Raw genomic sequence first — 137,049 nt, forward strand, 5'->3', positions numbered from 1 at the left:
CACTCTCATCTCTATCTCTCAGTCCATCCACCATTGCCTTTCTCGCTTCCAGGAAGCGGAGTTCAGCCCCTGGGGGGCTGGGGTGGGTGGAGAATTGGACTGGGAACAAATCCAGGAAATGGGGACAAGTGGAGGGCAGGGGACACCTGGCTAGGGCTCCGCAGCCCCCCTGCGCCCACGCTCCCAACCCCAGAGTCCCTGAGAGCCTCACCCCCAGCCCAGGTTCTGGCTGGCCACACCTGGCCCTAATGCTCACTGCAGGGGGCAGCTGGTCCCCTGGGAGGGGTGGGGGAGGCGGGGAGGGGATGGGGGAGCTTGGGCGCAGGGCTGGGGCTGGGGGTGGGGAAGAAGCTGGGCCGGGCCCCAGGGACCAGCTGGGCAATGAGCCGGGGAAGCAGCCAGGAGGCTAAATGAGGGAGATTATCACCCAACTGCAGCCGGGCAGAGAGGGAGGCAGGCAGGGAAGCGGGGAGAGGGAGGGGAGCAGGATGGGGGCCAGAGGGGAAGGGGGTGGAGGGAGACAGAAGAGACCGGAGGAGTGGGGAGAAAGGCCAAGGGATGGACTGAAAGGATGTGGGGGGACTCCCACTGAGCATAACCCGTTTCTTGGGGGTCTAGGAGACTGGAGGATGGGGACTGGGGACAATTGGAGACAGCTGGCCGTGGGGCAGTGTGGGGGGTGCGTGCAGCTCACTGCTGTTCCACTTCCCAGTGGACTGGAACTTCCCTCTCCCCCCTGCTCCCCCCATACCCAGTTACCACCCAACTTCATTCCTTCTAGAGCTCGAAGGCTTCCTGTCACGCCCTCGGGAGGAAACAGGATGCGCTTTGGCCTCACCTATGATGGGGGAGTAGGATCCCGTGATCTCAATGGATGGCAGGGCAGTTTAGGGACATGCACTGAGCCCAAGGTGGCAAGGAGTGCTGGGGAGAGCTTGGGGGACACCTCCCCGCTCTCTTGGCAGAGCCCCAGACTGAAGTAACCTTAAAAAAGCAATTAAATCACCTTTTAAAAAAATACCCAGTAAAGGAAAATCAATACTAGGAGAAAGGGGAAGAGAGAGGCTGGGGGGAGGACAAGGAGGTGGGGAGAGAGTGCTGGAAGGGTCTGGGTGTCTAGCAGGGAGGGGGCTGCCTGGGCAGGGGCCAGAGAGAGGGGGACTGTCTGTGGTCACTTGGAGACTCGCAGGGCTAATTCAGCAGCTGCTTGCAATGCCAACCCCACTCTCCCCCCTGGAACGCTGTCAGACGCAGCCCTTGACTGCAGGGGTCTTATCTTTCCAGTTTGGGGAGCCGGCTTCTGGGCAAGCCCAGCCCAGCTGAGGGGCCCCTGAGGAAGCCACTTGGATGAGGGGCTGGGGACCAGCCCGGCAGGGTGCCACGCATGGCCAGGGGTGTGTGTGGGTGGGCTCCATGCTGGGATGACCTGTGACTGACGGGGGCCTGACCCGGCCTTATAGCCAAGGGTGGGCAGAGCGGCTCCCTGCACCCCCAGAGGAACCGTCCCTGGGCCCCTCCTCCTGGGCCAGGCGGGGGCTGCGACCTGCGGGGCAGGCCTGATGCAGGGAGGGGCTGGCCACTGGGTAGCGGGTGGACCTCAGGCTCTAATCCCCAGCAGCTGCCGTTTCCCTCAGATCGATTCCCTCCTCACTTTTTTTTCAGCTGCTGGTTCCACGGCTCGGATCGATGGAGCCGCCTCCCCGCCCCTCTGAGCTTCCTCTCCCAGCTGCTCATTAGCGCCCCAATTAATCAGCCCCCCCTTTCCCCTGGGGGACAAGTGCTTCCTTCCCCGTGAGGGCTCACGCTCTCAGATGGCCCCCAGAGCAGTCTGCTCACTGTGACCACCCCCACCCTGGGGGCACCGAGACATCTCCTCCTGGCCTGCCAACAGGGGCCCGGTCCCTGCCTGTGATAACAGTCTGCATGCCTGCTTCCCTTCCGCAAGACCGCAGCCACCCCAGGGGTCCCCTGCCCTGCTCTGCTGGGGGTCCCCTGCATGTTTCCTTAGGATAGCCCTCCCTCCCATTCAAGCCCAGCACATCTCCACTCCCTCTGATGTCCCCACTTGGGCTCTTCCTCTCCCTCCATTCCACACCCTGTCCCCCACATCATTACCTCCTCTCTGCTCCCTGGCCTGCTCACCCAACACCTCCCCCCACCCCCAGCCTGGCTGTGGCAAGAGATTGGGGGAAGCAAAGTGGCCACAGATGTGCCAGTCAGCCAGGGTGTGCTGTGTCTCAGACACATGAGCGACCGAGTTTGGGGGTCGGGGCAAACTGGGGGAGGGGGTGGCCAGTGTCCCAGAGGGGGCAGCGGTATGGTGGGTGTTGATGTCAGGAGCAAAGCTCCAGGGAAGCCGAGAATCTTGGTGGAGTCACTGCCGTCCCCTTGTCTGTCTTGCCTGCCCTCCTCTGCCCTTCCCTCCCTCATTCAAACAAGTGGCTCTCCCAAGGAGTTTCTGGAAGCTGCTGTGAGTGGGGTAGGTGGTGGCTGGGTACTGGAGTCAGGAGTCAGGGAGCCCAGGAGGTGGGAGATGGAGTTGGCTGCCCCTTCCTGGGGCGTGGTCCAGAAAAGTGGCAGAATGAGCTGAGGACTATGGGTGCAGCGCTCTTTCCTGGGTGGCCTGGGAGTGGGGCCATTTGGGGACCCCATGAGTGGCTAGGGTGTAGCCAGAGTTTGGGGGGCAGCCCAACGAGGTCTCAGGCGGGGACTGGGGATCCCTGTCCCGAGCTGGGGGCTGCCCCCTCCCCTGGCCTGGCTCCTGTCGCCGTGCCGCCGCTGAAACGCTGTTGACATGTCCTGAATTATTAAGCACGGGGTGGGCTCCAGAGCACATGCTGAGAGGAGCGGCTGGGGCTGCGCGGCGTGGCGGAGCAGCGCTCGCTCCCTCGCTCACTCGCTCGCTCGCAGGGACACACGCAGGGGCTGACAGCTGTGCTGGTGCTGATAAGGGAAGCCACAAGGAGACGATCGAGGAGAGAGACAAGCGCAGCAGAGGCAGCAGCGGCAGAGGCAGCACCAGGGCTGCGGAGCCGCTGGGAGTGGGAGTGACTCCCCCACCTCGGGCCCCCACCCTGTCCCTGGCCTCCTCCCGCTTGCCCTGAGTTTAGAAGAGCAGCTGCTGCCACCACCACCACTCCGGAGGGCACCAGGGGCTTCTGGCCAGGGGGGGACAGGGGCAGGGAGGCTCCGGCCAGTCCCGGCAGCCAGGGACAGATGCCGATCGAGATTGTGTGCAAAATCAAATTTGCAGAGGAGGATGCGAAACCCAAGGAGAAGGAGGCAGGGGATGAGCAGAGCCTCCTGGGGGCTGCACGGGGGGAAGCAGCCCCCCGGGACCTGGCCACCTTTGCCAGCACCAGCACTCTGCACGGGCTGGGCCGGGCCTGTGGCCCAGGCCCCCACGGACTGCGCAGAACGCTGTGGGCACTGGCCCTACTCACCTCGCTGGCTGCCTTCCTGTACCAGGCGGCCAGCCTGGCCCGGGGCTACCTGACCCGGCCGCACCTGGTGGCAATGGACCCCGCTGCCCCAGCCCCGGTGGCGGGCTTCCCGGCTGTCACCCTCTGCAACATCAACCGTTTTCGGCATTCGGCACTCAGCGATGCCGACATCTTCCACCTGGCCAATCTGACAGGGCTGCCCCCCAAAGACCGGGACGGGCACCGTGCCGCCGGCCTGCGCTACCCGGAGCCGGACATGGTAGACATCCTCAACCGCACTGGCCACCAGCTTGCCGACATGCTCAAGAGCTGCAACTTCAGTGGGCACCACTGCTCCGCCAGCAACTTCTCCGTGGTGAGTCCTGCCAGCCGGCCTGCCCGGCCTGGGGTGGCCAGAGGCTGGCAGGGGGTGGGGTGCGCCAGGGCATCCTCAATAGGGCTTCCCTTCCTTCCGCCACCAGAGGCTGGCCTCGTGTCTGCCCCGAGCCCAGTGTTTCCCTCTGGCTTCCCAGCCGTGGAGCAGGGGACGCTCCTAGGGGCTTACCCAGCGCTGCTGCTGCTCCGCTGCTTGGCTCTGCTGCTGCTGCTGCTGCTGCAGTGCCCAGGTCTGGGGCCGGGGGTCCTGGAGCGGGGCGGGGGCTCTGGAGCTGGTCAGCTTGCAGGGAAGGGATGCCCCATGCCAGGGCCAGACCAACGGACTCCCACTTTTCTCTTGCTCCCTTTTTCTTCTCTGGCTACTGGATTCTTTTCCCCACCAAATGAGGGTGATGGGGAGAGGGTGTTGGGGGGCTCCAGCACAGGAGGGACTCGGGGCTGCCTCTTGAGGAGCTGGCCTGACCGGCAGCCTGGATAGAGACGGTCTTCGTGTACACTGGGTGCCAGTGTCTCCTGTCTCTGTGTGTCTCTCACACACACCCCCTTTCACAGACTCCCTCACACATCCCTCTTTCATGCTGCCCCTCTGGCTTCTCCCGCTCCCCGGCCCGCCCTCCCTTTCCTGCTGCTGGCTGCTCCCTTGCGTGGCTCTGGCTCTTACACTGGGAATCACTCATTCATTCAAGTGCATGGCTCACCCTCACTGCTGCCCAGCACACACACACACACACACACACACACACACACACGCCCCTACTGCTCGGGGACACAGTTTCCTGCACACTCCCTCTCTCATACACACTCAGTGTCCCTGTCACTACACTCACGTGCACGCCTGCACACCCACACCCCCAGAGAGCTACTCATCTCCATGCCCACATCCCAGCTCTTACTTAGCTGCCGAGGACAGGGTCACACTGTGGGTGCCATCCCCTCTTGTGAGCCCCCCATCTAGCTCAACCCCTGCTCCCCACGCTGGGACTGCTGGCGCCATCTCTCACGTATATGTGACCACAAACACACGTACTCTCACGGGGAGTGGAGTGCCGGCTTGGGCTGCCCTCCCATGCACACCTCCCACAGTCAGGTGTGAGTGGTGGGGGTGTGTCTTGCGTGCTGTCTGTCTATCTGACAGTGCTCCACAGCCAAGGGGTATCTATTATTCCCGGTGCTTGAGATGCCTGTCCCCCGTCCCCCAGTTTACTCCCAGCATTGTGTACGTGTGTGTTTTCATCCTTGTTACCACTGCCCAATGCCTATGCAAATACATGGCATCAACATGGTGCCCACCGCAACTCAGTCTCCAGCGGCCAGCCCCAGAGACGCGGGGCTTTGCTCCTCAGGGCCCAGCCGCCCCCTACACAGGTTCTCATTCTCTCCCTGCCTCAGTATCACCAGCAACCATGCTCCCACTGGGTTCCTAGCCCCCACCACGCCTGCAGCCTCCGGGTCCTCTTGCCATTGGGTGGGGGGACTTGGGCAGAAATGGAGGAAGGGACAGGAGGCAGAGGATTGTGCTGGGAGAGGAGTTGGGGGTCACTGGTCATCTGGCTACACACCCCCTCTTCTAGGAAAAGCCACCAGTCCCAAAGCCAGGGCCGAGAGAGTCCCCGAGGAGGAGGTGGGGTGTAGAGCGTGAATGTGGCCTCTCGGATCCGCGGGGCTACTCTGTGCCACATCCTCACCCCTCCTAGTTGGGGGGGGCAGAGTCCAGTCTTAGCAGCTGCTGTTGGGGCAGAAGTCAATGGAGGCTCTGTGTCCCTGAGCAGGAGTGTGTGTCCCAGGCCCCCGTTGGGGTGGAAAGGAAAGAGGAAGAGGAATGAAACCTCAGTGGGGGAAGGGGAGGAAGCGATGGAGGGGGCGAGGAAGTAAGGAGAGGGAGGCAAGGGTTTCCTGCCTGGCCTCCAGGGAAGGAGGAGGTGTCGAGAGGATAGGGGAGCAGGGAGTCCCCTGATCAAGGCTGGCAAGTCCCTCTCGATCCTGGGGGTGGCCGGGCAGGGGTGAGGGTGGATCTCCCACAGGCCCTTTTGGAACCTGGGGCTGGAGAGAGAAGGGTGGTTGAAGTTTATGGGTCTCAGCTCTGCGGCTGCGGCAGGACGGTGATGGGCACAGGGACAGAGCAAGCATCAGGGGACAGGGATTCCCCTTCGGATCCTGCCCCCATGACCCCCACCCAGCTTAGACCCCATACCCTTCTGCCCACACACCATCCCCCATCTGCTGAGTGTGACTTTCCCTTGGACCTGGCATTCTAGGGCTGAGTCTGCTGCAAATGCACCAGGGGCTGGGATTATGGGTTGGGATGGGAGCCCATGATCCGTGGCAATGGGGAAGATGCGGGTGCATTGTGGGGGAAGATTGGAGAAGGGGTTTGGAGACAAAGACACGGGGTCTCTGATGAGGACGTGAGGTCCATAACAGACTGTGGTGAGAGCATGGAGCCCATGATGGGGATTTGGGATCCATGGTGGGGAGACGGCTACAGGGACCAGCTGGTGGGGTACCTGCCAGGGCCGGGGTGGTGAGCTGGCCAGTGACAGTGACAGGCTTTGAGTAAGGGGTTGTTGTGTGTTTTCTGTTGCTTTCCCTGTTTCTTCCTTCCCACTCCCCACTCTGCTGTGACCTTTCCTCCGGAATCCAAGTTAATAAATGTCACATTTTCCAGCCTATTTTTACTGCGGGTAATGTGCCCTCCCCCAGTCCCCTAAGCTGCTGCTCTTGCTTCTGTTACCACTGCAATTGCTCTCACCCCCACGCTCCCTAATATCCCCTCCCGCATGGAGTTGAGTGCCTACTGTGTGCTAGGCTCCCTGCCAGGTGCTGTGGGCGAGAACAAAGAAGGGAAGCCCTGTCCCCAGTCCCTGTCCTCAAGCAGCCTACAGTCTCATGGTGCAGCGGGCACAGGGACACTCAAAAGCTTAACCAACCATGCAAGAGTTAACCAGCCGTGCGTGCAATGTTATGAGGTGCCAGGATTAATCGCCAAAGGAGGTGCACGGAGAGTCAGAGCCTGGTTCAGAGAGAGAGGCCACTCGGGGCTAAAAAGGCTGGGAAGGCTCAGGGATGGGCCAGGCTGGGCAAGGTGTGGAGAGGATGGGAGGGAAGAGGGGAGACAGAGAGGAGAGGGCTCCAGGGTGGTGGGGATCCTCTCGCCTCTCCACGCAGACTCCCCTCCACCTTGCTCACCCCAGCTCTTCTCTTTCCCTTCCCCTTCCTCAGTCAGTCTCACACCAACCCACTCCCAGCTCCGCCTCCTGCTTTGGCCCCCACTTATATGTCCCCCCCCCATTCCTATCACCATCCACTTCCCCCAACCCAGTGCACCAAGCCCCATCTATACTTTCCCCACTGCGGCTTGCTCTCAGCCTGTCCACTTACTAGAAGGCAGAAATCACTCTTTCTCCCTAGGCTTCCTTTCGTTAGCTATAAAATGCAAGGGTGGCGAGAAAATTCAGCATCTCCTCTCAGCTGGGGACTGGATGATAGAGCCGTCAAGTGTGTGGGTTCTGGAGCCAGACCATCTGGATTCAAACCTCACCTCTACCCTTTACGCTGTGTGGCCTTGGAGGAGTCAAAAAGCTTCCGTGAGCGTCAGTTTCTGAATTTGTTAAATAGAACATTAGAACCTCAAAAATTCGGGTGGTTGTGAGGATTAAAGAGATGGCTGTAAAGAGCTTAGCACACTGCCTGGCACGCACAGAGTGTGCGCTCTGGAAGGGTCAGCTGTTATAAATGCCACCACCCCAAATCCTGACTCTGTTTAACCTCACTGTTCCCAGCAACGCCTGCTGTTTTCCGATCCATGCGCTGGCATCTTCACTGCTCTCCATCACCTAGCCTTCCCCTCTTTTGACCTTCAGGACCTTAATACACCCTCCCCTACCTTAATACAGCATTCCCATGCTATCCAACCCTCCCAGGTATCCCCGCACGCGTGCATATGTGCAGGAGTGTGCGCACACACTCAAGATCAGTGCTATCCCATAGAACATTCTGTGAGCATGGAAATGTTCTCTGTCTGCGCTGTCCAGCACGGTAGTCACTAGCCACACTGGCTATCGAGCATCTGAAATGGGCTTAGTGTGACAGAGAAGATGAATTTTCAATTCCAATAGCCTCCTGTGCCTAGGGGCTGCCGTATTGGACAGTGCAGCTCTAGGTGGTCCTAGGAAGGAGGCTCCGACCACCAGGTTGGGCAGGGCTAGGAATTACAATCGGGATTACGGGCTGCAAGGCGATGGCTGCTGGCTGTGTTTTGAAGTCTGGTTATCTACTCTCTGGGCTGAGGTCCCAGGTTGAACTGACATAGGGCCTGTGTCTGGGGACATAGAGGTGTCTGGAAACACCACATCAGTAGATAGACCTTCCTTCCCAGCTGCAGGAAATGACCTTGGTCTTTTCCATTCCATTGTCTGGAAAATTGAGGCATGAAGGAGGTGGAGAATCCTTGAGGAGACAGAAGTAGGAGCCACCCGCTCCTGTGGGGTCCTCAAGGGTCCAGGTAGCCCCTGGAGGGGCAAGGGACAGGGACCTGTGGCTGCTTCACTGTCTCCATCCCTCTCGGCTCTCAGCTTCTCTCCCCCTCCCAGCCCTCCTTCCCCACACGCTGGTGACTGCCGTGACTATTAATCACTCGCCCTGTTCTCTTCCTTTCTACTAATCAGGCACAATTAGACAAGGCCTCTTCCAGCTGGGCAGTCTTCCCCCTGCCCTCCCCCCTCCTCTCCCAGCCCCACCCCAGCTGCCATCCAGGACAGATCTGAGGCATGGGGAACAGGATGCCAGCCCTCTGTCACTCTCTGGCTCCCCGGCTCCCAATTCGAGGTTCCTGAGCAATCTCCTGCCTTCCATCCAAGCTTCCTCCTAAGTCTGTTCCCCTCCCTGGGGTGGTCAGGCCAGTACCGATAGTATCTGCACCCCCTCCTTGGTCGTGGGAGGGGCTCCTCCACGCACATCCCAACTCCCTACCTTTGCCACTGGCTCCGAGGGCCTGAGGGCTGCCCCTTGCCCCCTTGACTCAGGAAGGGAGGGAGTTTACACTGAGGTTGGTCCAGGCCTCTTATCTACCACATAAGCCTACCTCTGACTCTTACCTCCTGTCCCTTCTAGTTCCATCTTCTCCTGAGATGTGAACCTTGAGAACATCTAGTGCAACATCTAGTTCAGGGTTGGTCCTGCCTTCAGGAGCCAGGGAGGTCAGGTTGGGGAGGGTGCACACTAGAGAAGAGTGGGGTCTGAGGAGAACTGAAGATCACTTATCCTTGAAGAGAGCCGTTGCTCCTCAGCCCCAGCTCACTGTTGCCCTGTGGTCAGGGATGCCCAGTTTGGTGGGTCTTCCACTTTGTCCAGAGAAGCCCCAAGTCTTGAATATTTTAATAAAAATTTTCTGGTTTAAAAAAAATACTCTGAGTGTTACCTGCAACTCAGAGTGCAGAACCCAGTGTACTTGCTCTTTCCGCCACTGGCTGCTGCCTCTCAGGCCCTCCTGGAGGGGGTGCTGTCAGTCTGGCTGCTTCCCCTTGGCCAGGGGAGTTGGTAGAGGAGGATTTGAGGGGTGTGGCCCAGGAGCCAAGGGCAGGGGCTATTATTGTTACCCAGGGCCGGCCTACAAGGGCAGTAGGGAGGGCAGTGAGGGACGTGCCCCACCCGGCCCCACTCAGCAGCCCTGTGGCCTCTTCATTAATCAGGAATCAACCCAGAGCTGGGCTCATCATCAGCTCAGCTTCTCTGGCACTGCCGGAAGATGCTGATTAGCATTTGAAGAAATGGCCCCCACGTCCCCCTCCCGTCCTCCCTCTTTCTCCCCTACCCGTGCTCCTTCCTGGCCCCCCACCCCTGCCCTTCTGCTTCCCAGGAGGATCTGCTCCCTCTCGTAGCTGGCAGCAGGGCTGCCTCTGCCAGGCCCAGGCTGGGGGGCAGAAAGGATCAGGAATGGGTGGCAGGGGGGCAGGAGCACTAGGAGGGCTGAGCCTCAGGGCTGCTGAGGTTGAGGCCCCCCACTGGGTCCCACTGGGGGAAGGGGAGGGAGTGAATGAGGGGTGGACACTGAGGGCAGTCAAGGAGAGGTGGGCAGCCACCCTGGAGGAGGGGATGAGAGGGCAGCCTCAGGCTGGTGGTTATCAGTGCTTCCCTGCCCTCCAGGCTCTCCCAGCAATGCCACCTCCTTAGAGCCACTGGGCAGAGGGGGTGGGGACAGCCAGAACCGTGGACAGGAGGCCTGAGCTTGGGGTTGCCTGTTAGGGGGGGCGGCAAATCATGGTGGAGGTTTAGGGTCTTGGATGAATGGGGGTGGGAAGGCAGGAGGACAGAGACCCCAAGGGTGGAGACAGGCGAGTTCAGAGTGCTGCGTGCTTTCCAGAACGGGGAGGGTGTCTGGGCTTCTTCCCCTGGCTCCCAGGCCAGGAAATCCAACCCACCCCCCAAATGTTCACCATGCCCTTGGGACACCCGTTTGGGGTTGGAGGGGTGCAGTTCCAGAGAGCAAGGCAGAGGCTGCAGCAGCCGAGGCAGCAGCGAGAGTTCAGAGAGGAGCCACGGGATGATTAAGGGGAAATGGAGGATTGATTTAGGAGGAAAGATTAAAGGCGCTAAATCCGTGGCGCTTGGCTCAGCAGTGACTAAGCGTGGACAGGATAATAGCTTACAAATGTGTGAAAGGTGTAAATACCAAGAGGGGGGAGGGGCGGCTCGGCGGGCCGGGGGAGCGGGCACGGGGGGCTGGGCACCCCTGGGCGACTGCCCGGTAGGGCTGGCCGCTCTCCAGTGGGGATGCAGGGGTAGGAATGGGGTGTTGGAAGCCCCAGTTCCAAGCAGGGGTTGCGTTTCTGGGGCGCAGCTTCGCCGGCCTGTGCTGACCTCCACGTCCTACTCCCGCCCCGCTGAGGATCCGAGGTCGCGGGTTCAAATCCCATCCGAGCCCTTCTGCGCCCCTCGGCCCCGGGCTTTTCCCGCTGCTCCGAGGCGCGCCAGCCGCCCCGGCTCTGCAGCCGTCTCCCCGGGGCCCCCCTGCTCCGCCGGCCAGGCTCGCGCCCCCTCGCCCCTCCCCGGCCGCGGCGGGAGGCGGTGTCTCCCTCCGCGGTGGAAGCCTCTGGCGCTGCTGTGTGCGGAGGTCACTTTGCCGAGGAGCCGGGAGCCGGGGGAATGCAAATGAGGCAAACCCAGGGAGGAGAGCGGAGGAGCCCGGAGGAGACGGGAGGGAGGGCGCTCGGGCGCCGTGATGGATGCCTGCCCCGCGGGAGGCAGGAGGGGGGCTGCGAGGAGCGCCAGGCGCTGGGTGCGGCCCTGTGGGTGCGGGTGGCCCGGCCTGGATGGCAGGGTGCGTGTGCGGGGTGGGGGGCGATGGGGCCGGGAGCGGGTGCGCACCCACCCACCCAGTACGACCCCCGCCAGCCCCGCCACCTTCTCAGTCTTGGCTCCTGAACTCCCGCCCGGCGGTGGCTGTGTGCTCCACGTTGTAAGCAAAACTCTTAACGAATAACTTTGCATCGACGGCGGCGGGAAAGTCAGGGAAGGGCTTCGATACAAATTAAAAATATTCCCGCCGGGAAAATTGACTTTCTAGGGTTTAAGGCCTAAGCAGTCGCTACCTGGGAACAGGTTTGTCTGTTTACCTGCGTCCTGGCGGCCCTGCGCTCTCCTCTGCGGTGGACACGCGGCGCGCGCCTGGAATAACCGCATTCGTCTGCGGCCCCCATCTCTCCCCGGCTCCCGGCTCCCGGCTCGGCCTCAGCCTGGACTCGCACGGCCCTGACCGTCTCCTACTTCTCTCCCGCCGCGGCTCACACATTTACATTTGAACAGACACTGCGCCCATTTCCTCCTAGACCCACAAGCACTTCTACCTTGGAAGGAAGTCGCCCTGAAAAGCGCTTGGGCGGCTGTGGGGGTGGGGACGGGGGGGCTGTGTTGACCCTGTGGTAGAGGAGAGGGGCCAGGCCTGCGTGGGGGTGGGTATTCCCCCTCTGTCTTGACTGGGGCACTATCTAATGCCCTTCCTGGGTGCATGATTGGGCTTGTTCTCGGAAGCTTTGCTTTCCAACCCAAATGGAACCCCTGTTCTGCTGTCAGAGGACTTGCTCCGGTCCCCCCATCATAGCGCAATCACAACTAGTAATAATCTGCCTATAGCTGTGATTGTGGGTTTTGGGGGTTTTGTTCCCCGCTGCTGTACACACCGCTCATAGTATAGACACTCGATAAACATATTTTAAATGAATGAATGAATGGCTCTGCGCCAGACAGCAAACTCCCTCTGGAGTCTGTTCTGTTCTCTGAATCATCCCCAGCACCAAGCACATTGTGCAGGCTCACGGAATAGTGTTGGACGAATGAGTGTGGTTTGAACACCCCTCATTTCTTGAGTACCTACTTTTTGTCTGTGTGTGCCAGATGTGTATCTCACAGTGGCTCTGAGACTGGCTGAGACTGCCTGGCCCCTGCTCTGCCACGTTATGTGACCCTGGCAGTTCCCTTACCCTCTCTGGGCCTCCATTATCCTGTCTGTAAAATGGAGATGATAAGAGACCTCGAGGATAGGGTTTTTGTGAAGATTAAGGAGTTAATTTGTATAAAGTGCTTAGAATCTTGCTTGGCACAGAGTAAGCACTAAAGAAATGTTGGCTATGGCTATTATTGATGTACATTCCTTTTTTCCTGGTAACACCTCTGAAGGGTGCCTATTATTATTCCCATTTTACAGATGAAAAATGGAGGATCAGAGAGGTTACATGACTGAATCCGAATCCCACAGACAGTAAGGGCATGGCCCAGACGTGAACCAGGTTGGGCTGCCGGCCTGTACCCTGGGTGCTGCCTCTTCTCCAGTAGGAGAGCCTTATCTCAGAGCGGGGGATTTCGCTCTGCAGAGCTCCATCCTGTAAGAGGCACGATCTCTCTCAAATTGCTGAGAAAGCCTTTAGCAAGGTGCCCTGTGAGAATGGGCCCAGTGAGGGTCCAAGATCAAACGGCTGCACCATCTTGGCAGGAAGCTCCATTCCCCAGATGCCCCCACCCCCCCCACCCCTTTCTTGAGCACCTATCAGGCATCACAACGAATTTATCTCTAATCCTCACCACTAACGTTAGAAGGAGGAATTACCACTCCCCTTTCACAGATAAGCAATCCGAGGCTCAGAGACGTTAAATCACACACCCAAGGTTGGTGGCAGGGCCAGGATTGGAGCTCTGTTCTGTCGGGCTCGAGAATATGTGCCCTTTCCCCGTGTCACGAAGCTTAGGTGGATCCCTTTCCAGCGCCACATCCGCTGGTCGCGCTCTGCCCCAGCTGGGTTCTTACTGGTCTCTGCAACTCTTAGGGCTGATAGTGATGCCTTACGTGGATGATTTCACTTTGCAAATGCCTTTCACATACTTCCTCTCCTTTGAGACTTACGACCATCCTGTGCAATTAGTCAGGCAGGAATTTCTATCCCCACTTGACAGATGAGGCAACTGAGATCCAGAGAAGTCAATAAATCATGTTACTAACCAATGTTACGCAGGCTGTTGGCGGTAGAGCTGGAGAGGGGACCAGGGTCTACTGACCACAAGGGGGTGACCGAGGTCAGTGGAGGATGCTGGGGCTGGTGGGGGACTGGGTTCTGGTTCTGTGTGCCTTGGATATGTGCCTGCCATCTCGAGGCTTCTGTTTTGGCCTCTGTACAAGGAAAGTTTGGACTGAGTGACCGCTGAGTTCTGACCAGCGTAGACACCCCAGGCGTTCTGAGTTGGTGCTGTCTTCCTTCCTCTGCCTCTGGTGAGGGTAGAGGACGAAGCTGTGAACCTGGACACCTGGGCCACCCCTGAGTAAAGCTGGGGCCTGGGAGCTGTCCGACCCCGGGGTGCTTGTCACAGTCCAGGGCGGCTGAAGACGCACCCCCTTCCACTGGCCCACTCTGGACCCCAGGGTGCTGCAGGGTTAAGGGAAGTTCGTTCCAGGGGCTAAATGAGAGGCCTGGGGCTGGACTGCAGCAGGGGAGGGCTGATGGAACTTGGGGGGATGAAGCTGCCATGGCAAAGTGAGGTGGGGGGTGCCAGGGCCTTGGCAGAGGCAGGGTGTCCAGAAGGCTGTGGAGATAAAGCCCGGGCTGCAGATTAGCTCTGGGATTAGCCCAGCCTTGGCTGCTCCTGGCTGCTTCTTATCTCCTGGAGGCCGGGGCCCTCTCCCCGCAGCTCTGAGCCCTGGCCCTGCTAATTGCCTGTTAACCCCGTGGGCTCCATGACTGCAGGGAGGATGGGGGGGGCATGGGGAGAGGTGAGGGAGAATAAAGCAAGCCAGCCCAGGAGAGCTTTCCGGGAAATGGGAGCTGTGGACAGATGGAACTCAAGGGACTGACAGGAGCGAGCTCTGGACTGATCTCTCCCACTGTCAGGGGCAGACCTGGAGGAGGGGGCAGGGAGAAGGAGGGGAGGGCACCTGGGGAGGGGTTCCTGGCTTGACAGGAGGCCTCAAACCCAGGAAAAATCTAGGAGGAAGGCAAGAGAGACTGGACACCTAGACTAAGGGATAGACAGAGAGGAAAGCAAACAGGATACAGATGGCAGAGGGCAAAGGAACAGAGAGGCCAGGGGGCAGCAAGGCCAGGGGGAGAGAAAGACAGAGGCCAGCGGGATGGACCGGCCGATGGAGGGCAAGGGATCAGATGCTGAGGACAGACAGGCCAGGAGGATAGAGAGAGACTTGAGAGCAGACTGAGATGGGGACAGAGGCTAGGGAGACAGACAGACCCAGGGCGAGTCCAATACTGAAGGGGAGATGGTCCGAGAGGGACAGGCAGAGGCCTGGCCAGAAGGAGGGTGGTGGAGGGGTCCAAGGGTCTGCATTCAGCCTAGGTCCAGAAGGCCTCAGGGAGGCCATGCGCTCAGCTTAGGGCCAGGAGGGTGGACCTGGGAGCTAAGGCAGAGAGCAGGGCAGGGCAGGGAAGAGGGAAGGCCAGACAGAAGGAGGAGGTGGGGTCAGAGATGGGGACAGGGCCCAGAGGCTGAGGGCCGGTGGTGGGTGATCAGGAGATAGACCCTTGGCCCATCAGGGCACATCCTGGCCCAGGACCTGCCCCTTTCCGTGGCTGGGGCCTGGACTCTCAACTTCCATACACACACCCTCCTCCCGGGCCAGTCCGTGGGGAGAGAGCAGTGGACAGCCAGTGGGACCTTGTGGCTGAGCGGCCGTGCCGTCTCCATGGAAGAGACTGTGGGCTGTGCCGCCACCAGAGTTCTGCCACTTAGGAGCTGGTGGCTCCACCCGCCACTGCCTGCCTGGCCTGGGGACCATCTCCAGGGCAACGCTCTGAGCTGCCCAGCAGTGGGGGCTGACCCGGCTGTGCAGGTGGCCCGGCCCTGCCAGTCTCGCCTGTCCATCCCCTGCAGAGCATATCCATCGGACCCAGAGTACCTCCACCCATCTCCCTGTGTCACTCCCACTCTGCACAACCACCTCAAGGGCAGGGTGCCGGGGAACCACTCCCCTCCAAAGCCACTGGAGCCAAAGGCTTCCCAGTTGGCTCTGCCCTGCACGGGGCTGGGCTCAGTGCCATGCAGTGTGCATCTGTGTGTATATGTTGGAGGTATCAGGTAGGGAGGCTGACCCCACCCAGGGTCAGGAGCCTATCAGAGCCTATTGAACACCCACCAGGTATTTTATAAGCACTAACTCTGCTTTGGCATCAGGCTCAATTCTGTTTGAATCTCTGCTGTTATTTACTTGCTGTGTGTCCTTAGCCAAGTTGCTTTCCCTCTCTGAGCCTCCTCATCATTAACCCAGGGGCAACAATACTTATCTTATGTGCTTCTTCTTGGAGGCTTAAAGGTGAAAATAGATCAACACCACCTAGCCCAGGACTTGGTACAAAGCGGGGATGGTTGATCCTATTCACTTAGCATCCTTCCCTCCTCCTCACGGCTCCTTCTGCAAATCGTGCTGGACTCTGGGGATGCCAAGATAGTAAAATGGGCTCCCAGCCTCAGGGAGTCCACAGTTCCATGGGTGAGGTTGAGCTGCGGAGAGATGGTGCCACACGCTGGGGGGCACGAGCGAGCAGCTCACTACCCAGGTCCCCCATGAAGCCCACGTCTCGCTTAGCCTCTCAACTGGAGCGTACGCTCAAAACTGGCTGCATCAGCAAGAGCTGATTCTAGCATCTTCTTGGCCTGAAATAGGAAGAGAGTGGTTGCTTTGAGATTTGTTGCAAACATGTATATATTCCGCCCATCTGCCTTTCCCACACCACGGGGACCCAGGAACCTTGCACCCAGCCCCCTCCAGCGTTCCCCTCATCCAGTGACAGGTTGTAAGAGCGCAGGTCCTGAGTGGGGCTGTCTTGCTGGACTCTTGCCCCTTCGTCTAGGGCCTTTCTACTCAAACTCTGGTCCACGGACCAGCGGGTAGTTAGAAACGCAGAATCTCAGTCCTGCCCCCAGCAAACGTTTACTAAATCAGAGTCATTTTTACATTTTTACAAGATCCCCAGGTGGTTTGTGCACACATTACGGTTTGAGAAGCAAATCAGCCCGCCTGTCTGAGCCTCAGTTTCCCCATCTGTAGGATGTAGGGCGGTTGTGAGGATTTGGTTGGAAAGAGCACATGAAGCCTTTAGCTCAGTGCCTGGGGCAGAGCAAATGCTCTGGAACTGTCAGCGACGTGCACTCCTGTCCCACAGATAGACACGCAGCGGGGAGTTGGGGCAGGGGTGATATAGATGGGGTCAAGGCCTGGAACCCAGCTGATGAGGGTGCAGAAGGAGGAGGGGAGGGACAGCAGAGGAACTGAGAGGCAGCAGCCACGGAGAACAAAGGACGAGGAAGGTGTAGAGCAGTGGAGGGGAAGGGGGATAGGAGACAAGGGGACAGTATTGAGTCACACCCCTGTCTCAATTCTGCTGGAATGAGCTGGGGGGGGGGGTCAGCTGGCAGCAACAGGTTGTAGGAACAGCTTGAGTCTTGCATCTTGATGAGTTCCATCTCTCCGACTGACTAGCTGCGTGACCTTGGGCAAGTCACATCAGCTCTCTGAGCCGCGGTTTTGTGGTCTGCAATGATCCGGCTAATTAAACCTACCTGATAGCAGAATTGCTGGGTGGATGAAATGGGGCATTGGTAGATGTTTTGTAAACTGCGCTGTGCTTGTTATGCACCTGTTTTTGTTTTTTTTCTGAGGCAGGGTGTCTGGGTGATGGAAGAGCTGTATGAGAGGGGAGGATCAGCAGGGCGATTCGCCTGGTGGGGATGGGAGACTTCACCTGGCCCTACAGCAAGCCCCTCCCCGCCCCCGCCCCCCGCCCCCGTTCTTCTTAGAACTTCTGGCTCCACTGCCTCACTCCAGCCCCTGTCCCTTCCACACCCTCCCTCTGCTAGGCATTTAGGATCTCTTCTCCCTCTCACACTGCCGCTTGCCTTTTCTCCCGGCTGTTACCAGTGTGGACATGTTCCCAAGGAGAGGGGAGGGGGAGCGAGCGAGCGAGATTGAGGGCGCCGACCACTTGCCCCCAGGGAAGGGGCTGCCTGTGATGGGTTTGACCCGGGAGCTGGTCTCTGTGGGGTGAGCCTGGCAGGGGGAACTTGCATCCCCCCTCTCCCTCAGCCTCCTCCCCCCCTCCAGCCGCTGCGCCACCCCGGATCGCAGCGACATCCCAGCCAGAACCTCGGCTTCCATCTCTGGGGCGCCAGCGCCACCTGGTGTCCATGCCGGAGAACTCTCCGCAGAGGAAAAGGGAGGTGGGCTTCGTTCAGAGCTGCAGTAACCGCTTATGAGAGCGTCCCTTGGGCCCGGCAGTGGGCCAGGGGCTGGGGACACCAGACAGCCTCACTGCTCCTGTGCAGCATAAAATCTAGTGGGGGGAAGATGGACATTGAACAAGGAGACAAACAGATAAACAAGATCATCTCAGGTCTTGATAAGTACCTCGAGCAAACCAAAAAACACGTTGATGGGCGGAGGGTGACGCCGATGTGTGCGCTGGACACAAGCTGAGGCTTAAAAGATGGACAGCTAGCCACGCCAGATGGGGGAAGGGTGCATTCCAGGAGAGGGAACATCATAAACAAGGCCCTGAGGAAGAACGGCACTTCATAAATTTGAATCCATCACAGAGACCCCGGGGGGGAGTGGCAGGAGAGGTAGGCAAGGGTCACATCATGTGGAGACTTTCAGGCTAAGAGTTTGGCTCTATTCTCGGAAAAATGGGAAGCCGTCATCGGGCTTGAAGCTGGCAAGTGACTTATTTGGATCTACGGGCTTTAGAGGGGGGACTCAGGCTTCTGTGTGAATGGCCGGAGGAGAGGCAAGGATGGACAAAGGGAGAGCAGTTAGGAGCCCACTGCCGCGGCCAGGCAGGAATGATGGTGAAAGGTGGGACACGAGGTGGAAGGAAGGTGGGTGGATTATTTGAAGAAGGATTGCCCAGGACAGCTGCTGGATTGGGTCTGGGGCTGAGGGAGAGGGAGATTTCAGGGGGTCTGACTTGAGAAACTCGGTAGATAGTGGGGCCCTCTACTCAGAGGAGGAGAATGGAGGGGGCAGGATTTGGGAAGATGTCAAGAGTTCTGCTACATCGAGCTGGAGATGCCTCTTAATCATCTAGGGGAGGGTGTCCGTAGAAAAGATGGAGTTCAAGGGGGAGGCTGGGCGGCTGACTGATTGCTGGGATAGGGGACAGGAGTGTCCAGGCAGGTCTGGTGACCTTTGGGAGGACAGGGAGCCTCAAGCCTGAGGAGTTGTCTCAGCCCCTTGTTTCATCTCTCCCTCTCCTCTCTCTCACCCCCCAGGTCTATACTCGCTATGGGAAGTGTTATACTTTCAACGCGGATCCGCAGAGCTCACTTCCCAGCCGGGCGGGGGGGCATGGGCAGTGGCCTGGAGATCATGCTGGACATCCAGCAGGAAGAGTACCTGCCCATCTGGAGAGAGACAAGTATGCAGGCGGGGAAGGGACAGGGCCAACCTGGGGACTCCGGCCTGGGCCCTGTGCCTGGGGTGGGTTTCCAAAGGTCCCCATCTCCGCTGTGCAGACGAGACGTCATTTGAGGCCGGCATCCGGGTGCAGATCCACAGCCAGGAGGAGCCACCCTACATCCACCAGCTGGGCTTCGGCGTGTCCCCAGGCTTCCAGACCTTTGTGTCCTGCCAGGAACAGCGAGTGAGCAGCTCCACCTGGGCGCTGGGTTGAGCATGAGGCCAAGCCTTTGGGCTCAGAGGGGCTGCTGACCAGACCTGTCCTTCAGCAGCTCACAGCCCGCCAGGCCACCCTTGGGCTTTGCTGGGGCTGTGGGCGCTAGAGGGCCAAGTGGGCCTCCTGGGCATGACCAGATCGTGCCTGCCTCTGCAGCTGACCTACCTGCCCCAGCCCTGGGGCAACTGCCGGGTGGAGAGCGGGCTCGGGGAGCCGGAGCTGCAGGGCTACTCGGCCTACAGCGTGTCTGCCTGCCGGCTGCGCTGTGAGAAAGAGGCTGTGCTTCAGCGCTGCCACTGCCGGATGGTGCACATGCCAGGTGCGCGCCCCCCCACACCCCTCCGTGCCGCCCTGCCAGGCGCTACCTCCAGGGGCGGAGCACTACTCTTGCACAGGCAGGGGCATGTGTACAACACGCATGCGTGTGTGTCTGTACCCATGTGAGTGTGCATGCGTGTATGTTTGGGATTTTATGCATTTTCACATGTGTGTATGGGAACGCACACATGCATGTTTGTGTGCATGCTAATGTCTATGCATACATGTGTTTGTGTACTTGTGGGGGTTGTGTGCATGTGCCTGAACACGTGCATACACATGTGTATGCATATGTGCCTGCATGCAAGCATGTGTGTGTTTGCAAGTATATATGCCTGTGTACATTTTCATGCTTATATGCATGAGCGTGTATAAATGCATGTGTGCATGTGTGTGAATGCACATGTGCGCCCACCTTTGGGAATGTGGTGGGGGAGAGGGGATGGAACCATAGACTCCAGGAATATTCTTCTCTTCTTTCAGGCAATGAGACCATCTGCCCGCCAAATATCTACATTGAGTGTGCTGACCACACACTGGGTCCGTGCTGCCTTTTCCCTTCCCTCTTCTCCGTCATCCTCCCCTCCATCTCTCTTTCCACCTTCTCCTCACTGCCTTGGCTCCCCTCCTCCCTGTCTCTCCCTGGGGGTTTTTTCCTGGAGGTTGAGCCTTATCCCGTACCTCTGGGGGTCTGAGGACCTTTGCGGGTGTGGACACTTGGGTAAGTGGAGGCAGCAGGGTGGGGGATGCGGAGAACCCAGGACTGAGACAGAAGGTCTGGGCTTCTCGTCGTGGTTCAGCAAACGAGCTTGCCTCTCTGGGAAAGTGAAATCACTTCTCTCTTGGTCTGAGAAAAGATGCATTGCTGGCTATCAGGATGGGTAAGGCAAACCTCATCTGTCCAAAGTCTCGCCTGATCTGCGCTTCCTTCGTTCATTCATTCATTCATTCATTCTATGGATGTTTACAGCCTGTGCTCATGCTGGAGGTGAGAGAGGGAACAAGAACCCTTCTCTCGTGGAGCTTGCTGCCCGGCAGGCTGTGGACAGGCATTACGATGCAATGTGTTAGTCCTTGGGTAGGGGAACCTCAGCGATCCTACAAGGCCTCAGGGAGGGGCAGGCAGCCTCACCTGGGAAGGCGGGGAGGACTTCTAGAGGAAGTGACATATTAGCTGAGACTTGAAGGTGCGAAAGAGTCAGCAGGTGGAAAGGGGGACATGTTCTAGGTGGTGGGAACAGCTGTGCTAGAGACCTTGTGGCCAGAGAGAGCATGTGTGTCCGGGGCACCGGACGATCAGTGTGGCTGGAGGGCAGAGAACAGGGGAGGGGGTGGAAAGACTGGAGGAGGCTCTGGGAAGCCAACAACGGCCAAAGGCAAGGCGAGGACGCCACTTGGTTTTAGGAAGGTGACTCTGATTAGACGTGGAGAATGGACAGGCAAGGAGTGAGACTAGAGGCAGGGTGACTGGTCAGGAGAGCACTGCAGTAATCCAGATGAAGGGCTGGGTTGGGGGAGAAGGGATGGGGTTGAGACGCTGAGCAGTGGAACCACATCGAGACCTTCTCTGCCCCACACCAACTGCGTCAGCCAGAGAGGAAATTGAAGGGGTTTTCGTGAAGCAGCACATGTGCCAGCAGGGACAGGGGAACCACAAGGGATGGTGAGACTCCACAGAACTAGCTACAGCAGGAAGCCTTTAGCCCCCAGGCCTGAAGGGGGAAGGGAAGGGAGCGCCTCTGGAGCCCAGGGAGAGATCTGGGGCTGTCAGAGGGGCCCATGGGCGGGAGCTGCAGGCAAAAGAGGAGGGATGCGGCCCCTGCCAACCCACGGCCTGCAGTGAGGAAGCGGGGGGAATAAATGCCCTGGCATCCCTCTCCTCCTTGCCCTCTGACCCTGCCAGGCCTCCCATTAGCTGAATCCAGCCAAAGCCAGAAGACAAGGGAGTCTAGGTGATGCCTTTGCCAGAAATCAGCCTCCTAGGCACAAAGCAAGGTGGAGGAGAGTGGAGAGTGGATCTGAAGGGGTGAACAGAGAAAACCCAGCATACTGAGCATACAAATCCTGTCTGTCCATTTATTCTTCTGTCTGTTGCTCTATCCATCCATCTACCTCCATCCATCTCATCCATCCATCCATCTCTCCATCCATCCATCTCTCCATCCATCCATCTCTCCATCTCTCCATCCATCCATCCATCCATCCATCCGTCCGTCCGTCCGTCCATCCATCTGTCCCAGCATCTTTTGCAAGCCCCCTTGTCTGTCTGAGGCCTCATGTGGTTGATTAGCTCTGCTGGATGGGCTGCGCCCTCATTCCAAGCCACGAGGACCTCCCTGCCCCAGAGGGCTGGGAGTCAGAGGGATAAGCCTGTGGGAGGGTGCTGGGGGGTTCTGTCTTCATCTGCTTTCTTTGGTAGTCGAAGCTGGTCCAGGAAAGGACCCCCAGGCAGTTCCTCTAGGCAGTGCCAGGGCTGGCCAGTAAAGGCCCCGGATGTGGACCTGCCTGCCTCAGGACAGCCCCGATACCTTCTCCCTGCAGATAGTGGGCCTCTGGGCCGCCCCGCCCCCTCTGCAGTTGGTGCCTCTGTGTTGCAGACTCCCTGGGTGGGGGCTCCGAGGGCCCGTGTTTCTGCCCTACCCCCTGCAACCTGACCCGCTACGGGAAAGAAATCTCCATGGTCAGGATCCCCAACAGGGGCTCAGCCCGGTACCTAGCAAGGAAGTACAACCGCAACGAGACCTACATACGGTACGTGTGCGTGCGCGTGTGCGTGGTAGAGGCCTGCAAGGGGCGTGGTGCGTGTTGGAGACTGGGAGTGGGCTGCATCTCTGTTAATAATAGTCTTCTGCCAGAAATGCCTTTCAGCATCCTTTTCTTCTAACTAACCCCTACCCCTCCTCTAAGTCACATCCTGTGTCTCCACCTCTGGGGAGCCCTTCTTGGTCCAAGTGCCTTTTGTCTGAGCTCCCACGGCACCCTGTACATATCTCTGTCATTGCACTTACCCGTTGTTTTAGAACCTCTGTTTGTGTGTTTTTCGCCCCCAGCAACCTGGGAGCCATGAACGCACGTTGATTGAATGCTGTGCTGACGGAGAGGAACTGGGAGGGATGGGAGAGGAACAGGTGGCCTGCAGGGGGCGCCGCACTGAGCCTTGGGTCTGGTACCCTGCGGCCAATCTACAAATGCTGAGCATCCTCTGGGTGCCAGGCCCAGTGCTGGGCCTGTGGGGACAGAGATGATTACAACACAAAATCCATGCCACAATTTATGGATGAGCCCATGTTTGATGGTGTGATACAGATTCTCAGGCCCCAGGAGAGATTCATGTGGGTTGGGTAGGGAAAGCAGGGGAGGCGTGAGCTGGACCTCTGAGGACCTGGGGTTTGGGTCCAGGAGAGGAGGAGACAGGGAAGGCATCCCAGTTGGAGAATGTGGGATGATGCAGAGATCAGCTTGAGCTGTAGGGAGACTTTGCGGAGAGAAGCAGATAAGAAAGCAGTGTGAATAAAAAGACACAGTGCAACAGATCATGGGCAGTCTTAAAAGTCTGAAGAGGAATTTTGGAGTAGACCGTTGGGCAATAGGGAGCCATTGAAGGTTCTAGAGAGGTATAGGGATGAGGCAAAGTGAACACTGTTTGCTGCTTAGAGAAGAAGGCAGGAGGGAATCCTGCAGGCCTAGTTTTATTTTGCTCTCCTTGGGCCCTTTGCTAACCCTCTGGGTCTGAGGCTGGTATGCATCTGGGACTGCCTCCCCTCACAGCCTTTGGAGCCTGAGGGTAGTCACCAGCTTCCTGGCGCAGGGGGTCTCAGACCAAGATCTGCTGGGCCTGGGATGTCCCTGCCAGCTACCTCCTCGGGAAGGTGGCCCCACGTGGACACCCTGCTTCCTGTCTCTGCAGGGAGAACTTCCTGGTCCTAGATGTCTTTTTTGAAGCCCTGACCTCGGAGGCAATGGAGCAGCGAGCAGCCTATGGCCTGTCAGCCCTGCTGGGTGAGCCCCAGCCCTGGCCCCGAGTCCACAGGGGTGGTCAGCCCAGCCTGCTCCCTCTGACCCTGCTCTCCTGCTCCCCAGGAGACCTCGGGGGACAGATGGGCCTGTTCATGGGGGCCAGCATCCTCACGCTGCTGGAGATCCTCGACTACATCTATGAGGCAAGGGAAGGGGGCCTGGGCCCCCACATGGGGAGTGGGGGGGGAGGGGCTGTGGGAGAAGCACGAGGCAGTGTGGCCTTCCTGCTGGAGCTGCTCTGGCAGGAAGTCAAGCTCGGGGTTCTTTGCTGGGGTCCCCTGACTGGCTGGAAGGCCTGAGGGTTGTGAGTCAGGAGACGGATGGGTGAGGAGGATCGGGCAGTCCTAGTCGGGGTTTGCTGGGGCAGCAAGTCCTAGAAGGTGGGCCTGGTGAGGCCAGCCCTTCTCCTCTATCAAGTTTTCTGAGCCCACTGCTATCCCCCTACCTTGACCCCCAAGGTGTCCTGGGACCGACTGAAACGGGTGTGGCGTCGTCCCAAGACCCCCCTGCGGACCTCCACTGGGGGCATCTCCACGTTGGGGCTGCAGGAGCTGAAGGAGCAGGTGAGGACGAGCTCTGCAGAGTATGCAGCCAGCGCCTCCTCCTGGGACTGAATGCCCCCCAGAATTTCTGAACTAGCCTGTGGAGGGGTTCCTGGGCTCCCCTGGAGCCTCTGCCCCTGGGAACAAGGACAGGCTGGCTGCGTGAGGCTTGAAGGCACCGCTGGAACTCTCTCTGTCCCATCCCTCTTCACCTTGCAGAGTCCCTGCCCGAGCCGGGGCCGCGCTGAGGGTGGGGGAGCCAGCAGCCTGCTCCCCAACCACCACCACCCGCATGGCCCCCCAGGAGGCCTCTTTGAAGACTTCGCTTGCTAGGATGGTGCTGTGTCTGAAAGGACCCGGAAGTCTGGGACCCCTCCCTGGATCCCCAACATAGTCTCCTCTTGATCCTGGGACAGAAGATCTGGGGCAGCCCACAGCTGAGGGGGAGAGGGCGGTGCTCACTGGGATGGCGCGGACTCGGTTCCTGCTCTCCCTGACCCTGGCGCCCACTGCTTTGCACAAGGGCCCTTCTCGTCCACACCCCCACCCCAGGCTGGTGCCCAGGGAGGGCTGGAGACCAGGCCATGGGCCCCCGTGGAGGGAGGGGAGGAAAGCAGAGACAGAGGTGGAGGAAGGGGCCCACCCGGCGGGGGTAGAACCCCCTGTACATTTGTATATATTTAGGGAGGACAGGGTGGGGGGTGGGGGTACAGATGTAGAAGGTGGGTGGGGCTACGGGGAGGGTGATTCAGGTACAGCCAGGGTCCCAGCCCTACAAGTCAGCAGGAGAGGGCGAGCCCCCAGGACTCAGGAGTGCTGGGCTGGTCCTACTTCCCGCCCCTGGCCAAGCCCAGCTCCCCTTTTCACAGGGGGAGCGGGTGACCCAGCAGGCCTGGCCCAGCTCCCAGATCCCTCTGCCCCAGCCCCCCCCCCTCAATCCCCTCCACTGAGAGCAGGCAGACCTTTCAGACCTTGGCTGAGCTTGGGGGTGGGGAGGGGAGCCTTCTCGGGCCTCTCTCCCTCCAGTCTGGTTTTATAAAGTGCTGACGAAACTGGGAATAAAGAGGCATAAAGAATTCTCTGTGTGGATGTGTAATGGCGCTGGGAGCTGGGGCGGGGCTGGGCATATGCATGACTTGGTCCCCAGGAAAAGGAAATCCAGGCCCCAGCCAGGACAAGGGAGCCTCCATCCTCACCGCCGGCCCTCCCTGCCCCCATGCTTTGCTTTCAAAAACTCAGAAGCACTAGTCCACACTCAGCCAGTTTATTAAAGGCAGGGAGCTTCATCAGGGGTCCAGAAGGGAGATGTGGGGAGCTGCCCCACCCTCCTCTCTCAGCTCCCCCTTCTCCAGCAGCTCATCTACAGCCCAGCCCCAGGGCCTGACCCTAGGAGGCGGGGCCGGCGTCAGGCAGACTGCACACTGCACTGCATAAATACTCAGAGGCCACAGCCTGAATCAGCAGCGTCAAGGGGGCAGGGAGACCCAAGACCAGGTTTGGGGCAGGAAGGAGGGCACCTCCCCCAGGGCCTGTCCTTGAGCCGCAGGACCCACAAAGCCAGAGGGAGGGGGCCAGTGGGCTGCCCTGGGGTCTGAGGCTGCGGCCAGCCCTGTCCAGCGAGGCTGGCAGGCGGCCCCGGGTTGTTGGGGAGGACGGGGCGCCACCATGCCAGGTTCCGGGGCGCAGGGCAGGGTCAGGTGCTGTTGCCCTGCTCCTGCTCGAAGAGCAGCATGGCCAGCTGGGTGCGGGAGCCGAGGCCCTCGAGCATGCTCTCGCGGCAGCGGTGGTACAGGTCCTCGCTGAGCTGCGCGCTGCACGTCTGGGCGCGGTAGCGCTGCAGCAGCGCCGGCTCCACCGCCCGCAGCACGTGCAGGCTGGAGAATCGCAGGAACAGCTCGTACACGTCCATGCTCTCCAGCAGCTCCTCCTCCTGCTCCGAGGCGGCCGCCAGCCGCCCGCGGGCTGCCACATAATCGGAGTTGTAGAAGCAGGCCTCGCTCGCCGCCTGGCGATCAAAGCGGCCCGTGTCTCGGCCCAGCTCCGGGGACCCGGGGCCCTGCGGCGGGGCCACAGCCGGGTGGAAGGCCTGGAAGTGCATGGGAAAGAAGGCCTGCCAGCCGGAGATGGCGTGCATGCGGCAGCGGTTCAGGAAGTCGGGTGTGAGCACCGTGTCCGGTCCGGCCAGCAGGAACAGTGTGTCCAGAGGGTGCTTCTTGGAGAGCAGATCCATGAGGCGCAGTGGGGAGGGTGCGGCTGTCTGCACGCTGAGCCAGGGCACCCGGGCACCGGGGAAACGCCGCTCCAGCTCGGCCACATGGGCCTTGACAGGCGCGAAGACATCCGCGTGGGCCGCCCGCTGGGCCTGTCGGGGCTCATACAGTAGCAGCAGGGTCAGGGCTGCCGCAGCATCCCCAGGTTCCAGCGCCGCGGTGGCGAAGGCCTCCAGGAAGCCAGAGGCCAGGTCGCGCTCGGCCGCAGCCAGAGGCAGCAACACGGTGAGACGTGAGGCCTCAGTGACATAGGGCACAGGCAAGATCTCCACGCGGCTCAGCGGCCGCAGCAGCTGCACCCGGCGGGTGAGGGGCCGACGGCCGCCCTGGGGGGTCAGCGCCTCCAGCTGCAAGTCCAGCGTGTACTCCATGCCCCGGGCAGGGTCAAAGCGGCGGTAGCCGTTAACCAGCTGCTGCTTTTGGAGCTGCAGGGCCGGGTGGTAGCGGCGGTTGAGCTCCTCCAGGGCTGCCCCCAGAACGTCGGCCACGTCGGCCCGGTCAGCCCCACGCAGCGGGCAGCGGGGCGAGCCATCTGCGCAGGAGAAAGCATGTTGCTCTGTGAAGTAGTCCCAGCGCAGCACCTCAAAGCGGGAGGCCGGGCGGGATGGCGCTGGAATGCCCACGGGCCAGGCAGCTGCCCGCTCGCCATCAGCTGCCAGACGGCTGGTGTTCTGGATCTCCCACTGCGATGGAGAAAAAGACCATGAGGGAGGCCCAGACCCGGGGTCCGGCACACAGATGGGGGACTGAGCAGCTGCTCAGGTGCTACGCAGGATGGGCCCGCAGACCCCTGCCAAGCTCCGCCCTCCCAGGGCCCCTATCTATGGTTTCTCCAGATTGAGGCAGCCTAAGAGTTAAAAGGGGGTTTTCTGGAGCGGCTTCTCTGAAAAGCTAGAAACAAACAGGGACTGGGAAGCAGGTTTGTTCTGTGATTCTAGCGCTAATTTTTATTTCCCTGGGATCTGAGATCTCGCAGGACCCGCCCGCCTTCCCCCGGCCCAGACCATACCTGCAACTCCTGGATCTCCTGGTATGTCTGTTCCAGCTCAGCTCGAGCAAAAGCCTTGTGCAGCCGGTACATGTGCACCGGGTCCCGCACAGGGTGGGCTGTCAGGGCGCTGCGGAAACGAGGGTCCCCCTCCTGCACGGGCTCCCCAGGGCTCAGCTCCAGATAGCTATAGTGTACCCCCTGGGGAGAGGAAGGGAAGGGGTCCGTAATGGGAAGAACGATGCGGCAGCCTCCCTCCCTCACCTCATAGTGTGTCTCATCTCCCCGTCCTATCACCTGTTGTGGACTTGGAGTCAGAATTCTGTGGGTTTAAGTCTACCTTGACTAATTGTAGCTTGTGTGACCTTGGGCAAGCCTCTGCTAGCTCGTCTGTGAAATGGGCACGCATCCTATCTCAGAGCTGTTCGGGGGCTCAAATAAAATAATAATAGCCAACACTGAACACCTACTGTGTGCAAGGCTCTCTTATTTTTTCTAATCTTTGTAACAACCCTGAGCAATAATGATTTCCGTTGGTATGGATGAGGATACCGTAGCTCAGGAGATTCAGTAATTTACCCAAGGTCATAGGGATAGAAAATGACAGAACTGGCACCCAGGCCTATATCTCCAACCACTGCTTTGCCTCTCGGGGGAAGTGCACAAGCTCAGATAGGAGGCACCAGTGGGGCGGCTCATCTTCCCACCTCGTGGTCTCCAGTGCAGCCCACCCCGGTGGCATCAAGGATGCAGCGTCCCAGCCACTCATCTGGGCGTGCACTGACAATGTCATTGCGGCAGCCTTCCAGGTGGGGGCGCAGCTGCTGCAGCAGTGTGCGAGACAGCAGTACCCCAAAGCCGCCATGGCAGTAGCGGCCTGGGGCCGGCTCTCCGCCGATGAAGTCCTGGGGCCGGCCCAGATAGAGGTGGGCAGCGGTTGCCAGGCTCAGGTGGCCAGCTAGGCGCGCCAGTCCGTGCGCCTCCGTGTAGGTGGCATCAGGCACGAGGAAGAACCAATCAAAGTCGTCGCCGTGCTGCTCTAGCAGGTGGCGCAGTGCCAGGTGCAGGTGCCCGATGGGTCTCTCCTCTCCCAGCGTCACCACGGCCATGCCCGGTGGTGCCCGGCGGCCCCGCGAGCCTGTCAGGAACAGCACGCGCTCTAGCCGGTGCCCTAGCGTGCGATTCACGGCCACGCCCAGCGTGGGCAACGTGGCCTGTGAGGTGAGCACAGCCACGAGCAGCCTCTGCCTGATGCCCAGCTCCGTGCTGATGTAGCGGGTCCTGGAGGAGAAGATGGCACAAGGTTATCAAAAAGACAACAGGGCAGGCAGGAGGCAGCATACAAAGGCTCTGGTGGGTCATTTCCTCTCTGGGCCTGTTTCCTTACCTGTGAATAGGATAAGAACAGCTCTCTCCCAGGGGACATGAGGATTTAAGTGAAATATTGGCCTTACCTACAGAGTGCTTTTGGGAGATGGCAGTATCCGTGCAGGTATGAGAAATATATTGTGGGTCTGATTCCCCGTTTCACTACTTAGTAGTTGTGTCTTTGAGTAAGTTATTTAACCCACCTGATCCTCATTAGCCTCTTCTGTAAAATGGGGTTGATCATATCTATTTAAAGCACTTAGCAAAACGCTTGGCACATGGCTACTCTACACACCATGTACACACTTACATCTATATAAATATGCCATTACACCACAGATACATCACATAAGTGATGTAAACAAATATATGGCATAGGGATGGATTGGTGTGTTTGGGGAAGGGGCAAACTGGAGGTCTGGGGTTCCAGTAACTTCCCTTCCATAAGGCAGAAGGTAAGTTGCAGAACTGGAATTTGAACTCAGCGTTACTTAGGAGAAATTATCTTAACTCATAGGCAGAGGCACTAATGGGATGGGTATATCACCCCTCCCCTATAAATCTCACCCCGAGTTGCCTCACCCAGGCACAAGAGACACACGTAAATCCTAGTTCTCTTTTTCCTCTTTCTCTCTCTCTATGCATACACTCTCTATACCAGTCATTTCTCTAAACCCAACAGCCCAGCCAGGGAGCTAACAGGATCTTTGGGGACCATGGGGTCAAGCTGGTTTAGCACAGACGCCGGCAAATTCAGCCCAAGCCGGGACAGGGCCCAGAGAGGGCCTCAGATGGTCTCCCCAGCTCCCAGGGAAGCAGGGCCATCGGAAGTTATCAGGGCCCAAAGACTTCCTGGCCGGCCAGCTCCTTCCTTCCGGAGCCTGACCCGGCCCCGGCGGCCGCCCCGGCGCGCCCGTCCCGACCGGTGCCCAGGGGCTGGGGCTGGCGAGGCCGATCCCTACCTGACGGCCTTTTTGGCGGCCTGGCCCGGCTGTGCGGGGTGGTAGGGCAAGACACGCGGCTCCCAGTTCTCCCCGGCGCCTGCGCCGGCCCCGGGCCTCTCGCGCTCCGCTCCGGGCTGCACCGAGTTGGGCCGGCGCGCTGCGTTGGTGTTGCCGCGCGGCGGCAGCTCAGGATCTCCGGGCTGGGGCGGCCCTGGGCCGCACGGCTCCTCCACCCAGGTGACGCTGAGTAGGCTCAGGGTGAAGCCCAGGGAGATGCCCACGGCCACGGGCCCTGCGGGCCGCAGCACCGACAGCAGCAGCGATGCCCGCATGGCGCCCGGACCGCGGGCCCCCGGCCCCGGAGCGGCCCCAGAGCAGACCGAGGAGGCTCCGAGGGGGCGGGACCGGGGAGGGGGCGGATCCGGAGGGCCCGGGCCCAGCGGGCGGGCCCGCTCCCTCCCCGCCGAGCAGCGCCCGCGGCCCGAGCCGACTCCCCCGCGCCGCGCTCCGATCCCGCTCCAGCCGCCGCTCGGTACCGCGCACGGTCCCTGCGCCCGGCGCGCGAGCCCCCGCCGCGGCCGCCGCTGTCCGACGTGTCACTGCGAGGGCCCCGCCCCCGGGGGGTGGGGCCTCGTGCTCCAGCTACCGGAGAGGGCGGGGAAGGGGGAGGTTAAAGGGGAAGGACCCCCGGAAGTGCCCCCTCCTCAGTGCGCGAGAGGGAGACGCCGGGGGCGGAGTCCCCTGCCTCCGCCGGCGTGGTTGGTGCGCCCGGGTGACGTCAGAAGCAGCCCGCCCCTGCCAGGATGGTGTGCCCCGAGTGACGTCAGGAGCAGAGGCCGGAGCTGTCCATCAGCACCAAAGGCCGCGGGCGGGCTCAGGGCATGGGGCCGCGGCTCCGGGGCAGCCCGCGCCCCTGCTGCTGCTCCTGCTCCTTTCCCTTCCCCAGGCCCAGCCCTAGGCCCCGGACGCCGTGGGACTGGAGTGCCAGCTGGTGTTGGAGGCGGGGCGGCGACGCTGCCACACGGAGACCGATCTCTCCGGCCCAGCAGCCCCCTTCCCTGCTCGGCGGACTTTCCCCGGACCCCAGTCAGCGGGGGCCTCCGGCGCCCCGCCACCCCGACCCTTCCGGCCCCTGCACGGCCTCTTTGGCTCGGAAGCTCAGGTCGCCTCCAGCCCAGGTAGATCTTGGACAATACCAGATTTAAGCCGCCCACAGACGAGTGTCCTGGCTGCCTCTTTCTCACCGGCAGCACATTGCCCTCATCTTCCCCCACCCAGTCCCGGCTTTAACTTCTTCATCCTAGCTCCCTCTAGCCAGGCACTTTTGTTTCCCTTTGTCTTTTTCCCCCCACTTCAGGGATGCTTCCAGAGCGGCAGGATGTGGGCACCACACCTTTGTCCACTGTGTCCCTGCCTACTTCTCCCACTCCCATTCTCGCCCCCATCCTGGTGGACACCCAGGACTCTTCCTTGACCCCGACTTCCTCTCTGTCAGGCTGGCCTGGGAGACTGACTCCCTCTCGTCTCCAGCACTATGCCAGGCACTACGGCGACTCTGCGGTTCCAGCTGCTGCCCCCTGAGCCAGACGATGCCTTCTGGGGCGCACCCTGTGAACAGCCCCTGGAGCGCAGGTACCAGGCACTGCCGGCCCTCGTCTGCATCATGTGCTGTCTGTTTGGAGTCGTCTACTGCTTCTTTGGTGAGACCCCATCTCATCCCTCTCCTGGGTTCCCCACTGTTTCCCATAGTTATTTTTCTGAGGCACCCCAAATCTTCTCCAGAACTTCACCGCCACCATTACCACCGTGAATAACTATCTTTTCCCTCTTTCTTTCATCCCACTCATGTTCATAGATCATCTAGACTCTAGATCCTAGAGAACATAGGTTTTTGAATTGGGCATGCTTGAACTTGAACCTGGATTTGCACCTTACTAGTTCTGATGCCTTGGGCACATTAACCTGTCTGAGCCTCAGTTTTCTCATCTAAACAATGGGAACAATGCTATTTGTCTCACATAGGGTTGTTGTGAGAATCAGTAAGCACTCAATAAATAATAGCTATTGTGAAGATGTATTTGGGTCCCTGTGCTAGATAGGCACTGAATACATTTAGCAGGGTGATTAAACACGGTCCCTTAACACAGGGCATATTGTCTGATGGGGGAGAGACTTCTGGAACATTCAGACCTGTGACACATATTAGAGTGGGCTAGATGGTAGTCATACACTTGGAGATTGCCTACAAGGCAGGCTCCAGTAAAAAGGGCTGCTGTGAACAGTTGTACAGGATGGGTACTGCACAAAGGAGTTCAGTTGAATGGGCAAGTGGGGGCTGAAATCCAGCCCATGCTCCACTTGCCAAACTCGAGGCCTTGGCACAAGGCTGCTTTGCCTAGAGGAAGGCACATCTTTTTCTAATTCACATAAAGGTGACAGATGGGCTTGTGGAGGAAGTGCCCAGTGACTCTGCAGCAAGAGTTACAGAACTTCAGAAAGGGGAGCAAACTCTACGGGCCGGAGGCCCAAGGAAACTGGATTATAGGCAACTGAAGAAGTACAAAGGAGGCTTGGAGGTTTGGGTTCTAGGATGGGCAGAGGTGGGGCGAGACTTGTTCTCTGCAGCCTCTTCACCTCCCCCTAGAATGGCTGGGTAGGCAGAGATGGGAGCCGATGGTCCCTCCCCTTCCACCTCCACACTCTGGCTGAACAACCGCAGAGTGGGCAGGAGGAAGTGCCCCCTAGGGAATCAGGACACATTCTGGGCCTCCAGAGTCTGTGTCACCTCACCCCCTCCACTATCGGTACCCACTCCCTCTGCAGTGGCTCAGTGCAGCCTGACACTCCCTCTCTGGGGCTTCCCTGCCACCCAGCCCTCTGGGATGCCCCACTCCCAGGCCCTTGGACTCAGAGCCCTTGCCCATGTCCTACCCCTCTTTACCCCAGAACCTCCTGGACCCTGATGCTTCCCCTCATTCCTAGAACTGAATCTCCTCTTTCTGACCTTTCTCTTTGGGCTCCCTGACCTCCTGACCCCATCTCTGACTTCCATGTTCCCAACTGTTCAGGATACCCTGAACAGTTACCGCACCTTTCCAGGTACCCTTAATGGGCCTAATGGCCCATAACCTCCATTTTCCTGAAACTCCACAACGACTATTTCTCCCTATAATCCTCTTTGACTCCCTGTGACCCCTTGAAAGCCCAGTGACCCCCAACCACCCCGCAGTTATCTCTTACCTTCCGTCCATCTGACTCCCTCCATTGCTCTTAACTCTCTGATCCCTATGACCCCACTGTCTGATTGCCTCCTCCCTCACTGTTCTCTCAATGATCCCATTGCTCTGGCCTCAATATTACCCTCTCGCTCAGATACCCTTTAACACTCTCAATGATTCCATGTCTGTCAATCCCCCTGACCTGCAAAGACCTCATCTCCTGGAACCTCTCCCCAGTTATCCTCCTTCTCTGTTCTCTTTACAACCTTCTAATGATGTCGTATCTCTAGGACCCCTCAAAGACCTCATCTTTCTGAACCTGTGTGACCTTCATCTCTCAAGTTCTTTCTGACTTCCAAATGCCTCATATCTCTGAACAATCCCTCCCCAAAGACTCCAATCACTATTGCTGATCCCCTTGTGACCCCAGTGACCTAGCTCTGACACCTGTGATCCCAAAGACCCCAATGACACTATCACTGATTCACTCTTGACACCAATGATCTAACTCTGACTCCTTTGACCCTCAAAGACCCCACGCTTATCTCAATCACTCTGTCTTCCCAGTGAATCCCAATGACCTCTCTCTCTGACCTCCCTTGACCCCAGTGGTCCCATCACTGAGGCCCTGAGGACCCCGGTGACCCCCAATTCTCTGATCTTAGAGTCTTGCCCCTGGCTCCCCTGTGAATCCACATCCCTGACCTCTTTGACCTCCTGCCTCCAGCCTGGTGACCTCATTTTGGCCCCTCACTGGCCCCTGTTCCCCTCCAGGTTACCGCTGCTTCAAGGCAGTGCTCTTCCTCACTGGGTTGCTGTTCGGCTCGGTGGTCATCTTCCTGTTGTGCTACCGAGAGCGGGTGCTGGAGACACAGCTGAGTGCCGGGGCGAGTGCGGGCATCGCGCTGGGCATCGGGCTGCTCTGCGGGCTGGTGGCCATGCTGGTGCGCAGCGTGGGCCTCTTCTTGGTGGGGCTGCTGCTCGGGCTGCTGCTCGCCGCTGCTGCCCTGCTGGGCTCCGCACCCTACTACCAGCCAGGCTCCGTGTGGGGCCCCCTGGGGCTGCTGCTGGGGGGTGGCCTGCTCTGCGCCCTGCTCACGCTGCGCTGGCCACGCCCGCTCACCACCTTGGCCACTGCCGTGACGGGTGCTGCGCTCATCGCCACCGCCGCTGACTACTTTGCAGAGCTGCTGCTGCTGGGGCGCTATGCGGTGGAGCGACTGCGGGCCGCCCCCGTGCCCCCACTCTGCTGGCGGAGCTGGGCCCTGCTGGCGCTGTGGCCCCTGCTCAGCCTGATGGGCGTCCTGGTGCAGTGGCGGGTGACGGCCGAGGGAGACTCCCATACGGAAGGTGAGAGCGCGCAGGCCAGGGTGGGCATGAGAGAAATGGGCGGCCAGGGATGGGTGGGGGGCTGAGTGACTGGGGAGTGGGGGAAGCAGCCGTGCACACCAGCAGTGGAAGGCCCCGCTAGTGTGAGAGCTGACTCGCTCAGGGTCTGGGAAGACAGGACCTCAGTGCTACCATTCATTCCACAACAAGGTATGGAGCAGTGGCTCTGACCCAGGCCCATTCCAGGCACTGGGGACACAGCGGAGACAAAACAGAAAGGTCCCTGCCCTCATGGGGTTACATTCAGGTCGGGGAGACAGATAACAGACATGCAAACAAACCAGATAATTCCAGCTGTGCAGAGTGATATGAAAGAGCTATGCAGGGTAATACGGAATAGAGACAGGGTGGCCAAGGAAGGCCACTTGGAAGAGGTGACATTGAAGCAGAGACCTGAAAGATAAGGGGCCAGCCATGCAAGGAGCTAGAGAAGAGGGAACAGCAGGGGTGAGGGCCCAAGAAAGAGTGAGCTGGGCTTGCTGAGGAAGTGAGGCTGCAGTGTGGTGGGTGAGGGGTGCTGACTGTGTGGACCTGTGGGCCATGAGGAAGACTTTGGGTTTTATTGGGAGGGCGATGAGATGCCACTGGGGGTCGAAAGCAGGGGAGGATGTAATCTAATTCGGCATTTGGGATGCTCATTCTGGCTGCTGAATGTAGAAAGCACTGGGGAAGGCAGGCGCAGAAGGGAACCCAGTGAGGGGGCAGCTGTGGTGGTCCAGTGGAGAGAGGATGATGGCTGGTCTCTGTGAGTCACCTATGGCTCAGGATTGGGAGAGAGATAACAGCTGGGGGGGTGGGACCTGGAAGTCTAGGAATCGTCCATAAAGGCCTTTGGAGGAAAAGAACAACTGCATTCCCATCTGGGAGGTGGGAGACAGGGAAGGAAGGGGTGGAGGTTACGGACAAGGGGAATCTGGAAGCATGGAGCCCCTAGGGAGGGAGGGTCAGGGAGGCTTGGGGGAGTGGAGGCACATGGACCTGAGACCCTCCTCTGCGCTCCCCTCACAGTGGTCATCAGCCGCCAGCGACGACGTGTGCAGCTGATGCGGATTCGCCGGCAGGAAGAGCACAAGGAGAGGCGGCGGAAGAAGAGACCCCCTCGGGCACCCTCCAGAGGCCCGCGGGCTCCTCCAAGGCCTGGGCCCCCTGACCCTGCTTATCGGCGCAGGCCAGTGCCCATCAAACGCTTCAACGGAGATGTCCTCTCCCCGGTGAGCACCCAGAGCCCCTCCAGCCCGAAGTGGGGAGAAGGGAGTGTGGTAGACTCTGTCCAGGCAGGACAGGCCTTCCCCAGGGGCTGGTCACTGTTGAGAAGGCCTAGCATGTACCCACCCCTCGTAACCCCTGCCCCAGCAGCCTGACAGGTCCAGCTCTGGGATTGGGAAAAGGTGTCCTGAGTATGAATGTTAATGAGGTACGGTGTGGGGCAGGGTCCCAGGGCTGTGCACTACGGGGGTGGGGAGGTTCTGGGCGTCCAGCAGGCTCGTGGGTCTGCAGGGATGGGATGAGGTGGCTCTCAGGGCAGAGTCTGCAGTGGCTCTCACACCCATGCTTACTCTCCCACAGAGCTACATCCAGAGCTTCCGGGACCGGCAGACGGGAAGCTCCCTGAGCTCCTTCATGGCCTCGCCCACAGATGCGGACTATGAGTATGGGTCCCAGGGGCCACTGACGGCCTGCTCGGGCCCCCCCGTGCGGGTATAGCAGTACAGCTGCTCCTACCCACCCAGACTCTGTGGTCACCAGCTCTGCCAGCTCGGGGAGGCCTGCTGGGCCCCCGCCCAGCCTGCCTGACCCTGCGGCCTTTGGCTGTCCCTCTCCCCGCCCTGAGGAGAGATGGCCTAGCCACTAGAGGGGGGACCTGTCTCAGGCTGGGCCTGGCCTGAGGGGCAAGCCCCCTCCCACGCTCCCGAGGGGCTCCTGAGGGACTCGGGGTGTGAGCCCCACTGGGGTGTGCTCAGGGTTATGAGTGTGTCACCTGTGTGTGCCTGTGTGTGGAGGGGTGGGCTTGGAGGGGACACTGGGACCTTTGCCTTAGATTTCTGATGGGTAGGGCTTCTCCAAGGTGGGCCCCCTCCTCTCCCACTGCTGGGGTGCTCTGGGCCACCCTCCTGCATGTCTGACTGGAGGAGGCCTGCCTTCCTCCCCCATCGCTCTGCCTCTCAACCAAACCAGACTCATCTAAGGCTTCTTGTCTGTCCACGGGGCAAACTGCAGCACCCCTCACCCTGGTCCCCTGTCCTCTGCAAAGCCACCAGTCTGAGGGCAGTGGCAGGGGATGGGGTTGGGGGCGCTGCTCTGGGCTGGGCTGGGGAAGAGGGTTGGTGGGGAGGGGGCTTAAATGCACGGTGCATGTCTGGTGTCTGTCCTGCCACCCGGACACCTCATGCTTCTGTCTCCTCCCATCCCACCCTGTTTTACATCTTTTATAAATGTGCCAAACTGTGTGGCTTCTGCCAGGAGTGGTGGTCTTCGGTGGCTGGCACCTCCATGGGCCAAGCTGGAAGCACTGCAGCCCTTGGTCCCCCGTGTCACTCACTACACAGGGGCTCCAGGCAAGTTCTACCCTCCTGTGTCACACAGAGAGCCAGGGAAAAGGACTGTACCACTTTTATTGTCTCCCAACACCTCTGTTCCCCTGCCTACCCCCCCCTCCCCGCCCGGGGTTAGGGCACACGCCTTCCAAGCTGTCCGAGGGCACCCGCCTGGCCTGGTTCGGTCCTCCTAGCTACCTGCAGAGGAATGACTCTGCGTGGGGCTGGGGAGAGAGTGGGTACCACCGTCCTCTCCCCTGGCAGAGCCTAAGCACCCACACAGGAAGAGCCGGGCCCTCACCTCTGCCCCACCCTCTTGGGGCCTCTGTCAGGGCTGCCTATGGGGGCAGGAAAGTGGGGGTCAGTTAATGGTGGGGCAAGGCATCTGAAGGGGATGCAGGAATTCAGGTGGAGGGTGGGGCATCTCCTATGTGGAAGAGGAAAGAAATGGGGCCAGCACAGGAGCCCTCTACTGAAGCTGAGGTTGAACTTGTTGAGATGGGCAGAGAGCAGGAAGGGGGTGAGGGATGGGGCTGGGGGGCCACAGACCAGGAGCCAGTAGGTGGAAAGGAGAGGAACTGGGGTACAAATGGGGCATTCAGAAGAGACAGATGTAGTCCAGAGGCAGGAGGGAGTGAGGAGAAGCCCGGACAGGGAGGGGCGTAGAAAGGGGGGAAGAGCTGCCCTGAACCCAGTGGTTCCTATTGAGAACACGGGGCTCCCTGCTCTCCTCAGCCCTGGATGTGATCCACCCCCCGCCTCCCCATCGCCTCCTCCAACACATCCCAGAACCAACTTGCCATCCCAAGTCCTGGAAAACCTGCGGTAGGTGTGTCTCAGCCCACCAGCTCCCAGGCAACCCCTCCTGCCTGGCCAGCCTGCCTGCCCCTCTGACTTCTGGCCAGACGGCTTCACTCACCCTCTACCAGTAGCCGTGTGTGGGCGCTGTCCTGGCCGGCCTGGCAGCAGTAGGTGCCCTGGTCCTCAGGTCGCACGTCATGGATGACCAGGCTGTGGGTGGGGCCATGGCTGCGAAGCTCGTACTTGTCTCCAGGGCACAGCTCGACCCCCTCCCGCAGCCAGCACACGTGGGCCCCCGCGCGGGACACAGTCACCTCCAGCACCGCCCGGCGGCCGACCAGAACCGTCTTCTCGCGAGGGGGGCGGCGGCACATCTGGAGAGGCAGTTCTGGGGGTGGAGGACGAGGGCTTAAGCGAATAGGGACACGCAGGGCCCCCAGGAGGAGAGACGCATCTTCCCTTCCCCTGCGGCCTCCACTCCTGGTCTCAGGTCTCAATGCCACCAGCCGGTTCCTCAGCACCCCCAACCCAGAGTCATCTCCTCCTCAGGAAATGCACTGCCCTCCGTGACCCGCCCCAGGAGAGCCCCTCGAGGAAGGGAGGGGGGAGGCAGCGTTCCTAGGACCAGCCGCCAGCCTGCCAGTCCTAGTGGGAGGTGATGCCCACTCCTGGCCGCTCCCGCCCCAGTTGCTTACCCTCCACCTCCAGGTGAGCCACGGACTGGGCGGGTCCCGCCTGGAAGCGGACCTCACCGGCGTCCTCCGCGCGCAGCCCGCTCAGCACCAGAATATGTTTCTTTCCTGGGGGTGAGGAGGGCGCTAGCGAGGCTGAGCCGCCTCTGGGGAGGGTTCAGGGATGAGGGTGGAGCCAGAGTAGGTCTCCGGGTCTGTGCGGACGCCGTAAATGTGTGCTGGGGTGGGCAGCATCGGGATGCCGAGGCGGAAGAGGAGCGGTCCAGGACCGAGGGCTCAGAGCTGGGGGCCGGGGAAACACAGGGAGGCCGCTCGTTGGGCCGAGGGGCGGGGCCCATTCGAGCTGGAGGCGCGGCTTCTCCTAGTGGGGCGGGGTCTGTCTGCGCTGGGGGCGGGGCAGCAAGGGGCCAGAGTGGGGAAGAGAGTCTGCCAGACCTTCCTGTCGGATGCGGACGCGGTCCCCGGGTCTGAGCGGGCGGCCTCCTAGCTCCCAGCTCCCGCTGATGTCGACCTCCGACATGGTGCACTCGAACGTGGCGCCGTCGCCTTCGCGGGCGCGCACCGACTGCAGCTCGGAGAGCACCGACACCGTGCGCTCTGGGGCGGAGCCGGGGCGTCAGCGGGGCGGGGCGGAGGGGGGGCGCACCCGGCCACGCCCACTGCCCGCCCCTCTCCCTGGAAGCCTGCGGAGTCAGTCCCGAGGGAAGTCCCGAGAGAAGTGCCCGGCCCCGGCAGCGCCCCGTACCCACCCAGCACGGTCAGGCGGACGGGCCCGGCGCGAGCCGTCCCCACCGCGCAGCTGTAGGTCCCGGCGTCCGAGGGGCCGCAGCGCCGCAGCTGGAGAAGGCGGCGCGTGCCGAGGGCCTGGAGCCTGAGCCGAGGGCTGGGGGTGAGCGGGCGCCCGTCCTAGGGGCGGGAGTTGCAGAGGGTCGGGGTGAACGGAACTCGGCTGGGCACAGGCGGCCGCGGCCCTGGGAGGGGCGGCGCCCTCTGTTGATGCAAAGTGGTCTCGAGGCGCGTTTATGCTTGTCTGGGTTCCCTAGGCTGGGGTCAGGCCATCCTGCGCCTTCAGGGCCGCGCCAGGAGCCTCATTGGAAAGGTGTCACCCTTTGGGGACATTAGGGCTGAGAAGGGGCGCCACGGGCTCCGGAAGCCCAGAGTCCTGTACCGATCGCAACAGCGATGAGCGTGGCTTTTGGAATTAGGCAAACCTGGATTCAAATGTGGGCCCTACCCCTTTGTCTGCCCTGGGCAATACTTCACCCCGCTGAGCCTCTGTCTCCTTATAGATAACGTGGGGATAACAAGACCCACCTCATAGGGTGGTTGTGAGGATTAAAGGATTAATTTAAAGTAAATCTTAGCACAGTGCCAGGCACATCTGCTCAGTGAGTATTAGTGGTTTGTTTGGGGCATTATTATTGTGGTCATGATGCCAAGGGGGGCTGGGCTGGGCTGGGGCTGGACTCTGACCTTCTCCCAGGTGACATCAGCCAAGGCCTGAGAAAGCTCGCACTCAAACGTAGCTGTATTGCCCTCGGTCACCTCTAGGTCCTGTGGCCCCCGCACAATGGTCACCGGGGCCTCTGGGAGTGGGAGAGGGAGGACAGTGCACAGGGAGGAGGCGTGAGGACAGGACAGGGACCCAGCTTGCAGCGACAGGAGGACACTGGGCACAAGGGGACAGTGATACATTTAAACAGGGTGATTGGTGGAGGCCACTAGTGAATGGGGGACGTGCTGGGACAAGTGGCCCAGGGGGGATGCTGGTCAGCGGAGGACACGGCAGGGTCACAGGGGCAATGGGGCAGGAGTGGCCAGCTGGGGGTCAGACTTTAAGGTGGTCAGTGGGGGACATGCTGGGGCTCGAGGGGCATGGGGGATGCCAGGACAGATGCCAGTGGAGTCACCCATAAACAGGCATGGTCGGTGGGGGCCCACACTTGGCTGGAATGCACAGGACACACTGGCCAGTGGGGGACACAATAGGTCAGAGGAGTAATGGGGGGACCCTCGAGCAGGGAGGTCAGTGGGGTCACACTGGGACTGGGAGCCAAAATGGGGGACATGGAAACAGGTGCTAGGGGAGTCACCCTTAGGCACGGTCAGTGGATGGTTGGGACTGGAGTGGTCAGAAGGGCACCGTCAGGCAGGCAGGGCGGCCATGGCAGGCAGGCATGGTCAGTGGGGTCACACTTGGAGTGGTCAGCGGGGCCACGGTCAGGCAGGCAGACAGCAGGGACCGCTGGCACAGACATGCTCACAGTGGCAGGTCAGCGAGTCACAGGGACTCAGGGTCAGTGGAGCCACACTCGAGCAGGGCGGTCACTAGGGCCGCAGGCCAAAGGGTCAGGGGAGTCACACTCTGGCAGGGAGGTCAGTGGGGGCCACACGGGGAGTGGGGTCAGTAGAGTCACACGCAGGGCAGTCAGCAGGCAGGCGGCGGTCCCAGAGGCCGCACCTCTCACTGTGAGCCTGGCTGCGCAGCGCAGGGAATCCGCAGTGAAGGCGATGCAGCCAGAGTCTGCCAGGCCCAGGCCGCTGAGGACCAGGTGGTGAGCGTGGCCCTCTGCGCGAATGCGGCACTTGGGCCCTGGCTGCAGCCGGACTCCACCCCGGGCCCACTCCCCGGTCACACCCTCCTGGGACAGCTCCAGCTGGAAGGTGGCGCTGCCCCCTTCGATGACGGTCACATCCTCCAGAGGCCGCAGCACCCTGAGCTGCCTTGCTGGTGGGGGGAGATGGGGAGAGAGGGAGGATGAGGGAGTTCTGGGTAGGAGCTTCTGGGGACTCACACACTCCTTGGCTCTGCCCGCACCATCCCTAACACCCAACCTAGGAATGAAGTTCAGAAGCAGGGTGCAGGAAGAAGGGAGCACGGCCGGCCAGACTTGGGGGGACAGAGAGGCTTATTGGAGTTAGAAGGGGGGCATACAAAGGAGGTGGGGGCCGGTTAGGGGGTGGAGGAGTCTGGGCGAGGGGTTCTGTGGCACCAGAAGGAGCACACATCAGAACTGGACCCCAGCTCTGCCACATAGTTTGTGCACTGTGTGAGCTGTGACAAACGGCTTGACCTCTGGGCCTCAGTTTCCCCAACTATACAAGGTGAACAGCACTGAGACATGGGCAAGCTCTGGGTGGGCGTTTTTCACGTTATCTCAGTTAATGTTCCCAAAGACCCCTGCAGTAGGGATCACCCCATTTTCAGGAAGACTTGGCTCGGAGAGGTTAAGGAATTTGCATGAGGTCACACAGCCTATAGGGGATTCCAGCTTGCAGAGTGGGGGGCGCTATTTGCCAGCCATCCCTGCTACTGAAACGGGCCTCTGTGTGCTGGGGCGTGTGACTGAAGGAAAAACGCGGCAAGCCTTTCTGGAGTGTAATATTGATATTTATAGCAAAGCCAACATGGACATGAGAAATTGAATGCTAAATCCACATGGACTTCTAAGGTAAACAAAAAACATAGAAAAAGGAAAGTTTTGCTTTGGGCAGGCTGCTTGAGGTCCCATTCTTGGAGGTCAGCCAGGGCTGACTTGCCTCAGCGGTGAGGGGCACTTTGGTGGGGGTCTGAGGGGCCCTGGGCCAGGCAGAAAAGGATGTGCCATGGGGCGGGTGATGTTAGGAGAGGACGGGGCACTCACGCCTTACGCTCAGCCTGGCCAGGGTGCGATCGTGGTGGCTCTCGCAGCCGTAGGTGCCCTGGTCGGCCAGCACGACGCCGTGGATGAGGAGGCGGTGGATGTGGCCATCCTGGGCCATGGACAGGCGAGAGTCCTGGGGCAGGGGCTCCCCGCCTCGCAGCCAGTGCACGGCCCCTGCTGCACCCACGCGGCCTGTCTCCACTTCCAGGCACACGTCCTGGCCTTCCTCCGCCCGCACATCCTGCAGCCGCCGCAGGAACAGCAGCTCCGTTTCTGGGGAGGAAGAGGGAGGGGGCATGGAGCCTGGTGGGGCCTGGAGGCCGATCCCCTGCTCCATCTCATTGGCCTGTCCCTGCGCAGAAGAGCAAGGCCGCTAGGGCCGGGGCTGGGAGAGTGGGTACAGGGAACAAGACCATTTCGTCCCCATCAGGACCAAACCTCGAACGTGGAGCCGGGCACTTGTGGCTGTGCTCCCTGCTTGGGCAGTCACTGTCCCTGCGTCCTCGAGCTGGCAGCCTCGCAGGGTCAGCGTGCGGCTTGACCCATTCTGGGCCATCTCTAGCTGGGGCCCTGGAGTGACAACGGTCCCATTGTGCAACCAGGTGACATTGGCGTCCGGTGGGGAGACTTCACACCGGAATGTAGCATCATCACCCTCATGGACAGTCAGTGGTGTCAGCTCCGAGACCAGCTTTACCAGCGGTGGCTCTGGGGGTGGGGCGCACAGTGAGGTGGGCCCAGCCCCCAGTACTCCTGGGGTACAGGCCTTCACCCCCCAGTTATTAACAGACCTTCCCTGGGGACCTACTGTGTGTCAGCCAGGGAGGTGCCCCCAAAGGACAAGATGCCAACTCCCGGCCACTCCTAGCCAACTCCCCTCAGTCCTGGCCTGGCACCACCTCTCTGACTCTCTAATAGTAATGGATCATTTGCCATGGACTCTATCTGTCTCAATCAATTATCGCAGCAGCCCTGTAAGACAAGCACTATTCCCCTACTTCAGAGCTGGGGCTCAGAGAGATTAAGTAAGCTGCCAGTGTCACACAGCTACTGGGAACCAGCATCCAGATTGGAAACTGAAGGGGTCGACCTCAGAGCAGCGGCTTCCAGCCACAGGGCTATGCCTCCTATTTGAGGGTTCCTGGAAAAGGGAGCCCTGAGCCCTCATCCATATATCAGTTGTGCCTGTATGGGTTGGAGCCAGAGGGAGTGAGGTGGGGGCGAGGGGTGAGGGGGGCCCAGGAGGGGGTGCCAGGGCCAGAAGGGTGAGGGGTGCGCTGTTACCTTCCACGCTGACGAGGAAGATGCGGCTGTCCTGGGGCGTGTCGCACAGGTACTCCCCGGCGTCCCTGCTCCGTGCCCCCCGCACCCGCAGCACCTGCCTGGGCCCGGCCCGCTCCAGCTGCACCCGCCCCTGGCTCGCCAGTCGCTCCCCGTCCTTGTACCAGCGCACGGGCCCCCCCGGCCCGGACAGGTGCACCACCAGCTCTAGGTCCCCGCCTGGGGTGCTGCGAACCCGCGTCTGGGCTGCCTCGGGGGCCACCACCCGCACGGGGGGCTCTGCGGGGTCAGAGCTGGGGGTCACCGGGAGGGAGGGGCTCAAGGGCCGCGAGGAGGGCAGGGGGAGGCAGGATGGGGAGAGGCACTGAGAGAGGTGGGGCAAGGGGTGGACAAGGCCTGCTAGGGAGGTGGGGAACTCCTGAGCTTGGGCCGCAGCTCAGTCTTTCGGTCCAGGCGACACTCACCAGCCACTTGGACCGTGAAGCTGAGGCTGGGAGCGTCGGGGGCTGCCCCAGCCTGGCAGGTGTAGAGGCCCGCGTGGACCGGCTCTGTGGCCGGGATGCGGAGGATGCGGCGGGGGCCCTCAGTGTGGAGCTCCAGGCCCTCACCCTCCTGCACCGGCCTCCCATTGTGGCTCCAGAAGACCAGGGCGCCAGCCCGGGACAGCTCACAGCTCAGCACCACCGGCTCCCCGGGGGCCACATAGAGCGGGCCAGGGGCTGTCTCTGGCGCGAGGAACTGAACCGGGGGCTCTGGACAGAGAGGCGAGGGTGTCAGCTCGGGCGTGCCCCACCTCCCCAGCCAGGGCTGGTCGGGAGCACCCACCAGCCAGGCTGACGTTGAAGGTGACGGCCTCATCACGGGTCTCGCACACGTACTCCCCGGCGTCCTCAGGCTGGGCGTGCGGCAGGGTCAGGGTGCGGGCGGGCCCCTCGGCACCCAGATGCAGGGCGTCTGACGCTTCCACCTCCAGCCCATCCTTGTACCAGCGCACCTGGGACCCCGCAGGGGCCACCTCGCAGCGCAGCTCCACGCGCCCTGGAGCCCCGAACTGCAGGTCCAGGGAGCGGGCCACCGGGTGCACAATCCTCTCTGGCGGGGCTGGTGGGCGGGTGGAGAGGGGAACACGACTCAGCCGGCAGGCCTCCCTACCTCACCCGCTCAATTCCCAGCCCACTCCCTTCGCAGCGCAGCTCTCGGAAGGGTACCAGCTACAAGCCACGGCACTTACTGTGCGCCGGGTGGGCCGGCTGTTGGCTTCACTTTACAGATGAGGCCCCAGGGCCTCTTTAGAGGGAAGTGACTTGCCCAAGGTCAGGTGGACGGGAAGAGATAGCCCCAGACTCACACGCAGACCTATGTGACCCCAGTGCACACCCCTCCCGCCCTTCCCCACTTTCCATCTCCTTTCTCTGCTTTGCCTCCCATGCACTTATCACCACCTGAAAAACCATCTATTGTAATTATTTGTTGTCACCCTCCTGAGACTGCACGGAGACACGGGGTTTTTGTCTTATTCGTTCATCACCACATCCCTCAGCATCTAGATCAGTGCCGAGCACACAGTAGTTCGATAAGTATTTGTTGAATGAATGTTGAATGAATGAATGCTCCTAATTGCTGAGCTGTCTCCACCAGGCCTCTGGTCGCTGTCCCCACCCGACTTGGGCAAGCCCGGGCTCTCTCTCTTATGGCTGAGGATGAGGAGGCTGGGGGAGGAGAGGAGGCTGGGGAAGGGGAAGGCTGTGGGGGCCCCTAAGTGTGGGAAGTGGGAGGGTTGGGTGTCTGTCTCCCAACCCCCTACCTCTCTAGCTCCCAAGGGCGCGCTGGAGACTGCCCACCTGTGACGGTGACGGTGAAGAAGGCCGAGTCATCTCCGGCGTCACACACGAACTCGCCACCGTCCTCGGGCTGGGCGGCGGGCAGCACGAGGCGGCGATGGGGCCCGTCGCTCTCCAGCACCAGGGCCTCGCTCTCCTCCACCTCCAGCCCATCCTTGTACCAGCGCACGGGAGCGTCTTCCCGAGACAACTCACACATCAGCACCACACACTCCAGGCTCACGGCGATCAAGGTCACCTCGTCCCGGGGGTATATGATGCGCACCGGGGGCTCTGCAAGTGGGGGCAACCACAGGCTGTCACAAACTCACCGCCAGCCTTCCTGGAGCCATCTGGCAGCATGATGTCCCTGTTACCACAATAATAAGGGTAATAAGGGTAATAATAATGAGGAACAATAGGTCCACAATCTGTTCTCTGAAATCCCTGGGGCCAGAGATGAAACAGAATCCAGAAGGCTTCAGATTCCAGAAATGGTGCATTTATCATATACCACATTCCCCCGTAGCCCCCGCTGGGGCTCCCCCCCAATCAATCGCATTAACATTTCTGCAGTGTAACATGTAGATATATTCACCCTAAGCAGGATAATTAAAGAGTAGAAATAGCTTCCAGCAGTTAAGGTCCGGTTTTACTGAAATGACTTTGAGCACCAAACTTAGCAAAAGCCTCTTGATTTGAGAGTTTTTTGGTAAGGGATCATGAATCTGTAATACAAATCCTTATGTACCGCTTCTAAGGTTCCAGGAATAGTTCTAAGCACTTTACACACTGAACCCTCACAGCAATTCTCGGAGGTAGGTGTTGTTTTATCCTGTTTTCCAGATGAGGAAACTGAGGCACAGAGTGATTAAGCAACTCCCTTACGGTCACACAGCTGGCTACACCTACTCTGGGGCAAGAGGAAGAACTACTGTCTGTTAGAGGGAGGCTCCGACTCTGCAAGCAGTGGCGGGGATTCCACGTCAAAACAGGAACTCAGTAATGATTTTTGCATCTGTGGCTAAGAGTTGCCAACACCTATCTGAGAGTTCCCCAGGGAGGCTGCATGCTGATTCTGGGAGTTCATCTCCAACTGCTCGAAAGTGGTCAGTCCTCCAAAGAAAGGGGGCTATGTCAATATCGGAGGCGACCGGCGCCCTGAGCCCGGGCCTCTCCACGCTCCCCGGGGGTCCCCCAGAATTTTCACGTCTCCCGGACACTTTCGTGCTCCTTTAGCCTTCAGCCCCCTTGTGGCTGGCTGGGCAACTGCAGCCTCCCGGGCGCGGGTTTTGCAGGGGCGCGCATGGGCAGACGCGCTCAGCAGCCCACGCTGGGCCCTCCTCCTCCGCAGTCCACCTCCTTAACTCGGCTTGAAGCAGGCTGGGTCTCTGCGGCCCAGCAAGGTCGGTAGATTGCACAGTGCGGCTGCCTGAGGGGTGGGCCAGGGGACGGGGGCAGTGGGGTGAGGACAGGGTACAGTGATGGGGCTGGGAAACCTGCACAGCCGTGGGACCTCGGCTCTGGCCGGACTTGGCCCTCTCTGGTCCCTGGCCGAGGTAGTGTTAGTGTGAACTTCCGAGTGAGGAATCTGGTGTTTGGTGGGGAGGCCGGGTGTGGGCTGAAGTGTGTGCAGTTGTGCCCATTCTGTCTAGCCAGGGCTTGGGGTGGGAGAGGATGAAGGGACTCACTACAGGACTGAGCACGTGCAGAAAGGCCTCTTTGGCTTCGTGGCTTGTGTGTGCCAGGCTCCCTATCTAGGGTGCAGGGAGTGGGGGGCCCTAAGTGGCTCAGCCTAGGGCAGGGCAGGGCAGGGGAGAGGGCGACAAGACTGTGCCAGCGGCAGGATGGTCACTTCTTTGCAGTCAGCGGGGTTCTTCTGTGCCACCCAGAGCTGCCTAAGCCCTACACGCCTCCCCTCAACATACACACTGGACTGGCCCTGTGGGCTGCAGCCCCAAAGCTTCTGGCGCTGAACCGCCATCACTTCCACAGTTGTCCTGTGCTTTTCCACATCGAACATTCTCCCCCCACCTCCAGCCCAAACCCTGACCCCTACTTAGCTAAGTCAGCCCCTGCCCCACGGATCCGTTTTGAAGGCACTTCCTGCCTGCTGCCCCACTGGTTAGCTGGGCTCCCACTGCACCCTGTCGTGACACTCGACAACTCACACACACGCTAACCCTCTGCCGTGTCTGCCTTTCCTGCCAGGCTGTGTGCTCCTGGAGGGAAGCGGGCGCATCTGCCTGCCTGCTGCGGAGAATCCAGAGCCCAGCCCAGGGTTGGCTCTGGCGGGTGGTGTGGTGCCTTTCTCCGAGGCCCTCCCTGACTCTCCTGTTCTGCTCTCTCGAGCCCTCTGCCCTCGTCCCTCACAGCACTTGTCACGAGGTGTCACTGTACATTTATTTGTGTGTTTATTGATTGAACACAGGGGTCGCTAACTGAAATGCCCACGGGGGCCAGGTAGGTAAGGTAAGTGGCTGAGGCGGTCTGGGGAGAGGCAAAAAGGAATGGCAGGGTAGGGGTGTGGGACAGAGGAATGTGGGCCCCTTGTTATGGGGGCTGCTCCTACTCAGCGCCAGCTGTTCGTCGCCACGGGGGGAAGCGGGACCAGAGGCGCCGGGTCTTCGGCTTTTTCAAGAGGACGCATAACTCCGGATTGTTATTTGAACTGTCCTGACTTTGATAAGACTCTGCAGGCCAAACAAAACACATCTGTGGGCTGCATGGGGCCCTAGGAACTGCCTGTTTGCGATCCCTGGTTAACGGCTGCCTCCCCAGCTAGACTGGCGGCTCTCAGAGAACAGGGACCGTGTCTGCATTACGCACCAGTGACCCGCAGCCCCTGGCCCACTGCCTGGCACGGAGAAAGTGCTCAGTGAATGAGCCGGTGGAGCACGGCTGTTCCTGGACTTGGGCATCGAGGAGGAGCCTGCTTACCCGAATAGGGGCCCCGGGCTCTTCCGGGCAGGGAACCCTGGTACATGCACCCGCAGCCCCTCCGCCCTCCTCCCCAGTGTGCTAGCTAGGGGTGTGTGGCCAGCTCCCCCAAGGGCTCAGGACTGTCCTCTGGTGGCCCTGGGCAGCTGGGGTGGGCCCACACCTGTGACAGTGACGGTGAAGGAGGCCGACTCATCATCGATCTCACACAAGTACTCGCCCGAGTCCTCCAGCTGGACGGCGGGCAGCACCAGGCGGCGGATGGTGTCCTCCTTCTGCAGGAGCAGCGCGGGACTCTCCACCACCTCGTCACCATCCTTGGTCCAGCGCACCTCGGCCCAGGGCCGGCACAGCTCGCAGGTCAGCACCACGCGCTCCAGGCGCACGGCTGCCACGTACACCTTGCCGCTGGGGTACACGATCCACGAGGAGACGTCTGGACAGGGACAGCATGGCTGGGCATCAGTGGCTGGGGCCGACGCACCCTGCTGCCCTCTCTGATCCACGCCTGCTCCCTACTCCTGGACAGTGGGTCACGTGTCGAAGGAGAGGGCCCTCCCTCGGAGTGTGTCTCCACGCACAGCTGGAGACACAACCACAGTCACCAAAGGACATCAGGGGCACGGCGGCGCAGGGGGGACCACGTGTCAGCCTCTGCTGTAGACACATTCCATATTCTCTGGGTTGGGACAGGGACGGTATGAAGGGTGAGACCGGGGAGAGGGGGGTCGGGTGCCCAGATGGAGCTGGGGTCTCCCGCCAGCCTCTAAGACCTTCTGCCCCCTCTAGTGCCTGGGCCACCTGCCCTGCAGTAGAACTGCTGTCCCTAAAGGTCTCCCTTGGCAGGGTCTTCGGGAGAATGGAGAAGGCAGGGCCTCCCTGTGCCCCGTGCAGCCGTGACCAGTGTGTTTATGACAGTGCCTTTTCTGGGGTGACTGAACCTCAGGGTGCAGACCATGAGTCAGGGAGAAGGTGGGGCATCTGACCAGCCTGGGGGAGGGGAGTAGGGGCTGGGAACTGTGGCCCGGGGGTGAGAATGTGACAGTTGCCTGGGGGGCCGCCAGTTTCCCCTGTCCCTTGGGCCTGCCTGGACCCCCACCTGTGATGGTGACGGTGAAGTAGGCACGCTCGTCTCCGGCGACACACTGAAACTCGCCGCCGTCCGGGGGCTGGGCGGCGGGCAGCACCAGGCGGTGATGGGGCCCTTCGTTCTCCAGCACCACGAAGTCGCTCTCCTCCACCTCCTGGCCATCCTTGTACCAGTGCACGGGGGCGTCCTCCCGGTCCACCTCGCAGGTCAGCATGACGCACTCGGAGGTGATGGCGTGCACGAATACGTGCTCCCGGGGGTCCAGGATGTGCACCGGGGGGTCTGGGAGAGCAGAGCAGGGGTCACACAGACACCCCACACACAGGAGACATGAGTCCACACCGGCCGCTTGGCCGGGACAGTCTCTTCCGCGGAGGACACTGGGAGGGTTAAGGCCATGCTGTGCAGGGGGCTCTGGGGCAATGACAGGGGACACTGAGGGCATGGAGGGTGAGGCATGGCAGATCATGTGGACCCTTAATGCTCCGTGGGTCCCCAGAGGGTCAGAGGTGGCTGGGTGCGGACACAGAGGGAGGGAGGCAGAGAGCCCTCGTCTAGGCTGAGAGGTGGTCACTATCACAGGCCACGTCAGGGCCACGCTGGCTGCTGCTTTCACCAGGAAGCCCCTGCCATGCTAGCCCGAGGATGAGTAAGAACTGGGAATGACTAGCGGAGCCACAGCGGTTCAGCTGCTCCCTACAGGTAGTGAGTTCTCCATCACTGGGTGCATTCAGGCAGGGGCTAGAGAACCTCCTGGCAATGGGGTTGAAACAGGATTTCCACTCAGCGAGATGAGCTGGATCCATGGTTCCCAAGCTGCCTTCCCAGAGGAGACCGCCAGGCTCTGCCGGATATTCTGGCTCTGGCAGTCTGGGGGGGCCTGGGCATATGCATTTATAACAAGCTTCCAGAGTGGTTCTGAGGCAGCCAGACCACAGACTGGCCTCTGAGAACCACTGGACCACTGCACTTAAAGCTTCCCTTTGACCCTGACCACCTGGGGCAGTAGGATAAGCACGGTCCTGGGTGTGAACCCAGCTAGGGTGTGTGCTTGCTGTATAATACTGAAGTCACATAACCTTTCTCAGCCTCAGTTTCTTCATCTGTGAAGATTAAAGGAAATAGTGTATATCTGAAGTATCACATAGTAGTTAGCTCACAGGAGAGGCCCCAAAAATGTGAGTTCCTCCCTTCCTTCCCTTAATTGATTTTAGTTCTCCCCCCACCCCCAGCAGAGGGGATGTGGGGGCAAGTGTGCTGGAGGGTGTTGGTGCACGGGAGAATTAAGAAGCAAGTGCAGAGTGATCTGAAAACATGTTCCCAGCCCACGAGGTTCTCCCCAGAAGGGACCCCCAAGCAGGCAGACCAGGGGGCAGGGCCTGCACGGCCCCCAGAGTCGGCCTCAGCCAGAGGAGCCCCGGCCGCCACGGTTCTGACCTCGGACGGTGACGCTGAAGAAGGCTGAGACCCCCTCCGTTCTGCACTCGAATTCGCCACTGTCCTGGACTTGGGCCGCGGGCAGGATCAGGCGGTGTTTGCGCCCGTCTGCCTTCACCACCAGCGCCTCGCTCTCCTCCACCTTCTGCCCGTCCTTGTACCAGCTGGCTGGGAAGTCCAGCCGGGAGAGCTCACAGGTCAGCACCACCCGCTCCGAGGTCGTGAACGTCAAGGACACCTTGTCCTGGGGGCTCAGGATGTGCACCGGGCTCTCTGAGTGGGGAGAAGTGCAGTCACATGCGGTGCCTCGTTGTGCTGCGCCTGGGATACGCACCCCCTCCGGTGCGCGGGCTTGGTGCAGGGCATGGGCCGTCAGGCCAGACAACCGCCGTCCACGCATTTGTTGGACTTTTGAAAAACAGTTTCAGGCCTCCCCACCAACTCTTGGGAGCAGTGGTTTTAGGGTGCCTAAGAATTCTTAGGGAGCCTGCTAAAAATGCACATTCCTAGACAACAGCCCTTTCCCAAGCGTGCAAGGGCCAGGAGTCTGCATTAGTCAGCCCTCTCGGGGATTCTCATGTCGCTGACCCCAGGCCTCATTTTGGAAACGCTGCTCTGGTTGCTGGTTATTTCTCACTTTGCCCTCTTCATGGGATGGTGGCAGCTAACTGCCCCAGGTGCTATTCTTGGGAGCTGAGGAATTCCTTGATTGGCCCTACAAACCCCAGCAATGGTGAGCTGGCAAATGCCAGCGTGCACCCTGAACTTTGAGACATCCACCTAGAACCGTCCTCCTCAGGGATGCCTCCTTCCCTCTCCTTCCCTGTTTCCACAGGTGGCAGAGGGTGATCCTGGAGCCAGACTGCCTGGGTTCATAATCTAGCACCACCACTCCTTAGCTCTGTGGCTTTGGGCACGTCACTTAACCTCTCTGTGATTCAGTTTCTCCATTTGTAAAATGGGATGACAAAAGAACCTAACTTATAGGGCTGTTGAGAGGATTGTGATAATTACTATATGGAAATGATCAGACTGTGCCTGGCACATGGGAAGCTGCTCTGATATGTCAGCAATTACACAACAGGGCAAGAAGCAGTCAGGAACTAGGGGCCAGGACCCATGTCTCTGAGATGATAAACGTGATAGAATTCTATAAACCACAAAGTGCTCCAGAGAATTTGGATACGATGCCGATGAAGATAACAAGAGGTCCCCTGTACATTGCACATGGGTTGAAATCGGCCTTCCGGACCACGGAGCCCTCTCTCTGAGCCCACTACAGGTGCTCCTTACTCTCCCGGCCCAGACGTGAGAAAAGGGAACAGCATCTGCCTCATTTTGCCAACAGGACTTCTGTGTCTTGACCCTATCTGCCCACCCTGGTCCCCACCAGCACCAACCTTGGATGGTGAGGGCGGCAGAGTCCTGCACGCCTGGGCAGCTGAAGCCGACCAGGGCCCCGCTGTCCTGGTGCCTGACGGCTTGCAGGATGAGCCTGTGCTGCAGGCCCTTGTGCTCCACACGGTACCGCAGGGCCCCAGGCTCCACCTGGCCCTCCGGCTCACTGCTCTTGAGCTCCTCCCCGTTAAGGAACCAGATCCCCTGGATGATGGTAGAGAGATCCAGGGAGAAGACGGCATCTTCCCCATCATATACCTGCACATCCTCCAGACCTGCCACCAGGCGAGCTGTGGGCACTGCGACGGGGACAGAGTGCAGCCATCAGACGGCAGAGGTTGGAGGAACATAGAGAACAGGGAGCGAGGGCTGGAGAAGGGAGGAGGGGTGATGGGGAGGGCGTGATTTGGGGCACGGCTGCCACCGGGCCGGGTCTGGCAGGACCAACTCACCGAGGTGAGCAGACCCGTGGAACACCACGTGGGGACTGCGGCCGTGCTCGCTGACCGTGCAGACGCGGAAGCGGTAGTCGCCCTCGGAGGGCACGCAGTCGCCCGGCACCTCCACGGCGCCGGCTTTCTCGATGCTGAAGCATTGGATCCAGTCTTCCGAGCCCACCTCCTGCCGCTCCAGCCGGTAGATGAAGGGGGTCTCGGGAGCTGGCTCGGGAGGCTTCCAGGTCAGCAGGACCGTGTTCTTGTGGCCCTTGAACATCTCTGCCAGCACGGGGGGTCCTGGGGGGTTGTGCTTCACGCCTGAGACAAAGGCAGGGTTTGCATTCCAGCCCCGCTCCCACGGCCCTCCCACCTTAGTCCCCCTTGCTAACCCAGCCTCTGGTCACCCCCTGCCCTGGCCCTCCTGTGCAGCCTTGAGGAGTCTTCCCCGGAGGCTTTCATGCCCTCACATTTGACTCTGAGCAGAGTGGTGGTCCGGGAGTTGCCCAGGCTAAAGGTGACCTCGCCAGCATCTTCTCGGGTCACCCCCGGAAGGACCAGGGCATGCATGTGGCCAGAGCTGCTCTGGCAGGTGGTCGGCAGGTCCTCCCCATCTCGGCTCCAACGCCCCTCGACTCCAGCCTCCCGTGTCTCCACCAGCAGCACTGCGTTCTCTCCCTCCAGGACGTCCAGCTTCCGCGGCAGCCGCTTCAGGATGGGCCCTGAGACGCGGACGGGAATCCATCAGCCTGGGATCTGGGCACCTGCCTGCCTCAGCCTTGGCCTCCTCCCACTGGCCAGCCGACCTTTGACGGTCACGTTGGCCACGGTGCGCACGCGGCCCCGCATCTCGCACAGGTAGACGCCGTCGTCATCTGCCTTCAGCCTGTGGATGATGAGGCGCCGGACGGTGCCCTCCTCGATCTGCTCGTACTTGCGGCAGGGCAGCAGCCGCTGGTCCTCGCGGAACCAGGCGGTGGGAATGCGGGAGTTGGGGACTTTACACTCCAGCACGGCAATCCCGTGCTCCCGGCCCTCCACGTCCTGCAGGGGCCTCGAGAACCGGAGGCGGGGCTCTGTGGAGAGGGGCAAGACCAGAGAAGGCTCTGGAGAGGGCCAGACCCGAAGGACTCCTCCTGGCATCCTGAGCTGCCTAAACCCACATTAGCTCATGCCGTTTGCTTCTCTCCCAGAGCTGGCAGGCACTGTGGAATCACAGAAAAATCACCAGAAGAGAAGATGGCCTAAATTCTTATCTGACCCTGACACTCACTAGCCACATCACCCGAGCAAGGCCATTTTAATGATCCTGGGCCTCCGTTTCCTTACTTGTAAAGTGGGGGAAAGAGATGCACCACATTAGTGATTTTCTTTTTCTTTCTTTACTTTTGCTGAGGAAGATTGGCCCTGAGCTAACATCTGTGCCAATCTTCCTCTATTTTGTATGTGGGTCACTGCCACAGCATGGCCACCGACGAGTGGTGTGGGTCTGTACCCGGGAACTGAACCCAGGCTGCCAAAGTGGAGCACGCCAAACTTAACCACTAGGCCACGGGGCCGGCCCCACATTAGTGATTTTCACACTGTGAAAATCAGTGGTTAAGTTTGGCATGCTCTGCCAGAGGCACCTCACAAATTCTGCAAGGGTCTGAGTGGAATTTCATTTTTAACAACTTTAACCATTTTCAAAATTGCATCTTATAAAAAGAAAGCATAATGACAGAAATGACCAGTGGGTTCACTTGGGCTGCTGGAGAAGCATGTTCATCCTGCAGCTCTGCCCTCCTGCTGGGCTTCTCTCCCAATGGAGTCAGGGTTCAACGCGGCCCGGCCAGTTTGTGCACATCAAACTGTACCAGCGAGGCCACCACGGCACCACAGGTGCCTCGTGCTTGACGGCGTGCCAGGCAGAGCTCAGGAGATTTGCCAACTTTTTCTCCTCTGAGGGAAAAAGCTAGGCAATAACTAGAAAATGTACAATCCCTCGACTTGTGATGAAGTCCTATCATGGAGAGCTTTAACTTCCGGTGTGAGTTTGGGGTGTTCTTTTTTACCCCTGAATTTTCTGTTTACCAGCAACGTAAGCATTTATTAGATATTGCTGGTGACTCAGCTTTGAAACATAAATTTCCTCTCCTTTCTTTTCCTCTTCTTTCAAACCTGAACAGCAGTTTAGTGAAAGAATAGTCAAAAATGCCAGAGTATTTTTCCTCCCTCAAGCTTACCTTTGGGGTGAATCAGGAGTTTCTCAATGTGAGGCCTGCAGGCAGGTGTTTCTCCCCAGGCTCACAGAGGAGAGCCGGTTATGAACACAGCCTCCACTTAAAATGAGTGTAATCAATAAAATAGCCCCCTTGTTCTCACTGGTTGGCTTTAGAGGTATGTGTTATACATTTGGATTTAGAAATTTACACGGATAAAATGTTCCTTTTATCTGTTTTATATATCGGGGCCCCAGATGGGGTTTCCATTGGGGAAGAAGGAGTGAATTAATAAAGAGGTTGAAAACCACTGGAGTAGAAGAGATCTAGGCCCCTCTGGGTTTGTACATCAATCACTCCTTAAAGCCGCTTATCAAGGGTAGTTTTCCACCACTTGCCTCAGAATCACTTGGGGAGGTTTGCTAAGAAGTTCCTGGGTACGCTGGAGACCTGCTAAATCTGAATCCCTGGGGGGTGGGAGGAGGGCTGGAAATTGTATTTTAATAGCCCGTCTCCCCTCCCCCACCGTCTTTTGGGCGGCGCTGGGCACTGAGAGGCGATGGAGTAAGGAGGACCCCGGAGGGCGCTGGAGGGCTCTCCAGGCCCGGGCTGCTGGGGGCGCCGCAGTACCTTTGACGTGCAGCTGCACGGCACTGAGCGTCTGCCCTGCCGAGTTGCGCGCGGCGCACACGTAGAGCCCGCGGTCCTTGGCCTGGCAGTAGAGCACCTTGAGCACGAAGCCGCCGTCGCGGTCGCGGTACATGAGGCGGCGGCGATCGGGGAGCAGCGGGCGGCCCTCCCAGTGCCATTCGATCTCGGGCTCGGGCTTGCCCATCACGTAGCAGCGGAACTTGGCGTGCTTGCCCTCGTTCACCCAGAAGGTCTTGGGCGCACACTTGAGCGGCTCCACCACCGGCGGGGGCGCCTCGTCGGGGTCCTCGGGGGGGCTCTCGGGGGGCTGGTGCACCTGGAGCAGCGCGCCGGCCTGCGCATGGCCGTGCGCGTTGCGGGCGTGGCACACGTACACGCCCGAGTCGGGCAGCCGCGCCGCCAGGATGCGAAGCGCCAGGCTCGCGCCCGGGCCACCCTCGGCGCGGCGCGGCTCGAGCGCGAAGTGGCCGCTGTCCCACACTTCGTCCAGGGCCATCCCGTCCTTCTCCCAGTACAGCGTGGGCGCGGGGAGGCCCCCCACCTGGCACGTCAGCACCACCTCCGCCCCCCGCAGCACCCACTGGGACCGGGGCCCGGTCAGGAACACCGGGGCGCCCTCTCCAGCCCCGGGCGGCGGCAGCGGGCGCTCGGCGGGCTGGGGCTCGGGCTCGGGGGCCGGCGGCTCCAGCACGGTGACGGCGGCCGCCGCGTAGGCCTCCCCGGCCGCGTTGCGGGCGCGGCACACGTAGACCCCCCCATCGGTGGGCCGCGCGCCGCTCAGCAGCAGGCCGTGCTCGGCGCCATCCGCCGGGAAGCTCAGGCGCTCCGAGGCCACCAGCGGCTGCCCGCCCTTCTCCCACACGACGGTGGGCGGCGGCTCCCCCAGCACCACGCACTTGAGCTCGGCCTCGGCGCCACTTACCACCCGCACGGGCCGCGGGAAGCGCAGGAAGCACGGGGGGCTCCCCTGATCCCCCGAGCCCGCCTTCATCGCGCCGGCCGCAGACGGCCCCGCGGCGCGGGGGCAGCGCGGGCGGCCTGCGGGCGCGCGGAGGCCCGGAGCGGCGGCGGGAGCCCGGGAGGCGGGGCGGATCTGGGGACGGGGCGCGGGGAGCCGCCGAGCTCTCCCGGGGCCGCCCGCTCCCGGCTCGCCTCCTTACCCTGGGCCCGGAGCTGCAGCTCTGCGGCGGCGGCGATCCCGGGCCCGGAGCGCGCAGCTCAGGGGGCAGTCCTTCCTGTTTGCCTTTACGGCGAGGGGCCCCGCAGCCTCCCCTGCCCGCGGCCTGGCTTCCTGCTCCCGAGAGCCTCCCTTCCCAGCCCCCTCCCCCAGCCTGGGCCTCTTTCCCCTCCTCCTTCCCCCCTCCAGCCGCCAGGTCCCCAGCCGCCCGCCAGGCTTGGGCCTGAGTGGCAGAGTCGCCTGCAGCTGCCAATCCCAAAAATATTCTCTGATGACACAGCTGGAGGACAAGAGCCCGGGCTGGCTCCTCCAGGCTAAGTATAGAGCAGGCGGGACCACCTGCCCCCCGCCCTAGCCCCAGTTCTAGCCCCAGCCTCAGCCCTTCCCCCAGGACTGGTCCAGCAGCTGCTTGGGTGAAAGGGGCCCCAGAAGGTCTGAGGGGCTGGCACATTCTGTCTTCCCGACAAATAACCCTCTTAGGAGCTGACAGACCCCAGCTGCCAGGCTCCTGTCACACCTGATGTCACCTCTGTGCTGGGTGCTCCGATGTGACTGGCAGTGTGTGTGTGTGTGTGTGTGTGTGTGGAGTGAGTGTGTGTAGGGGGAAGGCTTGTCTGTGTGGGTCAGGTCACTTGGGGTGAAAACCCTCACCAGCCCCCTCCCCCACATTCCTGGCGGGAGTGGGAGATAAGGCTCAGGGCCACAGACATCTGCGTCAGAGATAGGAGGTCTCAATGCCACGGGCAGGGGCAACTCGGACTGCAGGGTGTGGGAAGGGCTGGGGAAGACCCAGGGAGAAGGGTAGAAGAGGGCGGGTGGTGGGATGGGGAGTGGGGAGGCCCTGGGCAGACCCTGACTGAAGGGGCGCAGGGCAGGGAGTGGGGTCACTGTTGGCAGGCCCAGGTGAGCGATGGTGTCCCAGCCGCCACTGCTGTTCCTCTTGCTCCTGGTTCCACAGGCTGGGCATGGCTGCCAGGGGTCACAGCTGGACCGGGAAATTGTCCTGGCCAAGGTGAGGGCCCTGTTCCTGGACGCCTTGGGGCCCCCGGCAGTGATCGGGGAAGGTGGGGATCCTGGAGTCAGGCGTTTGCCCCGAAGACATGCCTTGGGAGGCTCCGTGCGGAGGGCCTCTGAGCCCGAGGAGGAGGATGTATCCCAGGCCATCCTTTTCCCAGCTTCAGGTAACGAGGGCGGGGATCTTGGAGGGCGACTTTGAGAAGCAGCATGGTTCAGTGTGGGCTTGGAAGCCAGGGTGGTCTCACTCAACTGGCTTTGCAACAATGGGCCAGTTACTAAACCTCCCTGACCCTCTGTGTCTTCATCTGTAACATGGGCAATAATGCCTACCTCTCAGGATTAAGTGAGATGGTGTATCTAGAGTGCATGGCACATAGGAGGCATTGGGAGATATTCGTCTGGGAGACCAAAAGTCCCTAGAGACGGAGATATCTGGGCATGAGCCCCCTCTTGCCACCTTCCCTTCTTTCTCTGCCTCTGCTCCCTGCTCCAAACCTTGTTCCTTTAGCCCCAAGTAGCTGAGACTTGAGAGATATCAGAGATGTAGGAGAAAGAGCAGTTGGGAAACTTTTCTGGGAAACCGGTCCATCTTCTCTTGAATTCCCTTCTCATCTCCCTGTGTGTGTCCCCATGTTCCATGGACCGAACCAATAAAGCCCTCCTCTGGATCTACTTTCTTGTAATCTGTCCCACCTTTCCCTTAGAGAGGACCGGCTGCCTCCCTGCTCATCACTCCCCGTGCAGCACAGTCAGTCAAAGTGTGGCTTTGGGATCAGGCAGAGTCCCAGCCTGGCCGCTTAAGTTAAATGTCACTCACCTTTCTAACCCTCAGTTTCCATATCTGCAAAATGGATCGGTTGTTGTGAGGTTTATAATAGATAAAGATAATCCAGGTAACACTATAGCTCTAACCGCCAGTCCTATTGGTGCTGATCCATGATGGTTCACTGTGGTCCATGTACCCATCAGGGTCAGGATGCCAGCTGCACTTTCTTAGAACGTGCTGCCCTCTATCCTGAGCTATAGTCTCTCTTCTCCTCTTTCTTCTTTTTGGTGTTAACCTGTCTTTTTAAAGTGGAATTATTATTTTTTCTAATTAAATTTTTTATTGCAGTAACATTGGGTTATAACATTATATAAATTTCAGGTGTGCATCATTATATTTCAATTTCTGTTTAGACTACATTGTGTTCACCACCAAAATCCTAGTTGCCATCCATTAAAAGTGGAATTATTTTAAAGAATTTATCATGCACTATTTTTTTTTTATTTTGGTGAGGAAGACTAGCCCTGAGCTAACATCCATGCCAATCCTCCTCTTTTTGCTGAGGAAGATTGGCCCTGGGCTAACATCCATGCCCATCTTCCTCTGCTTTATATGGGACGCCGCCACAGCATGGCTTGACAAGCGGGGCATTGGTGCGCGACTGGGATCCGAACCTGTGAACCCTGGGCCGCTGAAGCAGAGCACACGCACTTAACCGCTGCACCACCAGGCCGGCCCCTATCAGGCACTATTTCTAACATGTAAAAAGATATAAAGAGTAACACAACAAATGCCTGTGTACAGACCCTTCAAGGTACCATTTCACACTACCAGATGAAGAAAAATTTAAGTCTAACGAACAATTCCAAGTGTTGGTGAAGGTAGAGAGCGGCAGGGCCTCTGACACACGGCTGATGGGAATATTAATTGGTAAAACCACTTCAGAGAGAAGTTGGCAACATCTTGTATTTTTTAAGTCCTTTAATGATGAGATAATAAATGGGGAGCCTCTGTCAGTTCTCCCAAGACTGGAGGGAGGCCCCAAGTTGGCAGAGCACTCAATGGAGTGGTTGGCAGGCTCATGAACGGCAGCCACATCCCTTCTGTCGAGGAGGAAGGCTCCCCAGTCTGCCAGTCAGGCCTGCCCTCTCCCTTCCCTCTGTCTCCTGTAGGTGCCAGATGTGAGGATATGCCAGCTGCTGGTGAGTGGGCCCAGGAGGCTGAAGAGGGCCTCTTCACGTATGTGTTCCGGCCGTCCCAGCACACACGCAGCCGCCAGGTGACTTCGGCCCAGCTGTGGTTCCACACCGGACTGGACAGGCAGGGCACAGCAGCCTCTAATAGCTCTGGGCCCCTGCTAGGCCTGCTGGCACTGTCATCCGGGAGTCCCATGGCTGTGCCCATGTCACTGGGCCAGGCACCCCCTCGCTGGGCTGTGCTGCACCTGGCCGCCTCGGCCCTTCCTCTGCTGACCCGCCCTGTCCTGGTGCTGCTGCTGCGTTGTCCTCTCTGTTCCTGCTCAGCCCGGCCTGAGGCCACACCCTTCCTGGTGGCCCACACACGGGCCAGGCCGCCCAGTGGAGGGGAGAGAGCCCGGCGCTCGACTCCTCCACTGCCCTGGCCGTGGTCTCCCGCCGCGCTGCGCCTGCTCCAGAGGCCTCCAGAGGAACCGGCTGCCCACGCCAACTGCCACCGAGCGGCTCTCAACATCTCCTTCCAGGAACTGGGCTGGGACCGGTGGATCGTGCACCCTCCCAGTTTCATCTTCCACTATTGTCACGGTGGCTGCGGGCTGCCTGCCCCACCAGACCTGCCCCTGCCGGTCCCTGGGGTTTCCCCCACCCCTGTCCAGCCCCTTTCTTTGGTGCCAGGGGCCCAGGCCTGCTGTGCCTCTCTTCCGGGGACCATGAGACCCCTACGTGTCCGCACCACCTCGGATGGAGGTTACTCCTTCAAGTACGAGATGGTGCCCAACCTTCTCACACAACACTGTGCTTGCATCTAAGAGAGTTCTGCGGGGGGCCAAGCCCCCACCATCAGCTGGGAGGAAGGGCAGAGTTCGGGAGATTGATGGTTTCTACTTCCCCCTTCCTCCCACTTCTCTGCCTGAAGGCTCCTCCCCCGTCCCACCGCTGTCCCATGGGTAACATGTGACAATAAACAGCGTAGTGCATATGACTTGGCGTGAATTCTCAGGCTTCTCTGATATGGCGGGGGCCAGGTCTGGACCCCGGGAGCATGGGATTGTGGGATCTCAGGTCACTCAGCCTCACCTGACCTTGGAGATCTGAGGTTCAAGAGCTGGGATTGGATATGCATCTGGTGGGAAGCCACAAGGCTTGGGGATGACACAGAGGTGCTCCAGGCTCTTGACAGCCACACTGGAGACAGAACTGGCCCTCCTGCAAGCCGGACCTGACATGTCAGTTGGGTGGCCTGCCCTGCCACACCTAAAGGCAACGACTGCTCTCAGTGCCTGCATCCACGGTGGCCATAGCCCCTCCCCTGCCATTCTCTGCCCTAGCTGATGGACACTAGCTCAAGGTCAGGTGATTCGTAGACTGGCCAGAGACCATGGCTTGGGGCCCCACTGAGACACATGTTCAGAGCTGGTCAGATCTTGGGTTTCTCAGGAACTTGGGTGGGAAGTAAGGGAGAGATGTATGAGTTGGCAGCATCCGAAGGTTGACCAGGCAGAGAGGTGGAAGAATGAAGACCTGAGGGTTTCAATTTGCCAGGGTCCTGGACTCCTTTGAACCTATCACTGGGTCTTGCTGTAGCCTCTGCGAGGCCTGGCTGTACTGGGATTTGGGTTCTTGAAATCTTTGGCTCCTTTGATGCACACTGTGTATCTTTCTGTAGCCTCTTAACTCAGTCCTTGATGTTGGAAGCATGGAAAGGCAGAACCTACTGCTGGACAAACGTGTGCTCTTGTGTGAATTTGTGTACACACTTTGTGTACACACAGAGAGTCCGGAGCAGCATGCAAAGGGTCTTTTTCCCATTGGTCTCATACTAGTCCATTCTGCCCACCTTGACTGGAGGTCGGGAACCCCACTTCCCCAGCCTTCCTCTCTGCTTATTCCGCCCTCCTCATCCTCCCCTCTGTCTCACTATCCACCCGCCTGCCCCAGGATCCTGGCTCTCTGCCAGTTGGTTCCATCCAGTTTCCCTTTAAGGGAGATGTGTGTGTGTGTGGAGGGGGAGGGTTGGGGATGTTCAGGTCCCTCAGACTGAAACTCGAGAGCTCTGTCTGATATTGACTGTACAACCACAGTGTGTACTTATGCTAACAGAGTGATTTGTCAAAGTCCAGTTCCATGCGGCGGGCAGGTAAGCGCCTGCCCCGGGAAGGGGGTGTGGGGGAGAGAATCCCATCCTGTCACCGTGAGGCTAACACATTCCCCCTACTTGAGACGAACTGAATGAGCTTCTGTTCCTTGCAGCACAAGAACCCGCCAGAGCAGCCCACGTCCACGCTCCTGCGCCAGCCTCAGTCTCTGTTGACACTGAACCCCCGAGGAGGCTGCCACTGCTGGGAGGTGGGAACCTGCCTATTCCTAATCCTGAGTCTCTCCCAGCACCTTCATCTATACCCGGCATTGCAACCAGTGTGTGCTCAGGGCTCCTGGGGGCCCTACTCACGTGGTGGACTTGTGGGAGGGCTGGCTGGGCTGGGCTAGTGGTGGGAATAGATCTTCCTCAAGCCTGTCTGAGCGCCACTCTCTCCCTGTCTGGCTTCCCTTGCCAGATCCTCCTACCCTGAGCCAAATCTTTCCCTGGGATTTTCAATCCTCCTATTAAACTCAGGATCCTCCTTCTTCCTGCTGGGGCTGCCTAGGACCCTGTGTTGTCCAGACTTTCCCTGTCCCAGGGCTATGGATGAGATCTGAGGGCTGGGGACACTCTACTGAGGGGCACAGTGTTCTCCACTAGGCCAGGTAGCAGATTGGTGCTGCTAGTAAAAAGTTTTTACACATCTGAGATGGAGTGAGAAAAGTGAATATAAGGTAGTGTCTTTCATGAAGCCAAAAGTATTTATTTTAAAGGACTGTCCTCTATTCTAAGGTTATCCTTTCTGTGTGTGTGTGTATGTGAAAGTAGTATTTCTTTTATGATATTATGGTGATAGTAGAAGGTGGTGGTTTATTTATTTTGTTTTTAAGTTTTTACTTAACAAAATTAAAACTTGGAAATTCTAATTTGGTCCCTAAGATTTTTCTTTGTAATTTTGCTGCTGAAATCTGTGACATCTCAAGTCTGGGAGTCACACTGGTCTGGGCCAACCCTTCCAGGGCTCTGGGCCTTAGATTCTGCTAACTTAGCAAATCAGGAAGATACGTCCACCGCTCCCTAAGAGGGGCTGACAGTAGTAAGGACATCTTTTTGTCCTCACTCTTTGCCATGAGACTAAGAGCATGCCAAGAGACTTCAGAGGTGCTCCCCATTCCCAGTGCTAATCATTAGGGACACTGAATACTCTTAATTCAGAGTCAGTTTGAACAGAAAACACAACTCAAACTGACTTAAACCAAATAAAAGAAATAATATAAAATAAAATAATCACTGGCTCATGACAAGTCCACGGTCACAGCTGGCTAAGGTATGGCTTGATTCTGAGCTCAAAAGTTGTCTCAGGATCCAGCTACAGGCTCTGCTTCCCCTCGGTCGACTCCATCCCAAGTCCATGGTGACCTGGGCAGCTCCAGGCTCCCATCATCACACCACATGGTCTAGCAGGAGGGCGTTTGCTTACAGAAGTCCCAGACTGGGTCTTGGTGGCCTGATTGCCCTGATTGGGGTCATGTACTCCTCCAGGAAAGGTGGCTGAGGGAACAGAATGAGTTAATGACTTAGATCACGTGTCTTACCCCCAGAGCCCAGAGCCTAAGCACAAGGGCTAAAGGTGAAGACAGGTGTATCCCCAAAGTAGGGTACAGTTATCACAAAAAGGTGGGGTAGATGCTGTGTGGCAAGTACTGTGGGTTCCTCCTCCTAATGATCTCTCAAATCAAGCCCTTTCTCTCTCCCTACGTAGACACCATTTTGTCACTTAGGGGCAATTCTTTTTTTTTTTTTTTTTTTTTTTATTTTTCTGGGGAAGATTGGCCCTGAGCTAACATCTGTTGCCAATCTTCCTCCTTTTTTCTCCCCAAAGCCCCAGTAGATAGTTGTCTGTCATAGTTGTACATCCTTCTAGTTGCTGTATGTGGGACGCCGCCTCACCATGGCTTGATGAGCAGTGAGAGATCCGCGCCCAGGATCTGAACCTGTGAACCCCGGGCCAAGGAAGCAGAACATGTGAACTTAACCATTACGCCGCCAGGCTGGCCCCAGAGGCAATTCTTGATTGCGCAATGCAGCAGCCTCCTCAACGGCTCTCTAGCAGTCAGTCACTCCCTACCTCTCCAGTCCAGGTTAGCCTGGCTGCCAAAGGAGACTTCTTTTGTGATCATGTCCCTTAGGTGGCTTAAAAAGTTGACTACACAAAGTTCCACCTGTGTTGTGTGGTAGACTAGCCCTTTACAATTGACCCTAAGCCCATCCTTGCAGCCTGATCTCATACCCGTTGCTGCCTTCCTCTCTCCACCAAACCACGAGCTCCCAAACTCCGTTGATACAATCTCTGGTTGTTCCTCAAGTACATCATTTTATCCTCAAGCTGCCATGTCATCAGTCTTCCTTCTTTCCTCAGCCAATGCGTGGGTGCAGATCCAGTTTTGATGTCATCTCTTGTGTGGCTTCCCCTGACTCCCAGCTGGCAGAGCTAGCCACTCTCTTCTCATTGCCTCCTGGGCACTTTGTTTTTTAACGTGGATTTTCAAAAAAACGTTACTTGTTTTTTATTTCATAAATAACACAGAGATTGACGTGCCCACAGTAAAGATTCAAATATTAAAAATAATGCTGAGGTTCCCCTTGGTCATTTCTCCCAATTCTAGTCCCTACACAGAGGTAAGTATCCCACCAGACATATTTCTTTGAGTTCACACACGTACATATTTCTTGTAGAAATCATCTTTTCTCCCCCAGAAATGGTATCCTGCCTGATGCATTGTGATGCAATTCTTTTATGTTCTAAGAGCTGTCTTTGACTTTATTTTCCTCTCTCACTATCTTTTTTTTTTTTTTTTTTTGGTGAGGAAGACTGTCCCTGAGCTAATACCTGTGCCAATCTTCCTCTATTTTGTATGTGGGACGCCGCCACACCGTGGCTTAGACGAGTGTCATGTAGGCCCGTGCCCTGGGGTCCAAACTCATGAACCCTGGGCTGCCAAAGCAGAGCGCACGAACTTAACCACTATGTCACCGGGCTGGCCCCTAAAATGTTCATTTCTTTCAATAAATTATTTCCTTAGGACGATGACTTTGCTCCAGTGAAAATGTAATTTATCCCTGGCTGTCTTTTTTTTTTTTTTTTTTGTGAGGAAGATCAGCCCTGAGCTAACATCCATGCTAATCCTCCTCTTTTTGCTGAGGAAGACCGCCTCTGAGCTAACATCTATTGCCAATCCTCCTCCTTTTTTTCCCCCAAAGCCCCAGTAGATAGTTGTATGTCATAGTTGCACATCCTTCTAGTTGCTGTATGTGGGACGCGGCCTCAGCACGGCCGGAGAAGCGGTGCGTCTGTGCGCGCCCAGGATCTGAACCCAGGCCGCCAGTAGCGGAGCGCGCGCACTTAACCGCTAAGCCACGGGGCCGGCCCCTCTGGGTGTCTTTTTGAACTGAGACTGACTATTATTTATTATCCAAGTCCTTTTCAATACATAGAAAGGAGCAAGCCTTCCTATTCTGAGGGGAAGACTTAGAAATAATCTTTGTCCTCTATGTTATGACACTGAGAAAAAGTTTTCTCTGTGTTGGTGGGATCAACACTTTTATCCTGTTCTGTTAGCACTCCCAGTATTAAAACCCCTAGCATAGGTAAATTCACCTCCGTGAAATAACCAGAGGCCCTGGAGAAAGGTGAATTCTAAATTCCTATTAACACATTCAAGTCAACTGGCAGTGAGTAGGCAGAATGGGCTTTTCTAGACACCGGGAAGTGATGTGCTGCTGTAACAAATACCTAAAAATGTAGAAGTGGCTTTGTAATTGGACAGTGGGTAGAGGCTGGAAGAATTTTGAGGAGCATGACAGAAAGAGCCAAGAGCGCTTTGCACAGACTCTTAGTAGATAGTGGATGCTAGTGCTAGTGAGGGCTTTGAGGAAGTAAGGAGCATAGTAGGCAAAATGTAATGCACCATAGAGAAAATCTAAATTATTGCTAACAGACCATTAGAAGAAATAAAGACGTTAAAGGCACTGCCAGTGAGGGCTCAGAAGGAAGTGAGGACCATGCTATTGGAAACCGGAGGAAAAGACATTCTTGTTACACAGTGGCAAAAAGCTTAGCTGAATCGTGTACTGCAGTTAGGTGGAAAGCAGAAGGTGTAAGTGATACACTTAGATATTTAGCTGAGGAGATTTTCATGCAAAGTGTGGAAGGTGTGACATGCTTTCTTCTTGCTGATTACAGAAAAATGTGAGCGGAGATAGATAAATTGAGGAAAGAACTGTTAAATATAAAGAAACCAGGACTTGATGATTTGGGAAATTCTCAGTCTACCCAAATGGCAAAAAACACTAAAATAAGAGATTCATTGTCAGGAACGCCTGCTCTAGAGGAAGGGATGAGGGTGTGGCTATACAACCTTTTGCTAATATCGCAGAAAGATAAGGTCTGAGTGTGTGGTCACACAAAAGGCTCTTTGAAGAATTTAAGTGTGTGACTCATAGCTCCCCTCAGCCATCTCATACAAAGCTGATAATAGAGATGAGGTTATCTAGGAAAGATCTGTGGAGAAGCCTCCTGTCTACCATGACCTACACAGGAGACCCACAAGTTTCTTGAGAATCTTATACTAGCAGAAATACTTTCATCTTAAGCTGAAAGGAATAAAGTATAAAATTAAAGAAGGTGGCTGGACCCCTCCAAAATTCTACCATCAGGAAACAAGCTGATAAAATTACTCAGCTACAAACATGTGCCATCTTTCATGAAAAAGAAAAGATGACTATGAGAGGGAATCACAAGTCCAAAGGATGGAGCTGTGAGCCACAGACTATTCCTAGGCCTTGAAACCCAATGAGTGCAGTGTGCCTGGCTGGGTTTCTAAATTGCTTGAGATCACTAGCTCCTTTTAGCATTCCATTTTCTGCTTTTTGAATGGGAATGTCTATAACTGCTACTCTATGCCTGTTTTACTATTACATTTGGGAGCACATAACTTGTTTTGTAGGTACGTAGGTGCACAGATGGAGAAGAATTGTGCCCCAGGACTCATACACAAAATCTCACCCATACTTGTTTTAGATAATTTAAATGAGGTTTGGGACTTTTAAACTGGTGAAACTCAGATCAAATTTTGCACTTTGAGTTGATGCTGTAATGTCTTAAGACTTTTGAGCACCTTTGGATGGGGTGAATTTATTTGGGATGGATGTGAATCTTTGGAGCACATGTGGACTGTGACAGGCAGAATAATGGCCCTCCAAAAGTGTTCATGTCCTAATCCCCAAATCTGTGCATATGTTGCCTTATATGGTAAAAGGGACTTTGCAGATGTGATTAAGTCAAGCATTTAGAGATGAGAAGATTATCCTGGATTATCTAGGTAGGCCAAACATAATCACAGTGTTCCTTCTAAGAGAGAGGTAGGAGAATCAAAGTTGGTAGTAAAAGATGTGAGGACAGAAGCAGAGATTGGAGTGATACAGTCATGAGCCAAGGGATGCTAAAAGCCTTTACAAGTTGGAAGAGGCAAAGGACAGATTCTCCCCTGGAGCTTCAAGAAGGAACCTGTGATATGTCACTTTACAAGGCAAAGGTGACTTTGCAGGTGTGATTAAGGTTACTACAGACCTTAAGATGGAGAGATAATCCTGGATTACCCAGTGGGCCCAATCTCATCACACGAGTCCTTAAACACAGAGAACATTTCCTGGCTGTTGTAAGAGAGATGTGATGACAGAAGAAGGGTCAGAGAGATGCAACGTTGCTGGCTTTGAGGATGGAAGAAGGGGACTACAAGCCAAGGAATGCAGGCAGCCTCTAGAAGCTGGAAAGGCAAGGAAACGATTCTCACCTAGTGCCCCTTGAAAGGAATGCAGCCCTGCTATCACCTTGATTTTAGCCCAGCAAGGTCCATGTTGGACTTATAACCTACAGAATTGTAAGATCATAATCCTGTGTTATTTTAAGCCACTACGTTTGTAGTAAATTGCTAAGGCAGAAATAGAGAACTAATCAGGAGTAGTGACCAAAGATGAAGTGGTATCTGGGAAGAAGAAAAAGCTTTTCTAGCATTCCTGATGTAGTTTGCCTCATTCAGGAACGACTTGGCTTCAGCAGAAATGCAAACATTTATGCTGGTCATTCTTTAGATCCAGTATGTCTGATAGAAAATACATTCCTAAATTTCTAGACTAGTTTCCTCCTGGAGTAGAATATATTCTAGGTTGAGCAGTTATAACAGTGTTTAGTATATACAGTAGGTCCCCTGAAAAAAATGTGTTGAATGAATAAATGAATGTGATGCAGACAGGCTCTGAGAGGGATTGTAATTACTGGATTTTAAAGTGCTGTTCACCACATCTTCTCAAGAATTGCTGACCCTCATGTCTTTTTGTTTCTAGTTTATGATGGTCACAGTTCTATAAAATACAAAATGCGAAACTGTATTTTTGGATACTAGTAATATACTAAATCAATAAGTAAAAAGGATGCATAAAATCTTAACAGGAGAAATAATTGCTGCATGACCAAACTATTTCAAAATCAGAATATAGATACTTTTCAGTATATATCACAGAAACACTTTCACTTTTTTTTAAAATTTTTGTTTATTTTTTTCCCCCAAAGCCCCAGTAGATAGTTGTATGTCATAGCTGCACAAACTTCTAGTTGCTGTATGTGGGACATAGCCTCAGCATGGCCAGAGAAGCGGTGCGTCGGTGCGCGCCCGGGATCCGAACCCGGGCCACCAGCAGTGGAGCGCACGCACTTAACCGCTAAGCCATAGGGCCAGCCCACAGAAACACTTTCAATTTATTTGATAAAAAGAATTCTTAATGGCTATTGATCAACACGGCATCAAGAAACTTTAGTGCAAATTCTACCAAATGCATTTATCAAAAAGGGTTTTATTCATTTTTTTTCTGCTAACAAATATTATGTTAACACTACACATGTAGCAAATTGTTTGCCTGGCTATTTAAAAGCTATCAACATAAGCCAGCCCTGCAACTAAAAAACTCAAATATGTTTATCTCAAGATGTAGTCCAAATTAATCTACACTAAGTCTGGAAGATAGAATAAGAATAAAACCAAAATGTGTCTGTAAAAGTAATAAAAACAATTTGATTGTTTTTGTGCTGGAAGTATTTTCTTATTAATATGGCACATTATCTTTCCTGCCTGCTACTTCCTGGATAGCAGCAATATTATTTTAGTTGCTGGAGTGCCACAGTGTTAAGAACATCTGCATCTTGTGTCAGGCTTTCATCAGTTAACTTTCTGCTTGGAAATGAAGTCACAAAAATAAAGTCAAGAGGTGCAAATTCAGGACGGAACTGTACAATAAAGTCCCCAACATCCAAGATCCTGTGTGTACTACTGACTCTTTGTATCTCATCTGCTAACCTGATCTGAATTTTTGTCGTTGGCACTGAATCATCAGTAAGAACAACTACATTAAGCATTGACTTCTTCTCCTCTTCTGGGGAGGAAGGTGTACTGACTATTTCAGGTGGAGGGTCTCCAAGTTTTTGCCTTTCTCCACTAGGAGACTTGAACCTGATTCTAGGTTTTATGTATTCTTGATCTTGATGATCCTCCACATCCAAATTCACTTGGCCACCATGAACCAGTCACTAAAGCTCCAGGGGAGTCTCTTTTGAAATCTTCTGTGTGTAGTAATGCCACTTTAAAGGATTTCTAATATAAGCTGCCGAATTTCAGGCAAACATGCAATGAGAGTCACCCTTCTCTTAACAGACTCCAGAAAGTGAGCATTTGTTGAGTCATCGTGAGGTTTCAATTCTCCATCATCTAAACTGAAACTGTTGCTCCACAGTTTAAGCAAAATCTGAACATCTTGCTGCTGATTTTCTCCATAGATGTATTCAGACTGCTTACAGAAGGAATGACCCAGTCTGTACCCGCCACCTGTAAATGATTTAGATTTATCATCACCTGAAGCTCCTGTGGCTTCATTCAGAGGGACAGTCCCGTGTTCCCTCGCCTCTTTGAAAAGTGCATTCACAATTTTCCCAGTTGAAGGTCAAGTTATATGTCATCCACCGTACCCCTGTGCACTTGGATAGAACCTTACAACGGAGTGCCATGGCGGTCAGCGCCTGAACCAAATGAACACACCCCAGTAGCAGGACAACCTCTGAGGTAGTGCTCACGAGCTTCTAAAGACTATAACTTCAGGTCTATCAGATTTGGAGGATTTGCATTTCCCTTCATCTTCATGTAATTCTGCCAAGGCCAATTTATTTCTTGATACCTCATCACTTTAGTTGTTTTCAGGTTTCTTGGCAAGGTCTTCACATTTTTCTTAAATTCTGCAAATCCTGAGCCCTGGATGGGGGTCCTGAAGACCTCCTCTTCTACTCTGTGGGCTAGGCGCTGCCCTTGCCATCTTCCGCCAGCTCCCTGGCCTTTTATCTTTTTAATGTTTCTTTTTTTTCCTCCCCTTCTTTTTTTCTTTTTTGGTATGTCTGTGTCTAATTTGTCCTACTCTTTTGTTTGAACAAATTTACTAAAGTCTTTGCTCACCATTGCTTTTTGCCTCTCACTTCTTCCTCTTGGATTCATTTTCCTTAGTGCTGATCTGTTTCCTTTTATTACTTATTTCAGAGTAAGTCTTTAGATGATAAACTTTCTGTCAACCTCCCAACTGAAAAAGTCTTTTTATTTTCACATTTGAATGATGGTTGGGCTGTGTATATAATTCTAGATTCAAAGATATCTTTCCTCTGACCCTTAAAAAATTCTCTCTCTTTTTTCTTGCATTCTGTTTCTCATTGAGAGATTTAATGTCAATATGATTCTCATACATTTGTAGTTCATCTTTTTTTCCCTCATTGGAAGTTTTCAGGATTTCCTCCTGACTGTGACATTTGCATCACAATTGATCTACATGTTAGTTTTACAAAAGAATCCTGATTGGCATTTGGTGGGCCCTTTGGAACTGAAAATTCATGGTTTTCCTCAATTCTGGGGCATTTTCTTCTTTTACTTATTTGAATAAAACTTCCTCTCACGTTCTTTCTATTTTCTACTTCAGAAATTTCGTTAGCTGATGTTGAAAGTTTTAGATTGGTGCTCTGCTTATCTTAGCTTTCTCTTTTGATAAATACATTCCATGTTTTGTCTTGTGCTTTGTGATAGAAAAACGTGTTTGCTCAGTCCTCCAGGTCACACGTGACCTTTTAGCTGGATCCACCCTCTTGGGCCACGGAGTGCTCTTGGTGCTATTTTCCAGTCCTGTGCCCATTCTGATCATTCTATTGAGGGTTTTTTGTTGTTTCATAATCATGTTCAATTTTTCAGTTGATTTTTAAAAAATGAATGTGATATCTTTTTGTGTCCTAGAATGTTATAATTATTCTCAAGTCCTGTTCTTTCTCTCTGGGCTGCTTCACTGGGTGAAAGTTTTTCTATACGTTGGATTTGATATCTCTTTCAAGACGTTGACTTTATTCCAATGTTGGGTAATTATTGGTTGGAAGCTCATCTTTTATCTGAGATTCCCTGCTACACTGTTTGCCCTCTCCTCTGTATACTCCTTAGCAAAAAGGGTATGAGACAATGTCATGGTGTCTATCATAATCTATTGTCAGTAACTGTCTGACGGCAGGCAGTATACTGATGGCTGGGGTATTTTGGCAGCACATCTTCTGCAAGTGGGCACTTCTCTTTCCCCCTGGGTGTCACCAGCAACCAGGAACACTGTCCTTTCTCTCCACCTAGTGATCTTATATCGACAGCTCCCACCCGAAGGCAGACAATCCTGCTGGAGTTTCTACCCCAGGGGACAAGAGGGAGTGTGTGCACAGTGGTTGACATGCTTGGTGGTGCCTTGGTGGCACCCTGAATAATCAATGAGCACCCAGGAGCTCCCACGATCCACCCTCTCGGGCCATTGAGTGCTCTTGGTGCTATTTTCAAGTCCTGTGGCAGTTTACTGCTATGCACATTTTGGGCTGTGGTGTTCTTCTCTGATCGGTTCCCACCTGCCATCCATCTTTCAGGGATTCTTCACGGTTCCTGGTCGACCAAGGGCTCTCTTTGTTGTCCAGAGTGATTATGAATTTATTTACTTATTTCTATGTCTTTTCTGTTATTTCTAACCATTTGGAATAGGAGGGAGAGGCTGCAGCATGTATTCAGTTTGCCATCTTGGACTGGAACCATCTCCCATAGCACTATCTCTACCATAACATGCATCATGGTTGTGGTAGGAGAATAACGGCCCTCTCCTCCAAAGATGTCTGCGTCCTAATCCCTAGAACCCGTGCAAATGTTACGCTACATAGCAAGAGAGAATTAAGATGGCAGATGGAATTCAAGTTGCTAATCAGCTGACCTTAAAATATGGAAATTATCTTGGATTACCTGGATGGGCCTACTGTAATCACAAGGGTCCTTAAATGTGGACAAGGAAGGCAGAAGAGTTAGCGTCACAGTGATCGATGTGAGAAAGACTCAGTTGGCCATTGCTGGCTGTGAAGAGAGAAGGCAGCCATGAGCGAGAGAAGTGGGCAGCCTCTCAAAGCTGGAAAAGACAAGAAAACAGATCCTCCCCTGTAGCCTCCAGAAGGAAACACAGCCCTGCTGCCACCTTCACTTTAGCCCAGTGAGATCCATTTTGGACTTCTGACCTTCAAAACTAGAAGATAATAAATGTGTGTTGTTTTAAGCCACTAAGTTTGGTATAATTTGTTACAGCAGCAATAGGAAATGAACACAATGTTGAAATGTGATTGTTGGTGTCTGTCCTTCTGCCAGACTGCCAACTTCTTGAGGATAAGAGCCACATTGTTGTCTCCTTTATTTACCGGGAATCCAGCACAGGACCTGTATGCAGTCAGGGCCCAGTAAATATTTGTCGCATGAATGGAAGACTGCTCGAATTTTGAAGTTCTACAGAGGCTCTGAGATTCCAGAGCAGCCTCTGCCTTCCCCCTTCCCGTGGCCCTGGAGACCCTAAGCCCTCTGATCTCACTCTTCTCTCTTTCCTTTTGCCACTGACTCGCGTTTCACACTGCAGGTCTTAGTGCTATTCCATCTGCAGCTTCCTCCCTTGCTGCGGACCATTTCCCTCCTCCCTCCAGCCCCGTGTGCGAAGAGGCCTGAGATGGAAGACAGGTGTCTCATATGTACCTGACTTTGCCAACAGGCCTTCTGTGGATTATGCCTGGAACAGAGGCTTCTTCTTCCTCTCCAAGATCCTGCCTGCGGTCTGCTCTTCTCCACAGCTGCCTCCACTCACATTTCCATCAGGCTCCTGCTCTTTTCCAACCAGCTTGATTGGGAAATGTCGTCTTCACCTCATCTGTTCCTTTCTGTGTTCTGAATTAAGCACAAGGTCCCCATCTTGCTTACAGCCTTTCCTAATCCTTTCTCAGATGATTCCACGGGTTTCCAGGACAGACAGTGAAAAGAACTAAAGGCACTCTCGGGGACCACAGATTTACTATAAAGCCACGCAGGGCATCCCTCAGCTTATTTTGTGCAGAACTGCAAAGTCTTCTCAGGATGGGTGACCAGAGCTGCTGCGGGTCACTGGAATATTGTTTTTTTTATTTTTATTTTTATTTTTGTGAGGAAGATCAGCCCTGAGCTAACATCCATGCTAATCCTCCTCTTTTTGCTGAGGAAGACCGGCTCTGAGCTAACATCTATTGCCAATCCTCCTCCTTTTTTCCCCCAAAGCCCCAGCAGATAGTTGTATGTCATAGTTGCACATCCTTCTAGTTGCTGCATGTGGGATGCGGCCTCAGCATGGCTGGAGAAGCGGTGTGTCAGTGCGCGCCCGGGATCCGAACCCGGGCACCAGTAGCGGAGCGCGCGCACTTAACTGCTAAGCCACCGGGCCGGCCCTGGAATATTGTTATTTCGTCGCTTCATTTTTGGTCAGCCATCCCTGGCTTCTCTTAATTTTGCGTTGAGCTTGGCTTCTGCTTCTCCAGCTTTCCCTCCACATGCTTCATGTTCAGTCTTTCCCGGAATGAGGCTCTCATGGGCTTGCTCGGTCACGCTCTAATGCAGAGTTCTTATGCCAGACTTCTTCCAATGCTGCTGATTTGTCTCATATGTTTGACTTTGGTGATTGGGTCAGTTCCTGGGCCAGTGTTCTCTGGCTAGGTCTGGTAACAGAGCCGAGAGATTCAATGTAACTTATGTGGAAAGACCTGCCTCTGACCACTCAAGCCTGGGGCCATGGGTGTCAGGCACACAGACTGCTCTGTAGTACAAACTCTTTTACCAAAACCTATTTTTGCAGGTAATATTCATACCTCTTCATTCTCTTCCATTTGCCCCCCTTTCCCTCTCTATGAAGATATCTAGTTGATGAAACAAATAGATCATTCAATTTCACCCTCCCCACTCACAACCCAATTTCAAGTGTGAAATTTTCATTTCGGAGGAATCTTTAGGTCTCAGTCATCCAATCTGCTGTAAGAGGCTGTTGCATCAGAGGGGTGAGGTCCAGATCCAGGACAATGGCTCATGTCCCAAAGATGAACTATTACTTCTATTCCCCTGCGGGCTTGCAGGCTCCAGGGTATCAGTAACAAGCAGGCTTTGGACCAGGATGCTGAGGTCTATATTCTCTGGCAGCTGACTTTGTCATTCTTGTATGAAGATACCCTCTCCTCCCTTCCCTCCATCTCTGCTGCCTAAGCTAGTAACCAGCTCACCTTTCCTTATTCCTTTGATCATAAGCATTTTGCAGAGGGAACTGAGGGGTGGCAGGGAAGCTACCAGTGGCAGCTGCTTACAAGTCCCTTCTCTCTTTACACAATAACATGTGGCTGGAGCCTGAGGCAGAGGAACATGCCTCTCTAGTACCAAATCCTCTGCTGTGCTGGCAGGTCTTGGTCATGTGCTTTAAAGGTTCAGCTGCACATTTCTGATTTTAGGTGGAGTATTACTCTTGGGGAATAAAACTCAGAAGAGTGTTTATAAGTTAAGAGCATGATATCACAGCATTTCTTTGAGAAACACAATTTCATCCACGGTAATATGAAATTATGCAATAGCAGGACATACATATTTCTTTCTAAAGATAAATTTTTTGAGGTGGTATTGCATGCCTTTTTGATAAAGATAGTACTTCTTTAAGAAGTGAATTTGAACTTTAAACTCTAAAGAGTCCTTAGATTTACTTTTTAAAAAAAAGTTTAGCTCTTTAATTCTTCTGGAACCTAATGTGCATGGTGTGAGGGAAGGAACTTAGCTTTTCCCAGATGGCCAGCTCGTTGTGTCAAAATTATTGAACAATTCATTATTTACACCATTATTTACTTTAATTTTTTAATTTTTAATTTTATTTTATTGAGGTCACATTGGTTTACAGAAATTATGTAAATTTCAGGTGTACATCATCACATTTTGGCTTCTGTATAGCCTGCATCGTGTTCACCACCAAAAGTATAGTTTCCACCCATCACCAGATACATGTGCCCCTTTACCCCTTTTGCTCTCCCCCCATCCCCCTTCCCCTCTGTTAACAACAAATCTGTTCTCCATATCTATGTGTTTGTTTTTTTATCTTCCACATATGAGTGAAATCATATGTATACCATTAATTTAAAGTCAATTTTATCATGTATAGTAACAAAATCGCCATGTAATCATGGTTGTTTCTGTATTGTGTTTTACTGATCTATCAATATTTTGCTATCTCTTTGTCAGTATCAGGCTGCTTTGGTTACTGTGGCTTTATAGGACATTTGCTGTCTGGTAGGGCAAGGCCCCTATTAGTGCCTCTTGTTCTTTTTTTTCCCCTCAGAATGTCTTGGCTGCGCTCCTGTGTTTAGTCTTCTGGAGGAATTTTAGAATCAACTTGTCAAGTTCCAAAATCTTTCCACTGGGATTTTGAGGGAAATTGCATTAAATTGACATCACTATAATACTGAATCTTCTCATCAGGAACATGGTATCTTTTTGCTTATTTAGGTCATCTTTAACGTCCTTAAATTTCTCTGTTTTTCTTCACACAGATCTGGCATATCTTTTAAAATGTTCTAGGTACATTCTCTTTTTTTTTCTTTTCTGTTATAGTGATTGGGATAATTTTTTTTTCCTTTCAGATTTTTATTTTTTAAAAAGGTTTTGTCATAGTCAAGGTTCTTATGGTAGCAATTTACAGAAATACACTCAAAACAATTTGGGCAAAAAAAAAAAAAAAGGGAGAATTCTTTGGAAGGCGGCCAAGGCCTCCCCTGTAGGCCAAGGACAGAAAGAGGAGTGGGCCTCACAAGGGGGCTGGAAACAAGAACTGCTTGGTCTCCTGTTGCTGCTTCTCTCAGTGGATGTGTTTTTCTCTCCCTCTGTAGCTCAGCTTTCTTTGCTGCTCTCTTTGTCCCCCTTTTACATTTCTGGAAAGCAATAGATGTAGAGCAAATCTGGCTACAGGGGCTACCGGTATGAATGGAGCAATTCTCAGAAAAACTCTGTGGACTGGGGAGGCATGCCTGAAACAGGTTTCAAAGCACTGCGATGTCAGGAACTTCCAAAGAATCTGTCTCTTCTTGCCTAAGAGGGTTAGAGTTGGCAGTAACAGTATCAGAGGACCCTCCCTCCCTAGTTCCAGGTGATTGACGAGCAGGGCCTGACAAGCATCATGGATATGGGATTAATAATTCAATAAAAATATATTGAGCTCCTATTCTTACTTTATATTTATATCCTGCTTTGTTGCTGTTCATGATGCACTTTCACTTCACTTCACTGCATTTTAGGATATTGGCTCAGATCACATAGCATGCCCTAAATGCTAAACTGTGTGGTTTAGAGGTATAAATCCCCATTTCAGATATTTTGTCTTAGGAAAATAAGATCTCTCAAATTTTGCAACTTGGGATAAAGATGACTATGACCATATTCCTACTCTCGACTGGCTTACAATTCATTTTGATTTCTTCACCAGAAAACGCACTTCATTAAAAAACACAACAAAAAAACCCCACCCTGAAAACCAGAAATTGTTACATTTTTTACTTAATCTAGTTCACTAGCTGACGTCCTTATTTGATCAGGAACCCGGGGAAAGCTACAATGGGAACTTGGAACCAAGAAACTTTGGCAGTCTTTGCCCTACCGGTTACTAATTGAACGACCTTCGCAAGTAACCTAGCCTCTGTGAACCTGTTTTCTCATTTTCAAACCCGGGATAATAACAACTTTTAGATGCAGGTGTAATGAGACGAAACACAGTAAAAACAAAGGACTAGGTACACGTGGAGCGTTACCAATCGCAATGTGAGAGTCTGATACCGCTGAAGGCAAAAAGAAAAACGAATCTGGAGGGAGATTAAGGAAAAAGCATCAAAGGAACCCCAGAGGGGGCACCTCCGTCAGCCTCAGCTCTTTCAACAGATATCGAGAAACTCCCTTCTATGGCAGACACGCTCTCCTCTAATTGGAAAACGAGTGTTCGCTTTGGACGAGTCTTTTACTAACAGAAAATTCCATTTCTCCAAATTTTGCTCCCCCGCCCAGCCTGCAACGAGTCAGGTTTTCCTCACTGGCCCGGAGGGGCCGCAGCGAGCCGAGAGGGCGTCCCGGGCCGTGCGGGGCCCACAGCAGGTCGGGGATGATGGGGGCCCAGCTCGGGGACCGGGTCCGAGACCAGCAGCTCCCACCGCGGAGGGCCCGCCCCGCTCGAACCCTGCCGGCCCCGCCCCCGCCCGACACGTTTGCACGACTATGGGCGTGGTTTCCGGCAGCCGAGGCGTGCTTTCCGGTCGTCCCGCGGGCTGGCCTTCCTTCCGGGGTGGGACTTCCTGTCCATCATTGATAGGTGCCGAGCTGCGGAGAGGTGGGAGGACCAAACAGGAGGGTTAGTCTGGTTGACTAGGCTTTATGCTTCTCCAGCGGGCACCCAGGAGGACGCTCTTCCTTGCTCTCTTTCTTGCTTTTTTCTCCCTGCGAGGCCTCGGTTTGCGCGGACGTCCTGGGCTTTTGGCTCTACGACCCACCTGAGGCTCTTCCGCTTCCTCTTTCCTCAGGCTCCGCCCCCAGCGTCCTGTGGCCATGACGACCGCCCCGCGGGACTGCCTGGTGTGGAAGCTCGCGGGGCTCCTGCGGGAGTCCGGTGAGTGGACTTCCGGTTGCGCTGGGGCTGGGGCGAGGTGGGGGTGCTCGCTGCCTTCCAGAGACACGCCCCCTTAAGGTCACAGAGTTACAGCTGTTTAGAGTCACCAGGGTTCGGGTGTCAGTTCATTTCTTTACTGCTTCCGGGTTTGTTCGCTCTGGTACCTTTGCCTGCAGTGGCCTTTGTCTTTGACAGTCTAAACTTGAATCATCCTTCGAGACCAAACTCCAGTGTTGCTTCCTCTGTGCATTCTCTGCTACTCTCAGAGGGAAGGTGATCGTTACTACCAGGGACTGGTCATAATCATTGCTGTGTGGCAGGGCGCTTAGTATAGTTAAAGCTCGAGATTTGGAGTCAGACCCACCTGGACTAGAATCCCAGCTCTCTTTCAAACTTGGTCAAGTCGTTGAAGTTTCCTGAGCCTCAGTTTTCCTCACTAGCAAAATGGCATAATGATTGTCCTTACAGGTTGTAGGGATTAATTTTGATTCACATAAAGCATGTAGTACAGTGTTTGCATATATAGTAAGTGCTCGAAATTGGTAGCTGTTGTTACTGTAATTTCTCCCTCAGTGCCTGGGCACAGTGGAGCCACAGTAGTTGTTCAGTATGTGGTTGACATTAGTTGTGGTGGAACAAGCCTTGGCTTTGAGATCAGACAGAGGTAGCAACTTCCTGCCAGTTATATGATCTCAACCAATATTCTTCTCTGAGCCCCAATTTCCATATCTGTGAGAGCTGGTCAATAGTGCTTCTCTTTAGGAGATTCCGATGAAGTTTAAATGAGGTAACACAGTCCTCTGCCACATGTTACCCAATTAATGTTAGCTGCCTTCCTTCACTCTGCACTCCCATGGACGGCATCTGTGGAATCTCTCTTTATAACATTTTTGGTTTATGGCTTGTTTTATTAAATATGGACACGTCTTATCTCCTCTGGTAGACTGGGAGGCTCTTTGAGGGTGGGAAGAGTTCTTGTACCATGTCTGTATGTATTTCCAGTGTCTAGTACATAGAAAATCTTTCATGCAAAGTGGCAGGATTTGTTAATTTATTCAGCAAAAATATGACTTGGCCCCAGGGGTTAGGGATGATGGTGTGTGTGTGTATGACTACAAACAGGTAGCAGGAGGGAGATCTTTATGGTGATGGAATAGTTTTGTATCTTGATTGTGGTGGGGATTACAGGAATCTACACATATGACAAAATGGCATAGAACTATAGTACATTCACATACCAACGTCAGTTTCCTAGTCTTGCTATTTATATAAATGTAACCATTGGGGGAAACTGGGTGAAGAGTATAGGTACCTCTCTACTATTTTTGCAACATCCTTTGACTCTATCCTTGTTTTTAAAAAAAATTAAAAAAAGATTTCTCCATACCTACCTTGTAGCTGTACTTTTTTAGGTGCAGTGACCAAAAGGTGCTCTCAAGGATGACGGTCTTATTGGAGAGAGCAGTTATAACAGGGAGAGCAATAACAATACCTCAGTGCTGTAATGAGTGGTTATTCTTTCTATGCCATGCATTTTAATATTGTTTGAAAGTTTCTGTAAGCGTGCATGTTACTTTTGCAATCAGAAAAAGAAATAAAGATAAAAAACCCAATCAACTTTTATGTAGCATGAGTGGTTATAGCGTAAAAGTTCAGCAGTGTTGGGTATTGAGAGGAGGAGAAAGATCTCCTCCTGCCTGGAGGAGAAGGGTCTTAAGCTGGGCAGAGTGGAAGGGGATGTATCAGAAAATGAGAGAGCTGTGAACCAAGTTGACTGTATTTCCAGCACTGTGAGGAGACCAGGTTCTTTTGAGCAGATGGTAAAAGAAAATTTGGAAAAGTTGGTTGGAGTCGTTACATGACGCAATCACATATATCAGGCTGAAGAATTAGGAATTTTTTTTTTTGAAGATAGAGGGGAGACGTTGAAGACTTTTGAGTAGGGAGGAGATAGCAAGTTGGATCCTGCAGTGGAAGGTGTACAATATGGATTGGAGTGGGTGTATCCAGGGTCACAAAGTCTTAGAATAAAGGGAAAGACCCTTTTGTTATGTCGTCCTTCCTGTCTGCGTCTCTCCCTGCAGGGGACGTGGTCCTATCTGGCTGTAGCACCCTGAGCCTGCTGACTGCCACACTGCAGCAGCTGAACCACGTATTCGAGCTACATCTGGGGCCATGGGGCCCTGGCCAGACAGGCTTTGTGGCCCTGCCCTCCCACCCCGCCGACTCCCCCATCATCCTCCAGCTTCAGTTCCTCTTCGATGTGCTGCAGAAAACGCTTTCACTCAAGGTTCTGGGGTGGGAATGGAGCAGTGGTACAGAGAACCCAAGAGAATAGTGGAGGCAGGGGCTGGGGGGCCGGGCACGGGTGCAAGATCTGCAGGGCCCAGATCAGATGTGAGAGCCACTGGTGGCAGTGCTAAGGAAGAGAAGCCAAGGAAAGAGAGATGTGCCGGGCCTCAATGACTTGAGTGTTTTTTCTTTTAGCTGGTCCATGTCCCTGGTCCTGGCCTCCCAGGGCCTATCAAGATTTTTCCCTTCAAGTCCCTTCGGCAGCTGGAGGTATGGGGCGCTAGGGGATTTTGGTGCACAAAAGCCAGCTTGAGGCAGCCATTTGGGGATGGAGAAAGAGAAATGGCCTCTTTTGGTGGGGGGGGGGACCAGGCCTAAGTGTGCCCATTGCTCTGCAGTAATGTGGCATCCACTCTCTTTCCGTTTAACACTTCCCTGAACCACAGTTGGCTTTGTCATCTTTTCCCTCCTCCCATTGAGGGGAAGTGGGTGAGCCCTCTGTCTTCTGTGAAGTTCTGTCTCTCTCCCTCCGTTCCCTTGCCTTGTCCCAGCTCCGAGGTGTCCCCCTCCACTGCCTCCATGGCCTCCGTGGCATTTACTCCCAGCTGGAGACCCTGATTTGCAGCAGGAGCATCCAGGCATTAGAGGTAAGGAGGATGAGGGGTGGGCCCAGACGCCTTGTCCTGAGAGACAGAGAGGACCAAGCTCTGACATTCCTTCTCCTCTGCAGTCTTCCCTGCCTCCTCCCTCTGGACAGTGTCCTGCTGCCTCTGCTGTGCTCCCACAGCACTCTCTGCCTGTCTGTGTAGTTATGGTCACATCTACCATATTGTATTAAATACTCTGGTGTCTGCCTCCCCACTCTCCCTACAGTGAACTCCTTGGGGCCAGGGCCCTGGCCTCTCTTTAGGTCTGCATCTCCAGACCGAGCTTAGTATGTAACGAATGAATGAGTGGTGATAGAGTGTGGCCTTGGGTGGGGAGGACGGGAAAGTGGAGGTAACCGAACACCTTGTCTCAGGAGATCCTCTCGGCCTGCGGTGGTGACCTCTGCTCCGCCCTGCCGTGGCTGGCTCTGCTTTCTGCTGACTTCAGCTACAACGCGCTGACTGCCTTAGACAGCTCCCTGGTGAGGGCCTCAGAGGGAAGGGAGTTTGGGAGGGACAGGGGTGGGCAGGAGGGCCTTAGGGAAGAGGGCCAGCTGGCTGCCTGGGGGTGTCCGATTCTCTGCCTCCTCTTCCCATCTCCCCAGCGTCTCTTGTCAGCTCTGCGCTTCTTGAACCTGAGCCACAATCAAGTCCAGGACTGCGAGGGCTTCCTGATGGTGAGTATGAGCAGCCTGGCGTGCCCAGCGCCCCTGGGGCCTCTGATCATTCTGCTCTGAACCCTCTCTCCTGAACCTAGTTTTGTTCCCACCTTGCTCTTGCCCCCCCAGGTGGAGCCACATCCTGGGAAGCAGTACTGTTTGGGGGCTCAGGCTCTAGCATAAGACAACTCAGTGTTCAAATCTCATCTCCTAATCTCTGTGTGACTTGGGAGAAATTAGTTAACCTCTTAGTTTCTTCACCTACTTTTGTAGTTTTGAGATGATTGTCAGGAGTGTCTGATGTTACTTAGCCTAGTGCCTGGCTCAGAAAAGGGTGGCTTTTGTGATGATGATGATGAAGAACCCTTCTCCCATGTCTCCCCATCAATGATAAACAAAGCTGGGCATGAGTTAAAGTGGTAAGAACAGATTTTAATCAGTAAAAAACTATTGCAATAGTCATAAACTATTGTGATATTTAATCACTAGTAAAACTGTTTTAATCAGTACTAAGCTATTCACTGTGAACTGAGCCCAAGTTCCATTTGTGCAGAGGTAACTGGGCGTTTTAAAGGGAGAGTACGGGAGTGGGGAGGGGGAGCGGCAGGGCCTTGACCAGATTCTGTCCTTGACCAAACTCTAGTCAGGCTCCTCTGAAGTCAGTCAAGGAAGTGGAAATTTACAAAAAGCAGGAAAGGGGCATTGGTCTATGTGAAACCCATCTGGGTTTGCTAACTGGTGCTTGCCGAAGTTAGGCTCCTACCCTCCCATGGAGGCTGGGAGATGGGGGCCCTATCTTCGGGCATTGCTGGAACAAACTAAATTCTTCTGGCAGCCTTGAGTTTTTCTAGGCAGGAACGTAAGGGACTGGAGTTGTCATCCTAGGGATGTGGCTTTGAGCTATTAGGATCCATGCTAGTATTTGTTCAAGTCTTTTAATGTGGGGGGTGGAGGGGTGGATGAAATCATTTGTGCTCAGAGTCTCTGCAGTCTTTATAGGCCAAGATTGAGGAGAGGGCTCAAAAGAGCCTGGCTGGAGTTTGCTCAAGGAGAGAATCTTTGTCCCCTGCACCCCCTCCCAGGACTTGTCTGAGCTCCACCACCTGAACATCTCCTATAACCACCTGCGTTCCGTGCCAAGAATGGGACCCTCGGGGGCTGCTCTGGCGACCCTGATACTGCGAGGCAATGAGCTCCGCAGCCTGCATGGTGAGTGGGGGAGATGGGGACCAGGGAGTCGGAGAGGGTGGGGCAGACATGGAGGGGAATGGGGGCAGTGTGAGACTCAGTGTGGCAGGGTGGCCCGGGAACCATGTGCCTCCAGAGCCTCATGCGGACTCATGGGCAGGCCTCAGGGGGCCCAGGCTTGTCGTTCTACGGTGCCCTCCCCCAGCACACACCACACACCCCACCATCACCCACACGTCCGTCCTCCCTTCTCGCCTCCGCCCCAGGCCTGGAGCAGCTGAGGAACCTGCGGCACCTGGATGTGGCGTACAACCTGCTGGAAGGACACCGGGAGCTGTCGCCGCTGTGGCTGCTGGCTGAGCTCCGCAAGGTGAGACTTGGGTGCTTCAAGGACCTGGGAGCCAGGTTTGTGCTCTCCCTCCCAAGCTCATTTGGTCAGTGCCCGTCCTCATCCATGGAGGCCCAAGGCCCATCTCAGGCTCCTCTTCCTGCCCTCAGCTCTACCTGGAGGGGAACCCTTTGTGGTTCCACCCTGCGCACCGAGCGGCCACCGCCCAGTACTTGTCTCCCCGGGCCAAGGATGCTGCTCCCGGCGTGAGTGATCTTCCGTGTCCCGCTGCTTTCCCCTTCCTGCCCGGTCCTACCCCGCCCCCACCCCCTCTGGCCTCTCCCCACCCCATCCCTAGGCGAGGGGCCGAGGCCTGGACCCCCCTGCTTATGATGCTGTTACAGCCTGCTGAGCCTGGTGGTCCTTACAGGACGAGGAGGGCTCCCACCCTGGCTTGGAGCTCCCCCGGGGCGTGCGCTCCACCACCAACACTGCCCTCCCCTTTTATCTCTGCTCAGTTCCTTCTCGATGGAAAGGTCTTGGTACTGACTGATTTTCAGGTAAGTGTTGTGGGGAGTGATGGGAGTGGGAGAGTGAGGACTGATTTGGGAGGACGTGAAGGGAGGGCGCAAGCTGAGGGAAATGGGTTTCTGGGGTAAGGGTCTTCCTGCTCAGCCTGAAAGGAGGTCCCGTCTCCCGGCTAGCTTGTGCAGGGCAGAGGTGCTCCCCTGGTTCCGACCTCTTTCTCCTTCCTCTTGTCACGCATGTCACAGACCTCCACATCCTCAGGGCTTGGCTCCACGGCTCCACCCCCGCCCTGGCCAGTGGGGAGTACCAGCGAAACCTCAGGTGGCCCGGATTTGAGTGACAGCCTCTCCTCAGGGAGTGCTGCGGTCCAGCCCCCACTTCGTAAGGTGAAGGTAAACGAAGTCGTAGACTGCCTTGTGCCCGGGGTCGGGTTCCTTTACGGGGCTCTGGGTTGTCGGTGGCCTGGGAGCAGTAAAGCCTCACCTTGCTTGGAGGTGGGGTGTTTGTGGTAGGTTGGGTGGTGGCCGTGGATGGCAGGGTAGGAGGCCCTGGCTTTCATAGAACTTCATCCTTCTACCCAACCTCAGAGCCGAGTCCGTGTGAGGCGGGCCAGTATCTCGGAACCCAGTGATACGGACCCAGAGCCCCGGACTCTGGACCCCTCCCCGGCTGGTGAGTCAGCCCTACCCCTGTCCCCACGCCCCATCCAGCACTCTCCAACCTTCTAGTTAGGAGGCATTTGACTTCTGGTGGAGTGGAGCATGGCGGAGGGCCTCTTACTCTTCCCTCGTTCCTCTCTTTAGTTTAGGGAAAGGAGAAGAGACTGCTCCTTTGGGCCGCGTTTTCCCAAGTGCTTTCAAGGAACATTAAGTTTGTGAGATGTTGCAAGGTCATATAATGAAAGGATTCCATGGCCGGCTGCGTTTGGGAAATGCGAGATTAAACAAAGTTAAATAGGTGTCCTCCTTCCAGGACCTCTCAGGACCTTAAATATGCTGTGTTGGGTTGTGACGCTCCCAGAGCAGCCCGTGACGTGCAGTTCTGAATTGCACATGACCACAATGTTCCATAGAACATTGGGACATGCTGCTGAGGGGAGCCTTTAGCCTCCCTCTGACTCCCCCCTCGCCGCCCCCACTGCACACACATTACAGACCCTTTTCCTTCACCCTGCGGAACACTCACAGAAGAGGCTGCGCCGTCGGCTTGCGGTGGGGTGTGGGCTTGCTAAGCTCTGCACTTCCCACCTGCCCAGGATGGTTTGTGCAGCAGCATCGGGAACTTGAACTCATGAACAGCTTCCGGAAACGGTTCGGCCGTGATTGGCTGCAGTATAGGAATCACCTGGAGACCTCTGGGACCCCCGTTGTGGCTGCCTCCGAGACCCCTGCCCTCAGCACCCTGCGCCCAGATGCCCTGAGCCCAGAGACTGCACCTGGCCCTCCGCCCCCAGAGAAGGAGTCACCCGAGGAAATGGCAGAGGAAGTCAGCGTGGAACCAGAGCCACAGGAGGAAGAGGAGATGGAAGAACAGGGAAAAGAGGAGGAAGGAAAGGAGGAGGAGGAGGAGCAGAGTGAAGTAGAAGGTGAGCACCCATTGGCCATGGGGAAGGCTGGGGCCAGTGATGGTGGTGCGTCTGGGAGAGTTAGGGAAACCCAGACACAGGGTGGCTGACCCCTTTTGGATGGAGGGCCACCCCACGGGAGGGCAGAGTCTTGGGGACCTTCCCTCCTTACAGGGTCTCTCTCTTGGCGTCTCCTCAGCGGAGCTCTGTCGCCCCATGTTGGTGTGTCCCCTGGAGGGCCCTGAGGGCGTTCGGGGCCGGGAACGCTTTCTCCGGATCACTTCTGGCCACCTGATTGAGGTGGAGCTCCAAGCGGCTCGAACCCTGGAACGGCTCGAGCTCCAGAGTCTGGAGGCAGCTGAGGTGGAGCCCGAGACCCCAACCCGGAGAGAACCAGTGCCCGAGGTGAGTGGGGGGAGTGGCCGTTCCAGAAGAGTTGCTGGGCCCTTTTCAGGAGCCAGCTCTGACAACATGGCTGTTGGGTGCCAGGCTCTGGGCTGCGTGTTCCTCACAGTCTCTCCTGGCACTTGGCGCCGAGGAGGGGAGCTGGGAGGGGCAAAGATGTGGCTGAGGCCCCTTGGGAGGCGGGGCTGAGGAGTAGAGCTTCTGAACTGGAGGATGTCAGCAAAATCATTTTAACAGAGTGCAGAGCTCTTGTTTCCCTCCACACTCTCAGTATAACCCTAATCCCTCTAACCCCTGCCCCGCTCTCTTGCACTGGGGCCCCCCTTCCGGCGCAGGGTGCAGACCCGCTCCCCGGAGCCCCCGTCCTCGTGCTGCGCTTCTCCTACATTTGCCCTGACCGCCAGTGGCGTCGCTATGTGGTGCTGGAGCCTGATGCCCACGCGGCCATCCAGGTGACGGGGGGCCCTGGCTCGGGGCCCGGGAGGCTGCAGGAAGATGGGAAGGCTGAGGGCCGGGTCCACCTGCTCACACCTGCATCTGGCCGGCCTGTTGCAGGAACTGCTTGCTGTGTTGAGCCCAGCAGCCAGCGTGGCTCAGCGTCAGCTTGGGGAGGCAAGGGACCCGCTGGCGGGCAGACTCCAGTGTCTGCGTTGTCGCCACGAGTTCAAGCCAGAGGAGCCCAGGCTGGGACTGGACAGTGAGGAAGGCTGGAGGCCTGTGTGGGGGAAGACAGGTAAGTGCAAGGCTGCCCTGCCCCCCTGCCCACGCACCTCCCACCGTTCAGGGAAAATGGCTTTGAGGTGGGGAGTGTGGAGGGGGAACCCCAGGGAAGAAAAGAGTGGGGGCCAGCTTTTCCACCTGGGGGAAGAATAAAACCATCTGCCTGCTACCTTTACAAAAAAAAAGTAGAAAGAGTGAAATTATGTTCTTCTTTTTTTCTCTAAAAGTCAGGAAATACAATCTCTGTAATTGTTTCAACACACTCATTATTGTTTCATAACTTGAAGTCTTTTCCCCCTTGTTTTGGCTGATACTCAGAAACCCCCTAAACCCCCTGAGCCCTCCGTGCAGTATCGAGTTGCATGCTGCCCTCTGAGCGAGTTGGGCTGTGGAAGTAAGATGCTCTGGGAGTTGGCTCAGACTGTCCTTCCTTGACTGACCTCGTGAGCTGCTTGATATCGAGCTGGGCCTCGTGGCATCTCTGCACATTCTGTTCTTTAAGAAGAGAGATTTTTCCATCATAGACCAGGGGAAAAGCAGTGTCTTGGAAGGCATTGAAGAGGAAGAAAGGAATATTCTTGATAACATCTCTCTTGAAATCCATGACTTTTTTTAGCCACTGTCCTCTTCTTGGCAGCAGCTGGAGCAGGGGTTTCAATTTTGTTCAGAAAATGGACCCTCTCCATCCCCCACCCTGACTCTGCCCAGGTGGCTGCAGGACCCTGAGGCCCAGCAGTTCAGTGTGTGCAATGGACACAGCCCCACCCGCTCCCGGACCCTGCGTGTACTTCATGGGGTCATGTGGTCCCTAGGGTCCCTTCATGGTGGCCTTATCAACAAGCGTTTCTTTGTGCTCCGTTCTTGTATTTGAGCCTTGGTTACCTCATCTGAACAGAGAAGAGTGTGAACTTGCCCCATGGTGCTGTTAGGAGATTTAAATGTGACAAAAACGCACCAGGTACAGTGCCCGGCTCAAAACAGAGGTCCTCCATCAGTGGCCGCCGCCGCCCGCAGCTGTACAGTCTTGGGCAGGACGGTCGGTTCTTTGATCTCTGCTTTCCTCGTTTGCAAAGTGGAATAGGGCAAGATTTGACGCTACCGTCAAAGGGTCTCGCACATGCCCAGAGCACTGTAGCCTTGTGAAGATGTGTCTTCTCTTGTTGCTGATCTGGGTCCTGGATTCTTTACCTGATTCTCTTCACTCCTCCTGACAGCTCTGTAGGACAGACACTGTCATCATCCCCATTTTACAGATGAGTAACTAGGCACAGAGAGCTCAGGTGACTTGTCATCATTGCTTAGATGACAGCCTTTAAGTGATGGAGCCTGGAATCTGACCCGTGTCTGGCACCTTGCCTTCCCAATCTGTGATTTGGGGCTTTCAGACGTTGCTGATAGAGCATTGAAGTACCTGATCAGCCCGAGGCTGTGGGCGGGGACCAGAGCAGGGCCTGGCTGAGTTTGGCCCTCTCTGAGAAGGCCTGAAATGAGAAGGCAGGGTGTATTTTGAGGAGGCTGTGGGCCGAGGGTCTGGGTTTGCTTATCTCACTGGGATGAGGAGTGGTTGGTCGGCAGCCGGGAGTCGAGTGGGATGGGAGTGGTGGGTAATGTATGAAGCTGGAGGTGTGGACTCGGGTGAGTCCGAGTCTTCGGGGGAGCATTATGAGCATGGTGGGGGGTTGTGGTACTGTGGGGGGTGTTCACAGAAACTTGCATCCCTCCCTCCAGAATCTCCTGCAGTGTGTCCGAACTGTGGTAGTGATCATGTGGTTCTCCTGGCTCTGTCCCTGGGCACCCCCAACATGGAGCGGAGAAAGGGAGAGCCATCGCCAGCTCCTTCGCCATCTCCCAGTGCTGGGCATGACCCTCCTGGCCGCAGTGACCACAGCGACAGGGCCGACAGTGCCCCGTCTCAGGCACCAGTCTCCCATGACCACCACAGTTGGAGCCTTAGTCCCCGTGAGTATAGGCAAAAGGAGAGAGGAGTGGCTTTTGGGGGTGAAGGGGCACTAATGGGGAGCTGGGGATGGAGCGTGGGCTGCCAGGGCAGGCTGACTGCCCACCGCCTGTCCCCAGCCCCTGAGCGCTGTGGCCTCCGCTCTGTGGACCACCGGCTCCGGCTCTTCCTGGACGTGGAGGTGTTCACTGATGCCCAGGAGGAGTTCCAGTGCTGCGTCAAGGTCTGTGCCAGTCTGGCACTGCCCGGGCCCCTAACTGAGCAGGGCACCCACTTGTTTCCACCACAGCAGTCACTTTGGAACCACCAGGTCTGGCTTCCAGTTTCGGCCCCAGCAGTTACTTGCTGTGTGGACATTCCTTGATCTTTGAGTCTCAGTTGTCACCCTTGACAACGGAGATGATGACACCTGCCTTACAGAGGGTGGCAGCATTAGTGAGGGCTCGTGTCTGTAGGCTGCTTACCACGGCACCTGGCACTCAGTAAATGGGAGCTCGTGTCGTTATTATAAACACGCAGTGTCATTGGACCCTCTCTGTTGAGCACTTGCTGTATGTTACACGCTGAGGATCTAAAATGAACCGATCTTGCCTCGTATCTTATATTCTGATGTGAGAAACAGACAACCATCATGCGATATGCAAGGCTGGGCTCAGGCTGAGGCCCTAGAGGAGCATTGGATCCAGCCTGAGGGGGCCAGAAACCGTTCCTGGGGGCGGTGATGGCTAAGCCAGGTCTTGAAGGAGGAGTTCCGGAGGAGGGAGGAAAAGGATGTTGTAGGTCTGGGAAGCAGCACTTGCGTGGAGGCTGGAGAGAGCGGCTGGTGGGGAGCACTGCCCCTGGTAGGGGCAGCCAGATGTGGGGTGTGGGGGGCAGGTGTCCCGAGAGGAGTCTGAACAGGCAGGCGGGGGCCGGTTCAGGAGCAATGTCATGTGTCTGCCAAGGAGTTTGCCCTTGATCCCGAGGGCTGCCGGAGCCACTGAAGGGCTGGAAGCAGGGAAATGGCAATCGGTTATGTGTTTTAGAACCGTCTGTCAGAGTGGAGGGCAGACTGGAGGGGCGAGGTGACAGGCTGGAGGCCTGCTAAGAGCCCGACGTGGGTCTGAGTGCAGGCAGGGGCTGTGGGATAGAGGGCGGGCGGTGGAGAGGCTGGGATGGATGAGTGTGCGGAGGGTCAGGCCGAAGGTGCCGTCGCAAGTACCTCGGCTCTCTGTCGGCCCATCCCTTTCCTCTCTTCCTGTTTCTCATCAATGTCCTCTTCCCCTTAGGTGCCACTGCTGTTGGCAGGCCACCCTGGGGAGTTTCTGTGTCTCGTGGTTGTGTCTGACCACAGGCTTTATGTGTTGAAGGTGACAGGGGAGATCTGGTGAGTGAGCGGGGCTGTGGCCAGGGAAGGGTCACCGCCCCCTGTGGTGTCACTCCAGTCTTACTCTTTTCTGCCCCTCTGCCCCTCGCTCTCCACAGCGGGCCTCCAGCTAGCTGGCTACAGCCAACCCTGGCTGTTCCCCTGCAGGATCTGAGCGGCATAGAGCTGGGCCTAGCAGGACAGAGCCTGCGGCTGGAGTGGGCGGGTGGAGCGGGCAGCTGTGTTCTGCTGCCCCGAGATGCCAAGCATTGCCGGGCCTTCCTAGAGGAGCTCAGCGGTGAGAGAGGGCTGGGAGCGGGCAGGGAGGGTGGGGCTGAGGGGCCCCATGTCTGGCTCCCACAGTAGAGACAGACAGGTGATGGGACTGATCCCTTGAAGAAGTTTCTGAATCTAGAAGTGTAGAGAATGGGAAGGTGTTCAGAGGTGGAGAGGTTGAGATAGAAGAGCTGGAGGCTTGAGGGTTCCCTGTCCTTGCTGGCTCTCTCCAGATGTCTTGCAGTCTCTGCCCTCAACCCGGAGGAGCAGCATTAGCACCACACAGGAGGAGGTAACCCCGAAGCACCGGCTCTGGTGAGTCGATAGGAGCCTGAGGCCGGGGTTGGTGCCCAGACGCTGCTCTTGGACCACAGGCCCTCTCTCCACCAGCCCCAGCTATAGTCCGGCCCTGAGCACCTGGGCCTGCCGCCTATCCTTATCCCATGCCTCCTGATCTAGGCCCGGTCCTTCCTTCCTGCTCTCCCCCCTCATGGTACTTCCCACCCGCCAGCTGACCACTCCTTCCCCTCAGGCCATTGCTGGAAAGAGACTCTTCCTCCGAGCCTCGCCGGTTCTTCTACCTTCGGGTCTTCCTGGTTGAAGGTGAGGCCTCTGTCCCCCATCTTGTCCCAGGCCACTGGCCCGGCCGCCTAGCGCCTCTGCGTGCCGTTGTAGCAATTCTCAGTTCTCGGAATCTGCATTTCCTCTCACTGGTGGGCATACCCACATGACAGTCTTAGTGTTCCTGGCCTCTCTGGGTGGGGCCAGGAGGTGCCCTGGGGCCTCAGTTGCCCAGAGACCTTTGCTTTCGGGCCCAGGCTTTCTGTGAGGTGGAGCAGATTGGCTGGGTCTGCTGGCTCTGCCTCATCCTGTTGGAGAAGGCGAGAGCGGACCCTTCTTTCTGAGTGGGTGGGTGGTGGGGCAGGTTCCCTTTGTTTTGGGCCTTAGAGCTTTTGGAGGCTAGAGATGCCTGGAGTTTGGAACAGGGAAGGCCGTGGCCCCAAGGCACAGGCTGCTTTGTGGCCCCCTCAGTGTGGTTGGCTCCTCTTCTCCCGAGCAGCACGGGGACGCTGGCCCTGGGCTCATCTGTGACCTTCCACTCTGGGCCTCACCCTGCCTCTTGCCCTCCAGGCTCTGCTACCTGCCCTGTGTCCCTGTTGCTGACTCTCTCCACCCTGTACTTGTTGGATGAGGACCTTGTAGGGTTCCAGGCAGAGCCGCCTCTTGCAGCAGCATCTGGAGAGGCCTCTGAGAAGGCCCCACCCTCTGGGCCAGGCCCTTCCATGCGTGTCCGGGAGCAGCAGCCTCTCAGCAGTCTGAGCTCCGTGTTGCTCTACCGCACGGCCCCGGAGGAGCTGCGGCTGGTCTTCTACGATGAGGTGTGTGCGTGTGCATGCGTGTATGTGTGTGTGGTGGGGCAGAGGTGGTGGGCTGTGTGGGAAATGGGTCTAGGAAGGCTAGGAATTAGGGGCAGTGTGGACCTTGCCATGGGCAGTCGTGGTGGGGAAACACAGAGAAATAGGGTGCAAGAAGCTAGAGGCCCACTGGGTTTAGACGGCAGCAAGTAGAGACGGAGGCAGGTGTAGGCAGTGGAAACACCCCGGACTTGGAGCCCAGCCTTTGCCAGCTGGGAGGCCTGTAGTGGGCCCATGTGCCAGTCGTTTGATCTTTAAAACCCACGCATGAGGAGGTACTATTATTAGTCCTGTTACAGATCAGGGGATGTTAACCAACTTGCCCGCGTCACAAGTGGTGGAGCCAGGAACTGAGCCCCGAGCAATTCCTTGGAATTGACTCCATAATTTGTGTTCTGGAAAACAGGGAGGATTAAAGAAACAGGATAGTAAATGTGAAAGCCCTTTGGGGGCCTTCAGTAAGTGTTGAGTGTGTTCTGTTTAAAAAGTTCCAAGTCGGGATCTTTTATGGGGCAGGCTTGGGGAAGGGAAGGGGCCGTGAGCCAAGGAGCCGCGGAGGGTCGTCCCCGAGACCTCCCCTCCCGCTCTGGGTTGCGCTCTGTGCGCCTCACTCCCCTGCTGCTTGATCTCCAGGTGTCCCGGCTGGAGAGTTTTTGGGCCCTCCGCGTTGTGTGTCCAGAGCAGCTGACAGCCCTGCTGGCCTGGATCCGGGAGCCCTGGGAGGAGCTGTTTTCCATTGGACTCCGGACTGTGACCCAAGAGGCTCTAGACCTTGACCGGTGAGGCTTCCACTGACCCCGCCGCAGCCTCAGGAGCCATGGCTGCAGATGTTCTCTCTCCAGACTCTGGCGGTGGACTTCTCCAGCCTTTGGGCGCTGGCTAGGGAGGCCCCAAATGACCCACGGCCCAAGGGAAGGGCCAGAGAAATGGTCTGGCCTCTAGAAGATCTGGCCTGGGGGGACAGGCCGAGTGGTCAGTCGGATCGTTTCTCCTGCACTTGTTCTCAGGTATCAATAAAGCTGTTTCCACTCCCGACGTCCTGGGCGTACTGAGATGTGTCACTCGTGAGGCCTGCGTTTCTGCCACTTCTCACAGAACCTGCCCGCCCAACGCTCTTCCCGCACGGGCAGACCAGGCGGCCTTGTTTGAACCTGAGACCTGATCTCCAACCCTGCTCCGCCCCCGCTGGTGGGATCAAGTGGTACTCCTGACCCCCACGGGCAGCAGTCCTCAATGGCAGCACCTGTCACGTGGCCTGGCGTGGGAACTCCCTGCCTAATGGAGCTGGGCCAATCAGAGCCCCCCTCTCTCCAGTTTCACTTGGGAGCTAGTGAGGATCTCGGGCTGTTGGCATGGGAGCTGCATACGAGAGGCTGACTGGGGAGAGGCTATGTGGAGCTGGGCTCTGGAGGCGGGGTGGCATCTGGTGGTTTCCGCTCCTGCCTTCTCTCAGCACCACCTCACTTGGCCCGGGGCCTGGTTGGGTTGACCCCACTCCTTTACCTGTCTCTGTGGCCACTGTGATCGGTTCAGGAATGCTCATGGGGCCCGGTTTGGCCTACCAAACCGAGTCCTGGCCTTTTGCTGGAGCAACCAAGAAAGAGGCGAGTTTCCCTGTGAGTGTTGTTGAGAGGATGAGCCTGGAGCTGCTGGCCATGAGGGGAGAGCCTTCCTGCAAGTGGAACCATGCAGAGAAAGGAAGACAGAGCTGAGAAGTGGAGCCAGCAGGACTGAGTCCTGGTGTCCCTGGAGTCCTGGGCCCAGTTGTGACTGAAGGCAGACACCTCTGGAATTTTAGGTTATGAGGGCTAAAGGAGATTCCTCCTTTTTTCTTTTTGGCTTAAGCTATTTTGAACCAAGTATGAGCCACTGAAAGAGTCCTAACCGCGTAAACTCCTCTCCAACTGGAGCCAGCCTGAGTAGGGATCTGTTTCCTGTCCCCAAGGATGAACACAATGGGAATAGAGGCACCCACATGTTTGTGTAGAGGCCCTGGGAAGAGGGCTGGAGGAAGGAGTGGAGACAAGTCAGGCTGCCCTTGAGCCCAAAAGCAGGGCTCCAGCTGAGTGTGTGTGTATGTGTGTGTGTGGTTTTGGGTACCAATGGGTGGGTCACATGTAGGGAGCGTTGGCACACCAGGCAGTGAGCTAACTGCTTAATGACAGTATCCTCTCCTCACAGGGGTCCTGGGAGGTGGGTGGCATCTTGTTCCGGGAGAGGAAACTGAGGCTCAGAGGAGTCAGATGACTTGCTCAAGATCATGTCAGTAAATGGAGGAGACCTGGTGAGTCCAGGCTTGTTTGACTTCAAAGCCTGGGCTGTCAGCAAACCACTGGGCTCTACTGCCTCCCCCTTCCCTGCCATGGATGGGCCTGTGTGCCAGGCCCCACTCACAGGGGGACCATTGCCCACCCTGCCCTGGGCTGGGGAGCTCCTGAATAGTCCTAGGCTCGTCCAGGACACGCAGGCCCAGATGCGCTGTATTTGGAGGTTCTCTTTCCTCCAGGCTGTGGTGAGTTGTTAGGTGAAGTATTAATTCATGGGTGACTTTCACCCCTCCCTGCTGAACTGGAGAGAACAAAGATGCTGGATCTTTAGGTTTTAAGTGAAAGGGCTAAGCTGTGAGAGGAGATCTGAAAGGGACCATGAACGGATAAAGGAACCTGGGGTGGGGAGAGGAAGGGGTCTTAGAGAAGAGCATTAGAAGCAGTGTAGGAGCAATCCCCTTGACACTGGGGGACTCTCAGGGTAGGGGGGCTTTGAGCCTTGCTCCCTGTTTGGAATTAGGGAGGACAGTGGCCTGTCAGATGTTCCCCATGCCACCAGGGCAGATGGAAATGGCAGTTTGGAAGGACCTGGCAGGATAGGGCTGGTGACAGCTGCCCAGATTTCTCTTGACTGGAGAAGGGAGGGGGTCCCAAGGAGCCTGTGGGGCACGGAGGTCAGATGCCAGTGGGGCATCTGGGCCCAGCCCCCAGATGGGGATGTGACCAAATTAGACTTGAATTCATCGAGTTTAGATCACTGGTTGGGCTGAGTTTACTTTAACGTTATCAGGTTAACTTTTCTGTTGGTTAGAAATGGGGGCTTATTACCAGGGTAAAGTTGAGTTACAGAGAAAAAAGTTATATTTTTGCGTACCTGAATTTAGGGGACTGCTCTATTTCTGGCATTCCCATCTGTTACCGTTGGAAAGGTCAACACTGAAAGATTTGGAAGGTGTGGGCCTAGAGGACAAGGGGTCGTTCTTTTACGGTGTCTGAGGGTTTCTCCTTTCCCTCGTCTAGAAGGCCTTTGACTTAGGGTTCCTGGTGGTGGGATGAGTTCTGATAACTTGGTCAGACCTCACTGTAAAGCTTTGTTTGGGGGAAGTCCAAGGTGGGACCTCCTGGGGGGGTGGATTGTAGTAGGCTGGAGAAGACTTAAATCCTCCGGATGCCCAGTGCCACCCCTGACTCAGCCAGCCCTCTGCAAACCTTGGAGCCCGGGAGCGTGGAATCGTGTGGGAAACAATCAGTGCCTCTGGAAGACAGTCACTCACTCCTGCCGGGCCCCTGGATTCCGAGGAGGGCAGAGAACTGCTGGGCCCCGGGGTGGGGGTTGGGGGAAGAGGCTGCAGGTCAGTTAGGGCCCACTCTTAGCTGCCTTTTCTGAGCCCTGGGTGGGTCAGCGTTGTTCCTGTCCTGAAACACGTTCCTTACATATTCATTCATAAATACACTGAATGGATGAATTTATTTATTTCTTCACTTGACAGAGAATAGGACCCAGGTCCTACCACAGAGCCCATTAGAGCTTGTGTCAGGGCAGGAGGGGTTCCCCAGTAGCTCGTAAACTACCCCCGTGAAAGCAGCTACCTTCTCTGGGCCAGGACGGCAGGGAGTGGGTGGTGGGGCTAGTATTTAAAGCTCCCTTGAACATTTATAGAGGAATCCCTCTAAATAATGATGAAGGTAATCATCCAACAGCTAGGGCTTAGTGAGCCCTCACTATGGTTCGTGCATTGTTCACAGCATCTGATCGTCCAAGTGTTTCCCACCCTCCTTTGATCATAGGATGCAGAGCCAATTAGCTCAAGAAAAGAGCCCTCGGCGTATAGATGTGACCCAGACCTGGAAGGCTGGTGCTGAGGCCCCAGACCGGATGGTTTCTCTTTCTCTCCCCTCCCCAGTAGGACCCTGGTCTGGTCTGGCAGTGGGAGAGTGGGGAGGAAATGGTGTGAATCTTGGAACTGGCCAGTTGGGAGATGCTGGGTGGGGTGGTGGTCCCTTGGTGACAGGCCTGCAGAAGCGTGGAAGGGCCCAGAAAGGACTGTGCAGAGGCACAAAAAACAAGTTCACCTACTTCTGTTTTACTCGGAGCTGGCCTGAATTTTTAATTGAAGCAAATTAAAACTTCCCAAAAATATTAGTCCACTTTCTTGGCCGTGTGCACACCCCTTCCCTGTCAGAGATTTTGCACCATCTGCAAACTGGAGCCAGTGCTGTCCTGAGGAAGGCCTTCTCAGCCTCTGGCCCGGAGCTGCCTTTCATGGAGCCCGGGCCCATTGACAAGCGTTTCCCCAGAAGCCCCGTCATGTCGTGGTTCAGATGGGGCAGAATAATCCCGTCATTTTAGGGTGATTTGCAAAGCAGTGTGAGGCTGGGGCGGTTGAAAGAGGAGCTGCTTCAATCTCTGTGCTTAAAATCTCTGTGAACATCTTTGTTTTCTTTAACAATTCAACCAAGTCCTCTGCACCCCTTGTCCTGTGGGTGCTGTTTCTTTGGTGACCCAGAAGACAGAGGTGCTGGGGTTGCCCACCGAGGACCTGGTCCAGGGTGAGGCCGTCGCCACTCCTGGAAGTGTCTGACCTTTAGCTCTGCGCCTCACCAGGAGAAGGTGCCAGAACTCACTTCCTCCTCAGACCCTGCGCACCCTGAGCCGGTGGGACTGCTCTGTTCCTGACACGTGTGCACAGATATAGTCATCAGGAACTTGCCTTACACACCCTGGACTGTCCCCAGAGATCGATTTGTCCGTTCCATCTGGCCTTTCCCTTCCGGCAAGCGCTTATTGATCGCCTGTCGTCTGCCTGGCCTTGGGCTTGCTGGCTGTGGAGGCCTGAAGCGGTGGAGAGAAAGGATTCACTCCCCGAAACTGCATAACAACACTATCCTACATTTTCTGTAGACAGAAGGTGGGAGGGGATCAAATACATATTCATGTTTGCTTCTCTTTGTATAAATTCTAGAGGGATAAACAGAAATTGGTGGTGGGGGTTGAAGATGAGAGCAAGGCAGAAGGGGGACAGGAGTCATATTGAGGTTTGTTTACTTTTTATTTAAAAAGTGTTTTTAAACCCTCTGAATATATTATGGTTCAAAAATAATATTTACAAATATTTATGAGGCTCTGGGGGGTCAGTGGCCAAACTGAACGGTAAAACATTGATTCCTTAGGAATCCTTTGGAAGGCGGGGAGTGGGTCAGCTTCAAGGACCCATCTCTACTACTCAATGGGAGAGGGTCCCTCTCTGCTGATGAGTCATTTCTCGTGGAGTGAGGGATGCCATCCTTCCTCCTCCTTTGTCAAGAAGCTGTGGTAGCTCCTGCCCTGATTGGTTGCTGTGGTTGGAAATTCAGCCACAGTTCTGTGTGTTATGCTTTGCCCATCTCTAGCTGTGTGCACTGTTTGCATCGACCTGCTCAAAAGTCAGTGTGGCGTGGTTGTCATACAGGAAAAGACACAGTGGACTGAGATCCAAAAGGTCCAGGATTATGTCTTAATTTTGTGGCTATTTAACCACGTGCGACTAGTCCTTGCTGATCCCTGCCACCTTCGTCTACGGCAAAGGGATGAAACTAATCAATAACTTACTCAGTTCACAGAACTGTTGAGTGCAATGATGTATGTGGATGCACTATGTGAACCATGAAGTATTACATAAATGCTGGTTGAAAAACCTGCCTGTTAGCTATTATGACCCGCTTTGTTGCCTAGAAATGCCCTGTGTCTTACTGCCCGTGTGTTTGTGAGTGGACATTTCTCCCCTGTGCCGCAGAGGGAACCTCAGACACTGCTGGGGATGTGAGCAAGCCACGGCATGTTTTATCTTGGCTCATCCTTTGTCATTTGATCATCTTGGACTCAGTGACTTCTCTGTGCTCCACAAAAACATTCTTCAGTTTAGTAGTTACTATAATTACTTGTGCACTGCTTTCAAGTCCGCAGACATTTCTTGAGCTTTTAAAGTGTGCCAGGCTCTGTGTGGGAAGATGAGGCTGGAATCTAAGGAGGCATCAGACATGCTCCTGCTTCAGGGGCCTCACAGTGCAGTGAGGGAGTGGAGAGGCGCCCTGGAGCTGGGTCATGAAGGAGGGGTAAGATGACAGCAGGAGAATATCGTAATAACGGCCATTTTGGAGCACCAGCGTTGTGCTGCTCTTTGTACTAATCATTTCATTCACATTATGGCGCTCAGGACAACCCGGAAGGAAAAGTGCCATCTGTTTTCCAGGTGAGGAAGCTGACGCTGAGGCTAAGAAAGGTGATTCTCACCAAGGGGATGCTGCTCTCAAATTTGAGCCCTCTCTCTTTCCAGGACGTTGTATTGCCTCTTAGACCTTCTAGAATGCGCACCCTGGTTCAGCCTCTAGTCCTTTTAAATCTGTCCCCTGTGGCACCACGTTCTGGAGATACTGCATTCTACCAGAAAAACACCATCCAGATCCCCAGCACCCAAACATCCTTGCAGATCCGGTTCTTTCCTGCCACACGGGAAGCATGCACATTTCCCGAGCTCTTCTGCTCTCCTGCTTGCCCGACCCACCCTTCCTTGCATGGCTGATTCTTTTGTGTCCTTCAGGTCTTTGCTTAATCGTCCGCTCCTTACAGAGTGCGTCTTTAACTCTGCCACCTGGGTGTTCTCTACACTATGCTTTCTCTCCATGGCACGTTTCGTAATTATAAATTTATGTGTTTGCCTGTTTGTTGTCTGTAAGCTGCCCGAGGGCAGGGACTATGTCAATTTTTTTCACCGATGTATACACAACACCTGGCGCAGAGAATCGAGTGAATGTGTGAGTCTTGGTTTACACACTTGGGTATGCCTGAAATATTCCTTTATGACATTTTCAAAACAACCTTTTATTTCAAGCCCCCATCCCGTGGGGTTGGCAGGACTCACTGACGCCCCCTGTCACAACATCTTAGGGGAGCCTCCTTCTGCTTTGCTGATTGGCGAGGCCAAAGGCTCGCTCCTCCACCCGCTCCCCAGCTTCTGGCCAAGACTGTGCATCTACTCTTGGTCCCCCTTTCTTTCTCCTCCTCCGCAAACCTCCCTAGGTTTCCTGAGACTTTAGCTCTGGATGAACAAAAGGCAGAGAGGCTCAGGCTTTCTGTCCTCCCCATTCCCCCAAAAGAACACAATTCAAAGCAGGCTACCTGCTTGGGTGGGGTTGGGGGAGGAGAGTGGAAGGACACTCATCTGTCAAAATGGCATCCTAGCCGCAATCGAATCCGTGCGTCTGGAGCTGAAAGGTGGGCTCTGCAGCGGTGAGGGACCCTCAGGGACAGGGAGCAGTGCTGTCCTGATTGGATTGGTTTCAAAGCTGAGTCCAGGACCACTGAGAAACACATGTGGATTATGAGGGGATGAGCCACTGTGGAGGGATAACAATAGTAAATAACAAGAATGACATTTATTGAGCACCTGTTGTGTGCCAAGCCTTGAAGTGGTACTTTATATATAGCATCTCTAATTCCAGAGTCTGGGTTTTTAAAATGCCGTGTTCTGCTCTTGTAAAAATAAGGTCTTCCCACGAGCCCAGTCCAGCAAATGGCCCTGGGTGCTCTGCTCTGGGGAGCAGAGAAGAGACACTCTTGGTCAGAGGGAATTCCAGGCCAGTCTAAGTGACAACCGGGAGCTACCTGAACTCACACCCTACCATCTTCCAGAAACTCTTCAGCCTGCTAAGTTAGGATTACAAATGCAAAGATTGGTTCATTGGACAAGGAGTGTTGGAATCTACCCGGGTGGAGGAAAAAGCTGTTGTGGCTTTCTCTGTCTTGTTTGAATTTGCATGGTTGGTATCTTCAATTTGGCTGGAAGACTTATTGCCCTTTTACGTGTGTGCCAATTTCCACTTATTTTATGTGTGTACATTTCACCATTTTTCATATTGCAAGTTACCTGAGGGCTTTTCGGTGTTTGTGTGTCTTCAATTTGTAGTAGGACTGAAACTAACATTTACGGAGCATTACTTGCCAGGCACCGTTCTAAGTGCTTTACGCAATGAACTCATTTCATCCCCTCAACAACTCCGTTATTATCGCCATTTTACAGGTGGGGAATCTGAGGCTCATGGACCGTAAACAGCTTGCTCAAAGTCATGCAGTTATCAAATGGCAGAGCTGGGCTGTGAGCTCAGACCGCTTGCCTCCAGATGCCTCATGCTTAACCACTCTCCCTCCGGCCTCTGGTAGCAAAATGAAGTCTCCTTAAAAACTTCATCTGGGAAGTGAATGGTGTATTTCAGTTTGTGCGCATGGCATGGAAGGTTCAACAGTTGCGGGAGGGCATCAAGATGTGGTGGTGGGGGGGCGAGGCACTGGTATATGGAGATAAATATTAGACATGAAACCAGAAGCCCTTGGACAATTCTTGGCCACGCTGCCTACAAGCCTTGGACCTTGGATGAGTCATTTAAACTTCCCGAGTCTCATTTTTCTCACCTGTCAAAGAGGATGAAGACGCTCTACCTCAGGAAGTTGTTGTGAGCTAATGAGAATATGGGTATCAAAGTGGTTTGTAAGCTAGAAAGCACTACCTAAATTTCAGGTAGTGAAGTTATCATTGTTATCAAGATTGAAGAAGGTGAGGAATGACGTAGTAATGAGAGAGGCAGGGGCTACCCAGGCCTGCAAATCAGAAAGTCGTTCTCTCACCTGCTCTCTGCCAGCTCCCTGATATTGGTACCTCTAGTGCCTGGTGCCTGCTCAGCCTGTGCCCTGGACTCAGAGCCCATATCCCTGATTCTGTCAGTCAGGATGTTGAGTTGTAAGCCACAGCTCCTCTAAGCTGGAAAGGAATTTATTAAAGGAAATAATGAAATATTAGGTGATATTTTGGGGAGGAATAGAGAACTAGGAATAATGACCAGCCACATTATCAGAGCGTCTCTAGCAGCAACACTACTCGCATTGAGCACTAAAACCTCCAGCACTGCCGCCTTCAGAGACCCACACGCCTCCAGCTCATGCTCACAGAAGCGCAAGTATCTCATGCACATCGCTCACTTCAGAATTCAGGTCTTGCACAGGTAAGTCTGCTTGGTGGAACCCAGGTCATGTGTGTGTGCCCTAGCTGCAAGGGAGTCTGGGCATGTGGGTTCTACCTTGGAGAGACAGGACTCATGGGAAATGACCAAAATGTAGAGAGGGTTTTCAAAGATTTGGATGGGCACAGATGACAAATATCTACTACATCAATCTAGTTCCCCAAATGTTTGACCCCAAGACAGTGATTCCAGGGAATGGCCGTGAGAGGAACCTACCCCCGAGCGCTCCTGGCCCATTCATGAGGAATCCAGAGAACGGTGTGCTTGTGTCTCCACATCAGGATGGTGTGATGGGATGGCTCGTGCTCCCCTGGACGCATGAGACAGGTCTTGGTGGTGCTGCATGTGCCAGACAGGCGTCCTGGGGCCACTGCTTGCAGGGTGGGGACGTTCAAGTCAGACTGGCCTGTGAAGGAGGGTGCAAGGGAGGTTCTCTGAGCTTCTGCCTGTGCTGTCACCTTTCCTGTCACCACGTGAGCATCTACAGGCTCTGAGCTGGGAGCTGACAGGGCAGCCACAGGCACATTCTTTCTCTCTCTCTCTCACACACGCACACACAGTGGTCATCCTTTGTGCATGCAAGGAGCACTCTTGTCACAGGAATGGAGACTCCATTGGGAACACTCTGTAGGGGACTGATAATTCCAGGTGCACTGGAGGCAGTAGGACAAATTGGAAAAGCCTCCAGGATGCCAGGAGACCTGAGTGGGACCATGAAAGCATACACTCATGTCCAGTGGGATGAGCTGGTATGAAACAACTGGTGGCTGTCAGCATGTCCACCTCCACCCTGAAAGGGGAGAGGAACATGGGCCTCTAAAGATCCTTCGAGGGGAGATTTCACTCCATCATCCCAGAGGACGGGGGATAGAGAAAGGGGCTTGCAAGGCTAGGGACTAAAGCTGCTAACTGTGGGTGGGGTGGGCGAGTCCCCAGCTGGGAAGATGATGGGAATCTGAGGGCTCCATGAAGACGAGCATGTGCTCAGCATGCTCCCTGCAGTGGGGAGGGGCCTCCGAGGACCAGTCCAGTGGTGCCCTTAAGGCATCAGTCTAGGGCCCTGTCCATAGGGGTCTCAGGCTGGCAAGACCCTCCTCAGGCTGTCTTGGTATTTTTTGTTTCTTTTTTGTGAGGAAGACCAGCCCTGAGCTAACATCTGCTGCCAATCCTCCTCTTTTTGCTGAGGAAGATTGGCCCCGGGCTAACATCTGTGCCCATCTTCCTCTGCTTTATGTGGGACGCCGCCACAGCATGGCTCGACAAGCAGTGTGTCGGTGCGCGCCCGGGATCTGAACCTGCAAACCCCAGGCCACTGCAGCAAAGTGCGTGCACTTAACTGCTGCGCCACCGGGCCAGCCCCTGTCTTGGTATTAAAGTAGCTGCTGTCCAACTTTACAGGCTGCAAGACAGGGTCTGGGGCTATGAGCAGGACCAGGTGTGGCAGGTAGAGCGAAGACCAGAGAGCTCTCCACAATGTTCCCGACTGGGAGAGGCTCCAAGGCTCCTGCGTATCTCAGAGGACACGAAGGCCCTGCCAAAACAGCACTCAAGGTAGAGACCTGGAACCGAGTTACCTGGCTCAGAGCAATAAGGGATTGCACTGGGGTATCAGTGTGCTAGGGCTGCCATAACAAAGTTCCACCAACAGTTGCTTGAACAACGGAAATTTATTATCTCACAGGTCTGGAGGCTGGAAGTCTGAGATCAAGATATTGGCAAGGCCACGTTCCCTCTGAAGGTGCAAGGGAAGGATCTGTTCCAGGCCCCTCTCCCAGATTCTGGTATTCCTTGGCTTGTAGCAGCAGAACTCCCGTCTTCACATGGGGTCCTCCCTGAGTGCATCTATGTCCAAATTTCTCCTTGTTATAAGGACACCAGTCATATTGGAAAATGAGCCCATCCTACCCCAGTCTGACCTCATCTTAACATCTGTGACTATGTCTTTTCCAAATAAGGTCACCTTCAGAGGTACTTGGGGTTAGGACTTCAACATATGAATTTTGGGGGGACACAGTTCAACCCATAACAGATGGGTCTCACATCCGGAGTTTTGGGGCACGGCTCTGCTTCTATACAGCTGACTCCCACACTGGCGTCTTGTTCCACCTTCTCAACACACTGAGACAGGGAGGCCAAGCGCATCTCTCTCAGGGGAAGAGGCCTGGACAGTCAAGTGGTTAAATGGCTGTGGCTGGGACAGTCACCTTCTGTGCACCAAGGACACCCTGTCGGCAGCCTGCTTCCCGGCTGTGAGCATGACAGGTTAACAAGCCTCCCTGGATCTCGGTGTGGTAAGGCTGAGATGGGCTTGGAGAGGGGCTGCTGATGCAAAGCAACGTGGGTGTTCAACAGATGCCAGCCGCCCTTCCCCTCTCCCCCTGTGCGGCTCTGAAGGTAGGAAATCTTCCTCTGGGTTGAGCTGAAACCCAGATGAGGGCAGGGGTCAGAGGGTAATTACATACCCAAGGTCACAGGGTTAAACCTCTTCCCCACACAGAGCACCACCATGCTCAGCGTCCTGTCCCCCCCGCCCCCCAGGCATTGTTTCCCTCCCCTGGGCCCAGCCGGTTCCACCTTCCCCTGCCCATCACTTCCATCCTGGGGCCCCCACCCCCCATCCTCTTATGTTTTCCTAAGGATTCAGGGACATGGACTCAACAGATATTATGGAGGGGCTGTTATGGACATGGCCTCGTGCTAGGTGCCCAGTTTCAGCGAGATCCCAGAGGGTCAAATTGGGATCCTGAAGTTCCTTCCAAAGACCTTTGCCCTTGGAAAAGGATGTGACCTCAGGGAGTGGGGGTTGGGGGAGAGGAGATGCGGAAACGGAGCCACAGAATCTTAGAGCTCAATGGGACTAGGAACACTCCTCTTCCACGCCCCACTGGCTACAGATGAGGAAACCGAGGCCCGGGGAGGGCAGGTAATGTGCCAAGGTCAAATGTTGGCTGGTGCCTGATGGCAGACGCCGGGCATCTGGGGCTATATGGGGACTGAAGGGGGAGGTGGTGGGTGCTTCCCTGGGTCTGTGAGCTGAGTTGCCAACGTTGGAGGGACTTGTGTCTGGGGGGTGGGGGTGTGTCATCTCCAGGGCTCTTAGAGGAGGGGCGGCTCAAAGCAAGGTGGGGAGTGAATCTGGGGATCATGGGACTGTAGGGCCGCGCACCCGGCCCCCGCAATGCGTGGGGCGCCCGGAGAAGGGGCTGCGGGGCAGGTGGGGTCCTGCGGGGGCCCGCGCGTGGGGGCCGGGCCGGCCGGGGCGGGGTGAGTCACGGCCCGCCCGCTCCCATTGTGCGGCCCGGCGGTGGCGGCGGCGGCGGAGCTGCGGAGCCGAGCGCGAGGAGGAGGAGCCGCGGGCTGCGGGCTCCGGCGCCTGCGTCCGCCCGGCCGGCCCGGCTCATCGCGGCCGCGGGCGCCCCCCGGCCGTCCGGCCCTGCGCGGCCACAGGCCCGGGAGCGAGCGCGGGGGGGGAGATGGGGCGCGGCGGCCGGCCCGGGCCCCACACGCTCCGGAGCCCCGAGGTACCGCAGGGCGGGGCGGGGCGGGGCGAGGCGGGCCAGGGCCGGGGCCCCGGGCGTCCCGCGTGGCGGGGCCTGCGACGGGCGCTGGGGCGGGCGGGGGATCGGGCTCCAGGGAGGGGGCGGAGGGCGGCCGCCCGAGGATCCTGACCCCGCCCTCCTCCCCCAGGGCTCCCCGCTGGGTCTCTGCAGCGCCCCCTTCTTCTCACCCGGGTCACGGGGCCCTCAGTGAGCCAGACCCTCCCAAGCCGCCACCCCGGCCATGGCCAACGGAGTGATCCCGCCGCCCGGGGGCGCCTCCCCCCTACCCCAGGTGACTGACGCGCGCGGGGGTGGGAAGAGGAGGGGCAGAGACCCCGAGGAGGGGCAGAGACCCCGAGGAGGAGAGGGGCGTCCTCTGGCCGACCCTGGGGACCCCAGATCCAGGGAAGTAGCTGGGCTGGGGGGTATAGAGAAAGAGGAGGCCTTTTGGTATTTTTGCAGATCTGTTGTCCCCTCTTCTCCCAAGCACGGGGGGCCTGGGATGCTGACCCAAGCCTGGGGCCCAGGGAGAAGGGGCTGTGGAAGATGGAGCCTGCTGGCCTCCCCCGCCCCCACCCAGGGCTTGGAGTTGGGGTGGGTGTGGGCTGTTCATGGGTCAGAGGGTCCTTAGGAGAGGCTGTCTGAGCCTGCAGGTCCGGGTGCCCTTGGAGGAGCCCCCTCTGAGTCCAGACATGGAGGAGGAGGATGATGACTTGGGCAAGACCTTGGCTGTGAGCAGGTTTGGGGACCTCATCAGCAAGCCCCCGGCCTGGGACCCCGAGAAGCCCAGCCGCAGCTACAGCGAGCGGGACTTTGAGTGTGGGTAGCCCGGGGACCCCTAGTGTGGCCGCCCTCACCACCATCACCTTCATTGCCACCATCACCGTGCTCACCACTGGCTTGGTCACCCAGTGCCATCTTGTGCTGGACGCTGTGCTGGACGCTGTGCGGGGCTACCATGCCATGTTAAGTCATCCTGCCTCACTCACCCATCGCCTGTCCGCCTGCCAGGGGAGCCGGGCCCCAGATGCAGGGGAGACTTAGGGAGATGGGCCTGAGGCCTCCCTCGGTGACCTTCATCTTCCCCAAAGCTCTGCCATACCCTTGGCCCTGCTCTCTGCCTCCTCATCTCCTCTCCTCAGCTCTTCTGCCTCTACCCTTCCCTTCCTTGCTGTATCATGTCTCCCCATCTCCCCCAGCCCCCTTTCATGACCTCCCCTCTCCATTACTCCCATTCCCCCACTCTACCAGGCCTTACCCATGACAGGACATGGACACAGGTGTTGGGGGGAGCCTGGCTCTGGAGGAAGGACTAGGGTGCCCTTGTTTGAGGTCTTGAGCTAGAATAAGGTGTGTGCCCCTAGGGTGGTGAGGGACCCCCTTCTGCTGGGGGGGCCCCAACCAGCTCTCCTGCACCCCCAGTTCACCGGCACACATCCCACCACACCCACCACCCGCTCTCGGCGCGCCTGCCTCCGCCCCACAAGCTGCGGCGACTGCCCCCCACCTCCGCCCGGCAAACCAGGAGGAAGAGGAAGGAGAAAACCTCTGCTCCCCCCTCCGAGGGGACCCCTCCCATCCAGGAGGAGGGGGGAGCCGGAGTGGATGAGGAGGAGGAAGAGGAGGAGGAAGAGGAAGGGGAATCTGAGGCAGATCCTGTGGAGCCCCCCGCCTCGGGGTCCCCACAGAAAGCAAAGGTAGGTGTCTGGCCCTGCAGGAGGGCTGGCTGCTCGGGGAGGACTCGGCAGAGGGCCTGGGCCGGGCTGAGTGAGGGTGGGGGCCAAGTCGGGGCAGGGGCCCGGGGCACAGTTGTCCATCTGTCTGGTTGGTTTGTCCACAGTTCTCCATTGGAAGTGACGAGGATGACAGCCCCAGCCTCTCGGGGAGGGCTGCCTTCACCAAGCCCCTGCCCTCCATGGGCCCGCACTCCGACAAGAGCCCCCAGCACTTGGTCAGGTACTGGCCCAGGCCTGGCCCTGAACATGTCCCAGGCTCCTTCCTGACCTTGGGGAGTGTCCCCAGCCCTGACCCCAGAGAAGAAGAGAGGAGGAGAGGAGAAGGGGCAGAGGAGGCGGGGAGGGGCGCGCCCCTTCTCTGTCCACGTGATTGACAAGCAGGAGAGAACTGGAAGGCAGACAGGGAAAGAGTCCTCCAGCAGAGAGGGTGTCAGAGTGAAGAGGAGGCTGGGGATAGAGAGGAAGGGGGACCAGCGCCATGGGGGCAGGAAGGTGGAGATGAGCTTCCTTCTCTGCCCAGGAGCCCATGTTTAGTGTCCAGGGGGCCACTCCAGGCCCCACCCCAAGCTGTGGGAGGCCAAGGGAACCCCCTAACCTGGCCCTTCTCCACTGCATTTCCCTGTCACATCCAAGGCTGCCATGTTGCCTCCTCAGCTCCCCCAGCCCCCGGGCCCGGGCCCCCCGAGTCACCGGGGAGAAGAGCCGGCCCTGGAGCCCACTGGCCAGCTATGACCTGCGGGAGCGGCTGTGCCCAGGCAGTGCCCTGGGCAGCCCGGGTGGCCCGGAGCAGCAGGTGCCCACTGACGAGGCGGAGGCCCAGATGCTGGGCTCCGCGGACCTGGACGACATGAAGAGTGAGTGACACCCCGTGGCAGCCCCCACGGCCCCCCCCAGCCTGTGAGGGACTTGGAGAGGCTGCATGCTCTCCCCACCCGGGCTGAGTCCCCTCTGCAGCATCCCTGTCTGCTGGCACGTGGCCCGTGACGGGGAGCTCACTCTCTCACCAGGCCGCCTCTCTGGTTGCCAGAGCTGAGATTTCCCTCTGTCCTTCTGTCCTGATTCTGTCCTCTGAGTCACCCCTGGATAAGGCGGCCCCCTCTTCCACGTGGTGTTTGGAGGCATCATTTTATCCCCCTTCCCCCACAGCTCCTCTTCTCGGGACACACTCTTTTCACCCCCTTGAAACCAGCCCCCCGAGTCTGAGCCCCTCTGCCAGGCCCTGCTGCTCCCCATGTCAGGGGCCCCTCACTCCCGTCCCACCACCCTTGGCCGGGCCTGGCTGTGATCTCGGCACATTCCTTCCATCTTATCAGCGCCCTGGTTTCTGTGCCACCTGTCATCACCCCCGGGGCTCTGTGCCCAGGCCAGGGGCATCACCGACCCCGCCCTTCTCCTCCTTGGAACCACAGTGTGTGGGCGGGGGTGGGGGGAGAGCTTTGAGCTCAGTACGTCATGGAAAGTTGCCAGGGCCTGAGGACAGGGACAGGAACAATCCGATGGCAGCAGCAGTGGTGGCAGCGGGATGGGGGGGCCGGGGGGAGGGCGTGTTTACAGACCCAGAGTGGGGTCTAGAAGCAGCCCGGAGCAGGCCTGGGGATGTGGGGCGTCGGGGTCGGGAGGCCTGGCCACCTCCAGGTCTGGCTGGACGCAGACCGCTCCTGTCCAGGCTCCCACCTCTCAGGAGAGCCTGGGCTCCGGGAGGGAGCAGGGGCTGAGGCCTCAGCTGTTGGGAGAATGACGAGCCCGCTGGAGGAGGTCACAGAGCCCAACGGGGCACCGAGCCCTGGGCCCAGGGCCGCAGAGGGCCAGGGCCCCGGGAGGGCTCCAATTCCCAGCCCTCGAGACTCGCTGGCCTCAGAGGACTTAGAGATGTTTGTGCTGGACCTTGAGGACTATGACCTGAGGGAGTCCCCCAGGGCCCAGCCGAGCCCCAGGGCAGGGGGACCAGCTTGTGAGTAACTGGGCTGCTGGCCTTGCCCCAGCTGCTGGCCTAGAAGGGGCAGGCAGGGAGGAAGGGAGAGAAGCTCAGCCTGAGTCTTTGGGGATGTGTACCTATGGGGGGAGATGTGGGTGCCGAGAGAGGGCACAGGGAAAGCGCTGGGGGCTTGGGGGTCATGGTACTCCAGAGTGAGAGGCAGTGGCCGCGCAGGGGCTATGGACTGAGTTGGGGTCTGCCTTTTCACTGTGGCTTGGCTAGTGGTCCTCTGTGTGACTTAGGGTTAGTCCTTCCCCCTCTCTGGGCCTCAGTCTCCTTATCTGTGAAATGGCCACCAAGTAGACTGACTGGGCAGAGCCGGGGGCTGGAGGGGCTGACCATGACCTTGTGCCCCAAACTGGACCCCTGGGACCACCAAGCCCCTCTCTCCGCAGGTCACCGGCTGGAGGACAACCCTGGCGTGCGGCGACACCTAGTAAAGAAACTGTCTCGGACGCAGGGCGGGAGGGGCAGCCCCGGGGGCCTGGCCCCCATCCTGCGCAGGAAGAAGAAGAAGAAGAAGCTGGACAGGAGGCCTCACGAGGTACAGGAGCCCCGGGGTGGGCCTCCCCACAGCCTCCTTTCCCTTCCTCCGTGCCTGGCACTCGCCGTGTGCCCAAGACAGCCAGTCCCGCCTGGCGGCCCCCGGCCCTCACGCTCGGCGCCCCCCCCAGGTGTTTGTGGAGCTGAACGAGCTGATGCTGGACCGCAGCCAGGAGCCCCACTGGCGGGAGACGGCCCGCTGGATCAAGTTTGAGGAGGACGTGGAGGAGGAGACGGAGCGCTGGGGGAAGCCCCATGTAGCCTCTCTCTCCTTCCGCAGCCTTCTGGAGCTCAGGAGGACCATCGCCCACGGTAGGGGCCCTGTGGGCCTGGCCCTGGGGCTGCACGCCGCCCTCTTCACAGACCGCCCAGCTCCCGGGGACTCCTCCCTGGAGTCCTGGGCCCAGGTGAGGTCTGGCTGTCATTGGGAGTCCAACCACCTGCGCAGCCATGAGCTCCGAGGGGCGGGGCTGTGCCGCTGGTACCCGGGCATACGAGGCAGCAGTCCACAGCCAGTAAATCAACAGATGACTCCCCTCCCTGGGTGAGGAGGGGCTGTGCCTCGCCCTCCCGCTCCCTTTCCACATTCCTCTCTCCGCCTGGGCTCTGGTCCTCTGGAACTGTATATCTGCCTGGGCACCTCGGGCGCTCGGCTCGCCCAGCACGTCTGTGTGCCCGGGGGGAGCAGGGTGGCTGGGGGTGGTTTTCTTCTATCTCATGGGACCGTGCCCCTCCCCTGACTGTACCCCCAGGAGCTGCCCTCCTGGACCTGGAGCAGACCACTCTGCCGGGCATTGCACACCTCGTGGTGGAGACCATGATCGTGTCTGACCAGATCCGGCCGGAGGACAGGGCCAGCGTCCTTCGCACCCTGCTGCTAAAACACAGGTGCCGGGCTGGGGTGCCTGGGAGGGGGCCTTCTGGTTCAGCTGTCCCTCCAGGAGCAGACTCTCCAGCATCTGCTTGAATACCCCAAGTGACGGGGAGCTCATTCTTCATTCATCTTTGAGCAGTACCCACCATTAGAAAGTTCTTTCTTATGCTGAGGCAGAAGGGATGGAGGCCCTGATCCTCCATTTCTCACTTCCTTATGACCTCAGTCCACCAAGGGCCTCTCCTCCTAATTCGCCTTGCCCTCCCCAGCCATCCCAATGATGACAAGGACAGCGGCTTCTTTCCCCGAAACCCGTCCAGCTCCAGCGTGAACTCAGTCCTGGGGAATCATCACCCAACCCCCAGTCACGGCCCTGATGGTGCGGTGCCGACCATGGCTGATGACCTGGGGGAGCCAGCTCCACTCTGGCCTCACGACCCTGATGCCAAGGAGGTCAGTCGCCTTGCTCTGACCTGGGCTGGGGGACTGGGAGGGCCTCCAGTTCCAGTGGAGGCCACTGACGGCTTCCCTGAGCAGATGCCTGGCACCATCGTAGACGTGGGGGTGTCTGTAGAGACGTGCACGAGGGCCCCTGCCCTGGAGAAACAGGAGGTTTAAATGGCATGATGGGGCAGACCCCGGGGAGCCATTTAAACAAGATAAGGCTGAGGTGTGGGGCGGATGGAGGAGGGCCCAGGTCCCGGGCTGGTCCCCCTAATGTGGGGCGCAGAACAGTCCCCACCCTGGCTGAGCAGGGAGAAAGCAGGACCCAGATCCGGGGGTGGAGGGCAGAGTCCAGGCTGGAGCAAGGGATGGGAGGGCCTGCCACGGCCTCCGGTCTGGGTCCCAGCCCTATTCCAGTTCTGCGTCCTCAGAAGCCCCTCCACATGCCTGGGGGAGACAGTCACCGGGGGAAGAGCCTGAAGCTGCTGGAGAAGATCCCCGAGGATGCTGAGGCTACCGTTGTGCTCGTGGGTGAGGAGGGCCGAGCGCTGTGGGCAGGGGCCACGGGGTGTGGGTGCCTCCGCCGTGGTCTTCTGGTCTCTTCCATCCCCAGCCAGGCCCCCAGCTTGCCCCTGCTCTTCCTCACAACCGGTCTTGCCCGCCCCCTTTATTGCCCCATCCTCTGCCTGCTTCCCGTCCAGTTTTCTGCTCTCTTGGACTGCTGCTAGTCCATATAGCTCTTTTGTGAGGATTAGAAAAAAGCATCCCTTCCTTAAGACCCTTAATTTCCACCTGTCAGTAAATTGTAATAAATATGCAAACATATAAATGAATAGGGCTCCTTTAGATTGGGGTTTTTTATGCAGGGCACAACCTGCTCAACTGTACATGATGGCCCCAGATCTCCCTTCCAGGGCCTGCCTTGACCTCTTGCCTTTGCTCAGTGCCCTGGGCCTTACTCTCCCCTCAGGCTGTGTGCCTTTCCTGGAGCAGCCGGCAGCAGCCTTTGTGCGACTGAACGAGGCTGTACTCTTGGAGTCTGTGCTTGAGGTCCCTGTGCCAGTGCGCTTCCTCTTCGTGATGCTGGGGCCCAGCCACACCAGCACTGACTATCACGAGCTCGGGCGCTCCATCGCCACCCTCATGTCTGACAAGGTGGGCTCTCTAGGCCCGTTCCCCCCAGGCCCTCGTTCCCCGTCCCTCTCACTGTCTCTGGTGGTGCCCATGGATGCAAGGGGGCTGGAGGCCCTCCTGGGCGGAGGCAGCGCCCTGAAGTGGTGGTGGAGGGGAGGAAAGGGAGCTCTGAGCTGGAGCTCTGGGAGGGGGAGGTGGTTGCGGGGGGAGAAGAAGTCCAGACCTCCCCCACGTTTCAGATGCGACATGAGGCCTGAGTGGGACGGCTGGATGTGGTGGTCTCTGCTGTGGCTTCTCCTGGCCTTGGACAGGAGGGTCCTCCACCGGGGGGTGACGTGGGAAATACTTACCAACCTGTGGGGCGAGGGCGCCCTCCAATCAGAATGGTTCTGGAGGCCCCTGCTGTGCCAGGTGGGACCCCTTTAGTCGTTGCATTGTGGAAAAGTCTGGAGGTACCCAGGGGAGTAGAGGGCACGGGGGGTCAGGGCTGTGGCTGCTTGCCGGCCAGCAGGGATGCAAGTCAGTATTTTAACAACTGCACTGGAGCTGTGTATGTGGCTGAGTGTCCACCCTGCCTCCGGCTCCCTGATGGCCCAACACCTCCTCCTTGAAGCCCCCCTCCTAGGGGATCCCTGGGCTGCTCATCCCCTGCCTCTCCTGCCCCCAGCTGTTTCACGAGGCTGCCTACCAGGCAGACGACCGGCAGGACCTCCTGAGCGCCATCAGCGAGTTCCTGGACGGCAGCATCGTGATCCCTCCGTCCGAGGTGGAGGGCCGCGACCTGCTGCGCTCCGTGGCCGCCTTCCAGCGCGAGCTGCTGAGGAAGCGGCGGGAGCGCGAACAGACTAAAGTTGAGATGACCACCCCGGGCGCCTACGTGGCCCCTGGGAAAGGTCAGACCCTTTAGGGGCCAGAGCCCCCCGCACACACGTTCCCCGCACAGCTCCTAAGGCCGTGACCCAGCCCTGTCCTGACTCCGAGTCCTTTGTGCCAGCTTCCCATCCCTGACCCCAGGCCTCTGCACCGTGCCCCAGGCTGGGAGGGATGCAGCCCTGGGTCCCCAGGCAGGAGGTGTGGTCTGCTCCAGCAGCCCCGTGTTCCCCTAGAGCTGTCTTTGGAGTTGGGGGGCTCCGAGGCGACCCCTGAAGATGACCCCCTGCTGCGGACCGGCTTGGTGTTTGGGGGGCTCGTCCGGGACGTGAAGCGCCGGTACCCACACTACCCCAGTGACCTGCGGGACGCTCTGCACTCCCAGTGCGTGGCCGCTGTGCTCTTCATCTACTTCGCTGCCCTCAGCCCTGCCATCACCTTCGGGGGGCTGCTAGGTGAGGGGGAGGGGATCGCTTTTGGGGGGCTGCTAGGGGAGGTGGATGGAGAAGAGGTGAGGGGATCACCGGGGGGGTGCTAGGGGAGGAGGGTGGGGAGGAGAGGTGAGGGGGTCCAGTGATCACCTCGGGGGGCTGACGGGTGGGGGGGGATAGTCTCCGGTGTGACGATCTTGAGGAGCTGCTGGGTTAGGGGCTCCCAGGGATCATTTTTGGGGGGTTATAGAATGAGAAGGGACACGCGGGGTGCGAGGGATGGGGGATCCTGAGATCACCTTGGGGGGCTGGTGGTGAGGGGCAGAGGGATGGGGTGGTGGGGGACCCTATCTGTAGTTCTGTTGGGCTGCTCCATTCTTGGTGGGTCCCCAGGTTAGGGGAAGCTAGATGAGGAAGAGGGGCGAGGCCAGGGCCGTCCCGCTGACCCTTGCCCGCCCCAGGGGAGAAGACCGAGGGGCTGATGGGCGTGTCCGAGCTGATCGTGTCCACGGCCGTGCTTGGTGTCCTCTTCTCTCTGCTGGGGGCCCAGCCGCTGCTTGTGGTCGGCTTCTCGGGGCCACTGCTTGTCTTCGAAGAAGCCTTCTTCAAGGTGTCAGCCCTGCCTCCCCTCCCCAGAGATCACCTGCCCCATTCCTGTCCCTCAGCCTGGTGATGGGTCCCTCCTCCTCCTTGGAGTTCACCTCCCGCCACCCCTTGGGGCCCCGTTGTCCAGGGCAGACCACTGTGGGTAACCACCCCTCCCTCCCCACCGCCAGTTCTGCCGCGCCCAGGGCCTGGAGTACCTCACCGGCCGGGTGTGGGTTGGCCTCTGGCTGGTGGTCTTCGTCATTGCCCTGGTGGCCGCTGAAGGCAGCTTCCTGGTCCGCTACATCTCGCCTTTCACGCAGGAGATCTTTGCCTTCCTCATCTCACTCATTTTCATCTACGAGACCTTCCACAAGCTCTACAAGGTGGGGGTCCAGAGGGGTCGTGGGGGTGGGTGGAGATGGGGGCTGGGCAGTGCCCTGGGAGGAGAGCAAGGGAGTGGCGGCGGAGCATTGGGGGCCAAGGGGACAAGGAGCGGGACTCCGTTGAGTTTGGGCGTGGGGGTTGGGGACACCCAGGGCCAGGTCAGAGCTGAAGGGGAGGAGTCAGACCCAGAAGGTGCTGGTTGGAACTCCACGATTCCCCTGCACAGTATGTGATGGAGGGGGCACCGTCAGTGCTGCGGGGCTGGGTGTCCTCTGGTCACTGTTTGTAGAGGGGGGTGCGTGTGTGTGGCATGTAGCTGGATGTCCTGTGTCGCTGTTGTCTGGTCAGGTATATGAGAGGCCAGCCCTCTCCCTCGCAGGTGTACTGATGGTGATGAAGTCAGGGTCACCTGCTCAGATGAGCCATAGGGCCACCTCACGGTTACACAGGTGTTCACGGAGCACCCACTGCTGCCCTTCTACCCCCCTGCGGGGGCACTGGAGCCTGTGCTGGGTGTGAATGGGAGCGCCCTGCCCCCCACCGAGGGGCCACCAGGCCCGAGGAACCAGCCCAACACGGCTCTGCTGTCCCTCATCCTCATGCTTGGGACCTTCCTCATCGCCTTTTTCCTACGCAAGTTCAGGAACAGCCGCTTCCTGGGCGGCAAGGTGCGTGGCTGCCAGGTGTTGGGCCCGGGGAGCCCCCGTGGGTGCCCTCAGTTCCTGCTGTCACCACCAGGCTCTGCTCCAGAGAGGGGCTGCCCCTTCTCCTCGTCAGCCCGTGGACCTAAACCAAGTCTGTGCAGCGCCCATCCCCATCAGAAGCCCAGAAAAGTTTAATCAGGAGAGGAATGTCCTCCTGGGCTGGGCTGGCACCTGGGGGGCTTAAAGGGACAGGTTGAGGGACTTCTGGCTCCAGCTCAGACCCAAGAGAGGTGGGGGTTAATAGCCCCCATGTTCGTGTCCCGACCTCACCTCTGCTTTCTGCTCCCTTCCCCTGACTGGCCCGTCTCTCAAGGCTCGCCGTATCATCGGGGATTTTGGCATCCCCATCTCCATTCTGGTGATGGTCCTGGTGGATTACTCCATTACAGACACCTACACACAGGTGAGTGAGCCCCGACCCCCTCTGGAAGCTGGTGCTCACCCCAGGGCCTTGAGAGAGAGGCCACGACACATCCCCATTGCCCCAGCAGCCAGCATCGGGGCTGCAACCCACCTTTCCTAGTGGAGTGGCCAGGACCTGCTGGGTCCCCACTGCGGGGGGTGGGCTGTGTGGTCCAGCTGAGGAGGCCAGCCAGGGCGTCTGAGGCCACGTGTGTGACCCTTAGTCAAGAATCCTCGAGGAGCAGGTGTGGGGCTGGGGGCAGAATGACAGTTGTCCCCACAGCAGGTCTCCTGACAGCTCCAGGGCTCTGGGAGGAGCTATGTCATTTCCCTGCCTTCTACCGGACGCTTGGAGGGACAGTGACTTTGGAGGATGCAAAACGAATTTCCCCCAAACCTGTTCACACCCAAATTCCCTGGAGCCCTGGTGCTGGGGACGCCGAGCTCAGTGGGAGCAGCTGCTGCATGGGGTTCCTGGCGTGGGGAGGCCATGTCCCTGAACCCTGTCTTCCTGCCGGCCGTGCAGAAGCTGACGGTGCCCACGGGGCTTTCGGTGACCTCCCCACATAAGCGCACGTGGTTCATCCCGCCCCTGGGCAGTGCCCGTCCTTTCCCGCCCTGGATGATGGTGGCAGCCGCTGTCCCTGCCCTCCTCGTCCTCATCCTGATCTTCATGGAGACACAGATCACTGCGTGAGAGGGCTGGGGGGCTCTGGGGGAGGAGTGGGGAGCAGTGGGCTTGGCAGGGGGGTACATGCGTCTGGGCCACGGTTTCCCTGTGGTGCTTTGGCGTGATAGACGTCTGTCGCTGCCCCACGTGCAAGGTGGCACTTGCCAGTCCTCAGAACGTTCCGGCAGTATGTTCTGTCACCCAGTGATGCTCACATGTATCTCATTTTGGGTAAACCACAATAACGTGGTGAGATCTGGCATCTGGCTTTTGTGGTATTTTAAATATCTACAGTATGGGAACTTGGCTCGAATTTGCTTAAATGTGAGAACTTCAATCTGGGAACTTGAAAGAGGAAGCTGGCAGATCCCGGGGAGGGCTCTTCTCTGCACATGCTCCCCGCTCCCCGGGTCCCTGCCGCTACCCTGCCCACCCAGCCCCTCACCCCTACTTCCCGGCCTCTCCCTGCAGCCTCATTGTCAGCCAGAAGGCGCGGAGGCTCCTCAAAGGCTCCGGCTTCCACCTGGACCTGCTTCTGATCGGCTCCCTGGGCGGGCTCTGTGGGCTGTTTGGGCTGCCCTGGCTCACAGCTGCCACCGTCCGCTCGGTCACCCACGTCAACGCGCTGACTGTTATGCGCACGGCCATCGCGCCAGGTGACAAGCCCCAGATCCAGGAGGTCCGGGAGCAGCGGGTCACTGGTGTGCTCATCGCCAGCCTTGTGGGTGAGCGTCCACCTTGCAAGGCCCCAGTGCCGCCCCCACCAGAGTTGCCATGGGTTCCATGGCCTTATGTCCACTCTCTATCCCAGGCTTAACCCAGGTCCCTTCTGAATCTCAAAATGCATCATGTCTGGCCCCCATCCTGCCCTCCAAACGTGCTTCCTGACACTCATGAGCCCCATTTCCCCGAGCCCTTTCCTGGATCTCTATCCTGCTCCCTCTACCCTTGTTTGTGGTGATGAGGCCCAGCTGATCAGTCAGATGGTCTATGTCCCCTCCCCCAGCCCCGTCCATCCTCACGGGGCTGTCTGAGGGGTCACGTAGGTCTGTGTCACCTCCTCCAGGCCTGTCCATCGTCATGGGGGCTGTGCTGCGCCGGATCCCCTTGGCTGTGCTCTTTGGGATCTTCCTGTACATGGGGGTCACGTCATTGTCTGGTATCCAGCTATCCCAGCGTCTCTTGCTCATCCTCATGCCAGCCAAACACCATCCCGAGCAGCCCTACGTGACCAAGGTGGGGCCAGGAGGCGTGGAGGTGGGGAGATGGGGAGATGGGAGGGGGTCCGAGGGATCCCTGGGCTGGATGACTATGAAGGATAAGTTGGGACCTGGGGAGCTGCGTCCCCAAAGATGTGGGTGGAGCAGGCCGGGCGCTGTGTGCTGAGACCCGATGCCCGGTCCCCAGGTGAAGACGTGGCGGATGCACCTGTTCACCTGCATCCAGCTGGGCTGCATCGCGCTGCTCTGGGTGGTCAAGTCCACGGCGGCCTCGCTTGCCTTCCCCTTCCTGCTGCTGCTCACGGTGCCTCTGAGGCGTTGTCTTCTGCCCCGGCTCTTCCAGGACAGGGAGCTGCAGGCGGTAAGGGATGTGCTTGGGGCAGGAGTGGGGGGCTGGAATCCGGGAGACCTGGGTTGCAGTCTCTGCTGTGCCACCTGCTGGTTACGTGACCGCAGGCAAGGTACCTAAGCTGAAATCTGACTTCCATCTGTATAATGGGGCTGATGATCCATTCTCCCTCACAGGATTGTGGTCAGGATTAAACACTAATCCAGGTAAAGCGCTGTGTGCGATGGTTTGGTATGAAGTGAGCACAGGGCTGCTGCAGACAGCTGTGCAGGTTGTGCCCTGCAGAAAAGCCCACCGCTGAGGGATGAGTGGGGGTGGGGTGGGGTGGCGCTGAAATCTGTCCTGAGCCCTGTTTGGGTCAGCTAGAGGAAGGGGCATCTTTTACAAAATCATCCACCCAAACCTGGTGTGTACAAAGGCACTGAGGAGCTAGGAGAGGCCCCAGGAAGGTACTTCATGTGTGGTAGCTGCTGTCGTTATTATTAGGAGGTGTCACTGGGGGAGTGACCCGAAAATTTTGGCCAGAGGGAAGAGCTTTCCCCTGGGGACCTGCAGACCGTGAGGCCTGGAAAGGTCTGAGGGCAGTGAGGGCTGCTGGCCGGAGGAGGAGCTGGGGAACGGGAGGGGCGAGTCTGCCTCCCCGCCTCTCCCAACCTTCTGCTCCCCTCTGCAGCTGGACTCGGAAGATGCTGAACCGAACTTCGACGAGGACGGCCAGGATGAGTACAACGAGCTGCACATGCCCGTGTGACCCTCCACCGTGGTGCCCCTCAGAGACCCCGACACCTTAGTGACCGACACCTGGGCCCCGTCAGAGCCCAGCCCCAGGGCCAGCGGGCTCCCCATGACCCAGAGACGGGCCTGGAACCACTACCAATGCCACGGCCAGAGCGGCCCCCTGACTCTGCCTGGGGCGGGGCGCTGACTTCATCTCACCCGGGCCCTTTCACAGAGCAGACCGGCGCAGGCTTCGAGCTCATCATAACCACACTCCTTGTCTTGTGTCTGCCCCACTTTCTTGGTTCCATCTCTGGTTTCTCAGGTCAGACTTAGCCACCTGGAATTGGAAGAATTGGAAGAATTCTATTTCCAGGGTCATCAAAACCCGGGGAGAAGTTTCAGGCAAGGACAGAGAGTTCTTGGGGGAAAGGGAGAGAATCAAGATCACAGAACGTCAGAGCTGGGCCTTATCACTCCCCCTCTGGAGCCCCTTCAAGTACAGCTGAAGAGCAGGAGGCTCAAGGTCTGGCTGAAGCTCTCATGCTGTTAATCCAGCCCCTGCTTGAAGGGGGAGGGTGGGGAGGGCAGAGGGAGGAGGTTGCTTGGCTTTAGCCACTGGGGACATAAGAGCGTCCCCAATGGCTGCAGAGGGGAGTGGAAAACCTTGATTTTCTTTTCCTGATCCCTGGCACCCCGAGGAGCAGGGACAGTAGCCCAAATCCCCTAGACGCCAGGGTGGTGCTGGATTTGGGGTCCCTGGACCATTTTAGATTCTCCCGGCTTAAAAGAGAGGCAGTTCTGGGATTCCTGAGGCCACTCCTTGTGCAACAGTCCGTTTTGCCAGAAATAACCTGGGAGGCCTTGAAGAGGGTGCAAAAGGAACCCGTTGCGTCACAGTTGCTAGGCAACCAGCAGCGTGGTGGAGCCGGTTGTCCATGTGATGCCCTCTGGTGACCGCTCTTGCACACTGCAGGCTCTGTCCCGACCCGGCCGGAGTAGCACTGCCACCTGGTGGACCCGCTGTGGTCAAAGATCCCATTCAAGCACATTCAGTTCCTCCTCGGGAGACAAGGGGCCCAGAGCGGTTCCGTGGGGTTCCACAGCTCTGGGCGGCTCTGAGCATCCAGAGCCGGGATCGCTCAGCCCCACCCTGGCTGTTGCCTCCGGAGCTGGCCTTGCTTCTTCCTTATTCTTTTCCCAGTTTCCTCCCAGGCCTTCAGGTCGTCAGCTAGACCCCGACGCTGGTCAGAAGGCACAGACCACCGTGAGGCTGTTTGTTGTGTTCATGACGAAGAGATGCTATTCCAGCTACGCATCCAGCTGTCCCGGATTGTCACCCAGGTTTAAGTGTTTCATTCCAGTCGCCCCGGCCCCCTTGGTCCCTGGTGCCACGATGGCCTCTAGCAGCATCTGGCCTCCGACTCCCCTGGTCTATGTGAGGGCAAAATCTAGCTTGGCCAAGGCCAGGTGGGATTCCAGAGGAGGGAACTTTGCCAAGGAACAAAGGGGAGGTCCAACAAAAACCTAGAACATAAGTGTGTGCAGAGCAGACTCCAAACGCGGGGATGGCTGGGGCCACGCGCACGGGCTTGGCTGAGAGCTCTGCACACAAGACTCTGTTTCCGAGCCCTCGGTCAGGCTGCCTGGGGCTCGTGGGCCTCGGTGTGGGCGGGCTCCCTGCTTTGCTCTGGGAGATGCCAAGACCCTACAGGAAGAAGCCTGCTTCTTCCTGAGCCCCTGAGAGGGAGGGGGCCCCTGAACCAGGAAGGCTCGCTCTTCATTGGACACAGCTTGTGTCAGTCATCTCTGCTTGGCAAATAGCGGAGAACTGTGGGCGTTCCTCAACTGGAAAGTGAAAACCACGAGGGTGGGGCTTTTGAGAAGGCAATGAGTCCTAGTCCTGGCTGCCGGGTTTAGGGTGGCCTCGTGTAAAACGAGACTTTGAGGCCTCAGATCAACAGGTGAAAAAGTTTCAGTGAAAGGTAGAACCTCTTGCTAGTGAACATGTCACCCAGTGTGGAAGAACATGAATAAGGCCTGAGACCCTGGGGCCTTGAAGACCACTGCAAGCCCCCTTCGTTCCCTGTCCCCCCCACCGCCCCCAAAGGGAAGGCAGCTGCTGTTTATTGAGTACTGGAGGCCAGAGTTGGTCAACACACACACTGAGCTGGGCCTGGTTAGGGGGAATTCTTCCTCACCTGGGGTGGAGGCCTGTGGAGGCTCTGAGAGGACCGAGGGGGCTGCAGCAACCCACAGGTTTGCTGGGCATGGGTACCTTGAGGGATGGGAGAGGAAAGAGTGACAGTGCGGGCCAGGTTGGACATGGAAGAGAGAAAGACAAGGGAAGATGGGACAGTGGTGAGCCTATAGGAAGGCAACCAGCCTGGCTTAGGGCCTGGACAATCAGAGATCCTTTCATTTGGGGCCATTCAGAATATGTCTGAAAGCCTTTGTCGCCCCTGTGTTTCCTTTGACTTTCTCTTCACTGACCTTCAACCTTGTTCTAGTGGTGGGCTGGGTAGCTTGACCACGGCCTTCTTCCACATGTAGAGGGGAACCAATGGAGAGGAGCGTCCCCCCCCACCCCTGGCCCGGGTGGCTCAGCTCTGGGAGACTAATGAGGGGTTAGAGGCCATAGTATTTTTAAGTGACAGACCTTGCTGCTGTCTGCTTTAGATTGGAAGCAGCTTAGCAAGTGGGCACGAGCCAGGTGGCACAGGACCCTCCAATAAGGAGGATAGCCGGCCCGTCTCCAGCTTACCCCTCCCCTTGTGGCTTTCTGAGTGGGATTATGGCCACATCTTTGGCGGCTGCCCAAAGCTTTCATTATCCTTGGACAAGTTCAAGCCCACTTCAGCCCAGAGAAGTGCTAACTCATCCTTCGACTTTGAGCAAAGAGGGCGGCTGGCGTTTTCTTGTTCCTCACTGAGGATTCAGCTCACTCAAGACCTCTGATGCCCTCGTGAAAGCTTCTGGCTGTCAGAGTTCACAGACCATCTGCTTGGATTGCCCTGGGCCCCTCCTTTAGGGCACAGAACCTGGCAATAACGTGTCCCGTTTGGCAGCCTGTTTGACATCTCTTCTTGTATCGCATCAGGTGACTCAAATCATGATCATGCCTGTTGACACTTAGAGCTCTCAGAGGGAATTCTGAGCAGCCACGGAAAGGCGAAATAGAATTCAAGGGCACTGGTGCCAAAGGCTGCCCATACGGCTGGCGCTTAAGCCATTGCTGAAAACAACAATAAAACAGGTTCTGGGCAAGCTCTAAACAGTGGACTGAATCCAGTGTGTGGCAAATATGAAGCCCAAAGTGAGGAGTTTTGTTTCCAGATAAATAAATTATAAGATTGTCTGCAAGAGAACTTGATCGGTTGCGTGACTCACCACTTGTGCAAAGAGCAAACTCCAATATTTGTAAGGTTTATGTTCTAGAAGGAAGACTTAATATTTGAGCCCTCTGCTGGGATTATTTTTAATTTAGTTGGAAATGTTTCTTTTTATTGAACAACCCTTTTATCAAATGCTGACTGAGCAGACAGCCATTGGGGTGTTCTCTGGGTGGGGGGTGAGTCACACTTGGATCTGGGGACCTGGAGGAGGAGGAGGAGGAGGGAGCTCTCAGGACAGGGCTGCCAGGACCATGGGAGGTGAGGGGCGGAGAGGAGGTGGGGCACAGCTGGGGATGGAGCAGGGGCTGGGAGCTGCTGGGATGATGGAGGGAGGAGGGAGCATCGAGGAGCATGCAACACAAGACTTTCATTTGAGGCTCCCTTAGCATGCCTGCCCCAGCCCCTCTCCCACTGCACACCCGTAACCTGTGCTTGTCTGTCTCCCCTTAGGCCATAGGGTGGGTGGAGACCCAGTCTGAGCCTTTTTTGAACACCTGATGCCTCCCACAGTGCCTGGTCACAGGGATGCATGAAGGGCATAAGAGTGAGCAGGTGACAGAGAAGGAGTGGCCAAGAGGTCAAGGATGCAGTGGAGGCCAAGGGTGACACCAGTAGAACTTTTAAAGAATTCTGAAAATGTCTTGGTTCTCATGTTTGTTAGTTTCAATCACAGCTGTCACTTTCTCTGTGTCTGTCGGTAATAATACCCTCAAAACCCAAAGAGGCATTGTGGGTTTCTTTCCAAGCCACCTGGAGGGAGAGATGTTGGTGATCCTACATCTTGCATACTAGGCCGATGAGTAGACAGTGGCAAGTGGGAAAGAGAAAGTGCCATCAGAGCCCCAGGAACTGTAGGAGGCAAGAAGGGGGATGGACGGGGAGCCTGAGAGATTGCCCTGGGGCTCCAATCAGCAGGAGGGTTAGTATTCCATCTTAGCTGTCCTGTTCCTGCTCTCGCAGTGGTTCTTCAAAATGCTGATGATGGAGGGACCAGAGCATCTTCATTCTGGGTTTTGGAGGGCCTGTTGGGTACAGGGCTTTTTGTGAGCGCTTTCCCCAAGGCCGGACCCCTGGAGGCCACCCTTATGTCTTGTTTTTTCTCCTCCAGCCTCTGCTTTTTGGGAGCCAGTGCTACCTCCCATTCCCACTATAGCTGAAAGTGATTTGTTATTATCGCTTCTCCTTAGTATGGAAGTACAAATACATGGTGTGCACACTTACGTTAGAAAGGGCAGGAACCGTGCCTCTTTCTATTCTGTTTACCAAGCCACCAAAAAGCTCTCCGTAGCACGTTCTAACGTTTGGGCTGATTGATTGGGCCTGCGATCGGTGAGCTCCTTCCTGCCTCTGCTGACTTTGCTCTTGTGGAGGGCATTGCTGTTGAGTGGCCAGAGCACGGGGCTGGGAGTCAGGAGTCCTGGGTTCTAGCCTCACCTCAGGCACTAGCTGGTGACCTTGGTCATGTTGCCTCATCCTTCTGGGAGATTAAGGGTTGGCTCTGGCGTCTCTTGTGTGGACCTCGCTTTTCCAACAGACCTTGACTGCTGCAGTGCCTGCTCCAGGAAGGGTGGGAAGCAGGAGGCTATATGCCATGTTATCCCCCAAACAACCTCTGGGCGAAGTTACCAGGCTTAAGAATTTTTTCCTTAGTGTTACCAGGTGACACGGAAAATAGACCCTGGAGGAGCCCCTTTTCCCTTCCCAGGGGAATGAGGAACTCAAGGACGACAGGGGGGAGGTAAGGTGAGGGGGTGGGGCTGAGCGATGACCTTGGGGAATGACTTTGGGAGTCATGACTGAATAATCAGACAAAGCTCTGAGAGACAACCAGAATTCAATTAGATGAAAGTTTAATATCCATAAGAATTGTGCAATCCTAAGAGGTAAGAAGCATATGAAGAGAAAGCAGGATTCTTTAGAGTCAAATAAATGCAAAATCAGATGTGGGCCCTGGATGGGGGTTATGGACTGGACTCTGGTTTGAAAATCACTCACTCGTGTCTAAGGGAGTGGGCTCCTCGGCCACCTCCATCTTGAAGTTAGGAAATTAGAGACTGGAATGGGCTTGATGGGTCCATAGAATCATCAAGGAGGATCCAGTCAGCATCCCACCCAAAATCTCTGGTTGATTAGCAATCTCAGCTGAGAAGGAAATTATCTCCCTTATGGGTATATATTTCAGTAGTCCAGGGAAAATTTAAAATTCAGCATGCAAATGTTTAAGGGAATCAAAACTGTAGTTTTAATATTTTCAAGTTAAAAGAATTTGTGTGTATATGAGTATCTTAGTCCATTCAGGCTGCTATAACAGCATACCACAGACTGGGTGGCTTATAAACAACAGAAATTTATTTCTCACGGTTCTGGAGGCGGGGAAGTCCAAGATCAAGGTGCCTGCAGATTCTGTGCCTGGTGAGAACCCAGTTCCTGGTTCGTAGATGGTCATCTTCTCGCTGTGTCCTCACATAACAGAGAGGATGATAGAACTCTCTGAGGTCTCTTTTATAAGGACACTAATCCCATTCATGAGGGCTCTGCCCTCATGACCTAATCACCTCCTGAAGGCCCCACCTCCTACTACCATCACCTTGGGAGTTAGGATTTCAACATATGAATTTTAGAGGGACACATTCAGTCTATAGCAATGATACTTTATGGACATGCTATTTTGAAGAGAATTTGGCTATTAGAATAATAGACTACTCAGCACTCCACTTTAATATTTGTACTTGAATAATTGATTGAGATTTGTGATTTTAAGTTGAAATCCCGGTTTACATATAGATTGGAAATTTAAGAGAATTTAAGCTGCACTGTTTTTTGTATGCTTAATTTATTAAATCTCTAAGAGTCACTTTAGCACTTGGGAAGGTTTGTCAGTCAGATGAAGTACTTAAAAAGGAATTGAATATATTAAATTTATAAATGCTGCTTAAAATGTTAAAGAGGTTTAATTAACTAAGTATATAAATGGGACTAAACATGAATCAAAACCCTCTCAAAGTGATTGTTAATATTTGCTAGACTTATAAATAGAATAATAAGATTCCTAAGCTGATTTTAAAAGCTTAAAAAAGAGCCATAAATTTCTGAGTCTGTACATTTAATAAATCAAATATTAATTTTTCGAGACCCAAGTAAAGCTCTGAATGGTCTTTTCTGTGCCACCCTCAAGGACATAAAAACTTCCCTCTAACCAGTGACTGGGTCTTCAGTGGAGCAGGAGGGAGGAGAGTGAGTGGGAAGTGGAGAAGGGAAAATAAGAGTTTAGTGTCGGGGTTGTCGTATTCTCAAGGTCAGGTGAGTTAGTGTATTCCACCTAATGCCAGATTGCTCATCTCTCAGGGAGAGACTATAATTAAGTGCACACTCACCGTGTGGGGGATCAGAATAGCTGACGAGGGTATTTGGCAGCTAAGATAGTGGGTTAAATCGTGACGGCTTTGGGCTCCTAGGAGCCCCTCTCAGCAAGCCCTCCTAGGTTGAGTTGCGCTGTTCTGTTAGCTGTAAGTTATTCCTCCAATCGTTTCCTCTGAGCAAGAATAAGGATCGTCTGTGGTAGAGCCTGAGGTTTTTGTTTCCCAGAGGGCTTTGCGGCTGAGAGCCAGCGGAACATGCGGCAATCAGGATTAGTATTTGCACCCGACAGAAGCCGGCTCTTGCCAATTTAAGCAGAAACCGAGCTGCCGAAAAGCCACTCCCGGAACCACTGGGAAAATCCAACTCAGAAGTGGTATTGCCCAGAACCACCAAGAAAGATCTACCATAGGAAAAAATTTGGTGAGATTGCTGCTGCCACCACTGAGCAAACGATGCCACAGTTCAAGCCCCTGGTGGTGGGTGCCATCCTCAGTATTGCTGTCATGGCTGCCCCTGGAGTGGCCACCAGAAGGAGTCTCCACTATCCTGCTTCTCAGCATCGCTAGTGCCTGGTCCAAGGTCTCAGGTGGATGCGTTTGATTGGCTAAGCTTACACCATGTGCCTGTGCTCAAGCTCCGGGGAAGGCTGGCAATGAGAGTAGGGGGCATTTTTAGCTTTTGTGGTGGGAGGTGAGCGCTGACTGCCTCTGAGACTCATAGTAGTGGTGTGTCGGAGCCAGCTGACAAGAGCTGATTGTTAAAATTCCAGGGACCTGCGAGCTGGTTCTTGAACACGGCCATTATAAAAAAGTAAATTATAGTAGTGTATTTTTCCCCATTCCTCCTACAAAGTACAACTAAAACCCCTGGACATTATATATAAAAGAAACACAAGAAGACTCTGAAAGGAGGAGAGAAGAAGGCAGACCGGCTAGGATCCTTGGAACGGAGGACCAACACATCGGTGAGTTCCCTGGGATTTCCTTTTGCCTCATATTTCCCAAATAGGAGGCTGAAGGAACTGGCAACCCCAGAAATGCCAATGAGCGCAGACAAAAAAGCTCCAACGAAAGTGTGCTCTCTCTGGCCAAAGGACCAGGAAAGGAGCAACAGAGCAAGACAGAAAACTTTCAGACAATAACCGCCAAAGACCACAGAAAACTGTGGCCCCATCCCCACCCGTGCTAAGAAAGGCTAAGTGGAGAGCCTAGACTTCCAACCTTGAGGGGCTGTGACGAGGCTCCTCAACACCCCTGCTGGGGTGGTGTCATAGAAGGCCAAGTAGGGGGCCTGGACCTTCACCCCAACATAGCAGTAATGAGGCCCCCTCTTCCCTTCTGCCTGGGTGGTCTCAGAGGAGGCCTAGTGAGAACTTTCACCATTGCCCAGCAGTAGGAGACAGAGAGGAAGATTATATAATGATAAAAGAGTCAATCTACTAGGAAGACTTCACAATCCTAAATGTGTATGCACCAAACAACAGATCTACGAAATATGTGAAGCAAAAACTGATTGAACTGAAAGGAGAAACAGGCAAATCACAATTATAGCTGGAGAGTTCAACACCCTCATCTCGACAATTGATAGAACAATTGATAGCAAATCAGCAAAGATATAGAAGAAGTCAGCGACACTATTGACCAATAGGAGGATCAAATGGACATTTAGAGAACAGTAACCCAACAGCATCAGAATACACATTCTTTTCAAGTGCTTGTGGGGCATATACCAAGACAGACCATACCCTGGGCCATAAAACAAATTGCAACACATTTAAAAGAGTTGAAATCATACAAAGTTTGTTCTCTGACCACAGCAGAATCAAACTAGAAAATCAATATCAATCAATCAATATAGAAAAATAACAGGAAAATCTCTAAGCACTTCTAAACTAAACAACACACTTTTCAATAATCCATGAGTCAAAAGGGAAATCTCCAGGGAAATAAAAAAAGGTATTGAACCGAGTGAAATGAAAATACCTGTCAAAATTTGTGGGACACAGCCAAAGCAGTGCTGGGCGGGAAATTTATAGCACTAAAAGCTTACATTGGAAAAGAGGAAAAGTCTCAAATCAATAATCTAAGCTCCTACCTCAAGAATGTAGAATTAAGATGGGCAAAGTAAATCCAAAGCAAACAGAAAGAAGGAAATAATTCAGATAAGAGCAGAAACAATAAAACTGAAAACAGAAAAACAATGGAGAAAATCAATGAAACAAAGAGCCGCTTCTTTGAAAAAGTCAATAAAATTGACAAACCTCTAGCTAGACTGAAGTAAAAAAAGAGAGAAGACAAAAATTACCTCTGTCAGGAATGAAACAGGGCATATCACTACCAACCCTGCAGACATCCAAAGACTAATAAGGGAATACTATGAACAAGTCTGTACATATAAACTTGACAACTTAGATGAAATGGACCATTTCTCAAAAAACACAAACTACCACAACTTCTTCAATATAAAAGAGGGAATTTGAATAGCTCTATAACAATTGAGGAAATTGAATTCTTGATTTAAAAGAAATCTCCAGGCCCAGATGGTTTCACAGGAGAATTCTACTAAACATTTAAAGAAGAATTAACACCAATTCAACACAATCTTGTCCAGAAAATAGAAGAGAAGGGAGCACTTCCTAATTCATTTTATGAAGCTAGTGTTAACCTGATACTAAGACCAGACAAAAATAATATGAACAAGAACACTAAAAACCAGTATCCTTCATGAATACAGATGCAAGAAATCTTTTTTTTTTTTGATGAGAAAGATCGGCCCTGAACTAACATCTGTTGCCAATCTTCCTCCTTTTTTGTCCCTCCCCAAAGCCCCAGTGCGTGGTTGTATATCCTAGTTGTAAGTCCTTCTAGTTCTTAATGTGAGCCGCTGTCACAGCATGGCTAATGACAGATGAGTGGTGTGGTTCTGTGACCGGGAAGTGAACCCAGGCTGCCAAAGCAGTGAGAACACCGATCTTTAACCACTAGGCCATCAGGGCTGACTCATTTTAATGCATTTTTTATTAAAATCTAAGCAAGTTTTTTTGTAGATATATACAAGATTATTCTAAAGTTTATATGGAAAGGTGTAAGAGCTAATAGCTAAAACAATTTTGAAGAAAAAGAATAAAGTGGGATGAATCAGTCTACCTGATTTCAAGACTTATTACCTTGCTACAGTCATCAAAACGGTGTGATATTGGTGGAGGGATAGACACATAGATTAGTGGAACAGAATAGAGACCTCAGATATAGACTCACACAAATATGCCCAACTGACTTTTAACAAAAAGTGCAAAAGCAATTTAATGGATGAAAGATAGCCTTTTCAATCGATGATGATGGAGCAATTAGACATCCACAGGCATAAAGACGAACCCTGACCTAAGTCTCACACCTTACACAAAAATTAACTCAAAATAGATCACAGACATAAATGTAAAATTTAAAACTATAAAAATTTTAGAGGGGCCAAACCAGTGGCATGATGGTTGGGTTCGCATGCTCCACTTTGGCGGCTGAGGATTCATGGGTTTGGTCCCGGGCGTGGACCTATGCACCGCTCATCAAGCCATGCTGTGGAGGCAGCCCACGTACAAAATAGAGGAAGATTGATGCAGATGTTAGCTCAGCGCCAATCTTCCTCACCCACTCCCCCAAAAACATTTTAGAAAAAAAGACAGGAGAAAATCTTTGAGATCTAAGGCTAGACAGCATTCTTAGACTTGACAACAAGATCATGATCCATAATAGGAAAACTTGATAAATTGGACTTCATCAAAATTTTAAAATTTTGCTCTGCAAAAGACCCCAAGAGGATGAGAAGATAAGTTACAGAGTAGGAGAAAGTATTTGCAAACCACGTATCTAACAAAGGACTAGTATCTAGAATATATAAAGAATTCCCAAAACTCAACAGCAAAACCAAACAATCCAATTTGAAAAATAGGCAAAACACATACAGAAACATTTCACTGAAGAGGATATACAGATGGCAAATAAGCACATGAGAAGAGGTTCAGTGTCATTAGCCCTTAGAGAAATGCAAATTAAAACTGCAACGAGATATCACCACACACCTATCAGAATGGCTAAAATAAAAAATAGTGACGACACCAAAGGCTGATGAAGATATGGAGAAAGTGGATCACTCATACCCTACTGGTGGGAAGGTAAAGTGGGACAGCCACTCTGGAAAACAGTTTGGCAGTTTCTTAAATACCTAGACATGCAAGGACCATATGACCCAGCAATTACACTCCTGAGCATTTATCCCAGAGCAATGAAGGCTTATGTTCTTTTGTAAGTATACAAAAACTTTCACACACATGTTTATAGTGGTTTATTTATAATAGCCAAAACCAGGAAACAATGCAGAAGTCCTTCAATGAGTGAGTGGTAAACAAACTGGAATACTAGTCAGCAATGAAAAGGAATGAACTTTTTTTTTTTTTTTTGCTGAGGAAGATTCACCCTGACCTAACATCTGTTGCCTATCTTCCTCTATTTTGTACATGGGCCACCACCACAGCATGGCCACTGATGAGTGGTGTAGGTCCGCACCTGGGAACCGAGCCCTGGCCGCTGATGTGGAGTGCGCTGAACTTAACAACTAGGCCACTGGGGCTGGAATGAACTTTTGATACGCACAATAACCTGTGTATGTCTCCAGAAAGTGATGTTGAGTTAAAAAAGCCAATCCCCAAAGGTTACACACTGTATGATTCCATTTATATGTTATCCTGAAAGTGACAAAATTATAGAAATAGAGAACAGGTCAGTGGTTTCCAGGGGTTAAGGAGGGGATGTGGGTAGGAGGGAGGTGGGTGGCTATAAAAGGGCAGCATAAAGGTCATTATTGTGATGGTGCTGTTCTGTCTCTTGGCTGTGTCAAGGTCAATATCCTAGTTGTGATGGTGACCTCAGAATGAAAAACCTAATTTAAAAAAGTAAATTACATAAACTCAATTAAATACATTATATTAAAAACAAAGGTATTAAATACTCAAAATTTGTCACTATCAGTATGGTGGAATATTCTGTAATGATGTGCTACTGTGCCTCTCTTTCCAATTCTGCATTTGGCAACATCACATTGCTAGCTTGAAATCAGCCATAGTGGGAGTATCTACACCACAAAAATGAGCAAACACTGCAAATGAGGTCTCCCCTCCATTCAAAGCAGGTTGTTTAACTTTTACCAAGACACTGCTACTTATAAGGCAAGGAATTTCCCAAACATGGGAAGTGGGTTTAGAGACTGGGCCCCCACCACCAAAAGAAATCAAAAGTCCATCAAAAAATGGATAATGATTCAGATCAGTTATGAGAGGAGGAAGCGGGGCTCTTCTTTAGGGTATTTTCTCTCTACTTCATTGCTACTCTCATTTTATACAAAGTAATTGTGGACCGTAGGTGAAGAGGATACTGGGAGAATGGAATCCCAGCTGTTGATAATCTTGTTTTTTGAATATTCAGTGGAGAAATGGCAGGATGGCGGAACTACAAAAAAATAGAACCCTGTGAGTGCTCAGTTATCTTTGTACTTTTCCCTAGTCAACATCCTCTCTACTCTCTCTCCGTCAAATTCTGATCCTTTCTTTAGCACCCCGATCTAGGGACCGTGTAGCTATTGGTTTTTCTCTTCCAGCAAACTTTTCCTTCCCATGCTTTTCCGTTTGGCCATAGGGAGGATGTGAGTGGGGGGAGGTGGGCCTGTGGATGGAGACCAATCTGATCAACCACCCTATCCCATCTTGTGGCTATGGTGACTGGTCAAGTGGCTTGCATGGACAAGTTGCTAAATTGGCACTGGCAGCATCCACACTCCCTGCAGAGAGAGGGCCTCTCTGCAGCCAAAGTGTGGCTGACACAGAGCTAGGCAGAGATGAGACAGACAGGCAGGGTCTTATTTGGGCTGAGTCCTTGGGAGCCCCTGAGGCCCTGTTCCCTGCAGCTCGTCCTTCCTAGCTAAATTCCATTTTTGGCTGAAGTAAATTCTAGCTGAGTTTTTTTGGCACGTGCAGCCAACAAAATGCCAGATAAACACATGCTATTTACAGAGCCTCCCCTGGTCTCTGTGGCTTCTCTTCCCTCCTCCGGCTCTCTACCCCTCTCGCCTCTATTTGGAATTTATATATGTGGTCTAAAACTGCCAGTCACAACCTAAAACCACGAGAAACCCCTTTCCACCTAGAGACCTGGTTAACTTACAGATACTCTTCAGAGGTTGCCTGAGTCAGCTGCTTCTCTCCTCTGAGTGTTTGGAATGCAGCCAGCCACAGAGTTGAGTCAGAGGCAGGATAACAGCACGATTCTGCTGTTTTACAGCCTGAAAGAAACATTTGGGAAGGAATACACTTTTTTTTTCAATATAGAAGAAACCTCCAAAAAATCAAGCCAAATGTTTTTGAGAGACAATTTGTGGTAGGAAAGTGATTGGGTGCTAAGACACCTCCATCTTTCGCTCCCATATATCCTGATTTATTTTGGCACCAGCATGTCTGTAGTGCCACCATCCAGCCACATGTTAATTTTTCATCTATGCAAGGGTGTAAACTGCATATGGTTTATTTCAATTAGCTTAATTGTTTTTGGTATTTAATAGCTAATTGTCTTAATTAGCTTCCGAAGCACAACAATGCCGACAACGGTAATGACTACATCTTATCCATATGGTTACAGAAGACGGATGACTCAATTTCCCATCCTCAGGCTGTGCGTGTCCCAGGAGGAGGACCCGGCAGATGTGAGAGGAGGGTGATGGAAGTTCTCCAGAGAGCTGACCTGGCCTTGAATGCAAAACCTGAATATTAAGACTAAATGAGGAGGTGATGGACAGGGGAATAAAACAGGAGAATGAAGGATTTATGGAGAACTCGAGTCATCTATTTTCTTAATGTACGTACCATGGAGTGATGCTGGGTGAATAATAATAACAACAAATTTCACAGTGCCAGTAGGCTATATTGGCTCTGATCTGAAGAGGCAGTGTTTGAAGACCCAATTGTAGGACACTCAAAGTGAGAAATGCCCTGTAGTGCTATCTGTCTTAGGAAAAGCTGGTATCAGTCAAAATCTGGGTGACATTTCTTTGGCAAATCTGGCTTCGAAGAAGTACATAGCTAGTGCTTGGCATATATTAGGAGCTTAATATATGTTTTAATCAGCACCTGTCCAGAAATCCTTTGGGCTCAATCTTCAAAATATATCCAGAACCTGACACTTAGCACCTCCTTAACTGCTACTATCCTGCTCTGATCTGCCATCGTCTTTGACCTGCCCGCCTCCACTGGCCTCCCCACTTGTCTCCGTGTGTCACCCTCAGTCCCTACAGTTTATTCTCAACACGGCAGCCAGAGGACCTTTTAAAACATAAATCATATCATATCACTGCTCTTCTCAGAACCTTCTAATGGCACCCATCTTACTCTGAATAAAACCTGGAGTCCTTGGGATGACTAACAAGGTCCTACCGGCTCCTGTCTCCCTTTCTGAGATCATCTGCTCTTACTTTCCCCCACTGTCTCCGCTGCACCTGCTCTCAACGTCCCTCACATGTTTAGGGCTGCAATGCCCAATTCTCTTCCCATTAGCCACATGTGGTTAATGACTATTGTGTTGGACAGTGCACATATGGAACATCTTCATCGTCGCAGAAAGTTCTACCGGACAGTGCTGCTTTAGGGACTTTATGTGCCTGGAAAGCTCTTTCCAAAGATACGCAAACTCCCTCAACTCCCTCCCGAGTCTTGGCTCACCTTCTCCAAGAGGCCCACCCTGCCCACTCATTTTAAAATCTCAGCCCACAGCCCAGCTCCCTGCTCTGATCATGCCTGCTCCTCTCGTTCTGTCCTGTTTTTCTCCAGCACTTAAGACTTTACAGCATGTTATACAATTCAGCTATTTATTATGCTCATTGACTATTGTCAGTCTCCCCTATGAAATGCTCCAGTGTTTCAGCCAGTTCTGTCGCCTGTTGTACCCCAACATCTAGAACAGAGCCTGGCGCAGAGTTGATACTCATTAAATATTTGTCAAAGGAATTAGTTAAGGGATCAACATATTTATTGAGCACCTACTGTTTCCATGCTCTGTGCCAGGCACTGGGGACACACAGAAGAATAAAACAGACATTGTTCCTGCTGTCGTGGAGTTTCTGTTCTCATGGGAGAGGTGAGTGAACAAACAATACCTCATACAGATTTGGAAAAGTTCTATGAGAGAGACAAATAGGGAGCAGAAACAAGACTATCGTGTGTTATACGTGTGTGGGGGTGGGAAGACTTTCTGAAGAGGATAAGTGTGCTATGTAAGGAAGGGTGGAGGGAGGTGGGTGGCTACAGGGGGTGGTTGAAGAATCTTACAGAGGAAAGAGCATGTGCAGAGGCCCCGAGGCAGGCATGAATGCACGCAAGGGTGAGTGAACAGTGCTTGGGAGATGGCCGTGAGTTATTAATCATCACTAATCAATCACCCAGTGAGGGCTGCCTTCTGTGGCAGTGCTACTCAAAGTGTGGTCCTGCACCAGCAGCATCTGAATCATCTGGAATCTTGTTAGAATCACAAATTCATGGGGCCAACCCCAGACTTGGGAATCAGTGTTTTAACAATCCCACCAGGGGATCCTGATGCCTACTGTTCTATAACACTGCACCCCCCTATAGAATCTAAGCCCTGATGGGCATCCGATGACCATTGGTTGAATGAATGAACGAATGAGTGAATGAGGGGATATGTGTAACAACCACCACGGTGCATCTTCCTTTCTATGTTCTCCTTTTTTGGCAGAAGCTCAGATGATGATTAGCATGGAATGCAAAGCGATACTTTATTTATTGAGCCAGAGGGCTGTCATTAAGTGGAAGAATGAAAGAGAAGGACATACTTGAGTGTCCTAGGAGTTCAGAGGTTTGGATTTAGAGAGGAGGCTGAAAGGCGTTCCTGATGGGGAAATGGTTTGAGGTTGAGAGGGGCGTGGCTTGATCACTGGAGAGAAAGGAGACCGCCAGCCGGACAGGGCAGTTGTGTGAGAGCGAGTGGGAACGATGCTGGGAGACGGACAGGTCTCTCCTGCTGGTGGGAAAGTGCACAGGGGTGAGGGGAACTGGTCTCTTGATGCTTTTTAGGAAGGTAGTGTCAACATTTGTGATTCGAGTGACAAAATGTATGGTGTTGGCATTCCTTACAGAATATCTTAGCTATGCCTTTAGTGTTGAAAAGAACAAGAAGGTACTGTCACCATCTAGCATTTTCTGTATGACACACACGGTTCTCAGCATTTTACATGCATATGCTCATTCAATCCTCACAATCCAATGAGGTAGCCACTCCTTTATTTGACCAATGATCTGGGTCTGCGGCACAGAGAGGTCAAGTAACTTGCCCAAGATCACCCAGTCAGTGAGTGGTCAAGCCTGTATTGAACCCAGGCAGTTTGGTTCCAGTACCCTCTGCTGCCTCGACTACACTCTGAGTCCAAAGTACCTTGGGAAAAAGTTCTCTGCCTTGCTGCTCACCAGTCCCCTTGGAGGCCCTCTTGGTGGGGGATGCTTCAGAACGTCCCTTTTTCCTGGCTCCTTCCTCCTCTGCTCTGACTCTGTCCTCTCCCTCAGTCCCCCTCTTCCCTCCTCTACTTTCTGGTTTCTGTGGTCAGTGTGTCAGCCGATTAGCATCAGTGGGTGGGAGGATATGGGCAGGAGGAGGTGCCTGGGGGCGTGGTCCCAGGTCTGGGCAGAGATGGAACTGGATTTTATGGGGCCTGAAGTTTACACTATCTTGGGTGACTTCTTTAAGAAAAAGAATACAAAAATGTCTTACTTTTGCAAATTTTACAAAACCACTGACCTTGTTTGTCCGTGCCGAGCACCCTCCCCAACCCAGGGCCTCAGAGGGGGCCTCATTAGCTTCTCGGAAGATCTGCCTCTGGGTCTGGGCCTGGCTTTTCTGACCATCCCAGAGTGGAAGGCCCACAAGAGAGCATCTTTCTCTTGCCAATATTGGTCCCCTCTTAGATGGAAAGTCAAGCGCGTTAAGGCTCTTGGAGTCTCTTGCTTCTCATCTCACCAAAGCCGTGGGGTGACCCTGTTATCATTCTAGCTTGGGAGAGAGCAAGAAAGCTCCATCCTGCCTCATCGAGGAGAACAGTGGTTTATTAACGCTAAGGCGGTGGGTAGGGGGCTCTGCGGTGCTCGAGTCCCGAGTTAGGACCCCACTGCTGTGAATCAGGACACGTGGACTTGTTGCCAAAAAAGGAGCTGGCGTTCTCCTCGCTGGGATCCAAGGGACAGGCTGCCACTGGCTGCAGTAAATGACCCCAAATCCCTCCCCCTCGCTGCCTTTGTGCTTATTTTACCCTGTTTCTGCATGCATTTTGTAAACACAGTCTAGTTAGGGGGCAGCCTGGCTCTAGCCTCAGCAAGGACCTGGCTTTTTATATAGGTCATTTAGCAGGTAGCAAAGCTAGATATGCAGCTTCTAGAAAGAGTCTTTTTCTGGGCCCCATTTTGGCTGGCAGGACTATGCCAGAAACCAGTTCTCGTCACCAGGGACACGATCAAGGTGGCTTTAGGAGCACTAATTGAGAGGTTTGGACAGGACCGAAGCCAGGAGAGGCAGAGAGACGAGCGGGGGGTGGGGCAGGCACCAGGGACTGAGGGATGGGTGGTGAAGCTGGATGGAGGATCAAGCTCACCCATTTTCCACCATCAGGACCCTCTAGATTCTAAAGAACGAATGTGCCACTCCTAGGGGGTGGTGTGTGGTCTCAGCGCGTGTGCCCTCAACTTCACTGTGATTCTCCAGGGACTAACATAGGCCATGGAAAGCGCTCATTTGCTATTCAAATACTCCTTTTCATTTTCTTCTCTCCCCTCCCCTTCTCTCTGAGGAAATTGACTGTAAATGACAACTTCACAGACAGTCCTGAGCTGCAAATTAGAGCTCAGCCCGCAGTTCTGGGATTTAAAATCATACCTTCATGGAATTGAACTATTAACTAATCCAAACACAAGTATATTAAGTCGCCAACCCTGGCTCTAGTGATTAGCAAAGGCACCTTGTCGGTCAATAATTCTAAAACGGTTGGAATTGCCGCTGCCTCTTTAATCAGGTCTCAGACAGAGGGAGGCTCGGAGTCTTCTTTTTCCTGCCTCTGTCATGTTTTCCCTGAAAGAATTGCAGGGAAATTCTTTCAGGGAACCCAGGTGGGTTGTCTTTTTTTTTTTTTTTTCTCCCTCCAGTAATCTTGTGATAAGATGTGAAGCCTGAAGATGATAAAGCTAAAAATTCAGCATTAAACCTTCAAGCATCTTGAAATGTGCCCATTCCTTTTACGAAGGACTACATTATTTGAACAAGAAGCAGAGCGACAGGCAGAGTTCACCTAGAAACTGAAACGACAAGTGAGTTGTAAAAGAAATACTTGTTGAAGGTAACATGCTAATAAGGCAGATTGATCCTGAGAGCAGGATTTGTTTTGATCAAGGTCACGGTGTACTGAATACTCGCCCTGACTCTAAATGTGTGAACTGTGCCTGGCACATTTCCCTTCTTATTCAGGTTGCTCTTGATCAGCGGTTGCTAAGGGAAGGGGATTTTAGGTGAGGGATGCACAACATTAAGTAACATTACGAGAAAGGGATTCTGTTTCGAGTCACCCTGGCTGGGTTTGAATCTTGGCTTCACCATGGACTAGGTAAATGGCCTGGGGCAAGTTACTTAATCTCTCTGTGTCTCAGTTTCCACATTTCTCAAGGGGATAAGGTTGATACCTGCCTGTTGGGGTTGTCATGAGAATTGTGCCTGGCCCAGTGGGCTATATAAGGGTTCATTGCTATGATGGTGAAGTCATTTTCAGTACTTCTGATTAGGTAAAGAGAAGGTCTCGGTTTGGTGATAATACATCTTTAACAACCTCTCTCGGCACCTGCTAATCTCTCTTTGATAGAGAGCAGGGCTTGGTTTCAGAGTTAGTTAGAATGTACTCATACTGTTTTTCATTATATTTATTAATTTAATTTAATTTTGTTTTTGGTGAGGAAGATTGTCCCTGAGCTAACATCTGTGCCAATCTTCCTCTATTTTGTATGTGGGATGCTGCCACAGCATGGCTTAACGAGCTGTGTGTAGGTCCAAACCCGGGATCCGAACCCGCACACCCTGGGCCGCTGAAGTGGATCATGTGAACTTAACCGCTATGCCACCAGGCCAGACTCTCATTATATTTATTTTTACGGTTACCTCCTATTTGTATGGCAAGTGAAACTGGTTTTCTCTAATAGTACATAAAGATTTTTTTAAAAGTAACTTTATTTAAATAAAATGTGAGTTGATTTAAACAAAAATATTAAGAAAATGGTAGATATAGGTGAAAATGAAGAAGGCGTAAGTTATGAAGGCAGGACATGACCGACAGAAGTGGCAGACTAGGTGATCTTGTCTAAAGATCTTCCAGCACAACAATGTCGTGATTGCTGATACATTTGGGCATTTTTATATTCAGGTGACAGTGCTTCACAGGAAGCTCCCTCTGGCTTCCTCTTGCCTTTCCATTTGTGAATGGCCACAGAGATGCGTCACCGGGTCAGTTGAGTGACTGCCCATCCTCTGCCCACACCCTCTCCATGATCCCGCCTCCTCTGACCACTGGGATGGAGGCTTCCCGGGGAGACAGACAGACTCTGACCATCAGTGCAGGACAATGGGTGTGTGTGTGTCACACTACACTGGAAAGTGGAATTGTGAAAAACTGATCATTTCGATCAATTGTGAACAACTGACAGGGTTTGGTTAAGCCCTATTCGTGGCTTCCCTCTCCAGACACCAGATTCCCCACTTCTCCCAAATGAGAAAGATCAGATCTGCCATGTCTTAGGAAGGCAAATTGAATGAACATCAGCTGTTTCTATTGAGGGAGAAGACTGGGGAAAATTGGATGGAGGCACAAAGACCTGAAATGTGTTTTTAGATACCATGGACAAATAGATTAAAAAAGATGGAAATGTGAAATTCTGGAAATGACATGATCTAACTGGATTATTTCAGTGAGGTAGACTTGGGGCCCATCTAAGGAAAATCTGGGTAATGTAAGCCATATATCAATAGGTTATATGGGTGGTTGAAATAAAGGCCTTTAATAAAACTCCCACTGGCGAGAATTTCTGCTTCTATAACTTTATACCTGGACCTCCAGAATCCTCCCCTGGGGGCTGCCTTGGGGATCCATCCAAGGGCAGTTTGTGCCAGCTCTGGACCGGTTCAGTGTGAGGAGAGGTGGCCTGCTGTCTCTACCAGAATGTCCTCCTATTACTGTAAACTAAATTATCTTTGACTTCTTTCCTCCGAATTCCCTATTTGCACCCATGGTATTCCTGTTAGATAGGCCCCAAAGTTCGAAACCTTTGGGGCGGTAATTCACTTTCCCTTCTCTTTCATTTCTCCACCCAGCCAGTCATTAGCTCCTCAAATGTTTTCTGTGCAATTACTATGAGCTCAACGCCTTTCTGTTCATTTCTCCCCTTCACATTGCCTTCTTCTTCAGCTGATTCTTCATTCAAAAAATGCCAAGTGCCGGGGCCGGCCCGGTGGTGTAGCAGTTAAGTGCACGTGTTCCGCTTCAGGGGCCCGTGGTTTGCCTGTTCAGATCCAGGGCTCGCACCAATGCACTGCTTGTCAAGCCATGCTGTGGCGGCATCCCATACAAAGCAGAGGAAGATGGGCACGGATGTTAGCCCAGGGCCAATCTTCCTCAGCAAAAAAGAGAGGAGGATTGTTATCGGATG

General features: G+C 55.4%; 7 protein-coding genes and 1 pseudogene across 10 annotated transcripts; 5 read left to right on the forward strand and 3 right to left on the reverse strand.

Annotated features, from left to right (window-relative positions):
• The first annotated feature begins 3,169 nt into the window (after positions 1–3,169).
• ASIC4 (acid sensing ion channel subunit family member 4) lies at positions 3,170–24,298 on the forward strand. The gene is given in 11 exon segments (XM_058533076.1): positions 3,170–3,798; positions 18,576–18,644; positions 18,646–18,721; positions 18,819–18,946; positions 19,136–19,298; positions 19,781–19,837; positions 21,895–22,048; positions 23,205–23,296; positions 23,378–23,457; positions 23,773–23,877; positions 24,076–24,298. Coding segments are annotated over 11 exon segments (1,620 nt in total). The 5' UTR covers positions 3,170–3,216; the 3' UTR covers positions 24,190–24,298.
• Positions 24,299–25,104: 806 nt separating this feature from the next.
• Positions 25,105–29,767, reverse strand: CHPF (chondroitin polymerizing factor). The gene is made up of 4 exons (XM_058533079.1): positions 29,445–29,767; positions 27,822–28,395; positions 27,136–27,315; positions 25,105–26,809 (listed from the first exon to the last, which is right to left on the reverse strand). Exons 1-4 carry the CDS (start codon positions 29,756–29,758, stop codon positions 25,550–25,552), a joined length of 2,328 nt encoding a protein of 775 aa, XP_058389062.1. The 5' UTR covers positions 29,759–29,767; the 3' UTR covers positions 25,105–25,549.
• Positions 29,768–29,853: 86 nt separating this feature from the next.
• Positions 29,854–36,908, forward strand: TMEM198 (transmembrane protein 198). Its single transcript, XM_058533082.1, has 5 exons — positions 29,854–30,604; positions 30,922–31,126; positions 33,419–33,994; positions 35,042–35,244; positions 35,600–36,908. Exons 2-5 carry the CDS (start codon positions 30,961–30,963, stop codon positions 35,735–35,737), a joined length of 1,083 nt encoding a protein of 360 aa, XP_058389065.1. The 5' UTR covers positions 29,854–30,604; positions 30,922–30,960; the 3' UTR covers positions 35,738–36,908.
• Positions 36,624–56,238, reverse strand: OBSL1 (obscurin like cytoskeletal adaptor 1). Of its 2 annotated transcripts, XM_058533078.1 has the most exons (21): positions 54,936–56,238; positions 52,911–53,180; positions 52,575–52,826; positions 52,123–52,425; positions 51,673–51,969; positions 50,273–50,545; positions 48,845–49,117; positions 47,909–48,181; positions 44,827–45,099; positions 43,811–44,086; positions 43,450–43,737; positions 42,989–43,264; positions 42,143–42,412; positions 41,705–41,977; positions 40,522–40,788; positions 39,534–39,646; positions 38,810–38,966; positions 38,496–38,657; positions 38,064–38,168; positions 37,483–37,756; positions 36,624–36,952 (listed from the first exon to the last, which is right to left on the reverse strand). In XM_058533078.1, exons 1-21 carry the CDS (start codon positions 55,945–55,947, stop codon positions 36,865–36,867), a joined length of 5,775 nt encoding a protein of 1,924 aa, XP_058389061.1. In that variant the 5' UTR covers positions 55,948–56,238; the 3' UTR covers positions 36,624–36,864. The 2 variants fall into 2 exon arrangements, with proteins under 2 accessions (XP_058389061.1, XP_058389060.1); XM_058533077.1 differs by lacking the exons at positions 36,624–36,952; positions 37,483–37,756; positions 38,064–38,168; ... (8 more) ...; positions 43,811–44,086; positions 44,827–45,099 and adding an exon at positions 47,195–47,498 and having other exon boundaries at positions 54,936–56,227.
• Positions 56,239–56,976: 738 nt separating this feature from the next.
• On the forward strand, positions 56,977–60,094 carry INHA (inhibin subunit alpha). The gene is made up of 2 exons (XM_058533080.1): positions 56,977–57,314; positions 59,089–60,094. The coding sequence occupies exons 1-2, from the start codon at positions 57,044–57,046 to the stop codon at positions 59,919–59,921; spliced, it is 1,104 nt and encodes a 367-aa protein (XP_058389063.1). The 5' UTR covers positions 56,977–57,043; the 3' UTR covers positions 59,922–60,094.
• Positions 60,095–68,884: 8,790 nt separating this feature from the next.
• LOC131399251 (UBX domain-containing protein 2B-like) lies at positions 68,885–77,237 on the reverse strand (annotated as a pseudogene).
• STK11IP (serine/threonine kinase 11 interacting protein) lies at positions 76,970–93,563 on the forward strand. Of its 3 annotated transcripts, XM_058533083.1 has the most exons (26): positions 76,970–77,041; positions 77,211–77,296; positions 79,381–79,586; positions 79,784–79,858; positions 80,140–80,235; positions 80,610–80,717; positions 80,841–80,912; positions 81,977–82,103; positions 82,349–82,452; positions 82,581–82,676; positions 82,929–82,970; positions 83,184–83,330; positions 83,526–83,610; positions 84,194–84,523; positions 84,702–84,907; positions 85,243–85,359; positions 85,463–85,640; positions 87,356–87,586; positions 87,704–87,807; positions 88,853–88,950; positions 89,049–89,227; positions 89,439–89,520; positions 89,738–89,808; positions 90,337–90,584; positions 91,254–91,399; positions 91,628–93,563. In XM_058533083.1, exons 2-26 carry the CDS (start codon positions 77,236–77,238, stop codon positions 91,635–91,637), a joined length of 3,219 nt encoding a protein of 1,072 aa, XP_058389066.1. In that variant the 5' UTR covers positions 76,970–77,041; positions 77,211–77,235; the 3' UTR covers positions 91,638–93,563. The 3 variants fall into 3 exon arrangements, with proteins under 3 accessions (XP_058389066.1, XP_058389068.1, XP_058389067.1); XM_058533085.1 differs by having other exon boundaries at positions 91,254–93,563; XM_058533084.1 differs by lacking the exon at positions 76,970–77,041 and having other exon boundaries at positions 77,079–77,296; positions 83,184–83,324.
• Positions 93,564–103,341: 9,778 nt separating this feature from the next.
• SLC4A3 (solute carrier family 4 member 3) lies at positions 103,342–116,628 on the forward strand. The gene is made up of 23 exons (XM_058533087.1): positions 103,342–103,458; positions 103,625–103,768; positions 104,130–104,295; positions 104,899–105,173; positions 105,317–105,432; positions 105,867–106,066; positions 107,583–107,731; positions 107,862–108,042; positions 108,483–108,618; positions 108,874–109,057; positions 109,480–109,579; positions 110,019–110,203; positions 110,850–111,075; positions 111,289–111,507; positions 111,945–112,093; positions 112,260–112,454; positions 112,905–113,123; positions 113,473–113,562; positions 114,088–114,254; positions 114,703–114,956; positions 115,298–115,467; positions 115,639–115,812; positions 116,474–116,628. Exons 2-23 carry the CDS (start codon positions 103,718–103,720, stop codon positions 116,549–116,551), a joined length of 3,684 nt encoding a protein of 1,227 aa, XP_058389070.1. The 5' UTR covers positions 103,342–103,458; positions 103,625–103,717; the 3' UTR covers positions 116,552–116,628.
• The last annotated feature ends 20,421 nt before the right edge of the window (positions 116,629–137,049 follow it).

This window comes from Diceros bicornis, chromosome 37 (assembly GCF_020826845.1).
Source record: "Diceros bicornis minor isolate mBicDic1 chromosome 37, mDicBic1.mat.cur, whole genome shotgun sequence".
NCBI lineage: Eukaryota > Metazoa > Chordata > Mammalia > Perissodactyla > Rhinocerotidae > Diceros > Diceros bicornis.

Coding starts and splice junctions, on each gene's coding strand:
- CHPF (XM_058533079.1), bottom strand. CDS start 29,758: ATGCGGGCATCGCTGCTGCTGTCGGTGCTGCGGCCCGCAGGGCCCGTG. Junction 28,396..29,444: donor GCCGCCAAAAAGGCCGTCAG/GTAGGGATCGGC, acceptor CTTCTCCTCCAG/GACCCGCTACATCAGCACGG. Junction 26,810..27,135: donor AGGAGATCCAGGAGTTGCAG/GTATGGTCTGGG, acceptor TCTCCATCGCAG/TGGGAGATCCAGAACACCAG.
- TMEM198 (XM_058533082.1), top strand. CDS start 30,961: ATGCCAGGCACTACGGCGACTCTGCGGTTCCAGCTGCTGCCCCCTGAG. Junction 31,127..33,418: donor AGTCGTCTACTGCTTCTTTG/GTGAGACCCCAT, acceptor GTTCCCCTCCAG/GTTACCGCTGCTTCAAGGCA. Junction 33,995..35,041: donor GGGAGACTCCCATACGGAAG/GTGAGAGCGCGC, acceptor CTCCCCTCACAG/TGGTCATCAGCCGCCAGCGA.
- OBSL1 (XM_058533078.1), bottom strand. CDS start 55,947: ATGAAGGCGGGCTCGGGGGATCAGGGGAGCCCCCCGTGCTTCCTGCGC. Junction 45,100..47,908: donor CTTCACCGTCACTGTCACAG/GTGTGGGCCCAC, acceptor CCCCACTTGCAG/AGCCCCCGGTGCGCATCATA. Junction 39,647..40,521: donor AGCCAGGCTCACAGTGAGAG/GTGCGGCCTCTG, acceptor TCCCACTCCCAG/AGGCCCCGGTGACCATTGTG.
- INHA (XM_058533080.1), top strand. CDS start 57,044: ATGGTGTCCCAGCCGCCACTGCTGTTCCTCTTGCTCCTGGTTCCACAG. Junction 57,315..59,088: donor CATCCTTTTCCCAGCTTCAG/GTAACGAGGGCG, acceptor TGTCTCCTGTAG/GTGCCAGATGTGAGGATATG.
- STK11IP (XM_058533083.1), top strand. CDS start 77,236: ATGACGACCGCCCCGCGGGACTGCCTGGTGTGGAAGCTCGCGGGGCTC. Junction 79,859..80,139: donor AGTCCCTTCGGCAGCTGGAG/GTATGGGGCGCT, acceptor GCCTTGTCCCAG/CTCCGAGGTGTCCCCCTCCA. Junction 82,104..82,348: donor TGAGCTCCGCAGCCTGCATG/GTGAGTGGGGGA, acceptor CCTCCGCCCCAG/GCCTGGAGCAGCTGAGGAAC.
- SLC4A3 (XM_058533087.1), top strand. CDS start 103,718: ATGGCCAACGGAGTGATCCCGCCGCCCGGGGGCGCCTCCCCCCTACCC. Junction 110,204..110,849: donor CCACCCTCATGTCTGACAAG/GTGGGCTCTCTA, acceptor TCCTGCCCCCAG/CTGTTTCACGAGGCTGCCTA. Junction 114,255..114,702: donor ATGGAGACACAGATCACTGC/GTGAGAGGGCTG, acceptor CTCTCCCTGCAG/CCTCATTGTCAGCCAGAAGG.